Below are 142,955 nucleotides of genomic sequence, written 5' to 3' on the forward strand. Positions count from 1 at the left end.
TTCTCATCGCCATTTAAATCAGTGTGTATTCAGACAACTGATTATAGCCAGCATGAAGGCTTTCAGCAGCCTCTGCTGCAGAAGCACCGCTGAGGGAATTGGTACAGCCTTCATTCCTCATGTGCATCAATAAACTTTGGCATCCAGTCATCAGGACTTCATTGTGAACACACAGCGCAGGCCTTTTTACCATCACAACAGAACCAATAGAGCTTTTAAAGAAGCAAAGAAGCCAAACATATCCATATGTTAATATGACAATATTTGTTTTGTGTATCAGTGGTTTTGATGCTGTGGCTGAACAGTGTTTTACATTCTTTACGCTTGTGTTGGTGTATTTCCTGAAGCCTCACAGTGTGTTCACATGTCAGAGATGTCTTACTGAAGATCTGCTCTATCTCCACAGGTTGAAAATGTCTCGTTTCGAGAAAGAAAATGCAGAGGCAGCCCTAAAGGATCTTCAGGATTCACGGCTTTCTTTAAAGAAAGGAACTCCAGCATCTGATGATAACCGTTCTTTAACTGAGGTAGTTCCCATAGTCATGAAGCTGGGCGATTATTCTTACCATGTGGGTGAAAAGCAGGGGTTGGATTCTGTTGTTTTAAGGTGCTTTTGCTATTATATGGAAAAAAACACACTTTACAGGACTGTGATTACAGGTTTTTCTTTACTTGATCCCCCCTCCATTTGGTTTTTCTGCAGAAAAAAAGACTCATATCATCACATTGTTTTGCACCGTGGCACATTCCTCTTATTCACACACAGTATTCATCTCTGATTACTTATCCCAAGGAGCTTCAGCGTTGCCATGACGATTTGAAGCGAACTCGAGCTGATCTGGACAAACAAAAGGGTGAGCTCGACGACAAAAATGAGGCTCTCGAAGCTCTTCAGAAGGCGAGTGCGGAGAAAGAGGCCGCGCTTCGGTCTGAGATCACCAAGCTGAAGGAGCAAATGCAGAAAGGCAAGGCTGAGCTGGAAAAGGCACTCGAGAGAGCAAAGGAGGTGAAGCATTTTCTAGGCTCTGTAGCAAAGAAACAACTCTAAAAATATGAGAAATTTTAAAAGATAAAAGAACAACACTAGCATCATTCGATGTGCAAAAAGCAAAGAAGAAATAAATGTGTCCATATTCCAAAAATGACAGAAATCGTACATTAATCACTAGTAAAACATTGAGCGGTATTGTTTCCTTATCTTTTCTCCACAGGCATCATCAGGGACTGCTGGAAAGACAGTGGTGGACCATGGCACCAACCAGGAGTTGCAGGAAGCAAATGCTCGCCTCAGAGAGAAGCTGGCCCGCATGGTACTAGACCAATAATAAATATATAGTGCACATGCACACACTTAGGCATGCATGCAAAATTATGTAAACACAAACACTGTACAAAAACAAAAGGGCTGTCCACCCACACAAACCCTATTTTAAGCCAAGAAATGTGAAGTAAATCCCAGGAAATCTCATGTAAGCTCATAGAATAATCCCTACGAGATGAATTTACACAAAATATACATAGTTTTTTGTGTGTGCTGGCGCAGCAGTGTATTACAGATGTTGCAAAGTGCTATATACTTTTATTGAGCAAGGGTCATGTAAAGACTGCAGATAAAGAGGATGCAAATGGATCTGACCTGCTCTGCAGTAGTCCATGGCAGTGTAGTCAGTGTGTCAACTTAAAACTGGACCTCAAAGGCCCGTATTATTCCCATTCCTCCAAATTTACATGCCAAGCAGAGCTAACCAAACAACAGTTGGACCTGCTTTACTTTGTATATTTGTTTTGACTTAAATAGTTACAGATATATTTTTTTTCTTTTCCTTTGTTTGTTTGTAAATAACTAAATAAGTCAGTTTGCTATAAGCTCATGTTCATGATCATATTTTGTCATTTCCAGACAAGGCTCCACTCCAGTATCCCACGCAGCTCAGAGGCTGAAGAGGAGCTGGAGGTCCTGGAGGAGGAAAACCGTTCCCTGAAGACTCAGCTAGAGGAGGCCAAAAGAGGCAGCAGCCGCCTGAGCAAAGAGAGGGATGAGCTGATCCTGAGGCTTGAGGAGAGGGATCTGGAGCGGGAGGCGTTGAAAAGGGGCAAAAGTGACCTGGAGGAGCAGAAGAGGCTGCTGGACCGAGCTCTTGAGAAGATTAACAAGGAGGTGTGAGAGTGTGAGGGTTACATAAAGGTCCCAGTTTGTTGATACATGCAGATGCTGTCATCACCTCCACTTCTCTTTTTTTTTTTTTTTACTGCTGTGGTCTCAGATGGAGGTGTTGATGGGAGATTCTCGTCAGTCGGTGGCTGCCCTGCAAACACAACTTGATGACTTCAGGGAGCGCTCGAGGAAGGACTTGCAGGAGGCGCAGCGTAACAGCAAGGACAGGCTGGCTGAGCTGCAGAGGGCTCAGAGCAGCCTGAAGACTCAGCAGGAAGAGGTGAGCTGCATGGAAAGGATGAAAAGCTACATGTAAGACAAAATTCAGAGCCACTTTAATGTTTATTGTTAAAAAAAAAAAAAAAAAAAAACACTAGATTTTTATTGCTGTTTGTTCATTTTTAAAATTTCTTTAATGCTGAATAAGACGCAAAGTTAAAAACTAAATAAAATGATAAAAATGCAAGGATATCTGTGAACAGAACAAGATTTGCTGTAAACTGAGTTTCCGGCTTCAAAGACACAACAGGTGAAGATGGATCCTTGGTATCTTGAAACTTGAATAACCAGAGTAAACACAATATTTAACTTATATCAAATATATATAATAATTATTTTCAGGCCTTTTCTAGTTAGTCCTTATCAAAAAACCTTAGGAGACAAAGATGGATGCTGGTTTTTGAACTGTTCACTGGAACAAGTCAGATACCGTCATTTCCAAGCGATAAACTACTTTTTTCACATGATTTGAGTCCTGCGGCTTAAATTATGATGTGACTAGTTTATGGATTTTACTGGCTAATGAGCAATTTTGTGCTTCATGCACACATACTCATCATGCAAAACACACAAAGGAATGTATATGATACAGCCTTCTAGTAAAAGGTGATCAATGTGGCTGTTGAAGAAGGAAGTAGCGCTACTACGCGCTGGGTGAAGGTGCGGCTTATATTCAGATCCGGCTTATATCCAAATGCGCTCTGTAGTCCGGAAATTACAGTAGGTCAATCTGCCCTGTTGTCAAAAGGTTTTTGCCATTCATGATTTCCAAAAACAGATCTAAAATTGTATTTGGCAGAATACAAGGCTATTTTTTTCAACTTCAGCTTCTGTCAAGCAGCATTTCTGGATAAAGTTGAGTTTTTCTTTCCATTGTAGCGTTCATCTTTTCACTGGAGAGTCAGAGGACACTCAGTGATTTCCATCAAAAAAATCATGTCTGTCTTTCTGTGGATCAAAAGCATTTAATCAAGACTTAAATAAAGAACTAATAAATGCTTTTGACACAATTTCCCATGAAATATATTGGGAATGTGTGTCCAGACATTTGACTGGTGGTGTGAGCAAACATTAGATGGAACTACTGTCAAATGTTGCACAGAAATTCAGAACTTATTGACAATAAACCTTAATTTGTAATTAATTTGTAACTCTTCAGTCTGGAAATGATGACTTTCACATGTCTGATATACAGTTTACGATCATAACCATTTTTACCTAACATAGTTTAAATGAGAATTTCTAAAAATTCAAGATGAAGTGTGGAAAAAAACAATCTCTGAAAGTGTGGAAGTTTCTCATAACGCAGCCTCGAGCTCTGAATTTAACTTTGGGGGAAATTAGAGGGCAGAAAAACTAAAAATGGATGGAATTCTTGTAAAAGCTTCCATATGTCACCTGTTACCTGACTTCTAGGTGTCCCGACTGAGAAAGGAGCTGCTTTTGTGCAATGAAGAGCGTGAAAGTGCTCAGCTGGAGAGAGACCTTGTCAACAACCGCCTCAGGCACTTGGAGAGCGAACTAGAATCAGAGAGGAGCACACACACTGATCGCACCCGAGAGATCAGAAGTCTGGAGGTGAGGTTTCTGTGGTCAAAGTTCATGACCACGGGAATGTAAAGATAGTCGGTTCTAAATCAGGCGGGCCGTAACAGGTCAGCAAATGGTGTTAACACACGCCAAAGGGGTTAAAGGGCCATGTGAGTGAGGCTGATGTAAAAAGATGGCTTCAGCAAGAGGTTGTTTGATTAGATGAGTCCCAAAATGTAAATATGCTACATTTTGTGATAAGTCTGTATGTATTCACAGGATAAAATTAAAACACTGGAGATCGAGCTGGATGAGGAGAAGAGTAGTGTGGAGCTTTTGAACGATCGGGTAACCAGAACCCGAGATCAGGTGCAAAGCATCATTTGGATACACATGCAAACAAGCAGAGATGAAGGTCTGAACAGTTTACTGACTGCTTCTTTTCTTCCAACTCATTCTCTCCTCACAGGTGGACCAACTTCGTTCAGAACTGATGCAGGAGCGCTCAGCGAGACACGACCTGGAGATGGACAAGAGCGCACTTGAGCGACAGGTACTCGCCGATTCCCACAGAGGCACAACAAGCAGCTTTCTGAATAGGCTGTGGTTCGACAGTGTTATGATGTCACTCCCTTCATAGATAAAGGAGTGGAAGTCTCGTGTGGCAGACCTGGAGGGACAGACTCGACCCTCAGCTGGTGTCACCCTGCTGGAAAACAAGATTCAGGAGTTGGAGGAAAGACTTCGCAGTGAAGAAAGGTAGATGAATCAAAACTGGTCCTCGATCTTGCAGGTGTCGCTTCACAGTAAATTTACCTTTTTTTTTTTTTTGTTTTTGTAAAGCAAAACCTGTCAGCAGTGTTGGAAATGTATCACTTAAACTCTCCCGTGTGTTTCTAAGTACCTTCTTTGAATGTATTGCAAAAGGTAAATGTTTTAATGATGCCTCCATTGGGTTAATTAATTAATTTAATTTCTTTTTGGATTCATTACTTTTCCTGCAAATGTTTTGAACTAATAATTAAAAATGAAAAGACCAAGTTGCTCAAGTTTAAACCTTCCATCCATCCATCCATCCATCCATCCATCCATTCATCCATCCATCCATCCATCCATCCATCCATCCATCCATCCATCCATCCATCCATCCATTTCTTAACCACTTAGTCCAATTCAGAGTTGCGGGAAGCTGGAGCCTATCCCAGCAATCATTGGGCGAGAGGCAGGGTACAGCCTAGACAGGACACCAGTCTATCACAGGTTTAAGCCAAACAATATAAACCACATGTGGGATTAATACAGAGTTTTAATACAATCTGAAACTGTCATAGATTTAGCTGTGAATGAGGATGAAACATGTACATGTTACAGCTAAATACTAAGCTACATGGAACACTAACTTTTGGTAAACAGGACCCAGCTAACCAAACATGGGACACATAGTGTTTGTGTGGGACACTGAGGAACAGGGCTGAGAGGTAGTTAAAAATGCTAAAATAATTTCCAACTTCAAATATTAAAACTCATTCAAGAGACTTTACAATTCAGACAAGACCTTTAATATAATGAATATGTAAATTATACTACATGAGCATATCTTTCTAAACTATTTTGTGTACTTTTTCCCTTTGAGTCTGGAAAAGTGGCTTGATAAAAGCTTAGTACCAGTCTAATGACATGTATAAACAGTGAAGTTATTTTGTTGGTTATTTGACCTGTTACCTCATTTGGCTCCTTTGTACTGGTATGTACTGGTACCTTTGACGCATCAAGGGACCAGTACATCTTATATCATGTCACTTAATGCTATATCCTTCTCACAGTGTAAAACCCTGATACCACTGAGGCAAAAAGTTAAAAAAAAAAAAAAAAAAAACTGGTTTGCAACGCAAACCTTTTAGCAAACAATAGAAAATAAGAATGTGCAATGATGCACAAGGAATAGAAATGCTGTGCAGTCCCACTCAGAGAGGTACTCCTGGTAACTGTACACTTTCCTCAGGTTTGACCTTATGAACTATGTTGTTGAAACATTTTCAGCGGTATTAAAGAAGCTATAAGAATGCCCATTGGTCATACAAGAGTTCATTTAAATTGAATCACCACTAAACAACAAGGCACAAATACCCGTCAACAGACCTGTATCTGTAACTTAATTAAGCTAATTAAATTAACAAAGACATTACATTTTAAAAAACTAATTTTATAGTGTTTAACTTGGGCAACTCCCCTTTTCCGTACCTAATTACAAAGGCATGAATAAATAGCAAATATAGTCATGGATTAAATAACCCATAATAAAAATTCGATCTAGTTAAATAACAAAGAACTTAAACTTCCTGTTTAGCGAAAACAATTATCAAATCAAATCAAAAAATAAATTGAATTGAATAAAATAGTTTATTTGATCAACTGTAAGTGAAAATGCTCAATAGAATATGATATTTTAAAACAATTATAAGTGGTTTAAAATCCTATTCAATTGTCCAAATCGGTGTCTCGATATTAAGGATGATAATTCAGCTGCTCTAAATTCAAAATCAACTCATAAACTCTCAAACACAAGCTGGCACATTACAACAAACTTGCATTATGCATGTAGGGGAGCATGTTTCACGTGCAATAGTTATTAGATATATAATAACTGCCTTAAATTACAGCAATTCTTTTACATTGCAGAGAGAAAGCCAGCGTTCAGGCATCTCAGCGACGGATGGAGAGAAAACTGAAGGAGCTTAACGCAACATTGGACCAGGAGAGAAGCCAACATGCTGAGCAGAGGGATCAGGTGAATGGAAAGATTTGCATGCATGCTACTGTTAATGTTTGATGGATGCAAATACTCATGTTTTAGTAGTAGATATAATGTTAGAGGCCAATGACTTTTTTAGACTGAATTTTTAAATAGTTTTGTCAAGTAAAAGGATGTTCCTTGGCTCTGACTTGGCACCAGACTTGTGCAACCTTTGTTTTTAGTAATGAGTTATCTATGGGTAACATTTGGGCTACGCCTGCTGTTTAATCGTTAACGTAGTGTTATTTACATCTTTACATGATACTAATCTTAACCACTCTTCTTTTGACCCAAACCCAACCTCACTCGGTCACTAGAAAGCTCCCTGATCTCTCATCTCCTTTCCTCTTTCTGTTGTTGCATCATTTACAGCCTTATCTAATTCCTTAGAAACCCCACCAAACCAACGTCTTTAACCCCTTCCTGTGCTCCATAGTAGCCAAAACCTTCACCTGTGACCTCCCTCTGTTCCCCTCTAACCCCCTTCCTCTTCCTGTCCCTCCCCAGCTGTCCCTGCGTGTTAAAGCCCTGAAGCGGCAGGTGGACGAGAGCGAGGGGGAGGTGGAACGCTTGGAGGGAGTCCGCCGCAAGATCTTCAGGGACTTGGAAGAGCAGCAGGAGCTCCAAGAATCACTGAGGGCAAAAGTCACAGCACTGGAGGGCGAACTAAAGTAGGATATCAGTTCCAAGCAAAACGACTGATATGTAGCATGTGTGTGTGTGTGTGTTTACACTAGGTGGCACTATATAGTTACTTTCCACACTGAGCTGCAATGTTTGACTATCTGGAAATCTGAAAGGGTGTTAATGGGTTTTGTGTTGCTTGCATCATGTCAGGCGGAGGTCACAGCAGGCACATCGCACAGCTCTGGGCTCCTCCACTTTAAGCTCTGAGGAAGAGGATGGTTTCTGTGACAGCAACGTCAACTCCATCCTGAATGAGAGTCACCTACAGACCAACAATTGCTAGAGGAAGATGGCAACAACAAAGAAGCCTCTTTTTGAACCTCCCCCCAAAAAAGTGAAGGTGCCGGTTTCTGTGCCCTGGGTTTTATTTTTAGCACAGCAGACCAAAAGAGACACGTTTCAGGAGAAAAGAGTTACGTTTTGTTTTGGGGTTTTTTGGGTTTTTTTACCCTTTTTATCGCAAATAAAATCTCCTCACAGCTGTTAACTTTTTCCTTTCATGTGATCTTTGTAAATTCTTGTTAAAAGATTTATTACAGCAGCAACAAGATGACGCTCGACAGGCTTAAACTTGCATCATGCTTTTAAAAAGACTCACTGCTTTGTGTGTCTGTTTGATCAAACACACTTCCTGTAGGTTTAATTCCTCAACCAAAAAGCATACTTGCATTTATGTGTTTGCTTGTGCATGTTCAGTTAGAATTGTCAGTCTTGTTAGCCCTACAGGCGTGTTGTTGTTTTTAAAGCGATTAATGTAATGTTTTTTGTTTTGTTTTTTTTGTTTTTTTTTAACCTCTTGAATGTGACATTTATTGGCTGTTTAAACTGAGCCTATATTTTAACACTGTGTTAGACACCTGCTACTGAAGACAATCAAATAGACCAGACTGCAGACAAACTTTCTCCTGGAAGAATAACCTTACCCTCTCCCCCCTTAGTTCTACTGTGGCTTTATATATCTATGTCAGTTTAGATTCACATGCACGTCTTTATTCAAATGCCTTAAAAGCGAGCTTCATATTGAAATGTTCACCTCCACTTGTTTTGAGTTTTGTCTTTAAGCTGCTGCTGTTGTTGTAATGATACAAATAGTATTTCACATGCTTGCCTGTGCCTGCATCTTCCCACTGGAGGACTCAGTACATCTGATTTGTAAACACATTTCTTCTTTTTGCACCTGGCTGTTATGAATGTTGATCATGGTCTTTTAATAGTATTCTCAAGGTGTATATTACAGTTTAAAATTTTAATTAAGGTTGGTATGTTGTTATGATTGTGTTTATCGAGCAGGTAACATTTGTGTGTGATGTGCAGAACTTTGTAAGCTTCCCAAAGATTTTTGACATAGATTTTAAGATTTTGGACCTTGTCAATAAAGAGGGAAGAATATTGCATTTCTATGAATTTATTCCTTCTCTTTATCAGGCAGCATCAAGAATGTGTATGTCTGTGTATTTCAATTGATTTTCTTTTTCTTTCTCTTTTTTTTTTTTTTTTTTTTTACATTTCATTAGGTTTCCAGACATTACGAGCAAATTAGGTTAATTTGTAAACAGTGTGCAAGCTTTCCTTTGGTCAGAGTTTTCAAGGAAAAGTTGACACTTCTAATTTGGAGCCTTAGCACTTATTTTTCTCTATTGTACTTGCTACATATCACCCCAGGAGAAAATCTTTTCAAAGGTTTTCTCTGAAACTAGTGTGAATTTTCCTTTAATTTTAATTCATTTTATTTTTTATTTTCTTTGTGCAGCCTGTTTTAGATTTCACATATCAGAAAATAATAATAATCCTCTCATTGTTAACTTATCAAAAATAATAAAGCCTAAACATAATGTTTGGTATAACTAGGTTCAATAGCTATAGTTGTCAGATAGATTACCTTACATTTGACTGAAAGAATATGAATAATTTTCTGTTGCATGGAGATTGTGGCAGAGGTTTTGTGGTTTGTTCAAATGTAATTGAGCTTAAATTGAGCTGTGACGTTAGGATCTTTTTAAAGAGAGGTGGCTTTCTCCTGACAACCCTTTAAGCCAAGTTCGTCGGTCTGAGAAGTAGCTCTTTGGGGTTTTGAAGTTTTTCTAAGCGTAACATTGTCTGACTTTGAGGTGAACTGGCATCCCCTTCTGGGAAGCTGGGTAGCTGTATTGAATGTTTTCTGCTTGAAACTACATGACGGTGGAAAAATAGACTCAGCTATATAAATCCCTCTTATAAAGTTCTTCTTGAAAATCTTTGTTGATGTCTTTCCTCCTTGGCATACTGTAAACAGATGCCTGAATGTTCCAGACCAGAAAGCAGAAAAAAAACATGTGCATTTATTGAGGTTCTCTCACCAGGTGATGATCAGTTGATCAATTGCGTTCGATTGGCAGCACCTTCCCCTTTCCAATGCGAGCTGCTGTCAGCTTTGTAAAAAAAAATGTATTCAGAAAAAGTTACATTAAAACCCGTCATGCAACTTTATGTTTAACTTGTGTTTAACACAGTGTAAACTGTGTTGTGCCATGTAAGGCCTAGAGGAGATGCCTTGGGTGTTGGTACAACTTTTGGATTTACATACGAGGCCTACTGCTGTAGGCCTCTCTTAGATACAGTAAGTACTACTGTATTTATCAGATGTTTTCTTCCTCTTCTTCTTCTTCTTCTTCTTCTTCTTCTTCTTCTTCTTCTTCTTCTTCTTCTTCTTCTTCTTATTATTATTATTATTATTATTATTATTATTATTATTATTATTATTATTATTATTGTTGTCAGTATTAGTATTAGTATTAGTATTAGTATTAGTATTAATATTAGTATTAATATTAGTATTAAGAAGCAAGCACTACATCATTACTGCCTTATAAGGCCCTAAAATCAAAGTGGATGTATTGGTGTATTGTATCTGTGTTTTATTTTATTCTTTTATTCCAATCTGTACCTCAGGAATCTTTATGAAATTTGGTAAACATTGTTCTATAAGACAAGCCAAGCCAGATGAAAATGCTCTTGGAGCCATGTTCTGTAACTAACAGGAAGTAAGCCATCTTGTTTGATCATGACCATTTTGACTATTTGAAGACATTTCATTCCAACAAACTCCTCCCTAAAGATTTCATCATATTGCCTTCAAAGCTGCAGTAAACTCTGAAAGCAGGTCTTGTAAAATACTTTCAATTCCTTTAAAGGACTGTTCTGTTCAGTGTAGACAGCCCCTCAAATTTTGATATTTCACCATAAAACACAAAATTGATGTGTTAATTAAAACACATATAACAACCAGTATGGACAAAATGCAATAATCTATGATTGATGACAAACTTAACCTGAACATCTATTTGTAAATATTTTATCAACACCAATCACACCCCACCCTCTGGTGACAGATGTCACATTTACAGCCTGTTCCAAGGTCATCCCACATTGTCATTGCAGCCTTGGGGAGAAAGCAATTATACTGACTTATTTTACTCATTTGTCATGATTTCAGTGCATTCCTGTAAAAGGAACCATTTGAACCTCAGCACGTATCAGGAACCACTTACAGTCAAGCCTATGTGAAATCACCTGATGTCTTGAGCATCACGTCAGGGGACCTCTGTTTCAAGCCAGCAAGCTGTGAGGGTTATTCATCGCTGCGTAAAACTTTTATTCCAGTTCATTTCTCTAAGGTATGAGCTGGTTTCTGACTTGTCAACACAAATTTCCCCATAACAAGAAAGTCTCTAAAAAAAAACATACAGAACTTGACTTGCCACATTTTTGTCACTAACCAAGTTACAGTTAACATGCATGTCTGTCTGAACTTGGATCTTTAACTATCTGTATAAAAACCATGATCGTTTTATTGTTTGATCTCATTTGACATTTGAGTGGAAATTTGTCACATTTGTGGCATGTGGACGAGGCTCTTTCCTGGGATACAAGGAATTCACAACAGTCGGTTGGGTGTGAGTGAATTTGACCAGAAAAATCTGATTTGAGGTCATTTTCAATGTGATTTAACTTAATTCTTTACAGCTACTGAAAATGTCTTCGACATTTCATTAAATTTCTTCATCATAAACCATTATTTTCCTGTACAGGAGGTGTGTAAACCTGTCCAGGCTTTGAGAGTTTTCTTTCGGTTTTATTTCAATCCTTCTGGTATCGTATGCTTGTTTTCATTGTTTGTTTTCAATGGTATTATCATTCTCACCTGTGTGTATTTAGTCTTTTCCTGTTCTTGTTCATTTTTCTTCATACATTACATCATATTTTGTTCCTGGTGTTCTAGACATTTTAGACTCATCTTGTGTTTTGCCCCTTTGCTTTCCTTTGATAAGTTTGACAACTCATTGAAGTAAGTTTTGATTTTTTTTCTCCACTGTGCCTTCCATGTTCTTTGTTTGGGTCCAATCTTTTTATTGAAATAAAATATAGTTTTTAGCCTTCATTGATAGTGTTAAAAGGCAAGTTAGAGAGGAGAAATTGGAGATCAACTGTAGAAAAGGGCTGGAACAAAACCCAGGAGGCTGCAGCTTTCTCATCATTTGGTACATGGATAATGTGACCTGCTTGATCCAACGCAGAGTTATGGAGGTCTAGTGCTCATCTCAGGGGCTATCAGGCAGGAGATGTGGTGCAAATATGAATTGCTCAATAGGCTTGACTTGTTTTTTGTTTTTTATCCTGGAGCGTGCAGGTGTTGCTCAGTATCTTGCAGAAATATCTGCTGGTGCTGATGTTGAGTTTCAAAGGCACATAGACTGACAGCAAACCTAACATATGCTGGAACCGGTTTTAAAATATAACCAACCTGAGGCAAGTTCACACCTTGCAAGGCATACAGAGAATATAAGATCAAGGCCAGTTGGTGTTCTGTCTACCGAGCAAGTTTCACAGCTTTGTCTTCAAAAAAAGTCAGCAAGCCTGTTGATTTTATGTCAAGTAGAGTATTTCACAGACTGTCAGTCAGTATGGGGTCACCATCAAGAAGGTGGCAAGAGTTGAAGGTGTGAAAATAACATTTTATTCTACAAATTATTCTACAGGCTTTTCACCAAAGGGTGACAGTTAACCAAAGCCTGACCGTTTAGATGTCTTTGCTCTTCACCTAATTATATTCATGGCTTTTTTGGTGTTTTTGTATTATTATTGACCAAATGTAAACAAAGCAAGAGCAGATAATAACTTCTAACCTCTACTTTATTTCTCACAGGGTCATACAAAAGATAAAATACGACTTTACAGTACAAAAACAAACAAAGCACCATGCTCGAAAAGGAGTAGAAAATTTTCGAAAAAGAAAATTTCTTGTAATATCTGCCCCTTTTTTTAAAAAAAAGAAAACATAATTCACCAATGAATGGTTATTGTTTTTCTTAGCGATACTCAACGCAAGAAGAAAAAGAAAAAAGAAAATTATTGTCATAGCATAACATGCCGTATGTCTTAAGTTGTTCACTTTATAAATGAATAATTTTCCACATTTTAACTGCTTGTGATAATTTCCACAGAATAAATTAAATTTCTCATACACATAGTTATGTACAATCACATTTACATGTACATAGATGTATATACATACATACATGTACATGAATAAATATGCACACATGAAGCACGTACATATACAGACAGAAATGCACATGCACATACATATATTATACAATCATACGATCTTATGATCATTCGAAGCTAGCTGTGTAAGACACAGACAACCCACATGGCATAAAAAAACAGTAGTAGTTGTCCTGATGGGATGAGTATTTAATGGAAAGGAATTTCATTTGTCCTTCAAATAGATTTTTTTTTTCATTTGTCAATCTGTGACAATTTCAATATTTTTTTAAAAAATTCACACCAGTATGACCTCTGTTTTTTTTATCCTCCCCCAGAGCTTCTCAGGGAAAGTCAGCAGTGTTTCTTTTAGCTGTGGCTAAGTTTCCACCCTGCGACACGCAGTCTGTAATCCTTATTTGGTTTACTGTAATTACTGAAGACATCAAGCGCCTATAATGACTCCACCTCTTCCCCCCTCCCTGTGTTTCTGCACAACTCCTCTGTCTTCACAGAGTTTCCTTTTTAGCACTTCAGCTGTCTTTCTTTCACTACATTACACATTAAAGTGCTTACTTTAATGCACTGTAAATCCATTAAAGTTGGCTGCAGTCACAGAATATCAGGACTTTACACTAAATGAGACTTAAGACTTAATCATTATGTGCTCAAGTGCACAACATATAATTAGTAGTATGGAAATACTTCTTTAGCCTGTGAGAAAATGGGCAGTCACTTTTGGAAGTATTGGTTGTGGGTTACTGCAAAAATGCTTTTGTACAGCATTTATCCTCATCTAGCAAGAAAGTTATGGAGTGTCTGTTTGAACATATTAACATGCACGATTTTTGGTACAAATCGGTTTGTGTACAGTTTTTAGTACTATGTTTTTATATTGCTTTCAGGAAAAATGTGGTGGGAAATAACATTTCACAAGGCCCTATTATACTTTAATATTAACCAAACAATAAGTAGGTTGTAACTGTTTTATGTTTACCTTGGGTTGGTCCTTTAAAAACGAGCTGCCTTTTGAATTGGTGTCCTTCCTATAAGGAGACTATTCTTCCCAAAAGGTCCATCATACAAAGAAAATGTGTTTTACGTCAAACAGGTTATTGTGTTTCCATAACATGCACAAAGTGCACTCGCTGTTTTGAGTCACTGAAGAACATTACAAAACTTAGATCGGGCACAAAGATGAAAAGACAGATTACAGTTTGGGTATTAGAGTGCCATTTTTACAGTACAATGATTTTATTTATTAACGCATTACCACAGCAAAGTAACTTCAAAACATATGTGTGCTTTAGATTTGATTTGTAAGAATATTAATAGCAAAATGTTTCACAGTTTTCCATTCAGACTTCAGAAATCTGACAAAAAGTATCACATCATCCCTTAACCAAGGTTCCTATTTTGGTACTGATCCATTTTCTAACAATTTTGTCATGTTGTCAGCTGCTAAAGGGACACTTCTCTGGGCAGATGTGTTAGAATGGATGTCACAAAGTTTTAATCAACATGCCACTAAAGGTCAATGAGTTCAGTCACAGGCCTGAGAACAGGTGGCAACAGAGCCGTCTGGCATGATGCAAGACTGTTATCAAACAGGACTATGTCCTATTTGTAGGTCTGACAGAATTAGCTGCAGCGCAGAGGAAGCGGCAGATTGCAACTCCTGAAAGGTTATTTATGGTGTTTGACATGAACATAAAATGGTAAAAAGAGACAAAGTAAAATTTGGTGAGGCAAGGCAAATGAAGTGAGCCGGTACATGGGATCCATGTGGAAGAAGCTCAGACAGGCAACTAAGACCAAAATGCTGTGGTACAGCAGCACTCACACCAAATGCCTGCCGGATGGAGATGTCATCAAAGTTCCTGAGGTCAGACAGTTGAGATGTGTGAAATCTTTAGCAAATTAGGTATTATCTTTCATAGTCGATGTGGGGTGAATTAATTGTATTTATCATCAATCTCAAATTTGTATCATGGTTATGGTAATGATACAAATATTGTATAATGTATAAACCGTTAATACAACCATTTTTTTTGTTTGTTTGATTGATCTTTTAATATGTAATCCCACATAAATTGAAAAGTGTTAGAGATGTAAATATGAGTAAGTAGAAAGCAGCTTACTGACATTACCAGCAGCTTTCCTCCATGCGCAAAAATACCCAATGGAAAGTCATAAAACTGTGGATTTTAATGTCTGAGACAGATTGTCCTAAATATTATATCAAGGATCTTTCCCAAAATGTGAATAACTTTTTTTTTACTTTGGGGGGAAAAAAAATATTCAAACTCTGCCACAACAAAGCTACTAAGTTGTTCAATGGCTTATTAATCTTAATTTGATGTCTACTATACAGTAATACATCCTCACCTCTATTTATTGAGCCTCTCCTGACACTGATGAAAGCCCCCAAATGCAGAGAAAGGCTTCACGTTTTGAAAACTGCCAAATAATCCAGGGCTGTGTCAAAGAGGTGGCATTGAGACACGGGCCACCCTAAAATATGGCTGGTCTCACAGGCGCTGCCCCAAGATTACACAGTCAAAGTCAGAAAAATACCCTGTAAATGCCAGTTACTAACTGGCCTTAACCTAATTAAGGCCATAAAGTCCCCCCCCCCCCCCCCCCCCCCCCCCCCAATCCTCCTCAAAAGTTTTCTGGAACCATTCCTGTATGTGATGCCTAAATCATCATTGTTTTACTCAACATGACTATTGGAGGTATATTTGTAAATAACTGAAACAAAGCTTAAAGAAACGCCTGCTCTGATGTGCGCCTCCTACGTGGTGATATATGATTGAGGACAGTTTGAGCTCGAGGCGGACCTGCAGGTCTGCTTTATTTACTACCTGGACAGACCGTGAGAGACACGCAGCGCGACGGAACGAGCTCCAGGTGTCTCCTCTGATCTCCCCCGAGCCTCGTCGTTTTGGGGAATTTTTTTTAAATTATATTTTTAAAACCAAAAACAACTTAGACACTTTCAACACATCTAATTTCTGTCATTTATTTTTCACACGAGAAGATGAGCGGTGTCGCGAGGCGGCTGGTGGGAAATGGAGAAGAGGCGAAAACTAAAGTAAGTGATGCGTAAAACACACTGAACGTTTTCACATTTAGTGTGTTTTACATTTATGTTGCTAAGCTGAAAAGGCAGTTTGTTGCTGAGATGTGACAGGCGGACTTTGCCTCAGGTCAGTTTAACATACCAACACGTAGAAGGTGTTAACTAAATAAGTTTGGTTGTGCAGAAGTTTTCTGAATATCTTTGAGGATTTTAAAGCTTTATAGTCATTTTTACAGTCATTTTACTTACTTATATGACGTTAAGGACATAGATCCGCACATTTTATATTCTTCTTTTTTTTTAAATCCATTCTTTAAATATAAATGACATTAAGTGATATTTGTACAAAATGTTCAAGAAAGAATGCAGTGTTTTCTTTATATTTTAAACTTGTCCTGATTTTCTGGGATCTAGAGCAAAATTGCACAAGAGAGCTCTCCTGTCTGACCTATGAACCTTGCTAAATATTTGCCATTGCCATCTGATTAATGATACTGTCATTTTTGTTCACATCATAAACAACAAAGAGAACTTTATGGGTGGGGGTTAACTTATGTCCTGCAAAGGAGTTTAGTTTACTAAGTTATCTGCTTCTGTAGGCTTATTCCTAAATGTAATGCTAATTCAAATCCTTTTATCACATGCAGATTACAACGAAATTAATATGAAAACACTGAAAGTAATAATATACCAATACAGTGTCTCTTTATATGTGTTTTAGGTGACAGAGTTATTTTAATTGACTGGTTTGCAATATGTAAAGTAATTTGCATAAAGTCACTAGTGCTGTAGACTACATTCCTTGTTGTGGTATTTTAGTGGAAGAAGCAGTTCCTTAATAGAAACAAACCTCTGAGGAAAGAAAAAAATGTGGTGGACATCCACAAAGGGATAATAGTGAGACTCCTCTTGAGTAATTCCTCCCATCTCCAGCCAGTTGACGTCAACATGTCACCTGAATTAACCAGAAACAAGTGGAAGGGAGCTTCATAAGTAAAGCAACATAATTAATTCCTATATTGTTTCCTTGACAACCTATGCAAATAGCAGGTGACGTAAATACATTTTCAAATAACAGTTTGTGCTAAATATCAGATTTCAAAAACCTACAGTGCCTACAATGTGATTATTACATCATGTCTATTCACTCTGCTTTATACTTTTCCATTTAACTGATATAAACATTTCTATATTGACTAATATTAACTGACTTGCTGATGCTAAAGTCTACTAAACCAGTTCGCTTGTGAAGCTCTTAGTCAATTACTGATGCAGTAACGTCACCATGATTTTCATAAGTGATGGACCTTTATTGACTCATGGCTGCTACTGTCTGCTGACAAGCTTTCATACTTCACTGTTAAGAGCCCTACAGCTGAGAAAAAACCTCAGCAGAGTTGGAGTGTGTGTACTGTTACAGTTTGATTTAGATACAGTCACACATACTTTAAAAAAAAAGATACATAAAAACACTTCTTACTGCAGCAGTTTTGTTCTGTGTGAATAAAATCTGTTAGATATGCCACAGACAGACACTATGCGTCTGATTTAGAAAAAATCGTTAACATCCTGAAGTTATGGATGAATTATTTCAAACTGAATACACTGAAAGTCCTTATTATCTATCAAAGCGATAAAAGTAGTTATTAATGTTCCCTGAATTTAACAGATTTTCATCTAAATAGAGAAAAATAAACTTTTCTTATATGTTAGTTATTACACCTTAAAATTCAGATCAGACCGAGTGAGCAGCTGTTGGACTGTGTTGCTGCTTGTCCCAGGAGTTTATCTTCAACTTTACCCAGAAACGTTAAGACAACGGCAGCTCTGATAAAAACGAGCCAATGTGTTGAAACAAGAAAAGAGAGGATGTAGAAAAAGCCCTTAAGTTATGTTTTATTGCCTGAAGACAATTCAGCCTATCTAGAACACGGTTAAGTTAATCACATGTTAAGACTTTATACAGACAAAACAATTGACTTGACATTTTGAAATGGAGTTAACAGAGAAATCCCACATCAGTCACTAAAGAAGTGCCAAAACTTGTTGGTATGGTTGTTAAAAGAAATATTCTCTTAACTGTGGCAGTCACACTATTTTCTCTTGACTCCTCTTGCACAATATGTTTTTTTTAAATCAACTTCTTTTGTTATTAAAGAATAATAGCCCTTAACCAAATGAGTGGGATTTTGACAAATGACATGTTAAACATTGCATTGCATTGCATTCCTGTTTTAATGGTTAGAAAGAAATTCATTCTTCTAAATGTATTGTTTCAGCATGAAGCTACATGCGAAGATGGAGGCGTGAAGGAGCAGGTAGTTGTTTATATAGATTGTGGCGGACATTGCATAGCTCAGCAAACACCCACATTTGAAAAAAAGTATTTTTTCTGCTGGAAGTTAGATTATGAAGTAAGTGGATTGTTGTGGGACTTTTAAAAGCAGGATATACCTGTTGCGTAATCCCTTTAGCATTATAAGAAATATTTTCGGTAGCTGAGTGTGCTGTCGTCTCTGTTAATACAAGTCTTGAGCTCTTGACATCTGTTTTTCAAACCCCTCAACTTCTTTTCAGCGGAAAAATCATTATAATTTGTTGTAATTTTTTAAAATTTGTTTCCTCATTTCGGTTTTTAAATTACCTTAATATCTTCTATTAGGGCATAAGAATAAACCGAGAACAATCCTGGCTGAGGCAAAGACATTATTATGAGAGCTTAGCAGGATTTTAATGTGTTTTCCTTCAACAAAGGATTAGTGTGTGATTGGAGAAATACACTGAAGACATTCTTTGTTTGTGATATAAATACTCTGACTACCACATTTGCAGTGCTTACATATCAACAAAACTTGGACAGGCTAAAAGAGATGCAGGTACAAAAACACAAAAAAATACCAGGTTCAATTGTGGCTTTTTTTCAGCTATATTTCCTCCAGTAATCATTGATGATAGAAAATGATAAAATATGGCTTAACTGTTCACCTAAAGATGATATATCTACTGTGATATAAGACTAAGAAGAGCATAAAAATATTAAGTGACCATGAAAAGCATAATGTAAGATTATTGAAATGATGCTAGCAGGCAGTTAGTTAAAGAAACAAAAAAACCTGCTCAGACATGAACATATTTGGTGTGTGCAGCTTTTGACTTTTGTTTGCATAGTTTTGTTTACTTTGCACACTTGCAGAGCCAGTAATTGTTATATAAAGATGCTCCATTTGTCCGTATTATATAACCAGCACCACACATTCCTCAGAGCACTGCTACCTACCACTGTCAGTGTGTGGCAGATAAATGGGACCTCGTCATTCCAGTTTTACCTCCTCTTCTCTTAACAATAACTTATAAATCACAAAGGTCTGCATACATAAAAGCTCAACTAAGCATTTTAGGTCAAATGTGTCACTGAAATATTACACAAAGGAGAAAGATCAATTATATTCTGATATATAATCAAAATCAAGGTAGATTTTTGTTTTCAGGCTTTGACTGGGTTTATATATAACCATCTAAATTTGGTAGATATTTTTTTATTTACCAAAAACAACAAGCTTCTGTCAGTTCAGGACTGTGTATAATCTAGTCAGTAGAAATGTTCCCTCCAGCTTTTTCCATTGTGTATGTGTCCTCAGAGTCCTGCAGGGGAGGCTAATAACAACAGTATGTGCCTGCTTGGATTGGCACTCTGACTGGAGAACAGTCTGGAGGAAAGTGGGTTGGGCAGCTGGTGGAGCCTCACCCAGCCTTGTAAGGCTGCACCACCGTGGCTTCCCGTACACTTAGTCACACACACACAGACACAGATGGTCTGGATCACAACTGGCTGATAACAACCGGGAAGAGCCCTAAACTTCTTTTGTCTGCCCAGGTAGATATCTGTGATTTATTTCTGAGATATAGTGACACATTGTAGGATAATATGCTGATAATGTTGAATGTAAAGAGTGGGACGTGCATGATGGTACTTGTGGTTGTAGTTTTGTATGCATCGTGGATTACGGTACAGTGTTTGGGAATGTGATTCATTCGGGCTTGTCTGAATGCTTACGTACACATACAAGTTAAGCTGGTTCAAAAGAAAATACTTGGAAATAGACATTTTAAATCCTCACAGTCTTTCAGAAACACATTTATCAGCTACATCTAGTCTTACAAAAATGTCCATATTATGTTATGGTGGCGAAACAGTAAATGGGTGCTTAGGAGGAGCAGGGCTTGCTGATACCATCAAGTTGTTCTAAGTATTTTATGACATCTTTAATCATTTGAAGCATGTCTAGTCATGCTGCCTGGTGATAAAACTGCTTTCATTGGACTGCAGTTACAGATAGATGGCTATAACCCTTTGATGCATTGTGTCAACTACAGTGGACACCTATTAAAAGGCTGTTTTCTAGCATTAGGTGAGGATGGTATATTTGCAATTTTGCCACTTCAGTGGACATTAGTAAAGTCACCCAACACACTGCCACTCACTGAAGAATAAACAATGTGGTATTATACATGTACAGTATATGTAATTACCAACTTTACTTGAGGTTTTCAATGCATCCTTAATCTGATCCATCTGATTTAAATTAGTAAGTGGCTGTGCAGAACTTTGGGTCAGATGTGTTGAAGCAGAGATACCATGTTGAATAGCCGTGTGCTATGTGTTGCTGCAAATGAAAGATCTAGTCCACAGATTCAGCACAAGAGAAACGTGAACTTGCTACATTGCAAAGTAATAATGAGATGATGATAAAACTGTTGTAGTCTGAACTTGGTTTAAAAGGGACTTCATCACCAAAATCAGAGAGCCTCTGTCATGAAGGACGCTTAAGCTGAAAAACTGAGATGAGATTATCCTGTAGTCACCATATGAGGTCTGATAGTTTTATGATACACTGGTGGTCCGGGCAAGGAGGGTAAACACTGATTTCACCTGTATATCAGTACATATGAGTCAGGTTAGGCTGTCTGATAACTGGTTGTTTTCATCCACAAGTCTCATGCAGCAGAGATCGTGTGGAAAGTTTACTTTTAAAATGTTATTATTAAAAATCCATGAGATTTAGTAATAATCAAAACTTGCTAATTATATCAAATACATTTTTCCTTTATAATGTTTCTTTAAATAGGTCACAAAGCTAATTAACAACCCACATATTAACACTACTGTTAGGGTCTGTGGGGCCACGTGCACCTTTTGATTCCTTTACAAGGAGTCAGAGTCACATTTTAAACAAAAGCAACTAGAGCTTAAATTCTTCTGAAATTTTCTTCAAAAAGCTGAGAGATTTTTGCAATCTGGCTTATTTATGTTTCCTGTGAAGCCCAAAGCGGGGAATAAATTTGGCAAATTAAATCAGATAAAATGTGAAAAGTCTCCTCGCAGAAGCCCAAGAAGTGGTCAATGTTACTCGTTTCCTGCAGGGTTGTTTGGCATTTTCATTGTGCCTTAAAGTATAAAATCTGTTTGGTTAAATCAGTTAACTTCTTATTTTGCTATCTTCACTTTATATTATAAATCTTTCTCAAGCCCCTCACAGCCATGCTAAATCTGACTGTTTTAATAATAAATAGCAACACAAAGTCCTGGGATAACACGTCACATTTATTAGATTTATATTGGAAGGTATGGTGATGGTTGATAGTAAAAGGATTGCGATGAAGAAGAAGAACCAAACAGAAATGTACACTGCAACACAGAAGAGGACATCTTTGTTGTAACTAGACTGCTGTTCTCCTGTGGTGAAAATGCTTGTGGTCGGGACTTGGACTCCTTTAAACAAAATGATTTCTTAGCAACTTATAGACGACTGCTATGCTGCATTTCTTTTGTAGTGACAAATTTTAGATTTAGCATGTGTAGTTTCAGGCTTCTATAGATCATTATAAGAATTTTAGTCTGTTTTGGTGTAAAAACAAAAATGCTTAGAAGAATAAAATGAACAGCTTACATTCAGTGGACTGAACACACATTATCCCAGTGCACTTTCCTTTCAATTATGCACGCCAGCTCTGCTTTGCGACCTCTGAGCAGGAGTCAGAGACAAGTAGGAATATATAAAGCAGCTGTACCACAGCTCCATCCTCCCACAACATTGTCTGTTGTGCTGAGAGCAGGACACCAGAGACTGAAAGCAGACTCCCCCTCAGGGCTAACGCTGCTCAGCGTAAAGGCTGACCCTCTGCAGGTGCTTTCAGTGGCTTTTTATTCCCCCTAATTTGTGCCTTAGAATTTTTCCCATAGTTCAAGTCTCGCTGTAGTGATCTTAATTGAAAAGGGGTTTGCAGGGAAATGTGGCAGAGCTGTTTAACCTCCACATCTACTCTATAAATATGTTTTTTATATATATATATTTTACTGATGATTTTAATGAACATTGTAACTCTGGAAATCATTTGCTGCAGATGTAATTATATAACCATGCAGCTATTTAAATGAACGAATGTGTTTCATAAAAGCTGCAGAAAGCAGCCATGCAGGTAGTTGTTTATTTTTACCTTTGATCTAACGAGGTTTTGCAACTTTAAGAGATCATATTTCACCTGAGATGGTTTTGATGATGTTATCAGATAAATCTTTTTTTAATTGACTTTATTTAATGCTGTGTAAACATGTACTATCATGCAAGAGATGCCCGAAGTGAATGTGAGGTTATGTTTTTTAAAATGGAAATGAAGTGTTCCCTGAGCTGCCAGGACAAGCCTAAAAAAGCATCACATTGGGATTTTTTTGCCTAAATAAAAAAAGTGTTTCTAACACATTTATTAAACGGTATCTAACAGGGCAGCTCACATTGTGTTCATTAGAAAAGTTTATATTTGCACACACCATGCTGTAGAGAGAAAGTGTGATGAAGAAGATGGACGTAATTAGCAGAACTTATTTTTAACCTATCCACCCTCTCTTTAAGTTCTTCAGTCATAATGTTGGTGTGCGTGTTTTGCCAAACATACCAGAGCTGGTATTGTTATGTAACAGTTGCTAAAATGCAAATTAGGCAAAAGTATGAAGGTAATTGATGTTTGATTTATGACATCTTGGAGCATGATCACAAATACAAGTTATTTGGCTTGTAATGTCACATAATAAGTACTTAATGTAAGGGTGGATGTTAATAACTCTTTCTGTCATATTGTGAAGCTGTTTTCATCCTGCTGTGACTTTGACATTTTCAAGACCCGGCCATTCCACACTACAGTGACGACTTTGTGAGTTTTTTTTTTTTCTGAAAGTTGATGGTATGCTGATGTTTGTGTTCAGCATTAGTTTTTTTATTAATTTGTTTGGTCTTTTTAGACTCTAAAAACAAGTTAGGAAATCACCTAGGGTTAAACAAAAACATATTGCGTAGACCTGTCAAACAGCATCCAAGCAAGATTTAGGAAGCTTAACATAAATTATAGAATTGATTCATTTAAGTGCAAAAACATACCAGTAATTCACTTGTTTCAATTTGGAAATGAAAGGTTATAACCTAATTACAAGAGAATTTTAAGTCAAGGAATGAAATGTGTTCAGAGCTTGTGCCAAAGACACACAAAAGGGTGGTCTGTTTTGAGGAGAACTGTCTCAGTGTAAACACACCTCAGAGTACATCTGTCCCGTGATTATCTCTGTGTTTGAGGGAGAGAAGCCCTTGAGCCTTTTAGCTGTCACTCCTTCAGATCAGCGTTAAATCTTGACTAGTTTGTCAGATCCTTAGTGATGATTTTTTTTTTCAGTCGATGCCTGTACAAGCAGGGCTGCCATTCAAGGCAAACCTTAGCCTTTGTTTGAATTGCAAAGCTGAGAGCTGGCTGCTTACGTAAGTAACCAAATGTGCTCCCAACATTTGACTTGCTGAGTTGTCTTTTTTGTTCTTTTAAGCCGCACATCTCTGTTCGTGTCTGAGGGACTTATACAGTAGGCGTGTACAACGCACTCCAGAAGCCTAATCTGTTACGACTCATTCACACGCAAGTTTGTTTTATGACACGCAAAGAACAAAACAACTAGTACACAATGTCCCACTTCAGTCTGTTTGTCTCTCAGTGATAGTTCAGAGATTTCTGGTTGTAGCAGTGAAAATTAAGGATGCACAACTTTAAAATATTGTAGTGAAAAAAAATACCTTTGTTAAAATATAATAATTTGACTGGTCAACAATTAGTTATAGCCTTTCAACAGGCTATATCTAAATGATCACATATTCATTTATAGAAATGTATTGTTTTATAAAAACTACTTTTAGATTAACATTTTTTTAATGAAGGTTTTAAAAGATTTGAACTATTTGACCATTATCTGTAACCAACTCATTTCAGCAACCCAGCAATTTGAACTTTTGTTGTTATTTCATTCATTTTTCTCATTTTCTGGCCAAAGGCTAAATGTGCAATAAAGCACAGCCAGGACATGACCCTGTTTGCAAGGCTGCTTGTGGTCAGCAGGCTATTACTGATGTTCGGCCAAAATGTTTGCAATCCTTAGTTTAAATGTGAGTCACTTGGATTAATCTGCATCTATCCTGATACATGATGAAGATCTTGCAGTAACAAAGACCACACTGCTTCTGTATCATTGTGGAGCTGGGTAGCGTTAAATGACATTATAGACCAGCAGCAGTAGTTAAAAATGTTCATTTTAGTTACTATGTGTATTTCTATTCTAACATTTTCTAGACTGTAAATAAACTAGATTAGTTTAATGCATAGACTGTATAAAGAGATGGATGGAGTCTCCGTGACGTCACCCAAAGGTTTCTGAAGAGCTGAATTGAAGCTCGGTGGGCAGTTCCTACCATCGCCATGTTGGCAGCGTCATGCGCGTCGTCTCGCCTGGAAAATACAAATATGGGCAAAGAGGTGGAGCTGAGAGGGCAGCCGTGAGCGTCATGGTGGATTATTGACATCGAGTGAACTCCGAGCTTTCTTTAGTTAAAAGCTAACCCAGCTAACCCCGAGATAACGGGAGCTACCCAGCTGACGCAGTTGTTCCACGTTCTTCTTCCTTGAAGCCAGAGATTGGTACCTGTCAATCAAAAGGACACGCCCCCTAAATTTGCCAAACTTTGAGATTAAATTACTTTAAAACTGGAAAGTTAGAAAAAAATTCACTCCCCCCACAGTTATCATAAACCTGACCTACAAACCGAAAATAGATTTTTGAACCAGGCTGTAAACGTGTTTATTTCTGCCGTAAAGTTGGCCTTTTTAACATGGGAGTCTATGGGGATTTGCTCTGTTTTGGAGCCAGCCCCTAGTGGATGAAGGGGGAACTGCAGTTTTATGCACTTCCGCATAGACTTCACTTTTAACCGCCAGAGGTTGCCGCTTGGTTTAATGCTCCATGTATGGGTGAGGGTTAACTTTATTGTAGCAGTATACTTTTAAACTAACTATGTAGCAAATGTGTCAGCTCCTCTCAAGTGTCCAGTTAAAGGCAGATACAATACATGGCTATAACCGTGTAAGCAGCATGACTGTGTGCGATTTTGGAGTATAAATGCCTGAAGTGTGAGAGTGTGAACTGCTATGCTGGAGAAGATTCATGAGATCTTTCTGCGCAGTAAAGGAACATCTGTTTCTTTATTGTCGCAGTTTACTCTAACACAGTAGAGACATACACTTTTCAGCAAGACTCGTAACAATGCCTTTCTCACAGAAAAAAAAAGTTAGAAATGAAAAATATGCAAATTCATAAGGTTTTTTTTTTCACACAAAAAAGGATGCAGCATTACCTCCAACTTTTCAACCATCTTCTAACTAAAATAGCATTTCAGTGCTTATTGTTGCTGTATTTCTTTATGCTTCCGGCTTTTAAATGATGTGTATTAGTATCTACTTTGTACTCTAAGCACTGTCGGTGACACCCACACAGTGTTTAATTAAGGCCACTGATGAGCAGCACAACTACAAAGAACAAAAATATTGTCATGAGCAGCATCTGCCCAGAATATTAATTCAGTCGTCTTAACTTTAAAGTTAAGGCATACTGTGCACAAGTTTACTGCTTACAAACTATTGTACAAAAACACGTGTACTTGCATGTACATATATGCATGCAAATAGAGCCAACACAACGCGGCTACAAGGATTAAGCAGTTTTTGGTGATAAGTCAATGTTACATAATTTACCTGCTGTTAGACTTTTATGTTGCACCTGAAGTGGATTTTTGCTGTCAACGTGCCTGAATGGTTTGTTTTCTTTTCACATTAAGAAGAAAAGCAACACAATTACTGTAAAGACTTATTATACAAAAGGTGAAAAAGGGTTTCCTGTGTGGGATTATCTGTATTCTATGGAAATATTTGCTCTGGGGTAATATTGAAGGGTCAGGTGTTTTTAGGTTTTAGCACTTTTTTGCACAAAGATGTTTTATTGTTCTTTGATTATACATTTCCATCCACAGACTAAATATCCTGGTTTCAGTTTTTAAAATGGTTTTATGGCAAAACATTTTGACGTTGGTCCCATTGTTCCAGAAGTCTCTTTGTTCAGATGCGACTTTGCAAACCTGAGCCACGCTGTTGTGTTCTGCATCGAAAGAAGGGGCATTTCCGTGACAATCCTTTCAAACAAGCTGAACTTGCCAAGTTTTTGTCTAATTGTACTGTCACAAACTTTAACCTTCAACATCATATCTGATGCCTGAAGAGCTGCAACTCTGGGTGGTTTTTGCAGTTTTTCTGAGCTTGTTGACAGCCTGAGCTTTGAGGAAACTTACTGAGAACCATTCCTGGGAACTTGGTCTCTCCCTGTTTAATGACAGCCTCCAAATAATTTAGACATTGGTTTCTAATTCTTTCTGATGCATAGGCGTAACAGTAAAGTTTACAAGATAATTACAGCCTTTTTTTCCTCTTTGGTTTTGTGTTAACGCATACCTGAATGCTTCAGATGAGCAAACTGACAAAACCACTGCTGTTTAGAGGCACTCACAGTTCCTGATACTCAGTAAATCAAATGAGATTAGTTTTCCTACATCTAAGGTGGCATTTAAAACATTTTAGGAACTTTAAAGGCCAGATTGCTGATAATGTGCTTATAAGTACATGTTTAAATTGAAAGGCCATATACTTTCACTTTCATTTTACAGCATTATAAGTTTTGCAACACAAAACAAATAAACTAAATGATTAGTTTAACTTTAACCAAGTTCCTTCCAGGGAAATTATACAATCTCTTTAGATATGGTTATTATTTCATCAGTAAAAGGAAGCAACCAGTTAAAGAGCTATAAAGAAGGAAGGATCAAAACAGGACAGCAGTTTATGGGCCTTCTTTAGAACATTTGTAAATATACATCATCATAAATGTATGTGGAAGAATTTTTTTATACTTATATTTTATTTATGTGGAAATCATATCTTGAGAGACGTAGGAACAAATTTAAATTCTCAGAGCTGAAAATACAATGTAAAGCATATTTTAGGAGAAAAAATGATTACCTACATTTCTGCAGCATACTGATCAGCCATGAGACACTGACAGGTGAAGTGAAAAACGTTGATTACCCCAATGCAGAGATGGTGGGGTTAGTGGATTATGGTAGGCAGAAAATGAACATCTTTTTTTCACCTGATACGTTAAACATTATTCCTGGAGGCATCACTAAGCACACCCTTTTATGGAAAGTTGGAAGTGTTGAGTTGGCCTCCAAATCCTCCAAATATTAATCAAACAATTATATGCGTGTTGCACGAGACAAACAATGAATCTCTTACTAACAGCTTGGGTGACGGAGCATACCTTCAAAGATCTATTAGAGCTCAGGAGTCTACTCAGTATCAAGGAGATAGTAAGAAATAATAAATCAATACAGTAAATTAATGGAGAACAGATTAACACAGGCCATAAACACAAAGATAACAAAAACATATCTTCTAAAAGAATAAAGAGCTGGCATCCAGTACTCACAGAAAATAAATAGATACGAAAATAAAACTGAATGGAAAAAAAATGTGGATATCCATAGAAAAAGGAAATTAAATAGAACAGAGTAGAATAAAATGGAAAAAAATATATATATTTAAAAAATTGACAGAAAAGAATAGAATATGATCCAGTGCCTGCAATGGGCTGGCAACCTGTTCAGGGTGAACACAGTCTCTCGCCTGCTAATAGCTGGGACAGGCTCCAGCTTTCCTGCGACCCTGAGTTGGACTAAGCTGTATGAAAAGTGAATGAATAAATGACACAATCCAATACAAAACCATTAGAGCCATTACAAAATGAATCGTCTGTATATTCTTGGCTATCCCAAGTGCAAGTGCAATATTGGTCAAAACAAATGTTCTGTAAATATTTTAAAATGAATGTGTAAAACCATGCATGCAATATTATTTGTTGTTGTTGCCAAGGTAACAAAGAAAATTTGAGAGCACCTCAGCAGTCACTGATCATTTGAATGTTTTGTATTTTTAACCCTGGCAAAACTGGTTTTTATGGTTTTTGGGGGGTTTTTTTGTTTGTTTGTTTGTTTTTTTTTTTACTGTTAAGGAAAGTTGTTTAGTCCAAATCAGCAGACTAAACCACGAGTGTTCAGTGGAAATGTCTCCTCATTGTGAGTTGCTAGGCAATAGAGTGTAATTGTTGGGCATCCACAGAAGACCTCAGCAATGGGGAAGTTTTATTCTTCCCCCTCTCTCTCTCTGTTCCTCCCTCGCACTCACTCTTGACTTTCATTTTGAACTCGTCAGCTGTGACTTCACTGGCTGTATTTTCTCAGCATTTCCCGTCACTCCATCTCGTGATACAGCTCATCTTATCCTCTCATCTTTTATTTTAGGAACGCTGCAGACAGCTCAGACTTGCCTTACTAAGTCAGGATCCATTAGGCCACACGTCAGAACGGCCCAGCACCAAGGTACAAACTCTAAAAGGAAAACTGAAGATAAGGAAATTACATTAAATGAATAATTTGCTATTTATTTGCTAAATACAGGAGAGCAGTATAGCAGTTGTGTTGCCACAGAAACCCAAAGAGCGGCAACAACCAGTTGGAGTTATCTCTCCCTCTGAAGAACAAGTTGAAGTCATAAAGGTTTGTGAACTTATGTGTCTATAATATTATGTGTGTACTACAGCATGTGCATGCCACTCCTCGCCTCATGTTTACCTGTAGTACAGAATCTTCACTTGTGTTATTTAATGTGACGTAGTGCTGTTGTTTTGCCACGAAGGTCTACCTTAAAGGACGCCCTGAGGCCTCAGAAAGCGTGAGGATGCTGACGGACGAGGTGTCACAGATTCAGGAGGTCAGTGTGTAAAAGACAGTCGAGCAACACTCCCCTCAGACATTGAGCTCACAAATGTTCTTTGTGCAGAACACCTGAGGGTTTCCTTTATGATTTGACTTACGTTGAGTTGAATAAACATGAGAGGGATAGTTGTATTTCTGCATATTGAACATTTTTTAAATTATATTTTTGTTCCTAGGTGAGATACTGTCTGAAGACTCTGAGAGAGCAGATGGCTGCAAGACAAAACAGTAATAACAACAAGGTACAAAGCCTCTACTTCATACTTCAAAAGTATCACACTGAAACCATTAGACAAGGTAAAAATAAAATAAAATGATAATATAAAAAACAAAGTTCCCATGACAGCTGTCAATGAAAAAAATCTGTCAAAAAAGACAATAACATGTCTTTAAATAGATATTTAAACTGTAAACTTCATATTTATAGAGTAAAATTTTGAGTTGACATTTAAAATCTCTTCATCATTTGCCGATCTTATTTGCAGAGGAAGACCAGCCAGAAACAAAGGCTGGGATATTCTCTGCCCTCTTTAACCCAAAGAATGCAAAGCAAATGGTTTTCAAAAATAATTTCACATTTTCATTTGACAAACCAAAAGTTCCCCTCAGTCTGTCTTAGAAAATCTCAGAGCCAGAGAAGGCAGCAGCCATGTTTCTGCTCCATGTTTATGCTTGGTTCTGTCTTTTAGTGGTAGAGTTTTATCTTGCACTGCTAATGCCTTTCACGACAGTTCTTGATCTGTTGCAGTGATGACTACAGAATCATGTCTTGTTTTAATGCAGTGCTGCCTGAAGGCACTTTATGGCCACTCAACATTGATTTTCAGCCTTCTCCTTTGTGTAAGGAGAATTCCCCTTATTCCTGGAATCTTTTAATGATATTAGGTAGTGTAAATGATGAATTTCCCGTCCTTCGCAGACCAAACAAACCCCTCCCCCTTTGATTCTGTTAGTCTAGTTTTTACAGCCAAAATGTTTTTGGATATGTGTGTAACACTTGCTTGATAAAAATTTATGATTAGAAAATAAATAAATGGCTACAACATAATATGCAGGATGGTTCCTGTTTTGGTTTAATGAAAGAAACCAACTCTAGTGTCTTGTAAGAGTTAAAAAAAAATAAAGCACTACTAACCAGCTACTGCTCTTCTCTACACAGTATCCAACAAATGGCTTCAGGGTCAACATGCTCAGCAACCAGCCAGCTGTCTCCAATGGCAACACTGCTCTCCATGATTCTCAAGTAAGTTCGTCTTCTGGGCAGCTTTAAAAGTCTGTGTGTGTGTTGTCAGTATGATCTGATTATCACTAGACATACATTTAACTGATAGTTTGATTCCATTCACACTTTTTATTGAAGTTACAAGTATAAAATTTATGAATGTGAAAAATGTTGTACCCTTCAGCATCTACCCCACTCACATCATCCAACCTTTTTCTGCTACAAATAAAATGGTGCTACACACTCACTTACTTCCCACACACCGGCTTATAGCACACACAGCCTGCACAGACATGATATTGCATTTCTCATCCATTATTCTAGAGTCAGCACATTATAACATCTACTGTAATACAACACCATTATCTCCCAAGAAAGTAGTCCAGGAGCAGGGAGGGTGTGTGTGTGGATCTTTACCCAGTGACGTATGTGTGTGCTATCCAGGTAAACTTGGGTCAGTTTACACTGTTCTCCTTTCTAAGTGAGGTCATATTATATAGCAATGCAAAGTTCAAAGATCACTGTTTGTCTGGAAAGGGAACTTTTCCATCCACTTTAGCGCAGAAATAAAAGCTTACCTTCCCACTCTTTCAAAGGTTTTCTGTCAAGATGCTTTTGTTAATCCAGGCTACAACAGATATTCTAACAGCAGCCTCTTTTATCTGTTTGATAACTCCCGTCTTCCTTTCAGGTTCAAGTAGTTTGTGAGAATTAATCTTAACTGAGTGTTTCACTCTCTGTCCGCCTGCTCTCTCAGGTTGGGGATAACCAGGAGGAGAGCGTGAAACTCAGGGAGGCTACCAAGCGTTTGTATGCACAGCTGAAGGAGCTGGAGGAGCAGCACCAGGAAGAGAGGAACAGACTGCAGGTCTTTTACAGGAGATGAGTGACATGACGCGGTTTTCCGCCTGAACCCATGACTCACCACTCTGTTGCTCTCAGAGTGGTGTAATTATCTTTATCTGTCAGTGATATCTTTGGATTCCAGCCGTCATCCTGTGATCGTTCAGCGTTAGAGTGTTTATAAAGCATCTGCCAGAGCATGTAGGGACACTGCCCACAGACTAATATTTTACCATCGGCTGGAGCTGCTCTTTTATCTTGTACGCCATCCTCACTATTGTGTTTGCAGCCCCAAAATTTTATTATAGGCAACAGGCGGACATGTGATACCATTTGCTTTGAAAACTCGCGCATCTTATTTTGACGTCATTTTTTTGTCATGACCATCTAATTAGAGAGAACTAAACAAACCAGACAACCACAAAAGGAAACAGCAAATACCTTTAACAAGTTAAGACTTGATAGACAAGTCTATACATACCATTGCTCTGAGTAGTCTTTATTTTAATGCATGCCTCAGTTGAATACACAAATACGGTATTATGCAAATACAGTCCCTACCCCACGATACAGTAACAGGTTGGCCATTGATTGATGGAGGGGAGGTCCCGTTTTTCAAGTATACTCTGACTTTATAATCAGACAAGTTCCAGTTCAATACTTGAAGTGTGTCGAAACACATTAGAAACAGAATACAACTTAAACCAGGTGTTTTCCTCTATTACTGAAAATAAAAAAAAAAAGGCAAAACTTTTGCCCACACATAATCGGATTTAATTTAAATCAGCTGTAACCTGAAAGATTCAAACGAAAATAAAACATTTATTTATGAATAACAAAGTCAGTCTAATATTTGTTCAGAAATCTAAACTGCAATATCATGAGAGATGTTCTGATCCATGGGTCAAATTTTACACACAACAACACAAAGATGTTTTTGGAGATGTTTTCATCATGCTCTAGCCACTAAACAAACCTGTGCATCCCAGTCAAAGCAGTGGAACACTCACTTACTCACCTGCACCAGTTTACAAAACTTTATTTTAGAGAAAGGCTACTAGAGCTGAACTGGTTCTGCAAGAACCAGAAACCAAGCATACTACAAATGTAATTGTGACTTGCTACATGGTAGAGATGAGTTGGACTGAGATTAATCCATCTGAAGATGATGCCTCCAGGCATCGAGGACGAGGGAGGACACATGTACATTTGGTTGCCGCAGCTGTTGCTCTCACCACATTGTCTGGGTCCTGCAAACGGCTGGAAATGGACAATTTTTGCACCATGATACCTGACATGTTCCTTCATTGGACCACTTTCTTATGTCAGTTGTCCAAAGGCATCCATCTGCTTTTACTTTATTGAAGCCAGATAATGAATTTGTGCAAAATGCTGCAATAACTTAAATAATGCATTACGTTCTGTAAATTATTACATGATTTTGTGATTATATACAAATAGATCAAATACACAAAGACACACAATTTGCTTTTTTCAATGCACACATATATATCATGATTCAGTACTACAATAAAAATAACAGGTAAATAATTATGAATTAAAATGATATCCTCTTGGTGCTCCTACAGTCATGGAGAAACACTCAAAGTGTCCTGATTGCGACCGGCTGGAATGCGAAAAGGTTAAAAATATATCAATTAAAATGAAAAGACTGCATTGGAGGGCCTTGCCCACTGGGGTCACAGGTCAATCAGATATGTCTTTTAAATATTTTGACATGCAGGCTTGAGTTTTACTTGAGCAGTATCTAAACTTTCTGGTTCAAAACTGAAAGTTTAAATACATTTTTTTTAACTTTATGACCAGAATGTAATGACAAGTATGAACTTGTGTATTTACAGTAAAAAGTGACTAAATTCTGAAAGTTTTGATAAGATATTTGTATGAAACTGTTGGTTGAAGGTTTTTTGTGCTTTTGCTCTTTATACAACTCAAACTACACTTCTCAAAAAATAAAGTAAAATATTTTCTACGTAAATCAAAGTCATCACACTCCTGGAATATCAGTTTTTCATCATTCTGATTTTTGGTAGTATTTGCATTTTGCCCTCATCAGTAGAGTTTCTGCAGCCCACAGAAGTTGCTCTGGTAGTGCAGCTTATCCAGGACGGCACATCATTGTGCACGCTGTGGCAAGTAGGTTTGCTGCTTCTCCCAGTGGAGTATTGAGAGCATGAAAAAGATACCAGGAGACAAGCCAGTACATCAGGAGACATGGAGGGGACTGTAGGAGGATAACAACCCAGCAGCAGGAGCAATATCTGGTCCTTCATGCAAGGACAAACAGAAGGAGCACAGACCCATACTCTTTATTCGCCATTGGCACCCTGCACTCTTTGCAGATTAGAGCAGGTTTACATTGGGCACATCCTCCAGTATGACTGGTTTAGCCTGGGGAGGCAGATCCTTGGAGGACTGTACAGACATTACCTGAGGGTACCCTCACTGTCATTTGGTACTGAACCCAATGTTTCCAGCAGCAGTTGGATTCTGGGTTGCTGCTGAAGCATGTGCTCGGCCTCATATGGCTGGAGTTTCTCAGCAGGTCCTGCACGACAAAGGCATTGATGCTATGAACTGGTTTCACTTTTTACCAGACCTGAATCCAATCACACTTCTGGGAAAATGCTATCTTTTTCCATCCACCACTGCCACGGTGGCCATTTGAAAAAGCTACATCTGATTCTGCTTTGGTGTTGACAAATGCAAGCTCTTGGTTTTATGACAAAACCTCATTTACAACAAGTAGCAAGAAACACGTCATCATGGGAAGGTGCTTTAACCTAGAGAAGGCAAGAAATGACCAGGCCTGCTATAGTGAAGCTGATAGATCTGTGTGAGAGAATCATCTGTTAGCACTGTTAGGATATCAGTTCTGCAGCATCTTCATTAAACCTTTCTTTCTTTTGATTAAAGCGAGTAACTTTTGACAAAAGTTTTTTTCTATGGATGTCTCCTTTGGCTCACCAACACTCAAAATTATGTAACTCTTTCTACTGGCTTGTTTAACTTATTCTAAACTTAACATCATTCCTCATCAGAAAGCTGTTTTTATTCTGTGGTTTCTCTTGCAGGCCGAGGCAAACGATTATCTGACACGTCTTACCGAGCAGTCAGAGCGGCTTGAGAAGGCGGAGCAGCAGTCAGAGGAGAGAGGTCAACAGCTGGCAGAGCTGCAGAGGCTGCTTGGAAGCATGGAGATTGAGAGTGGTATTCTCAGAGACAAGATGGCTGCAGGAGAGGCTGAGCTCCTGCACTTGAAAGCAAACAGAGAGGAAGGAGCAGAAAAGCAACAAAGGTCAGATTATATTTGTAGCAAGGATCAACTTGCATCCATAAAGATTTGTTTCATATTGTACGTAAACTAGGACAGATTTGTTTAAGTTTTTGTCTGTTTGCAGGTGTGCAGAGCTCGAGAAGGAGGTAGCTGTCCTGAGGGAAAAGATTCATCACCTTGACGACATGTTGAAGAGTCAGCAGAGGAAGGTCCGCCACATGATCGAGCAGGTATTTACAAACACAGGAAAGTTGCATGCTCCACACACACACACACACACACACAAAGTAAATGAACTTTCTGGTGCCCACAAACACACAGGAAGCCATTAATGAGGAAATGGGAGTTTAAAGAGGCAGATGCTAGAATCAACATTGATTTGTGGGAGAGGAGTGAAGCAGAAAAGGGTGATGAAACAAAACTGGCTTGCAGTGAATAAGTGATGCTTTATCTGCTTTGTGTGGAAATGTGAGCTGTGCTTTTCATGAGCATCTCCGCAAATTTGTTTGTTTTGTCTGGAACAGCTGCAGAACTCACGGATAATCCTACAAGAGAGGGATCGAGTCATCAGAGACTTGGAGGAGAGGGTGGCTTTCCTGGAAGCTGAGGTCAGCATTCTCTTATTCTGCTCTCATAAAATATACCAACAAATCCATTAAAGCCCATTTTGACTCCTTATCTACAGCGGTCACTGCATTTTTTTTCTTACAGTTCTTTTTATTAAAAAAAATGGTTCATCTTGTAAACATTTGGTAATAAGACATGGCACTTCCTATAATCTTTTATATTTTAATAAGTTAAAAAAAAAAAAACATCACCAAACATCTTCTGTTAGCTAATACAGTGTCCCATCAAATCTGCCATTTTATTTGCTAACATTTCATCCGGTTCTAAAGTTACCAGCTGCTTTGGGACTACTGTGAATGCCAGATATTTTAGAGAAAGTGGAGCTGATGTCACTTTGCTTTCCATTTTGAGTCATTGGATTTGATTATACATCCGATTATAGGAATGCTCCCAGCACTGCAGACTGTCTTTGATAGGCATTAATAACCTTCAGGAGCATGTTCAAGTCTTTAAATTGTGTCTTTTTCTGTAAGCCTACCAATGAAACAAAACTTTAAGAAGATCTAAGATTTTAGAAAATGATCATTAATTCTAAAATAAATTATAACATTTACTGACGACTCCATAAACTGAACACAACTGAATGTGTTTGAAAGGGCCTTACATTTTTATTTTTTACTCGATTAAATGGAGTGGAGTTGCAGGAAATCTGGTTTCTTCATGACAAGATGCTATAGAGTCATGCAGTTTATATGAGCTTCCTTGATGTATAACAGGTGAAAAGTGCATACACACTATAGTCTTCAAGTGCACAAATCTTATTGGTGTTAGAGTCAGTGATATAGTTCTGTCTTAAGATCTATATTGTCGAAATCATCCCATAATTGCTTTATCCTGTTCATAGTTGCAGATTTTCTCTCTACAAGGTTCATTTCATCTCGTTTCCTATCTCCAGCTCTTCAGTTCTCCCCCAGATTTGGATTTCTAGTCTTTTCCTCCAAGCTAAAACTTAGCCAACCAGATGAAAGATTGCAGAACAGAGTAGTTCAGAAGTTACTCTCATTCTGATTTGTAACTTAGAATGATGTAACTTCACATTTTCTATAGAAATAGTAACATATTGATTAGTAATAAACATAGTTACTCCCCATGTTTTCTTTCAAAATTAACTGTAGATATATCTGTTATTATATCTGTGCTTTTGCACCAGAAAAAAAACCCCACAATTTAATGGCTTTAATTTCTTTCTTTTTGCAGAACAAGGAAATGCATGACCACATGGAGTACTTACTGGCTGGCCAGGACCCTCCACCCCCCTCAACTGAGAACAAGCCAGAGATTGTTTATAGGTGAGGAATTGCCTCCTAATTTCCACTTCTAATCTTTACTTATGAGTAATATCATCCAGCTGAGTCGGTGTCATTATTTTTTATGCTGTTGCTAAATAATCGACTAAATTTTACTCATTTTACAGCAAACCTCTCACACCGACAACACAGACCAACAAAGCCCTTCCATTCATCAAGCTCATTGAGATCAAGTCTTAAATGGAGCAAGAACCAAAGAGATGATAAGAAGAAAAACTCTGTAAATAAATATTTAACCAGCCACCAGTATAGAAATAGATCTGCAGTGATAATACTGTTTTAACATACTTTGTACACTCTGATTTTGTGTATGTACCTTTTAGATAACTGAAGTTTTCTACTGTCCTTTTTTTGTTGGTTTTCTGAGTGTCAAAACCGATTATAAACAGTTGCAGAAAATAAGAGGAAAGATCCTTAAAAGGAAGCAAGGAGAGAAACTGCAACTTCTTGGATGTTGCATTTGGCCTGTGCAGTCTGTGCTTTGTCAGAACTTCTCCAGGATGCAGAAACTGAAAGAGCTCAGCGAAGCTTTATTTGAACCTCAACGTCTTTCTCATGCAGCCTGACGAAGCTGCTTCACCCAGTTGATGGAAATGTTTAGTCAATCTTCAGATCATTTTCAATTATACAGGTCACGTGTATAGATGATCACTGTGTTCTCTATGTTTTCACCTCATATTTATAATGCAGTCTATCCAACAATGTCCCCTCAGGGGTGGCAGTCAAATTCCTGTGCTCTCCACAATATTAACAGCAGGTATGCAGTTATTAATATATGTGTTGAGACAAGATTTACTTTAACTTAAACATATTTCTCCAACAATAAAGTAGGTCAGATCTTGAGATAATATTTAATGTATTTACATTTTTGCATTTCTGGATATAGGAGAAAATAGGTTTTCTTATCATCTTTGCCAATTGCTGCCTGTACTCAGGCCTGTTTTGTGCTAAAATGTTCTATGTGTAATATTTCTGAGTTAACTAACATTATTCTTCATTGTTTGCATTAGATTCAAAATTTCCTTTTGTAAACAATGTTGCAGTGTAGTGAGTTTTTATAATGTAAATTACTATCAACATTGTAGATACACTGATGTTTTTGTGTCCTTTTACTATAACATTTGTTCAGTCTATTTAAACCATAGACTATAATAAAGAAATGAATACTCTAAGACCCTTGTTGTAGTATCACAACTTTAACTTTGTCATGTGTTGCTCTGATAAGTTAAATCATAACCTTCTAATGCCACCTAGTGGATGTAAGTAAAGTCACCAACAACGAGGAAGAGATTTGGAAAACTTCTTTTTATATCAACACACCAATGGGTACAAGTGCACATCAATTCAACACAATCAGCATCAATTAAATAAATTATCACTGTCCATATAAATATTTTACATCTGTACAAACACATTTAATTAAAAGCTAAACATTCATATTCTACCTTTAAATTAAAATAAACTCACTTGCCATTAACTGTTTTCACAGATATGATGTTGAAACCTTTGCAAGGTTGGCCACAATCAGATTTGTCTTTTGATTGTGATCCATTAGGTCCAAACTAAGTCCGAAGGCCTTGGGTGTTCCATGTGCACAAAAAAAGCACAATCTTTTGAGATACTGCAGAGTCTTCCCACACATTATTTTCCTTGTTCACAATTTTAAAGCTCACTTTCAGGGCAGTTACAGTTCTTGTAACCCTTGCCCATACAGGCTCACACGTGGCACAAACGTTTTCTGATCGTCAGCATCTCACAGCGTGCTCTCCAGTGTGTTGTAGTTATCTTTGAAACTTTTGAGCTCCAAGAAGTGTTTGGGCCTCTTGCTGCGTTGGCCTGTAGAGGGCAGGTAAGTTACCTGGATGGTGGAGGGAGTGCTGCGGATGGGAGAACCAGTCAGGTCTTTGGCTGCAGACTGGTGATGCTGGTCCAGGCTGGTGCTGCTAGAGTAGGCTTTCACGCTGAGAAAGGTGACAAGAAAAAGGGATGACTAAACTATTTACAGCATAAGACAGAGGGCATGCACAAAAAAACAATATAAATGCAAGAAAACTTACTTAAGTATGGTTATTCTAATAATTAATGATCATGCTCACCTTTGCAGCATGTTCACACAACTTCAGTCTTACTGGCAACTGCACATTCTTACCAGCCCATACTTCTAAAGTATCATCTGATCATAAAGTATATTTGCACATACTTAAAAAAAATAAAAAAGCATGTTCAGCTATTTTGAGTGAGAGCTGTAAAGGCCTGTTAGTGTGAACACTGTGAACTATACCACAAAACTTCAAGTCTAGACCAGCACAGAAGTACTTACACATCAACCAGTTCGTTGAGAGCCTGTTGGTATTCAAGAAATTCTGCCTCTCCAAACACCTGAAACAGGCATTATAACAATTTTTTACTTTTACCTTAAACTCTTTCCTTAACCAACTTATTACACATTAAAGAAGACTTTTACCCACCCCAGTTCCATGGCGAGCACTGTCGTAGCCTTCAAGCAAGCGGTCGATGAGAGCGCTGCGGCTGCTCTTGATCAGAGAGTGGGAGTTGCGCAACTCCAGAAGCCAGTTCCTAAAGCTGCGTCCAGTAAAAGCGCTGGGATTGCGACTGATATCCTGCAGAGGAATTCCTGAAGTCCAAAGAGGATGAAAAAAATGTTAAGAAAGCTGAAGCTTCGGTATTCCTCAGCCACACATTGGGTCACTGAAGAACATAACTACAGAATGAAAATGTAGCAGACAATAACTATTTTAAAGAAAAAAAAACTTTTTTAACTTCTGCATCTCCACAAGAGGACAAAATTGAACTGCATTAGTAATGATAGTGATGAATATGGCGATTAAATTAGTTGAGATTAGAAAAAAATATATCAACTCTGAAAAGTAATAAAAAGCTTACTTCTAACCTCACCTGAGTCACGAATGGCATCCAGAGCTTTCATCCTGTACAGGTAGTTATAGCAACCTTTAAAAGATGAAACAGTTATTAGTTATTTGTTTTTACATTACAGAAAAGGAGTAGCATGCACTTTGCAAAAAAAGAAAAATTAATAGAAAGAGAAATGAAGTGCTGTGCTGAGCTGAGAGGAAAGGATGACTGACTAATCTGTGATCCACGTCTCAGTCTGTCGTCCTCTTCCGAAAGGAGACGAGGCTCGAAACAAATCTCCTGGACCTTGGACAGTCCCGAGTCTATCTCCTCCCTCAAACCCTGTAAATGCATAACATATAACTAAACGGTGCTCTGATAACACGAGATTATTAACTATTATCAACTTGCACCAGTGAAATTTCACTTTACCTTAGGTGCATTGTGGCCAATAGGTGCATGTGGTCCACGGCGTGATCTCATTGCAAAACGCATGATTTGCCTTTTAACAAAGATGAAGAGCAGCACGAACACCTGTGCAGAAATGCAAATGGTTTAATATTTAGCACAATAACATGCCTGTGTATTTAATACTGAACATAAATATGATTAACTTACCAAGCTCCCATAGGCCATGACTAAAACAACATTAACCCCCGACAAAGGCGACGAGTCTGCCATACTGTCAGTGATAAAAAAAAATAAAATAAAATAAATAAATCTGCAGGTCGATCGACTGGCTGGTAATTAGTTAATCTACCGTTATGTAGCTACATTAGCTCGTGTGCTAAAGTCGGTTTATCTTCTTTTTGTAAGCAATCGCCACAGCAGCACAGACATCACCCTTATTGTCACCATTGTAGCTGTCAAAAGTTGCCTTTTATGAAAAATAACTATACATAGTTCGAGCAACAACTGTTGTTCATAACAAGCGACATCATGAGTGAGATTATGCAGTTTAGCTAGCTTCGCATCTACAGAAGGAAATGATGCGCGAGCTTAAAAAATACCGTAATAACCACGTAAGAAGCGCAAGTCAAATTTAACAATCTGCCTTTAGGTACTTTATGTCATGTCCAAAAACAACTCTCTAAAAGTCACTGAAACCAATCCTGAGCTTATTTTTTTAAAAATATTTTGTTAATGTAAAAACATTGTATTTACAAGGTGAGTTTAACTTTGCTTTCACACTGGATGTGGTAAGCTTCAAAACAACACAATTCAAATAAATAAAGTTTATTATTATTATTATTATTATTATTATTATTATTATTATTATTATTATTATTATTATTATTATTCCGTGTGTTACTTGTTAAGCACTTATTTATAAGATTACTTGTTTTCAAACAAAAGTCAACAGGTTTCTTTTAAACAAATAGTATGGTTATATTTTATGCTTAGTTGCGTGTCATATAATTAAATTGTTCTTTTAACTTTTACGTATTTAGAAAAGTACAGCAACCTGAGATTATCTGATTTCTTAAATAAGGGCGTGCGATATGTAATCCGTCTAAAAAATATGTCACTGTCATTTGCCGTTGTTGTGCATAGTTTTTACTGCTTGGTAAAAGTTGTTTGTGTTGTGCATCCTGAAGATATCAGACTATATTAGTTAGCGGTCACGTGGTATGTGTCCGGTTTCTTCGAAGCGCTGTAACCACGTGACGCAACTCTCCGCGGTGTCAGAGTGGAAAAGAAACAGGTAAATTTACAGGCTCTCGCTTATTGTGTGAGCGAGTTGGCTCTTTTTATTTTCTCAATTTACTTGGATAAACTTTGAGTTCCGTAATTATATTCTGTCCTAAATCGGAATAGAAGGTCTGGAACGAGACCTTTTTGTCGACCGGCTTTGTATCAGTGTGTAATATTGAGCCGGGTTTCTGGTCAGTATCGCCTTTTATTTATTTTCATTATAGCGGCCTGCAGGCCTACCTTCAGCCTCGGAATATCCTATGTGGAGAGCCGGGGCGTCGGGTTACAGCGGGGCTAAATTGGCTGAGAGTGTTGCAGAGCGACAGTGCAGTTCTTTGAAGCTGCTAATATGCTATCATGGCTAACGTTGCCTAGTTATGCGAAAAGATATTAGTTAGCCTGGCTTCTAGTCGTTAGCCGACAGCTTGAAGCTACGAAGTAGTATCCACATTTTTGGTTTATTATTACGAACAGGAGGCTTTGGTGGACGTGGTCGGGGGAGAGCTAATTAACTTGTTGGCTGTGAAGCTAAGTCAACTAACTCCCAGCAATGCCGCTTTGTACGAGCAGGTATCGGCACCAAGTTAGCTAGTTAGTTAGCCACTGTTAAAGTTAGCTTCGTTGTCGCCATGAGGTGAAGCCGAGAGAAGCGGAAGCCCACCGAGATTTCAGACTTGGTTGCTCTCCCCCAAGTATTAGCAAGTGGGCTAGCATTTTGGCCATGTGGCTGGCTAGTGGAAGTGGGAAATGTTCGACGGGCCATGGCCCTGTGCTTGTTTCTAATCAAAACAGGGTTTTACGTAACATGTGGAAGATTAAGTAGTCACTGACCAGAGCAAGGTTAACAACTTGCTATTTAACAAGATGCACTTGACATTGTGTCTTGTTTTCCCCACTTGAAATTAAATACATCTTACATCTAAGTGATGGGGGGTTGTGATCCGACTTTATTTTTATCAATGCAGTCTAAACACCGTTGCAATATTTAGGTCTAGAAAGAGTTGCATCATGTTATGAGAGGGGATGTAAATAAGTTATGCACTGCCTTGTTTGCAGCAGGGCCTAGTGGATCAAGGCACGACTTGTTTCCCTGGGTCAATGCTGTAGACACGTCTCAAAAGAAGACACCCTTTGTCAGTCTTTTCCAGACTTCTCTGGAAACAAGGCTGATGCCACTGCTTATTCCCCAGCTCTCCGCAATAAGCTACCAGGCAGTTTGAGGAAGTACTGTGCTAGTGCACCCGACGTGTGTATGACATAAGTAGGTCATTTTCATATGTTTGTAACACTCCTCTCACCCTTGTCTCCTCAGGTGTTAATCCTTTGTAAATACTGTTATTTGTATATACTGTAAATGATGACGTCCATGGGCGGGAACCGAGCCCGGGGCAGCTGGGAGCAGACACAGGGCCAGACACAGAGCCAGACACAGCACAAGCAGAGGCCTCAGGTACCCTGAGTCCCACCACACTGCACACATACACAGTAGTTCAAGCTGAAATTGATTCCCCATAAGTCAAGGAGGCTTTTATCAAACTACTTGTTTTGTAATGCAAAGTTTCTGCCAACAGTTATATTTGAACACAAACCCGCATTTGTGATGACATTTTTATGTTTAACTTCAAATATGTGTATCTCAACTAGATTTACGGAGTTTGTGGCAGAATTGTAACTTTGAGGTTAACTTTAAAGTCAACTCAGACTATATTTTTTGTTAAATTATGTATATATACACAATTTCCTCATATGTCTTGCAGTAACATCAGTAAAAGGTAGCATCAGCATTTACTTGCTTATCATTAACTTAATATGATCACAATAGATTACCATTTACATTGGGTAACTTCTTTTTTTTTTTATTGCCATTGTTTGTCTACTGGCTCATTATGCTTTAAATATCTTTCTACAAAGGTATAATTGTTGTGTTGTGTGGGGAACTTGCACAGGTTTCACTGTATGGATTGTTGCTGCAGTTTAACAAAGAATCATGAGCCATCAGTTTCAGTTTGATCAACTTGCAATTGATTTAAGTTCAACAGTGTTTAGTTAGGTAGTAAAGCATGAACTGATGAGCAAGCCAGTGGGTTTCTTACTCATTATTTTATTTAGCTGACACAAAATTTTCATGAAGTTATGACTATTGATAGAAAGGCATCAATACTATTGTTGTAACTTCTGTGTTGTGGAAAATTTAAAGCCAAACTTAATGGTTTGTTTAAAAAAAAACAAAAAACAATTTGACATGAAATAATATTTGACATGGATTGTATATCTCCAGTACATGCTCCCATGTCTGTAGTCCATTGCATTGACCAAAAATCTGAGATACAATAAGAATAGCAGACTCTTTGTGCTAGCAACTCATCACAGTAGCTGTTTAACTTATGCACCATCTTGAGAAATTTTGCCATGTTTTAACTGTAATGGGGTCAATATTGCAAGGAGAATGTCCTTTGTGCAGTACTAAAAACATTGTGGAACAAAAGTCTAATTTAAAGTGCTGCTTGTCATGCCTTGTAAATGGAGTGAAACTAAAAATTAAACACAATGCTGAAGTAGCACATAACTGTATAAGCTTTGTATGGATGCAGCATCTGTATCAAAACTTTTTAAAAAATTCTGTTCAAGCTTAATTTAGGGCTAGACTTTTTAATGCCTGTTTCTCCATGAATTTTATGAGAAGAATGCCAGTCTTTTGATTATATTTGTTAATGCAAACATTGGATGCTTCATTCCACTTGAACCAGGCCACCGCTGAGCAGATCCGACTTGCCCAGATGATTTCAGACCACAATGATGCAGACTTTGAAGAGAAAGTCAAACAGGTGAGTGGATTCACATCTTGTTTGTTTAGGCAGTTTTAAGTTGCTCTATAGTACACAGAGCGTTTGTTTGCTCAATAATATACAGTTATGTAATATTCTATAAATATTTTATTGGATTTGTGAGTCTCTCGTGTTTGTTTGAACTGATCTATCTTGACTATGATGTACTTCCGGGATCTTCAATCCTTGAGGGTCAGTGCCCAGCAGGTATTGAATATGTTCTGCTGCAACACACCTGAATCAAATAAAATGGATTTCTAACAGCTTGTTGTCAAGTCTGTTAATGAGCCATTTATTTAAATCAGGTGTGTTGCTGCACGGATACATCTAATACCTGCAGGACACTGGCCCTTGAGGACCGGCTTTGGGGATCCTTTATCTACTCTTTAGGAAGATGAGAAGAACTTGACTGCTGTGAATGCACCAGAGTTGCATGCTATTGTGCACAATTATTTTTCATTTGAAGATAGCTTTACTTTAGGATCTGGGGTGGATTTTTTAAATTTTATTTTATTCTACTTGATACGGTTGGTGCCTAATATTCGGAATAGAATTTTAGACCCCCAAACCAAACAAAATTTCTCCATATAAACACCTCAATCAGAATACACTGAATGAAACCACATGGAGTTTGTTCAGTTTAATAGAGGGCCAGTATTTTGTCTCTCTAACTGATTAAATGCTAAGTTTTGTCATGTTAATGGTAAAATGGAACATTTTCAGGCTTCGTTCTGTCCCTGCACATTCTTTCATGTTTTTAGTGACATTAACTTGAAAAAAATTACGTTTAAATGGAGCACACAGAACTGGTCTTTGTTTTTGAAACAAATTCTAGAAGAGTTTAGCACTGAATAAAAGTGAAAACAACCCAAAAAAAAGCGAATAGTAAATAGATTTCCACAATAATTCACGTCATTGTTTATAGATCTGTGCATGTCACACAGCTGTAAGATGGCGTTTCTGATAGAAAGTTGTCAGATCTAAACACTAAATCGGAAAAGATTACACCATTCATTCTGATTTCAATCAGAATGAAAAAAGTCTGCATGGAAATGTGGCTATATATGCTGAAGTCAGCAAAAGTATACTCTTTGATTAGAGAGTGCGTCTTTTGGTTTGCACAGTGGTGTAGTGGTTAGTACTGTGGCCTCGCATCAATAAGGTCGCTGGTTTGAGCCTCTGCTAGAGGGAGGTTCTAACTGTAGCCTTTCTGTGCAGGGTTTGCATGTTCTCCCCGTGTATGCATGGGTTCACTCTTGGTTTTCCGGCTTCCTTTCACCATACAAAGACATGCATTTTTTTCTTATTTTGAACAAGAAGTGAAAATCATATTATTCAGGGATTTTTTCTTTTTTTTACGTCTGTGTTTGCCAAAAGGCCAGCATGACAAGAGTACGCAGAATAATACTGTTTAATTCCACGAGGAAACTACATTATTTCTGCAATTTGGTATGAAGTTTAAGGGATATTTGTATCAGTTATCAGCCAGATGAGCTGTAAAACATCAGATATGGGCCATAAAAACAGTATTGTCCATTCCTAATTGTATTTTTTACTATTGAAATATTTTTTCATAACAGTTATTTAATCTAAGCATTTGCTATTTATAACAAACCAGTATATCATTTTAACACTGTTAAGCCACCCAAAAGTTGCCGTACACATTTTTCACTAAAATCCTGTTTTGATAATGAGTCGGAGCAGCAACAGTAGAATGTGCTCCAGCACAACTCAAAGGTTCTTATTAGGATGAAGGTCTGGAATGTCAAATACTGGAGTGGAGAGTGTAGCAAGAGCAGAGTGTGTCAGTGCTTTTAAGGCGTGGCTTCTGGGTTTAATCTGAAGAAAATGGTTTGGACTTTTGAATTGTGTATTTTCATAATTTAGCTTTCTCAAACCTTTTTTTTTTTTTCCTTTTCCATGATCTCCTCCCTACATTTAAATTTTTGGGTGTTGAATTGCCGAGCTCACTGTCAAGCTAAAGCAATCCCTCATCATTACTTGTTCAAACCATGCTGTGTATACGAGAAATGCAATGTTGGGTCACCTTTGTGTGTCATCGTGACGCTCCTCTTTTTTTTTCAGCTGATCGACATCACAGGCAAGGACCAGGATGAGTCTATGATCGCACTGCATGATTGCAATGGGGATGTCAACAGAGCCATTAATGTGTTACTGGAAGGAAGCCCAGACACTGTGAGTATTTGCTTTGTTTGAGGGGAAGAGTCTGGTGAAGTTGGTGCTCCTCCGGCTTCAATATCTCATTCTGGGCAAACTGTACTCGTCTCGCTTTTGTGATGATTATAGCATGGTATTTACACAGGACACCACCCCCAAGATATTCTTTGCTCCTTGTTTGTTGTTGTTGTTGGACTTGCCTAAATTTTGTTTTTATTTATTTAAGATTAAGATTTTATGTTTTAAAATGTGCCAATATTTGAAGTGAACAACTTGGCCTTGAAAAAAGACAATAACAGCAATAACAAATACTGTTACATACCAGTTTTATATATATATTTAACTAGTTAAACATTATCACAGACTAAAACTGCACAAGTGGAAATGAACCATGCAGTGCATTAATCACATTTTTCAGCTATTTTGATTGTCATGCTACTGAGAAGGAAATACTTAAAAATAAATTAAATCAACATGTTTCAATGTGTGATAAATCAACAATAATATTTTAAGGGCTTTCTAGTTAATATTGTAAAACTATTGCAGCCACAGGTATCCTACACAGTTTAGCTTGTAACATCTCACTCATTTGGAGTACCGTATTTTTTGGGACATAAGGCGCACTTAAAAGCCGCTCTTTATTGCAAAAATTGGCGTTGAGCCTTTCAACCCAGTGTGCCTTATGTATGTGCTGAGTTCCAAAATCTGAAAATGTTATTGTGCGTATTTAGTAAGCGCTCTGCTTGATTGACTGTAAGACCATTTCCCACCATCATAAGGGCGTAATACGAGGAGAAAATGAAAGAGTGGCAGAGAGGTATATGTAAAGAGACCAGATTTTTTTATTTTAAATGCATCACCGTCTCTGTTGATCAGCAACTCCATGCGTGCCCACAAAAGAATTACAACCGCTAGACATTTGTGTGAACACGGCATTTAAAGCTAAGTTGTAAGTGTCATGGGAGCGATGGATGAGAGATGGCTAACACACCCTTACAAAGACTGGGAGGCAGCGTCCAGCAAGTTACACAACCATATGTGAGTGGATTGTGGATGCCTGGCCTAACGTATGTCCATCGATTGTTGTTCGAGCTTTCACAAAAGCCGATATCATTGTTGAACATACACCCAGCAACGAAACTGACTCTTGACAATGAAGTGAGAGAATCTCGTATGCCTGATAGCGAAATTGTCCAGCTGTTTAATTCTGGCACAGAAGATGAGGACTTAAACCGATTTGTTACAACAGACTGATTTTTTTTTTTTTTTAAAAAGTGTGTGTTTTAAAATAAGTACCAGTAAGTTCAGCCAAGGTCACTGTTTTGCTTTTGTTACTTTGGTTTTCTTTTGTTTTAGTATGCGCCCAATAACGCGGTGCGTCTTATGTATGACTTGAGGACAAAACTACACTCAGTAATTGAGGCTGCGCCGTATAAGGTAGCGCACCTTGCGCCCTGAAAAATACAGTATTTAAATCTGAATCTGACATATTTACTGATTTAATGTGAAAATGCTTGTCTATCAGAAGATGGTTTTTCGGTCCCATTTTAGGTCAGCAGCTAACCAGTTTTCCTGGAATAAATACAGAAGTGACCTCAGAACATATCCCTAACAACCATTTGTTTATTTGTTTGTTTGTTCATCTTACAAACAGTGAAATAGAACATTGATTTGAAGAAATTATGATGAGACACTACTATTATATTTTTAAGGACTCCTGGGAAATGGTGGGAAAGAAGAAAGGAGTGTCGGGTCAGAGAGAGATCAGCCAGGCAGAAACCGGAGAGGAAGGGAAAGAAAACAGAGAGAAGGGAGGAGAGAAGGATGCAGCACGTCGTCGAGGCGGTGCTCCACGCAAAGGCCGTGGAACCAGTAGGGGACGAGAGTGTAAGTTTTTATTATCGTTTTCATTCTGTGTTCTTTGCCAAAATAAATGCTGTCTTTTCACTTTGTTTTAGAGTTCCATATTTAGACAGTTTCCTTTGTGGTATGTGGAACTAGTGAGAATTTCATTATCTATGACTTAAATATTAGATTGCATGACAGTATGTACGGCAGAAGATTTGTTTTCTGGTTCGCAGACAATAACCTGATTCTTTTGCTGGCTTCTGTGAAGTGTAACACCTTTTTAAATTATCCTTCTTGAGGTCAACGTGAACTGTAGTGTGTTAATCTGATGCTCTTCTTTCTCTTTATCACCAAAGTTCGAGGCCAGGAGAATGGGTTGGATGGTGGAAAAGCCGGAGTAGCAGGGAGAGGAGCAGAGCGAGGCAGAAGGGGCAAAGGCAGAGGAAGGGGAGCTGTCGGTAAGTAATCCTTTTTATTCAGCGCTTGCGATAACACTAGTTCAAACAAAGTGATCTAAGTTGTTATTGTCTCTACAGGAGTCACTGGACGGCGAGGTGGCAGATTTTCGGCACAGGGCATGGGGTAAGGGAATACCTGTGTTGCCTAAATCCATATGGCCCTTTGTTCCACTTTTACTTGTTGCCATGGTCACCAGAGAGTAGGACCCTAGTCTATTGTTAAAGCTTAATCCGAAGGAGGGAGGACATACATCAGCCAATGGGATGAAACTGTGTAGGCTGAGGATCTCTGTGGAGAGTGCAGTGTCTAAACATTTTATTTAAAGTGGATCCAAGTTGTTAACCTTGCAGTCTCCCCTCGCTGGCACTGAGCTGTAGTATACATCAGTTTGGGAGTTGTATGTTCTCTTGTTTCAGTTTCACTCAGTGTACATGTACACTTCAGTGTGTGCACACATAAATGAGTCAGTTGATGATCTAGCTTGTTAAACTGACAGCTGGGTGTCATAACAGAGGAAGTTGTTGTGTGGTGGCGTTCTTGACTCATTTAATTGTAATCTTGTGTGCAGCGTCATTGTAGAACTGAATTGGGTGAAGGAATATGAAGGAATCAGGGGTAAGATTGATGTAACCCGGCATTGATGCATTAATCCTTTCAGGGTTCGCTAAAGTAACGTTTGTGTATTTGGCTACAGAGGTCAAGAACTGAGTCAGTTCCTCTTCATAAAAGTTTAAATCAAATTTTCTCAGTCACTGAAATGATTAAATTTGCACCTGAAACCACCGAGCATTGGCATAAACGTCTGTACATGCAGTTCAGTGGCTGAAGGGATCATCAGAATGTAATTGAAAGCTCTTCTGTGGTTCAGATATCTTTGGTTAAAAGGAAACTGCAAAGAAAAACAGTGAGATTATATGACTTTTTAAAGATGATCTTTATAGTTGTTACTCCCATACCATGTCAAAATATCCTATAATATAAGCATATTGTAGTGAATGGTGACCCAGATATTGATTTGAATATCTCCCTTGACTTTATGTATGTGGTTGTGAAGTGCTTGAGCTTTCCACTTGCCATCACATAAAGTGCCAGTGTACATGTTTTCATATAACCTAAACCTCTCAAAATAATTTTCTATTATTTCCAGGTAGTTTTTAAATAAACTCTCATAGATGCAGAGGAATGCAAGCTGCCAGAATCTTACCAATTGCTAAAAGGAAAAGTAAAGCAGCATTAGTCTGATAAGTAATGATAGATTTGTAAATTAACTAGATGGACCTACTCTGCATAAAATGGTAGCTATATAGTATCCATTGTGGTAAAGCATGCTTTTTAGATCTAAAGTTGTATATAGCGTTTTTGCATCTGTGTGTGTAAACCTTATGCAATTCAGCAAACCCATGTAGCACTGTACTGTTTTTTTTGAGTTAGTTGTGTCAAAGCTTCCCATTCATGAAGCTTTAACACAATAATTTAACACTAAATTGTAGAGGTATGGATAATAGTGGTTCTCTGTCAAAGTGTCCGCGACTTCATGCTCGTCTTTTTTTTTTTTCTTCTTTCTGAATGGACATTGATCCAGGCATATAAATAATTGGTGTGCTTCGTTATTCGGGCTGTGCACTCTCAACTGCAAAGGGACCCAGTGGACTGGTGGAGATGAAAGAAATGTACAGATATACTGGCAGACATGGAAATGGCTTATTGGCTGTAATTCTATGCTACATCACCAAGGCCACAGCATTTATTGGTTTTCTGGTATATTCAAAATAAATGTAGTGCTGGTGATCCTCTGTGTAAGGATGTTCAACACCATGCAAGTAATTGCAAGACTGATTGTTCCATTCAGCATGTGGTTGGATTGTTTTCACTGGTATTACCACATTATTTATTTGGGTGATGCGTTTCCATTTGAATTCACAGGTAAAGTTGGCTGAAACAAAAATAAGAGAGTTGTTTGAGGTGTTCAATTAATTTCCTTCCTGTTGGCACATCTGGAAACTGAATGAGTTTATTGTTTTCAACTGCTGCAATAGTCGATGTAGTTTTGCATTGACATTGGCTGATTCTGACCCTGTACGTTTAGGAGTGTAATGAGATGAGCTGACTTGAAATAAAATAGGGTCTTATGTCATTCGTATTTGGATGCTTACTGATGGTTGAAAAAATCCCTTTGTTTGCCTGTATTTGTGTATCTAATTGAAATCAGTGGTGAGATTTGTTTGCTTTTCCTCATTAATTAGCTGCATTGATCTGATTTTGCTCTTGTATATTTGCCATGTTTTCTAGCCAATCTTTTTGGTGATTTTGGTTTTCTTGGACTGTGTTTTGACCCACTATAACTTCAAGCACATTGGCTTGCTTTGCATTGCAGAATGAATGAGTGAGCAGTGCAGAGTGGTTACTATATTGACAAGAGCAGCTTCAAGGCATTTTGCTTCTGCTACTGCTTTGGGTTGTGGTGTGAAAAAGAAAAGATTGATCTTCTACTTGTTACATTTTTGTTCCTTTTGTAATTGTTGCCATTATTTTTCCTCTAAAGCCAGATTGATAAGGGATCCAGATATGATATTGCAGGAGGTGAGAGGTGAGTGCGTCGCCTCTGGTGTGCCTGTTTTTTTGTTGTTGGTTTTTTTTTTGCTTTCTAAGGGGGAATTTTGAGTGCCATAAAACAGATATAAAAAGAGAAAGTAGAGAGGTTAGCACAAATGTGTTAAACTAATGAAAGACAAATAGTACTAGTAAAGCGTCATTAAGAAATTAAAAAATAATTTTTCGACACTTGCTTTTTCTTTTGTATTCTACAGACATTATGTGGAAGTGAATTTTTTTATTTTAAACATCATTCTTCCAGGTTTTCTTGTTTCACTGTTTGTCCCTGTATTAAAAAAGAAAAACGTAAAAATAGTGGTATTGTGAATTTAAGTGCAAACTTGAAATCATCACATAATTGATGGTTTGAACCCCAAATTTGAGCTGGGATCTGTTTTTCTACAGCACTTAGCAAACTGAAAAAAATGACCGGTAATAGTTGACTGGGACTATTGCCATTTCTACCTGTGGTTAATGTTGTTTGAGCTGATGTCCCTTCAGGTGTTTGAGGATGGTGAACACATGCAGTCAGTTCTCAACTCTTGTCTTTCCAGGACATTTAACCCTGCTGACTATGCTGAGCCAGCCCAGACAGAAGAAAACTATGGAGGGGGCAGTACCTGGAACAACACAGGAAGCATGGAGTTAGAGGAAGGGGCACGTAAGTGGATTTATTAAGAAAGGTTCCCTTCTAATAAAGAATTTAACCTTATTAATTCAGTATCTGTTTACCATCTAAACAGTTTTTATGTTCCCAGTGAAGCTTCTGCAGTAAAGATAAAACTAAGGCTTGATTATGTTCAAAAGACACTCAGTTTTCATGCTTGGAGCAGAGACTCCTACTGAACCCTTTATGCCATTTACAAATGCATGAAAACCCAGATTTATTTTGTTCCTCTCAGATCTTAATGTTCAGATGCATCTTAGCTGACTAAAGAAAACCTTTCTGTTGCAATTACCTCTTTCTTTGTTTAAGGGTTGGAATACTCTGGAGAGGGAACAAATTATCCACCCAAGTTTGACTCTGCTCCTGGTAAACCTGATTTTATTCTCCTCTTGTCTTTATGTATTCCTTATTCTGTTTGAAGCCCTCTTTGCCAAGAGTAATGGTATTGAACTGTTTCTCTTTGACTCACAGGTGCCTGGAGGTCAGCCCCAGAGGAGTGGGGTACTGAGGACTGGAATGAGGATGTGAGTTTTTCAGGACTTAAAATCATTTACTTTTTTCTAGTACAAAGTTTTGTGAAAGCTTTTCTAAAGAATAATACAAGTGTTAACATAATTTGATTTGGTATTCCTGATAAAAGATGAACTTGAAAGCCCCGGTTCTACTATGGGATCCAGTGGACAGGATGACTTGGTGCTGTTTGGTATAGTAAATCCTGATCTCTGATAGGCTGCAGGGACGCAACATATACTAACCCCGTAGTTGGGTTTTAAACTTGGATTTATACTTCCGTGGCATCTGCGTACAGTAGTACCATCTTAGCTGATGAGCAGTATCAAAGAACTTGTACAGACCAAGAAAATCAAAGAAGTGTGTTGGTCAGATGCTAAGTCACAAAGGTGCTTCTCCTCGTGTACGTCTAGATTCTTTCGACCAATCAGTGGATTCCTGTGTAAAGCTCCACCCTTCAGGGTTGGATCGGTTAGATTAGGATACCAATGGAAGGGTCCAAAAACATTAAGTCAGATCAGACGCTCTCCCACTCTTCTAGGTTTTTGCCAGTGTGAATGTGGAAAAGTGAAGTGTACCACCCTGTCCCAAGCGGCATCCCTTGTTGGAAATGGGGCTATTGATCCTAGATTTTTACAGATCTTCCTCCCAATATAATGTTTACCTCCATTTTTATAGCATGTCAAATATATTTTCACATTTCTCTTCCTCTGCAGCTGTCGGAGACCAAGATATTCACAGCTTCCAGTGTGGCGTCAATGCCTCTGCCTCAAGAGAATGTTACAATCACCAAAGGACAAAGGTGGGAGGTTTTTGCGTTAACAGATCTTTGTGCTTGAACAACTTCCTTCTTCTGGGAATTGATTGAGACAGAAATTAAAAATGATTATTTTTAGCATAGACTTTTTTCAGGGGCTTTGACATTTTCACCAAAATCTGATTAAGGCATTTATCTTTTTCTGTTTGTTTGAACTTCTTTGATAAACTAAATGGTGTAAATCTCTGTCCAATAAATCACAAACACTACATACAGTAATTTAAATTATTTACAGATTAGTCAGTTGTTTAAAATTTATGGATTGTGTTTTTATTGAGTTGAATTAAGGTATTTTAGTAAATTTTAAAGTAAATTGTTTGATAAAACCAGGAATTAACATGTGGACCAGATGCACTTATATGTTTTGAAGTATTTTAAATGTGTTATTGTTAAAATTGTTTGCCTTTATGCAGGATTGACCTTGCAGTGCTGCTAGGAAAGACTCCTCCTTCTTCATCCTCTGAGACAGAAAATGCCCCCATGGAAGCCACCCAGCCCCCCTCTCTGCCCCAGTCACTGGTTTTTAGCAACTCCAAGCAACTCTCCCAAACATCTTCCAGTACTCCTTATAGTCAGCACAGCATGGTGAGTTCCTAAACAAGACATTGCTACATTATGTACTTATTGTTCTCTACATTGGCTGATTCAAATCATTGTCTACTTCTGAACCACTTTCTGGTCATTGATCGCCTTTAGTCATGCCAATGTCAATACAATGTTGTATATTTTTAAGTATTTTGATGATGGTGTTGTATCTACCAACTCTGCAGGTCAGCATGCTGAGCAAGGGATTTGGGGAAGTTGGAGATCCTAAAGGACCAAGCACAGGAACCACTGGCTCCCAGTTCCTTGAGTATAAAACTGCTCAGGCACTGGCCCAGCTGGCGGCCCAGCACTCCCAGACTGGACCTCCCAATGCAGCCCCTTCATCCTGGGACACTAGTGCCACCTCACTAGGACAATATGGTGAGCTGACAATATTGTAATATGAAATTAATAATGTTAATATTAATATGATCATATGAATATGGTAAATAATTAAAGAAAAATACTTAAGTTTGTGAATATTTTTTCACCTAAGGGGTTCATTGTTCTGGTTCAAAGCCACAACCTAACTTGTAACCAGTTCTTTCTGGTTCATTGATCATAACACTGGCTTCTGTCTTTGTTTGGTTTGAGCAGAGAGCCACTAACTCTCAGGTCCCATGGCCGGGTTATTTAGACCTTCCAGACCATTGTGTTTAAAAAAAAAACAAGTTACCTTAACTTAAGAAGAACAAAGAAAAAGCTGACCTGAAATGTGGGACTGAAGTGGGAGCTGCAGAGGGAAAACATAAACTCAGTTTTAATTTTCGCAAACCTTTTTCTCCAATTTGAATAAAGTGGACTTTGAAGTTAAGGCATCAGTCTATCAGAAAAATAAGACCAACATTGATCCATTATCATTTTTAGCAGATAAAATATCTCCCTACACTGTAGTTGAGATTCTGGCCCTGAAAACAAGTTTTTTGCATAGACCCAATGTAAAACTAACTTGAGAACTAACATGGGAACTAGAGCCTGACAGATAAAACACTAAACTTCAGTTTCTTGTAGCAACACACCATTAAGGTTAGGGAAGCTTTCGAGTTTTAAAACTGAAACACAGTATCCTATGTAATTTAATAGTTCCATACGTTTAATGCCATACAGGCTTAATAACCTGGATGGAAACATCAACAGCCTTAAATCTGGTTCTATTGATTTATTCATTCATAAACTCTGGATCAAGTAACCAACTCATTGCAGCATCATGATATTAATATGACACATGTGCAAATGACTAATTCATTTCAAGATCATATGACAGCTTGCTGTCACATCACACTTATGTCTTTATCACTGACTAATTTTCCATGAATTACTGAAACGCAGAAAAAAAATACAGAAAAAAAAGCTCTTTTTAAATGTCCTGATAAAACTTGTGTAGTTGGCCCACATATGCTTAAAGTTCAGACCTCAGATAACGTGTTGACATTAACAAAACCTATAAAGAATAGTGAATCAATTTTAAGTTCTAATACAACTTTATTACAATTATACGACGTCAGTAGATAGTGATGCTGCTAGAAGTCTATTCACCTAAGTACTTGTCTGTAAATTATACTCAGATTGTGACAAAAAGTGATGATAGACTTCAGACTGTTTTTGTTGTAATAAGAGAACTCAAAACAAACCATATTTTAAACCTTAAAAATAATCCTTCTAATCTATGACTTTAAAAATGTTTTCTGTTGTGGGACTGTATTGAAAATCTGATCAAAATAAATTAATTTGACCTGGAAGGACCTGCTAGGCGGGGTGGGCCTCGTAAGGAGGATAGGGTGCCTTGCCTGTACGATGTAGGGAAAACACTTAAGACTATTGTCCAGTGTTTTGAAGTTGTGTAAAAGAAAATTTGTGAGATAAACATATATGTGCAACTGTTAACTCCCACGTCCATCATCAGTGACTATTGTACAGCATCCCACCACACAATTTATAAATTTATTTAAGTCAATGTTTTCATTAAACTAACTTTAAAAGGTCCACCTACTATATTTAGTTGTAATTCTGTTTTGTTTTGAAAGCAGCAACATTACTGAAAATCTAGTTCTGTCCCTTGTATTTCGTGAAAGATGGAACTTTTCAATAGCTAGTAAAGATGTTTTTGTGAATGAGTCTCTCAAAAGCACTTAATGCATCAGTTTCCAAACACCTCCCATTACCTATGTATTATCACTTTCAGCCGGTATATCGGATGTTACCTTTATTTTATTATCCGCAATTTCAGTATTGACCCCATAAATTCCATATTGGTGGTGATCAAATAGGAACTGTTTTAATTGATAGGATATTATAAACTGGCATTTAATCAGTAACTGAGATTTTAATTATTTCTGTGTAGTGCAGTCTAATCTGTACTGAAGGTCTTATTCAAACTTATTTTTTTATACCCTCACTGTTGTCCAGATATGAAGACACAGCCAGAGTCTGGGATCCATACGCCCTTTACAAAGCGGCAGCCCTATCAGGCTGCCACCTCAACTTCGTCCATGTTGGATGTTTTCCTGCAGGACAAAGGGCTTCCTCCTTCTTCCTCTGTCTCTTCATCTTCTTCCTTACCACAACAAACAACATCCTCGCCGCATGTGGTGCCGCCACCTGCTTCCTCTCTTCCCAAAATGGCAGCAGTCCCGTCTCTGGGTCAGCAAGTCTCCCCAAGTTCTTCAGATGCCCAGGGTTCAAGTCCGCTGCCTTTGCAGCAACACAAACTCAAACAGCAGAAGAAGAGGACTTCCATTACCACAAAGGTAGCCTTCAGACAATACCAAGTGTTGAATGTATGGCTTGAACATTTCCATGCAACAGGCTGTTAAAAATTGTTCATGCTTACTCAAGACACAACGTCAACACGTACAGCTGCTGTCAGCTTTATAAGTTCATGTCTGAACTAGTCTGAAGACGTAGTGCCTTGTTTATGAAAATAAACTTTTTATCTTTGGACACAACTTTGTAAAGATGGCATAAAAGATTTGAAAATTATCTTTGAATCTTGACAGATACCAGCTATGGCTGTTGAGATGCCAGGATCAGCAGACATTTCAGGCCTTAATCTTCAGTTTGGAGCACTGCAGTTTGGGTCAGAACCAGTTCTACAAGAGTACGAGTCCACCCCTGCCACGACAACACCTGGCAACCAGGTTCAGAACAGCCTGTACACCAGTCCCAGCAGGTTTGTAAATTCAAAGTTGATGTGTTAATTTGCCTCTGTACTTATTTAAGTATACATTTCGTATTTATACTCTGAAGAAATGTTGAGTTCAGTGTTTTACAGATTTATCCAGGTTTTTCTCATTATGCAAAGTTACTATGAACATAAAGCATTTCAGCATTTCCCCATTTTCAACACTGCCAAGAAGTCGGTTTTGAAGGCTTTGTCTCATTTAAATAATAGTTCACATCAGTATTCAAGTCAAAAGCACTAACTCTGCATAATCCAATTTGGTCTTGTCAATTTCATTACAATCTGCAGTGAGTCGACTCCAGCGCTTTCCAATTCCAGCCAGATGGACTTGTATGATCCGAGAACATCTCAGACACGACGTTATCCTCCCTCGGTCTCCTCCTCCCCTCAGAAAGATATGCAGCCCAAGGTTAGAGCAAAGCTTGCTGTTTCACTCATAAAATATGCAACATGGTAGTACTGGAGTACTGCTTGGCTGAGAAGGCCAATATTAGCTCAAGTCGTTAATCCCAAACTACAGTTTGTTTGGGGTTTTTTTAAGAAAATGACAGACTGAAAATCATGAGTTTTCTGAAGTTCAAAAACCAAGTCCTACTTCATCTATTGTCTCTTCCCTGCTGTTTTTGGGTGTTCAAACAAAGTTTTACTGTGTCCCAGGAAACTAACACTAACAAATGCAACAGTTAAAATTTGCCAAGAGAGCAGGACAGGTGTTGTAAATAAGTTATATGACAGATTGATACTGTGCCTCTATATTGTTGAATTAAATTGTTTGTTGTAATGCTCTGCTGCTGTCAAACCTTGTCTAGTTAAAATATTAAACAAGTTAGTCAGTGCCTTCTTCCAAGAGCCCCAGTACACTTCAACTTTTGATCTGTAGCCTGTTTCTATAGTAACCTCTGAGCTCACCTGCATTTATGGTTTTGCAGAATGGTTTCAGTTCAATACAAGCAACGCAATCTGTGGAAGGTGAGTTTCTACTTTTCAGCTCTTTCTCCTTATGAGTATTGTTAAAATGATGAGACATTGGTGCACAAACATTTTTGCTCCTCAAACTTGGAATTTATTCTAGAAATTCTTTTATTTCGCCTCCCCAGCTGCAGCAGGATCTGCAGTATCAGTAAAGCCAGTTTCTGATTCGGTCACACCGGCGTCGGTCTCCAGCATGGGCACTTTGGCAGACAGTGGTCCAAGCCCTGCTTCCTTAGTAACTTCATCCAATCAGCAATCCCTTAGTGCTCTTGGGCACAATGAAGACCTTCCTCCAAGTACCATCCCCACTCCTCAGCACAACAAGTGAGACACAGTTTAATGACTACAATGTCTCAATCTCTGATTGTTATTTTAAAGTATCTGAAGATGAGATGCAATTTGATGATAAACTGGGATGTAATTTTCACAGCTCCCATCCATCACAACAGAACAACCTTGCTCCATCTTCAGTTCGGACATCGAACTCCACCTTATTGGTGAGACCTTTATGTTCTTGTTGCTGTTTTAATTTATTTATGTTTTTGCTCATGCAGGGAAAGTATTAGTTGCTTAAGTGTTTCTTCCTCTTCCTCTGTTAGCATTTCCAAAGCAGCATTTCCTGTGCTGGACGCATTAGATGTCCATTCACTCAAATGGAAATGTAATCTCATCAATCTTAACCTCGTCTTCTTGTATTTCCACAGCATCCCAGCGTAGACGGCGACACAAGTCTGCACTCCTCGTTCCCTTCCTCTGTCTCAGCTATGCCGTCTTCATCAGTACCTGCCTCCTCTTCTTCTGTGGGTGCTGCGCAGGTGTCACTTGGGGCTCCCCAAGCCTCCTCAGTGGGCCCTGCCACAGTCTCAGCTCCTTCTGGCCTAGGTCCTGTCAGCAGTCTGGCCATGGGCCTCAATGTTGCCTCTATGGGTGCCCCATCAGTAGCCCCCACCACTGTTTCAGTCTCCACAACATCCTCAACCATTCCTTCTTCAGCATCATCTTCTTCCACACGCAGCTCTGCAGCATCCTCAGGTTAGACAACACATTCATTGACATCTTCAACTTGTGGTTTCTTATGGAACCCAGCGTCCAGAGGAACTAAATTCACTGGAGACAAGTAGTCTAGAGTTGTAGAAGTATCGCAGGGTCTTGTTCACATGTGAGGGAAGAATGGAGCTTGAGACTGGCAGGCGGATCGGCGGCATCTGCAGTAATACAGACAAGGCGAAGCTCTCGATTTGCAGTAAATCTATGTTCCTACTCTCACCTATGGTCATGAGCTGTAGGTCGTGACTAAAAGAACAAGATCGCAAGTATAGATGTCTGAAATTAATTTTATCGTAGGGTGCCTGGGCTCTCCCTTAGAGATAGGGTGAGAGACTGTCATCCAGGAGGGGCTCAGAGTAGAGCCGCTGCTCCTCCGCATCGAGAGGAACCAGTTGAGGTGGCTCGGGCATCTGGTCAGGATGCCTCCTGGATGCTTCCATGGTGAGGTGTTCTAGGATCATCCCTGCAGGCGCAGACCCCAGGGAAGACCCAGGACATGCTGGAGGAATTACATCTCTCAGCTGGCCTGGGAACGCCTCGGGATCCCCTAGATGAGCTGACAAATGTGGCTGGGGAGAGGGAAGTCTGGGCTTCCCTGCTTAGGCTGCTGCCCCCTACAACCCCACCCTGGATAAGCGGCAGAAAATAGATGGATCTTCAGAGATGTACTGGTCTATAATTCCTCATTTTTCACAATTATTGATCAGTGATGATCCCATATGTCTGTGTGTCCATAGAGCTTGGTGTTATGGTATGGCATGTAGCAGCATATAAGGTGCTTTTGTCAAGCTCAAAACACTGCTTGTAAATTTTGTCTTTTGTGATTTTTCTTTCAAAAATGAGTGAAGAGATCAAATCTCCATTAAGCTGGGGTTTTTTCTATATTTTTTTGTATGTGATACCCTTGTCTTTCTCAGTTTTTCCCTCGAAATCATTACCTCTTTTCTGTGGCATAAATTAAAATGGGTTTCCCTTTTTGCGCTCCGTTGGAGCATGTTGGCGCATGATGAAATTCAGACTTGTCATGTGTTGATACAGCAACTGGAGACATTTCCTCGTTGAAACAGCAGATCTGTCCTCATGTTTGAGATGTTCTTGAACTGTTTTCATGTAGTTTTGAGACTGAAGCGGAGTTAATTGATCAACTGTCTAGCTAGAAAAAAAATCAGTCATTCTTTTTGACTTGTTGGGGTAATAATTGCATTTAAAATAATATGTACTGTTCTATTTACAGTCATTTAGCAGATTCTTTTATCCAAAGCAACTTGCATGTAATAAGTGATTTTTAATTAACCATTGCAATTAACCTGTCATGTTTTTATATGGCTTTGTTCATACAGGGAAAGCACCTCCAAATCTGCCACCTGGAGTGCCCCCTCTATTGCCCAACCCATACATAATGGCTCCTGGTCTACTACATGCCTATCCTGTAAGTTTCAGACTAAATCTGATATTCAGAGATTAAAAGATTTCCTCTTGTGCATGTGATTTTCTCATATTCAAGTGCATTTCTGTTTCATCACAGCCTCAGATGTACGGCTATGATGACCTACAGATGCTGCAGACAAGAATACCGCTGGTAATTTATTTTTTTTTATCGTGAAATGTGTTTAAATGCTGCTTTTAAAAAAAAAAACTAAACAATCTGGGAATAGTTTCCTCTGGGCTTGTATTTGAGTTTATTATGATCATATTCTTCTTTTCCAGGATTATTACAGCATCCCATTTGCAACTCCCACAACAGCACTGACTGGTAGAGAGGGCAGTCTGACAAACAACCCTTACTCTGGTAACAATAATAAAGCTGTTTTCTGCACTTTCAAATACCTTTGTGTTGACTTGAATAATATGCTAACTAGATGTTATATTGTAATCCTAAATCTTGTTTATTTTATTTTATTTTTGTTGTCTTTTGGTGGATAGAAACTTTGTATAGTAGGATGTCAAAACTGACAGTCCAAAACCATTCTTTGATTAGATATTGGTTAAATTTCCCGGCTCCTCTACCTATTCTTATTCCAATCACTACCTGTTAAGATGCCAGAAAACCATTGTTTTTACGAAACAAACATTTCTAGATGTATATAGAAAGGTTGTAGGCCAGGAATCAAATATGTTACCTTACAGCTCGACAGAGGTGGCAATTCTTGGTCCAGAAAGTAAAAGTCCTCTCCGGCAGATGTTCCAACCAGTCACCAAATGAGCTGAATTTATTGAGAAGAGTTTATTTGCCAGGTAAACGAGCCTGTTAGTGAAAACACCTGTTCTAAATGTACAGGTAGATCCAAAAATATGGCAGGACTTTTACTTTCTGGACCAAGAATTGCCACCTCTGCAGCTCAGTAAAGATAAAGGAGATGTGGGATTGCCAAATGTTGAAGAATATTTTCATGCAGCACAAATTAAACCTCTCATTTGTGGGTGTGACAGACTACACATCCAAATAGAAAAAAAATGAGAATTTGTTCAAGGAAGGGAAATTCAGAGTCTTATTGAAGACAGAGGAAGCAATGTGTGTTATCGACCAATGAGTGGCGTCTCCCAATTCACATTAAAGCTGTAGTTTAATAGAGTAGGTAAATATAAACTGCAGAAAAAGAGCTTGAGACTCTGATGAATAGCCTGTGACAGATGCTTTATCCCTGGTTCTCATAACCAGAGATTTTAACAGTGGAGTTGAAACAGTCCAACAGTGTTGTGTGCATTAATAAAAATGTGAACTTCTTGAGTTTCCAAGATATGAAACAAAAATATGACATAAGAAACCATGACCATTACAGGAATTTGCAAATTACTTTTTTTTTTTTTCCTTTTCTCTTCTTTGTTTTTAAAAAAAAAAAAAAAAAAAAAAAAAAAAAAAAAGTAAAACATGCTAAACCTGAATAAAAACAAATTCATTACAACCACAGTTGAAATATACAAGTATATATAATGTACAGACACCTAATGGGGAGAAAAGAAAATACAACCTCATATCTAAAACTTGAACGCGAAAGCAGACTAGGTGTATATCAGAAGGCGAATGGCTACAATCAGCAAGCATCTTCATCCTCAGAAGTTTGGATATTATTTTGTTGAATAAGTTTATTACATTTTTTGTCACACCAAGAATAACAAATAATGTCATGTCTGTATCACAGCTGTTTTTGGAAGGTTGTTCACCAGGTGATTATCAGGTTTCTGGGCAGTAATAATATACTCAATTCATCTATTGTATCTGGTAAACATGACAGGCAATGTTGTATTAAAAGATGACAGATATTTGCTGAAAATTGTTGTTGGTATTCTGCAGTGATAAAAAAAAAACAAAGATACAACGCAGATCAACACAACAGAACTGACAAAATGACTGAGGTGTAATGGAGCTGTTGACCCACAAAATAAGGAGTCAAGAAGAACTATTTTGAGAAGAGTTGGAGAAACGCACCATTTATATGACTGGATAAGGACTATATTGATGTGGGATATGGGAGCATGCTGTAGAGATATGACAATCCATTGTTCTGTTTTTATTTTTTCCCTTGTTTTTCCTCTGTAAGTCCATATCTCTGCATGTCCACAGTTACTTCATGGTGCTCAGTAATTAAGATTTACTTTCTGACATTATTTCTCTGTCCTGTTTTTCTCCCTCTTCACCCTGTTTTCAGGCGACTTATCGAAGTTTGGTCGAGGTGATGCATCTTCCCCAGCTCCGGCCACCACATTAGCGCAGACACAACAAAATCAGACCCAAACGCATCACACCACACAGCAGCCCTTCCTAAACCCAGCGCTGCCACCTGGTTACAGCTACACAAGCCTCCCATATTATACTGGCATGCCAGGCTTGCCCAATACCTTCCAGTACGGACCTGCTGTGTTTCCGGTGAGAAACCTGGTTTTTCCACAAGCTAGTCTGATTATCCGTTAGAGTCCTGCTCAAATGCATGTTCTGTTTTTCTTTTTCCCTTATTAATGTTGTACAGCACAAAAACCTACTGTTATTGGGGGAAAAGGGGGCTTTGGAGATAAATGGGACTATATTATTGACCATAAAATAAAAGCTTCATTGTTTATTATTTTATTAAACTAAAGTAAGAATAATTCTTTTGCCATTACAGCAAGAAAAGATTTGAAAATGTTTACTGACCTCTCTGAGTCTTATTAGCTAAATGAGAGAAAATGTCATTTCAGGGCATAGGATCGGACTGCCAACAAACACAGGTCTCTGTCTGTTTCAAGTGGAAAAAAAGTGCATTGTCGGTTCAGGACACAACACCGTGGATTAGGCTGCTCAATTACGGCAAAAATTATAATCACAATTATTTTGACTGAAATTGAGATCTCAATTATTTAACACAATTATCCATCATCTTTAACAAAATGATTTTATTTAACATTGAACAGTGGCTTTTAAACAATGTCTTTAAGATTCCACAAATTTTAGAAAACTAACAAATAACATAAAGCTTTGTCTTGACCAACAAAGTGTAAAAACTGATGTAAACTGAACAGATAAATATAAACTATGTTGTAGTGAAGGTCCACAATGTACTGCAATTATTCTACAATGCACCTGCAGCCAGAGACTGGTTTGTGTCTGATTGCTTAAGGACAGAGAGGTGCTCCTGCTGCTTGTTCGTGACAGTCAAGCTTGTTACATACTCCACAAGAAGCGATAACTTTTTTCTTGTTCTCGAGGTCCCGAGAAGAAAATGACGTTAATTTGTTCTCGTGGACGTGTTTGAAGACAGTTCTCGACACATCCAGCTGGCAGAACTTCTTTTTCTTGTGGGGCTCCGAGAAGTATCATGTAATTGGTTGGACATTTGAGGTGGGCGTGGTTAACACGGAAAACCATGAAGCTGACGGTTGCCGCTTCCATGTTTTTGCTGTTGCAGATAAAACGGATTAATAAAACAGCTGATCAAAGTTGCTTGTTAAATATGAAACTAGAAAAGCACTCGGAGAGCACAAACCTCCGCCAAACACAATCAGTTCTTTCTTTTCACATTTCCACCAATTGAAAATTTCATGAAAACTCGTCCATAACTTTTTAAGTCATCTTGAACACAAACAAATAAACGCTGGTAAAAAACATAACCTACTTGCCGGAGATAACACCCAGGTTCATTGCACATAAAAGCAGACATCGTCACCCGCAGTAATCCCTCCCTGTTGCAGACGTGTTTCTCTTGGAGTATGACTAGACCTGACGAAAAATAATTATTTTCTTGTTCTTGCAGCCTCTAGAGTAAGAACAGTTCTTGCTACTCGTGGCGTATGGAACTGCAGAACAATATGTGCTTCAAGTCGGTTGCCAAAATACCAGAAAGTCAGCCAGTCGCTTTTAACAAAAAAAAAAAAGTCTGCAAGACGGTTTGGAAAGTTGCCAGATTTAGCGAGAAAGTCGCCAACTTGGCAACAGTGACTGAATAAAACCAACCTGGGCGGCTGTGGGAGGAGTTTACAGCACAACGCCGCAATGCCAGTGATGCTCGATTTGACAACTGAACACAGCACGAGAGTAAACTGCAAAGAGAAAAATAATTGCACCCTTTATGATCATTGAAAACCCAGATTGTAATTGAGATTAAAATCTGATTAATTGCCCAGCCCTACAATGGATAAACACAACCAAAACATACATGTGTGGCATAATAGCCGACTCTGGGCTGGAGAAATGGCCCATGGGGAACACATGGAAGAGTTTGGTCAAAGGTTCTCATAGAATCTGATCAACCCAGATCTGATGCAGGCCCATATTTTCTTGCCTCTGGTAAAGAGTGATACTTTTTTTTTTTTTTTTTTGTTTTTTTTTTTTTTAAATGTGTGATTCGTTTTATAAGTGCAGCTCTTCTGTTTATCTTCTTTTCTGACATTAACTGCTTTGGTGGTGTTTGTCCAGGTGGCTCCTACCTCTTCAAAACAGCACGGTGTGAATGTCGGCGTCAATGCATCCGCCACACCCTTCCAGCAGGCTAGTGGCTACACTTCCCATGGATACAACACTGGTGAGCTAATAAACAAGATTGAAAAAACGGCATGTTAAGAGGGTCCTGCAGGTCCTGCTCTGTATACTTGCATACCAATGATTGTGCTGCTACTCAAAATGAACCCATTGATTTTTGTTGGTATGGAGCGCATATGCCATTCGAGCTCTGCGGCATTTGCAAGCATAAACATGGTGCTTGTTCAGTGGCATTTATTATCCTTGTGTACACAGATGAAGTCATAATCTTCCCATATTTCTTTGTATCAGTCTGGTCTGGGTCAGTATGTATCTTGTACTTTATTTCTCCAGTGGCCTTTTGAAATCTAACACTTGGGTTTACAAATTTGTGTTTGGCTTTATCAATAGTTATGTTTGGGTTTTTGGTTTTTTGTTTTTTTTTGGTTTTTTTTTTTTTTCTTCCCGTCACTTAGCATCCCATGTCGAACACATGTATCACAACACCTATTTGTTTTAAGCTGCACCATCTGCTGCTTTCTGCCATTACCCAACTCAAGCTCACTCTCCACCCCCCTCCCACATACACACCCTGCCTGCCCCCCTGCCTCACCTCCTCCCTCACCTCCTCCCCTCAGACTTGGGTCAAGTAGTATTTGCAAATGATGTTGGTAATAATTCTGACCAGCTCGTTGGACTGGATGGATTGGTTTTTCTTGTGTTGACGATGCATTTGGTGTCAAAAATTCAGCTCACTACAGCACAAAGGCATCGACACCACGTGTATTGTCATAGTTTGTAAAAACCTGTCCATGTGGTACAACTTCAAACAAATGCTGTAAATTATTTGCAAATGCTAACTGATGCAGGTCTGCCTCCCCTGCCTGGTGTGTCTAACGCTGTGGGCTGCGGCTGTGTGTCTGACTGTTGCAGGCTATGAGGATGTGGGCCAGGCTTCAGGGAGTGGGGATTTCTGTAAGGGCGGATACGGCACTGCCGTGGCCGCCGCTGCTTCTGCACAAAACAAGCCAGCCAGTTCTGTCACCGGGCCTGGAGTTGGTGAGTGCCGCCACATGCCAAATTAAAACAGAGAGGGAAATAAAAATAAAAAAATCCCTATCCCTCCCGTCTTCCTCCTCGTGTCACCAGCCATTTTTCTCCCCCTCTTTGCTCTTGTTCCTTTGCCTCATTGCTGGTAAGCTGTGCCTATGGAGCAAAGCCTCACACTACATGTGCTTTCAGTTGGTCCAGGCCAGCCTGCCTGTCTTACGAGCCTTGTTTGCCATTCTTTCCATTACCAGATCTTTTGCAGAGTAACTCATCATCAGTCTAAACTGGTTTTATGGTTTTTAGACAACTGTGCTATGTGAGAACCAGGCTCAGTGCCAGAAATGCTTAGTCTTGAACATTTACAAACTGACTATGTGTTACTCTGGTTCATGGTGTTCCATTTTCTGTGTTGCTTGCTTCTCATCAATGTCATCATTGCTGATATGTCTGTCTCCACTGAAAGAAGTTCATTTCTCTGAACGTAAACATACATTGCGTCCCAGCAAAGAGGGCAGCAAAAACCTGCAATAATCAAAATATTTGCCGTGCTCGAAGAAAAGGTGTGAATGTGATGTTGAGTATCTTCTCATGGGCAGCAGTGGTGTGCACTGAACTCTACATTGTACACAAATGAGAGCAGGAGTCTGCAAAGGTTCGACTGAGGACTTTTATGCACTGTTTCTATGGGAGTGTTGTGATGTGGGATTTCCATGACTTGTTTCAGCAGAGTTAAAGAAGAGAAGAGGCGGCAAGCAAGAAAAGCAAAGGATTGCTCATCCTGAATGAGTACTTTACCAAGTTACAAAGCGAGTATTACTTCTTAAGAAGTGAAACTATTTCATGCCAAAACTGTTTACCTCTTTAAAATGGCTATTTTGAGATGATTTTAAACTCGCACCACATCAGTTTTGTAACACACCTGTAGAAAGAAAAGGGTGTTATAGCACACTAGTTTCTTAGTTCACGGTTTGTTTGTTTTTTTAAATTGTCCGTCCAAAGCTCAATAATCCAAATGTGTAATTTTGTATCAAAGCAGTAAATGGGAGCATATTGTTAAACAAGCTAGTGTAGTGTTTTTGACATCTACAGATTTAATTTTTAATTCATTCTTCAACCATTTTACCAAAGTAAAATGAAAATTCCTCTGGCCCAAAGTCTTGAGTCCGACTTGACTCGATAGTGTCAGCTTTGTTTTCAACACCAGTTGACTCTGTTCTGCGTCTCCATAGTAACACAGGGGGGTCAGTGTCTGTTGGAACAAGCAGGGCAGTAACCGCCAGATACAGGCTGATACACCGCAACACCATCTTCCTTTTATTCCTTTTTTCCCTCATTTCATTATCATCTCCTAAAAGTTTCTCTGCTGTCTTTACAACAGGGAAATTGCTGCAATCATCTATGAGCCTGAGCCTGCATAGATGTTCACCCAGTGTGCTTTCTTCAGAGAATAAATGATTTATTTCCCCATATGATATTATTATTGTCAGGACTGGAATATAACCATGCAGCTGGTCATGCTTGGATTGATGTTGGTCCATGGATCATTTGTACCTGTTGTGCTGACCAATTTTAAATTGAATTGGTATCGTTTCTCCCGTCTCTGCAGGAGTCTCTGTGACGTCAAGCAACACGGGGGTACCAGATATTTCAGGGTCTGTTTACACAAAGACACAGGTAATTACAGAAATGGGATGCTTTCAGATTAACCTTCCCAGCTCTTCTTCACAAAAGAGACATGTTTCTGGTTGGGTTTCAAGTTAATTCAAAATGATCTGATTGTCCTGGATCTGGCTTCTTCCTGCAGTCGTTTGAGAAGCAGGGTTTCCATGCTGGGACGCCAGCAGCATCATTCAGTCTGCCCTCGGCGCTGGGGAGTGGGGGGCCCATCAACCCTCCAGCTGCTGCAGGGTACGCTCCGGCCCCCTTCATGCACATCCTGGCCCCGCACCAACAACCCCATTCTCAGATTCTACACCACCACCTGCAGCAAGATGGGCAGGTAAATGTACATGGATGAAACAAGTTTATATTTCTGTCTCTTAATGATTTGAATAAAAGAAATTGGTTTTAGTTTAGGGAACATCATTTTGTCGCTTTCTTCCCCTTCATATCATTTTAACATTAGATAAATGTTTTATTGTGTATTTGACCAAAAGCACTGAAGTGATTTAATGTTTTCTGTAACTGTTACTAAGCAAAATGCACATAATATGACCTAGTTCATAAAGTAGGTTGATTTTATGGCCCTGCATTGACTTCAACATTTAATTTAAAAAATTTAACTGCTTAATAGACGAAAAAAAGTTTTTACACATCTATAAAAATGCCTTAACATGCCTCTTAACAGATTGTGTATATATCAGCTAAGAATGCACCGATCCACTTTTTGGGAGTTACAATACTGATATCTGAAATTTGACTATCTGCCGATACTATATTTGCTGATACCAAATCTGTTTATTTGAACATTATTGTGACTATGGTTTTTATTTCTGTTATAACTGTGTACAATTTCATTAGGTTGTAATAAATTACCCATTAGTGTAACAAAAAATGTCACATTTTAACAAGGCATTTATTTCTTTTAAAACATGTCCAAAGCATGCCATCAAACACATCTGCGCTAGCTTCACTAGTGTGGTATCGGTACAATTTATTACTAAGTACGAGTACACACGCTTGATATCGGTGCACCCCTAGTATCAGCATAATATTTAGCTGCACAGAATTTGAGGCAACACTTGCCATGAAAAGTCAGCTCCCTGATGATTTCTTTACTGTTTCAGAGCGGCACTGGGCAGCGCAGCCAGAACGCTTCCATCCAACAGAAGTCTCAGATCAACAAGTCGGCATACAACAGCTACAACTGGGGAGCAAACTAACATCTACTGACCAGGTCCCTCCCACATTGTTGACAAGCTGAAAGGGACGCTTTTCAGTCTTTCTGCAAACAGTCTCCACATATAAACTCCCTCTTCCTCCTGCAGAGATTTCCCTCCCTAGTCTCTTGGCCCAGCACTCCTGCAGCTCTGACCAGAGTCAGAGGAGGTGCTGTGCCAGGAGAACGAGCACTGAGTTGCATGGATGGCTGGGAGGGCGAGGAGGGGCTTAGAAGAGAGAGGGAGATTGCAGATAAATGGTTATAGAAATCAAGAGGTGAAATATTGAGTGTTGGGAATTTGTATTGTGATAATGCCCCCGCCCCTTTTTTCTTTGACTTGTATGTAACATAGAACTGTTTTCTAAAAGAATGAACATTTCCTGTGGTTTTTTTTTTTTTTTCCCTTTCTCTTTCTCACATTTTTTTCCTGAATGATGGGGAGGATTGAAGTGATATCTGAAGGTGGGGGGACAGGCTGGTTTTGTATTTCTCACCCTCAACTCACCTCTCCCTTAATATCGGTGGAAAGTCCTCCCTCCCACACAAAATATCCAAAAACGATAATTCGCTGTTGAATGTTTTTCTTTCTTTCATTTTATGTCATTTTAAGTTTGAAGAAACAATTCTCTAAATTGGTAGAGTTGTGAAGTTTATTTTTTACCAAATATAGATATATTATATATAAAGACATATAAGCAAACTCACTGGCTTGGACTGTGAGGAAAGTGTGTTTGTCATGTGACTGCGTGCATGTTTGTATAGACGGGGGGCCGTGGTTGTTTACTGTGCTTTGTTTTCCGCCTAGCACAGGATTTTTCATTATCCACCGCTTGTACAGTTACTGTTCCCATGAATTATAAATGCGTTGCATAAGGTCCCATCTTTTCTGAAAGACATTAAGAATGATTTCCAACGCCAACACACACCCAATCTGCCTTCCAGTGTGTTATGTTGTTTCTGAGCCCCTCCCCCCCGCTCCAACATATGTCCCCTAACATAATAGGGAAATCTGCAGCATTGAATACTGATGGACAGAGTTGTACTATGGGATTTTTTTCTTTCCTTTTTTTTTTGTCAGTGATTTATTTTTCGTTTTGTACTGTGCGTGTTAAGAAAAAAATTAAATGGATAAATTGTCTTGTACATATATGAAAAAACACAAGTACTGTAGTCCCTGTTTGTCAATGGCTTTCTCTTTTTCCTTCTCAAATCCTTGCAGACTTGTTAGCCTTTTTTTTGTTTAATATTTTTTTTATTTTGTAAAAATATATAAATATTAAGTAAATAAAAAAAAAAGACATTTTCATCATTTTGGATGTTAATGTCTTTTAATAAATGTCTTGTGGCTTGTGAATGTTGTAGAATCTCTTCTTCAAGCAGTTTGATTCCTGGTGTTAGTGTAACTGAGGGCTTAAAATCCGCACAGTTGATAGTTGAAATTTCAACCAGTTAAATGAACACACTGCCAGAAAAACTCGAGTGTTTTGTGTGGACAAAGTCTGACATAGAGAATTTTGGTTTTGATCTTTATATACCTGAGTTGATGCATGTGGACATCAGCAGACAGGTGGCATGGCTGTAATAACACCTGAACAAATGGCAGTTTTACCCAGTTAAATATACCTTAACATTTTGTCACAATGCTAAATTTGTGTGATGTGATTTCAGTGTTACTTTATACATATATTTAATTGCATTCAAGATTAAACATTCCACTATAGTTAATACTAAAGATTTTCTATGTTTAGGATTTACTCAGTGCCTGGAGTTCCTGGCTTTGCTGTGGTAATTCGTTCAAACAATGATTTACATTTGAGTTCATAAAGTTAAAGCATTGTTAGAAAATACATCATCCATAAGCTCTGTGTTCTCAACAAAAGAAAATATTGATCAATATAACAACCGAAATGAAGTAATGCCTGTATTAAATGTGGCAGTAAAATCATTGGACCCTAAAATGTACAGAAGAGATAAACTTGACACAAAAACATTGGAATGAATATTTAAGTAAATTTCTCCCCGTTAATATGACTGGTGTATTATACACCATTGGAAAGCCTTTTACAAGAAGTTAAAACTTTAAGGATCATCCTTCTATGGAGTGGAGCAACACAGCTAAATACGTGGGTAGTGCCTCCAAACAAATGTGCCAACATTGCAACATTCTCCTGTATTCTCACGCTAAAGGAAAAAAATATATATGTGTATATATATATATATATATATATATATATATATATATATATATATAGATATATATATAGATATATATATATATATATAGATAGATAGATATAGTGTGTGTGAATGTGCAACATTTTCCTGTTTATATTTTTGTATTTGAGACGCTTGAAATGAAATATTCTCTCATTTCGGGTTGCGGGTTGTTCAGGTTATTTGTGGTAATGTCTCATTACGACAACTTGCGTCATGCCGAATCATCCAGAACGCTTTACGACACTGTTGACATCCGTCTCGGTGTTGGAGCTGCTCTCCTCCAGCGGGGTTGCGTTTTTAAATGTCAAGTTATGCTTTAGTTGTCTGATACTGTCGTTAGATGAGTGTGTTTGATTTATTTCGGGGTTTTTTCGGAGTGCCTGGAGGCCATTATCGAGGCCGAAGGTGAGTTTTTGGAGTCAGAAAGTCAAGTCGCTGAAGTTACCTGCTGTTAGATCATTAAACCGCTCTATAAAGGACCAGATTAGTTTGGGTTTTGCCAGAGAAAACCACAGGGGGTCCCTGAGCTAGAAGGGTTGCTGTTTTATTTAGGACATAGTGTAATACGATTGAGGTCTTTAAATGTAACTTTTAGCTTGATGTTATCAGTGACTTAACAGGGAGGATATTCTTACCATGACACGAATTGTATCACCTCATTATGTCCTGTTTACCCAACCAGGGACCCCTTCTTCGATGCCATGACTCATGAAGATGACGACGACGATGATGATGAAGATGGATTCTGCTATGATGGGTATAGAGGAGACCAGCAGGACCCCTTTGATGGCGCCTGGAGGTTTGGCTTCAGTTTTGGTCCAGATGGGATGAAGTTCCAGGAGCCTCCTTTGTTTGGTCATGTCCTCAGGGAGATGGAGGAGATTTTTTCCCAAATGGGCCGCTGGGATGAGCAGCCAGAGTTTGGACGCTTTGGTATGAAAACAGAATAGAGATCCCTTCCTCAAAATCCTTATTACTGTTCTATATCTAACATGTAGTTTAGGCTTTGCGGAAGAGAGGTCACCTTTTTCTTTGTGACCCCTATGCAGGGTCTAATCTCAGTTATCTTTTTCCATCTCTTTCTCCCCCGTGTGGTTTAGACATTCCCAGAATCATGCCACCCCCTCAAGACCGAGCAGAAAAAGGTGGAGGCAGTAGGAATCCTCTAAGAGACTTCATGCTCAAGTCACCCGATAGTGGTTCACAGGGGCCATACAGAGAGCCACAAAGTGACATCCAACCTCCTTATGAGTCACCAGAATTTCCCCGCCCACCTTTTCATGGCTTGACCCCTTTTTCCAAGGTTAGTAAAACGTTCACCTCTCCTCCTGTTTTTCTGTTGAGACTTTGTTTCATTGTTGCTTTAACCAACAACTCTGATTTTCTTACTGTTTCCTGATAGTTCAATGATATTTGGAGACAGGGGCCACAGAAAACTCCAGATGAGAACCTGAAAGAAGACAGAGGTAGGGGCAATTTTTACACGTATTGTTCTGTAGGATTTCGCCTTGTATTTGATTCATTTACCATTTTGATCCTGTCAAGATCTTGACTCTGCGGTGTCCTCTGGTGGCCTGGATCAGATTCTATCGCCACCTGCTGCTCAGGTGCCGAGCCAACCCAGGACCAGATCGTTTTTCCAGTCGGTCACTGTCACCAAGGTGGTGAAACCTGATGGGGTGAGTGTGTAAATCCACATTTACGTTAAATTCCAATTATAAAAATCAATGTTAGGTCTGATGAGGTACAGTATGATTATTAAACTTTACTACAGTTGATAGTAAATAAATGTTTTTTTTCCAATTTCCTGATATTAGACTGTAGAGGAGAGGCGTACAGTCAGAGATGGCCATGGAAATGAGGAGACAACGGTGACTCGCTCAGGAGGTTCTGGGATGCTGGAGGACCCCGACCATCAGACTGAACCTGTGCTACGAGGTAGGTCAGCTCGGGTTTACAAAGAAAGTTATGGTAGTTAGACAGCAGCAGTTGCTTGTTGTATTGTAAATGTTTTGTTTTCGTTCCAGGTGATCCACACCGCTTCTCAGACTTGCGGGACGATGACTCATTATTCTCTAAGTTCTTTGGAGGGTTTAAATAACATGTAAATGAAAGCATACTTTCTAGATTGGACAGTTGTGGCTTTTGTTCCCAGACTGCTGTTTTTCTCAAGCTGCGCGTTGACCTTTTTATGGAAAGACACTTGCATGATCTTGATTTTTCCAAATGATGTTTTTGGGAAAAGAAACTGTTGGCTTGTCGAGGACTGAACAGGAAGTTTAGAGTGATTGTGTAGGCTAGAAACTTCCACTTCTTTCAAGCGCTAGTATTGACATATTGAGACTCTGAACATGAGTTGAATATTTTATTTTTGTATTGTCCTGTAAAAAAGTCAATATGAATGTGTACGTGCGTGTGTGTGTGTGTGTGTGTGAAATTAAGATTTAATTAAAGTATATATATCTCTATATTGTTGTTTGCCTTTTGATTTTAGACCTCATCTATTGTCAATGTTGGGTAGAATTAAATAAATGACACACACACATTTTTATACACACATATATATATATATATATATATATATATATATATATATATATATATATATATATATATATATATATATATATATATATATATATATATATTATGTTTATATAAAATAAAATAAAAAAAACAGAAAAACAAAAACAACTTCTCCCTCACCCAACCCTCCCATCTCCCCAGGGTAGGGCAGGTGGCTGTTCATCTCTCAAGCCCTGGTTCTCTACCAGAGTCCTGGGAGCTTGAGGGTCCTACGCAGTATCTAAGCTGTTCCTAGGACTGCGCTTTTCTGGACAAAGATGTCTGATGTGTCACCAGGTATCTGTTGGAGCCATTTGTCCTGTGTGGGGGACACGGCCCCCAGTGCTCCGATCACTATGGGAACTACTGTTGCTTTCACCCTCCAGGCCTTCTCCAGTTCTTCCTTGAGACCTTGGTACTTCTCCAGTTTCTCATGCTCCTTTTTTCTGATATTTCCATCACTGGGGATGGATACATCGATCACTATGGCTTTCCTCTGCTGCTAATCCATGATCACTAGGTCTGGTTGGTTGGCCACCACCATTTTATCTGTCTGGATCTGGAAGTCCCAGAAGATCTTAGCCCTCTCATTCTCCACCACCTTGGGGGGAGTTTCCCACTGGGAAGTCCAGTCCATATTCTGCACAGATGTTCCTGTACACTATGCCAGCTACTTGGTCATGGCACTCCGTGTATTCTTTGCCTGCCAGTATCTTGCTCCATGATTAGTGCCTCTGTGGTGTCCTTCAGTCCAGCCCTCTCCAGCCATTGATCGGACTTGTTTATATCGGCCACTTCGGTGATCTGTGGGTGGTACATCCCATGCAGGGGCTTTTCTTCCCATGATGGTTCATCCATCTCATATTCCTCCAGGTTCCATTGTCTGAGACATTCATTAAGTGCTTCATCCCTTGGTGCCCTCTTCCTGATGTATTCGTGGAGCTTGGAGGTTTCATATTGGACAGTGGCCTTGATGCTCATCATTCCCCGGGCCCCTTGTTTGCCCTTAGTGTATAGACACTTGACTTGGGGTGGAACCTTCCATGCATGGTGAGCAGCTTCCGTGTTTTGACATCCATGGTCTGAGCTTCCTCCTTTGGCCAGCTTATTATCTCAGCAGGGTATCAGATCACTGGCAGGGCGTAGCTATTAATTGCCCAGATCTTGTTCTTGCCATTGAGCTGACTTCTCAGTACTTGCCTCACTTGTTTCAGGTATTTAGCTGTGGCACCTTTCCTTGTGGCAGGCCACAAATGTGCATGTGTCTGCTCAAACAGTCAGAAACAGACTCCATGAGGGGGGTATGAGGGCCCGATGTCCACAGGTGAGGGTTGTGCTCACAGCCCAACACAGCGCAGGATGTTCGGCATTCGCCAGAGAACACCAAGTTTGGCAAATTCGCCACTGGCGCCCTGTGCTCTTCATGGATGAAAGCAGGTTCACAAAGAGCACATGTGACAGACGTGACAGAGTCTAGAGACGCCGCAGAGAACGTTCTGCTGCCTGCAACATCCTCCAGCATGACCGGTTTGGCAGTGGGTCAGTAATGGTGTGGAGTGGCATTTCTTTGGAAGGCATCCTCAGCATGCACACGAAGATAGTGGAAAGTAAAAATACTCCCTGAATGGGCTCAAAGTAGCAATACTTGTTGTCAATCAAGAAACAAAACTGTTTCCCCAAAATTTTGTATTCATAATTAAAAAATGAGAAAAGATTCTTCACAAATTCTAAACTACAGGAATCTTTCCCAAGAATGATCATCCTAGCAAGTTTACGCCCAAGATCAGACTGCAATACTCAGAGAAACTGCACTAAACAACTAAATCTGCATTTCTGTCTCTACAGGCCTCAAAATGTCAATGTTGACATTCATGACAGTGCAATTAGAAAAACACTGAACAAGTGTTGAAGTGTTGCCAAGAAAATGCCATTTTATTTAAAAAAAGAAACATGTTGCAGCTTGCTTTGAGATAAGACAAAGTTGCATTTAAACAAAGAATACTTCTAGAGCAATATTTAGGAGAGATGACACGAAAATGGAGACTTTTAATAGCAATGCACAGCATCAAGTTTGGCAGAAACAAAACAGCATATTAGCACAAACGCCTCACACCAGCTGTCAAGCAAAATAACAAAAGGTTGGGGATTAAGGCATGTTTTACAGCCACAGGAGCCGGACCACCTTGCAGCAGTGGCGGTGTCTGCCACAGACAAACAACAGCAAATCTACCACAGCATGTCTGGAAAAGAAAATGATCAGATTAAAGCAATTGATCAGTTAAAGTCCAGATCTCAGCTTGGTTTAAATCCTGTAACAGGACCTTGGTTAGGTGAAACAATGTTGTAAAATGAGTGGACCGAAATTCCTCCACTATGATATTCACACAGCTGCAGATAAATCAGAACCTTGCTGCTTAAGTCCTTTTGCAATCTTGACTTCTCAACATTGCACTGGTAACAAACTGGATTGTCTCTCGCTTAATCATTGTTAACTGTTTATGATGTAAAAAATATATATATATTAATCTGACATATAGGACAGGGTTCCAGCTCACCTTGATTAAACTTGGATACAAAGAGGAATTGAAGTACTCTGTATACTGAGAATACTTTTCATATGTGTTCATGTGACAATGTATTGATTTGTATCGATTCCAACTGCTGTGTGTCCTAAGAGCTAAAGATCAGGAAAAACCAGGGACAATATTCATTAAACTTCCAGACAGGGGGGATTCAGGACAGAACCCAGCAACACCTCAATACTGCTTAAGAAACTCCTAAATCTTTAAGAAGTAATCCTACAGGAGCTCCTTCCAATAACTTTTATGTTAAACCAGGTTCAATCTTCATTTGTTGAGGGAGAATTCCTGCAAGAGGGTCTCATGAGGAGCAGGTCTTTGCAGCAGCAACTTTCATAAATACAGCCTCAACACCAGTTCTAGACACTGCTGCTCAGGCTTGTTTTATTGCACATATCACATCTTATTTTAAATAACCATTATGTGTGTAATATGTTGCATTAAATTAAAGTTCCTTGTCAAACCAACTATAAATGAAACTGTATTAATCCATGCCTATCCAGCCCTTCTAAGAGCTGAGAAATATATTTTAAAAAAATAATAATAAAGAAAGTGGACAGATGTTTAATTAAACAGGATGATGGTGTTTATTTTCAACAGTTAAGGTTTAGACTCTAGAGTTATTTGTGTGCAGGAAATCATTGATGGTATGGCTTTATCCCCTCTCAAAATAGACTTTTTTTTTTTTTTTTTTTTAGTATGAATACTGATTAAATCACAGTGAATTTGCTTGATTTGATTTGGTCTGTAGAGTGACCTGAGATGACATTGTCGTGAACTATTTCCATTCTAATAAAGGTAAACTGAATTAATTGAACATTTTTGACATTACAAATGTACATTTTTATTGTAACGGGCATAAGATTCTTGATATTGGAAATGCATTCTGTAGAGTCTCTGGATGTCTTCATACAGCACTGATTCCTTATGTTCTTTTTTTTTCTTAGACATTTCTTCTTATATTATGATCAATGCCTGAAATGTGCAGGGGAGTCCTTCTGGCAGCGTGCATGCAGCCAAAACATGCAAGCAAGGCAGATCCACAAAGTCAACACTGACTGTTTATTATCATCTTTTCTAGCTTGTAAAGTTTGCTGCTAACTTGAGTTGCATGTGCGACGTTATCATGTCTTAATTATGATGTTTTCAAAGTTCATCATTTATGGACACAGTTTGATAAGAGCATCTTCGCTGGTTCACCAGTTTCAGCAATGGTGCTGCAAGCAAATTGCCCTCTTGATTGCAACCTCACTGTACAAAAGATTACACAGATGTTTTTTCCCCCACTTTTCTTGTCCTCAGCAAGACATGTAGTTTCTTTTTGTTTCCTGTGTATCAACCTCTGTGGAATTGGTGTTAAACTTGTTTTGACTAAAGCAGAACAATATTTTGTTGGACATCTAAAAATGCTAAATTTGATCATTTGGATAATAACAAATATAACATTAGAGACAGAGCTAGCAACTGTGCTATTTCATTATTATAGATAAAATCAATCTATTTTAGATAGAATGGACCATTAAGTGACAAAAAGGAACTTTAATAACATTTTAACAACCAAAAACTGTCATAATAATGACATCTAAGTCCTCTTTAAGGAGTTGGGGGGCGATGCAAAGAACTTGTCGATGTCTAATTTATACACTATAACTCTTCTGAATTATATTAGTTGATTTTAAGGTAGATTTAAGAGTTTTTGCGAGGAATACTCGGCTGCATAGAAATGTCATCAGATAGGGTCTGTTTTGCATCAGAAGAACAAACCAGAGTGAAACTGGGAGCAATCAGAGCCAATTCATCTCACCTGCACTCACAGCAGTCCAGGCATGTGGGACGGTGTGACGCACCTGGACAGACAGGTGATGACATCCTAATGAATTTCAGGATGTCCTATAAAGTGAATTACTCTCTTCTCTTGAATGCAACACCCCAGCCGAGCCGTAAACTGTGTGACGTTATAAAACGGCTCCAGCATGAAAGGGCAAACTCTGTTCAGAGAGGCAGAAGCTGCAGAGTTGTGCAGGTCTGATCCACCTGATTACAGGGCCCCATCTCTGGAAGTCTTTCTGAAAAGTGTAGAAGAAGAAAGATCGGCGATGGAGAGGCTACTGAAGAAGTGTCGGATCAGAAACCAGTTGGTCAGAGAGTGCATGGCTGAATTTCTCGGACTCTACGTCCTGATTGTAAGTATTTATTTGTGCCTGGCAGCATGAGTCACGTTGAAAAGCAAAATTTAGAAGATATACTCATGAAAAAACGAAGCATTGGAAGTGTACAATCGTTTACTGTTGGGGGGGGGGGGGCATGCTTGCTCTTCTGTTTAGTGAATCTGCACAATGGATAACTTTGTAGGACTTTGTCCTGATCTAAAGACACAACGCATGAGTTACAGTGCCTATGAGGGGGTGTGGATAAAGTTTTAAAAGCGAGGAGTCTGAAAAGTCTTTATTGTATTGTTTGATGCCTGTCCCTTATGTAATGTTAAAACTAACAATGTTAAAGGTGTTTAAAGGGAGAAACAAATCCACTAATTAAGAGCTCGTAATAAATTATATATTTTATAGAGCTAATCAGTTCACTAGTAAAATTTTCAACAACAAATTCAACCACTTAAATTTAATAAACATTGCTAACATGAACAAAAGCAGTTTTAAGAAAATACTTGATGTAGGACTAACTGAACTTGAAGACTTTTAGGGTTGACAGCCAAAACTTTTATAAAAAACTTTACTAAGGTAAACCAATAAAATGTCTATGACAATGAATAGCCCAGTAAGCCTGGATGAGCGTTTTATGTTTTACCTATGTTGCATGTGTTTAAAAAAAAAAAAAAAAAGAAAAGAAAAGTGGAAGTGTTTGACTTTTGGTGAGTTATGTTTGTGAAGGCTTGTTTTTAACCTTGTTTTAGTTTTGCTTTTTATTCTTTAAAGCACTGTGCTGGTTTTGCACGAAAAGTGCTAAAGAAATCAACTTTAGTTCATTCAAAGTCAGACTGTTTTAAGTTTCCTCACATTGATGAAGATCAGGTTAACCTTGGAAGTGAAACTCCAGGGCTAAGAAGTCTTTTCCACTCAGGTCCTGACACCCAAACAAACAAAAGTTGCTATTTAAATCACATAGACAATCAGATTGGATATTTAAGATCATAAAATGGGTATTTTTATTAGTCTTTATCTCTGGTTATTTATTTATGAAGGCTTCACTGGCAATGACCATTTTAACCCTTCATCATACCACCATAGTTTATAAAAAGCAGTGAGAGGTGTTCTTGCTTTGCTGCTGTGCAGATGCTTTCTGCTTTGCTCTCTCTTTTCCTGGGATTTTTCAGTTTTTCTGCCTTTTCCTGCTTTTTTTCCCCATTATATCTTGGCAAGAATAGTAAGAAACAGGTTGCTGATCATTTATAAAACACTGGAGATATATATGAAATCTTAAGTTTTGTCTTCGGATCACGAGTGGAATGTCTCCCAACCCTGAATCGGTGAGCTGCACAGTGTGACCAACTTTCTTTGAGGATAACAGAGCTTGAGAAGAGGATTAAAACGCTATAAGGAATTCGCTCGACTGAGGAATTTAAGTCATTTTCAGCACCTGTCCAAGCTGTTGAGCCTTCAAACGGACTATCTTAAATTTTTGTGTGCGGGATCACATCAGATGTGGAGCCTCCGCTACAGATCTGGCTGACCCACTTCCATGGATTTGTCCAAATGACATAAGAACAACTGAGGAAGATCTGAAACCGGATGGTCAAACTGATCTCTCCTCCTGGAACCAGGTTGGTGCCAGACCAAAGTCATCAACCCCAGCCAGAACCTGGTCTGATGCTGTCCATTGCAAAGGTAAATCCAGTAGGAAACTTTAAACTCACTCTACCATTTGAAGTTTCACTGCATGATAAATATATTTTGACTCCAAGGAAATGGGTTAAAACAAAAAAAAGTGAGAAATGGCCCCATAACTCAGCTGAGGGCAAACCAAAATATGAGAGGCCAAAAGTCCACAAACAGGACAACTCGAGGCAACATCAACAACTCCACTAAAAAAGAAATGGATACAATCTGGATTGAGGACTCCATAACGCAGCATGTGAGAATAGCAAAGACAGAAAACTTTATCTGATAAATCAGTCAAGGAACTGACAAAGATCTTGCCGACCATTCTGTCCTCACATCCAGATGGCATGAAGATCGTTGACCACATGGGGTCTCATGATGTTTTCAGGAGGAAAACTGGCTCTGAGATCTTGAAGAAAGACTTTTCTCTGCTGTTGGAGGAAATATGTCACTCTGGAGATGTTTTCATTTCAGGCCCCATTCCTACAGCGGGAGAAAGAATTTAAGTTTTCAGCAGACTTTTGGGCCTGAACACATGGCTATCAAATGCATGTATGGCCAATGGAATAAAGTTTGTCAATAACTTCAATATCTTGGATTAACTTCAATCTTTTGGAACTGTAAGGAATGTTTCAGACCTGATGGAGTGCATCCGACTCTATCTGGCTGCCAGTCACTTGGTGCTCATCTGCGTCATGCTGTTGGGACGGCTAACCCAACTCCTGCAAACATGAGCACAGAGATGAGCGCAAAGGACACAGAAGAGAGGCAAACAACACCCATCTCTTCCCCCTCATCAGATCCTCTTCTCCACATCACCCAAGGTCTCCAGAGGATGTCTCTGTCCCAGTCCAGACCCCAATGACCCCCATCTGTTAAGAAACACAGGGCTCCTCCTCTTAGCTCATCTGTCCTGGCAGGGCACAAAAGGATGTATAGGATGTTCAAAACAAAGATAGCATGCCATGATGTGTTCAAGGTCCCTGCTGTATTAGACCTACTACTGACGGATGGAAAAAGATGGGGGAGGGATATATATTGTTTTGATATGGTTCTGTAGGAGGACAAACAGCGCTGTAAAAATGTGTAGAATAAGTATTAAATTTTAACATTTCTGTCAAGGAAAATTTGCGTCATAGCCTGCGACACACATAGCCTATCAGCAGGGCGGGATGCCAGGCAGGTGTTTGTTGTAAACAAAACCGGCGGCTGTGTGATGGGACATGGATCCCAAAGAGAAAAATAACCGAGGAGAACAGAGGATTCATCGTTTCTTGGACTGCATTTGTATTCATTGCCAATGCGGAAGGATTGCCTGAATGTTCGCTCTGTAGTGAGAAGCTGTCAAATAACAAAAAGAGTAATGTGGAAAGACATTTCCAGGGAAAGCATGTGCGATTGCATTACTTCTGGAGAAATTGGAGAAGCGCAAAAATAGATTTAAGTGGACATCTCCAAACTCCACTACTGCTGCAAGTTTTGTTGCAACCCGGGAGATAATAAAGCGTAGAAAACTGTTCACAGATGGTGACTACATGAAGGAGTCAGTCATCAACATATCAGGACACGTATTTCCAGACTTTAAAAACAAAACTGAGATAATACAGAAAATCAGACATGCCCCTCTCCGCTAAGACAGTGAAGGAAAGGACCATTAAAATGGCGGCAACATCACCGATCAGCAAATCAAGGACATTAATTCAGCACAAGTTACATCTTACATGTTTAGAAGCTGACCAGTGATGTCCGAAAACAGAAGTCACATTAAACGGGTAAGAACATAATCCTTCATAGACACAGACTGAGTAACAAAGTGGATGTTTTTATGAAATTATTTCTGATTTTTTGTCAGTATATATCTGGAATGACACTTGGTCATGGTGCTCAGGTCGGAGGATAGCTGCGTTAGTTGCGTGTCTAAAGAGAAGAAGATGCTGCTGCTGCGTTTTACCCTTGCACTGACTTGCTTGACAGAAATCAAACTGTATTCATTTGATTTGATATACTTTACCTTTTTTAAAATGGCTACTTTTTTGTTTTTTTCTAAATGCCGGCTGCGTTTTATTGTGCTCTGTTTGTTACCCAAATAAGGAGCGCGTTATGCACATTCCATCTTGGGTTTTTTTCGAATTCTTAAAAATAAAAATGACATTAAAAAAAAAAAAAAAATCAGATTTCTTTATTGCATTGTTTTAATTTGATCAATGCAACGAAACATAATTCATTAATATTGTAATGAAGTTAAACGTGGCGGCATCGTACAACAGAGTAGTCACTCTACAGGATGCGCTGCAGGGAAAATAAACATTTTATCATTAAGTCTCATTATGTATTTGTAGCCAACTTGGTCATTTTGATAGTAGGGTAATATAGATACATAAAGCATGTGTTGCCTTCATAAGGCTTATATAAGGGTTTTAATTTTTTTGCGGCTTTTTTTTTTTTTTTGTGGAAAAATTAAAACAATTAAAATATTATTGTCACATATTCAAACAAGACAACTAGTCTATGTCCAAAACTTAGAAATAACTCTTATGTCAGAATTTATGATTGATTTTAAAAATTCTGCAAGAAAAAGTTTAGCATCTGAAATCATTGGACATGATACTATCTGACTTCTTAAAAGCAGTTTTTACCTCCAAATAAAGTGATCTCCTGCTAATTGTCAACAGCTCACTGGCATCAGGTGTTTTCCCCAAGTTTTTAAAGATAGCTGCTATTAAGCCATTTCTAAAGAAAAGGACTCTAGATGCCTTTATGAACAACTACCTGTCTCTAACCTCTCTTTTATAGCCAAGATAATTGAGAAAGTTGTGTTCAATCAGCTTAATGACTTCTTAAATGAAAGTGGAAATTTTGATAAATTCCTGTCAGGCTTTTGACCTCATCACAGCACTGAAACAGCTCTGGTCAAAGTCTTAAATGACATCAGGTTGAACACTGAACCTGGCCAAGTATCAGTTCTGGTTCTGCTGGATTTCAGTGCTGCATTTGATACTGTAGATGACAAGATTCTGTTGCACAGGCTGGAAAACTGGGTTGGACTTTCTGGAGTGGTCCTTAACTGGTTCACGTCCCATTTAGAAAGCTGGTGTTATTAGTTATAATTGACAACTATAAATCTGAGCTTGTGGAGTACCTCAAGGGTCAGTCCTCAGACCTCTTCTGTTCAACTTCTATTTGCTCCCTTTGGATCAAATAATACAGAATTTTAACCTCAATTATCACAGTTATGCAGATGACACGCAGCTTTGTCGTTATCAGATTACCACAGTCCAATAGTTACTTACTGTGCAAATATTTGAAACAAATCAACACCTGGATGAGAAAGAACTTTCGACAAATAAATGAAGAAAAAACTGAGATTATTCTGTAGGTAGTGGTAAACACTTGGAGACTCGTGCTTTCCAAACTACCAATCTGTAACCTTGGAGTGTTAGACATAGATCTGACTTTCAGCAGCCATGTCAAAGCTGTCACTAAAGCTGGATTACTGTAACGGACTTTTAACAGGACTTCCTAAAAGAGAGCATTAAACATCTGCAGCTCATCCAGAATGCTGCCACTTGTGCTTTAACTAGGACTAAGAGGTCTGAACACATCACACCAGTTTCAAAATGTTTTGAAACTGGTGTGATGAAACATTCAAAATGTTTTGAAAATGTTTGAAATCTATCCTGTGACTGCTTCTAGTCAGTCACAGGATAGATTTTAAAACCCTGCTTATTGTTTACAAATCCCAGAAGGGTATAGGACCAGAATACATCTGTGATATGTTCAGCGAATATAAACCAAGCAGAGCTTTTCGATCTAAATACTCTGGTCAACTAGTCCAGACCAGAGTCCAGACTAAACATGGAGAAGCAGCATTTAGCTGTTATGCTGAAAAAGAGTGGAACAAATTGCCAATGGAGATTAATCTTTCACCAAATGTCAGCTTTCCTCCTATTAAGAAGCCAGTTGCCATAATCTGAATACCTGGAATATAAAATCCTCTTAACTTGCAGATGAGCCAAATGTTTATTTCACAGTGCACTTTCAGTTTCAAGACAATTCATTCAGTTCTTTACGTAAAATGTTAAAGCTGGTCCCTGAGATCTTCTATCCTGCAGCTTTTATTTGCAACCCCTCTCTAACACACTTAAATTAAATTAAATGGCTGAATTCTTTTAAACTCATGTCAACCAGCTCTACAGAGGCCTGGTAACGACTTATTCATTTCATTGAAGTGTGTTAAGGAAGGGCTGCATCTAATTTTTTAGAATCGTTTTGTGTATTGCATTATAGAATGTAACAATGTCTCCTAATTGGGTTACAATTTGATTTAATTGAATCTATACTAATATAATGAAAACCTTCATTGGCTATTCTATAGTTAAACGTGTTTTTTGTTGACCTCCCTGGTTAAATGTTGCACCATTTGTAAGGAATATCCATCTGTAGAACCAGCAGCAAAGTTCAGTTTTGTAGTCTGCACTCATAAGAAACTTGCCAACGTCGCTATTGACCCTTGTTTAAACAGATGCCTCGGTAACGTGGATGAACTAGACACAACAGCCTGGCATCACCACCAACTCATGCTGGTCACCTGCTTGAACTGACACGTTCACCAGTTAACATAAATGCGTACAGAGTTGTAGAAGTTTAGCCAACATGAACTTGAAGTTGGTTCATACATCAGAACAGCCTGTTTTTTAATTGGGAAGAGTTGTCATCTTGTCATTTTGCAGCTGTTTGGATGCGGATCTGCTGCTCAGGTGACCCTGTCCCAAGAAAAGAATGGCCAGTACCTGTCAATCAATCTGGGCTTTGCGCTGGGAGTAACATTTGGGGTCTTTGTCTCCCATGGAGTCTCAGGTAAGAGAGACAAAGTTATGTTTAAATGTGTCTGGTTGAACCATTTTTTTCTCCACTTTAAGTGGTGTCAGGGTGGCCGGCATTATAATCCCAAACAGAAACTTTAGGAGTAGTTCTTGTATCTTGAAATGGGGCGTAGGCAGAAATAATGACACCTCTTTGTTTTTGTCCCAAAACTTTTTTTTTTTTAATTTCATATTCCCCATCTTTAAGTTATTTGGGTTTCTATCCACCAAGCTTCTTTTGAAATCACATGTAAGACCATTTGCATTTTGCTAATCATAATAGATTTTATTTACAACCCACTTAACATTTGAATCCGAATCTCAATGTGCCAAATGTTGCTGAAAGTTTCTTTTTCTCCTGACTCTTCCTGGATGAACTGAAATGGTTGCTTTTTTTCCCAATTAAATCATCTGTCAAGTTTACTGAAGATGCCATAAAAACTAAGTCTTCTAAGCGTTAATCTGTCTTATTTAGAAATTCCTAAATGTGAAACTGCATTGCTTTCGTTCTCCTGCTTTGTAGAATGTTGAGTAGGTGTTCAAGAAAAGTTGCTTAAATATTGGCGCCATTGTTTACAGACTTGTCTCAACAAGGGAGTGCTTTATAACAAGTTATTTGATCTTCAAAAACTTTGAGTGCTCGTCTTTCAGCAGTATTGGAAGCTATTTTATAAATCGGTTCCAAAAGTCCAGTATTTTAGTTTTTTTTTTGTTTTTTTTGTTTTTTTTTTAAAACCTTTCCAAGGTGCTCATCTGAACCCTGCAGTATCTCTAAGCCTGTGTATTTTGGGCAGACATCCATGGGTAAAGCTGCCCTTCTACATTTTCTTCCAAGTGTCCGGCGCTTTTCTGGCTGCAGCTACCGTTGGGCTGCAGTACTACGGTGAGCCTTCATCAATGATTCCTTTTACTCAACTGTTTTCATCAGAAAAATAAGATGGAAGCAGAATAAATGTATTTCATTGTCTACCTTCATCCTTCTCCATTTTGTCTACTTAAACTACAAGTTGTTTCCTAAAACTTAGTTTTTTTTACAGTGAACTGTTCGAACCTGTGAACTGATGTACCGTTCAGAAGGAACAACTTCATGCTAATATGTCTGTTTTGAACTTTTCTGTTTTTCTGTTTGCATGTATGACGGTGTTAACAGATGCCATCCAGACTTACAGCGGAGGTCATCTAACTGTGACTGGTCCCACTGCCACAGCAGGCATATTTTCAACCTACCCAGCGGCCTACCTCAGTGTGTGGGGAGGAATTCTGGACCAGGTTGGTTAGTGATGCTCCCTCCTTTTCATCCCCATAAAAATACTCTCATTATCACTAAAGTAAATGGGAAGCAAGCTCAAAGTTCCTAAGTACTGTTTGATTTCAAGTCACTTTTTTCCACCTTAGACCTGTGTGATTAGTATGCTGCTTTCTGTACAGTTGTTCTCATGTCATCCAGGTCATTGGCACTGCTGCCCTGCTGCTGTGCATCCTGGCTCTCGGGGACCAGAGGAACACCTCCATCCCAGACTGCCTCCAGCCCCTCCTGGCAGGAGCAGCAGTGATGGCTATTGGTGTCTCAATGGGCTCAAACAGTGGATACGCCCTAAACCCAGCCAGGGATTTTGGACCTAGACTATTCACGTACATTGCGGGCTGGGGAGTCGATGTTTTTAAGTAAGTTGTTTTATGAGGTGTTCTTGCATAAATTGGAACCTCTTGCGTTTTTTCATTAACTTGGAAAAATTTCAAATCAAATTTTGTGTAAATTATCTTCTCAGAGCCGGAGGAGGCTGGTGGTGGATACCTATTGTTGGACCGTGTATTGGAGCGCTCCTGGGGACACTGATCTATGAGCTGCTGGTTGAGGTCCACCATCCTCCTCTTGCATTTGAGTCCAAGGTCTCTTGTCAGGAGGTCACTGAGGACAGGACAGGGCTGGAGCTGGATGGAGTGGAACCAGGCTGTGAAAAACCCACGTAGTTGCAGAATTAAGCTGCCTAAGATGAAGGAAATTGTTTATACTGTTAAATGCAATTTAGTCACTACAGCTGTCAATTTTGCTGGCAGACATATTTAATAAGTGGGCTTTAATGTCTGATAGTGCAACTTCCTATGAAATTATGTGAAGTTGGATGAATATACTTTACTGAGTTACCAAGTTTAAAAAAAAAAAAAAAAAGGAATAAAATGTTAATGTTTTTAGGTGGACATTTGACCTTAGTTTGATATTAGCCAGTTGCTGGTGGTTGTTGGCATCTAACAACTACTGTAGATATAAATATTTCAATATGCTTGTACTCTATTGCTATGCTACAGTAAACCTCATACCACCTGCATGCATGGTTCAATGCTGTCGCTGAACCATGCAAATTCCTTGAGGGCTCAAATGTTGAATGAAGCAGCTGCACCTGTTGGATATCTTTTACACATTTATTTCCAAACGGCACAAAAGTGTATGGCATTTCAGCAAGCAGACCACAACCATGGAAAAGAAAATGACATGAAGTTTTCCACTATTGAGCTATATAAATATGACATATAAAAGATACAAACAAAAAAAGTCCACTCGTAGGCCTCCATCACGCGATCATGAAGGCTCAAACATACAAAAGAAATGTGAATACAGCAAGCACTGATCCTGTAGATACAAAAGAACCGTCTCAGATAACTGTTTTCATACACATTAAGACAACACGACCCCCACGTTCTCACTCTGCTTTGTAATTACAAGGTGTTGCTAATTCTGGAGGAGGGTTGGACTTTTTTTTTTTTCTCTTTTAATCTACCAGTTTTGGGACCAAAAAAAAAAAAGGGGAAACATTACGAGTACAAATACTATACGTATTCACATTATCATAGCAAGTTACTAAAACCAGAGCGCATTTTAGTGTAATTGTATTTACATGGTAAAACTTGTACACATATACTACTGACAGTAAGCCTGACCTTTCTTCTTCTTCTAGGGTAACAATGGACATCACACATAATTCACACTACACAGGCAACAAACTTCCTGTAGCCTCGACTCCTTATAAAAAGCCTTTTTTTTTTTTTTTTAGAGTTTCTCATCTCTGTTGTGCTAATTTGACCCAACAGACCTGCACAAATACCAACAGCAGTAATATGCATCATATAAATAAATAAAACATAAAAATCAGTGTTAAGTTCTCCAAACACTCCCTTTCGTGCTTCAGATGTTACAACTTGATCATCCTCAGGTGGTGGTGAAACTAATCGAACGTTGGGAAAACAAGCGTAGATTTTGAGGCAAGCAGCGTGAATATAACATGACAGAGTGTGTCAGCACTGCAGCGGGAGGTTTTTTTTTTTTCTTTTCCATTTAGAAACAGGCATGTGGCTACAGTCAGTGCAGAGTGATGGTGGGAATGGAAGGACAGGATGCAATAGACAGTATGGGTGATATATAAATGCTTTACTGAGGGAAGTGTTACGAGTCTACCACAGGTGAGTTCAGTAATCAAACATGCAGTTACAATCGCACACAGTAGGTGCCAAAGAGTAAAATGGTGGTTGCTAAAAAATCTGCACAGGAGCAGCTGCGTTTCATCAACATTCATATTCTACAGCCCTGTCAGTCTCAGGTGACCCCAACCCCTGCCCTACTGGGGCTTGTCTGTCTTGTGGGCGGTGAGGAAGGCCATACCATGGGTCCTGAAGTGGGTGTTTAAGTCAGTGGCCTTATCAAAATGCCGACCGCACACCTTGCAGCTCAGATTCCCCTCGCCATCCTCACCCTGCGCCTGAGGGGAGGCGGCAGGGGAGCCGTCTGGAGAGCCGTGAGCGCGGGGGTTGCTCCGTTCCGCGTCGCTTTGGGTGTCCCGCACTCGGTGGGTGATGAAGCGGTGCCTGCTGAGGGAGCCCGCTGATGCAAAGCAGACGCCGCATTGCAGGCACTGGAAGGAAGCTGTGTCGCCGCGGTGCTGAGGGATATGGCGCTGAAACTCCGCTCCGTCCTCTGTGGAGAAGCCGCAGGGGACGCAGCGGAAGATGTTATCCTCCTCCTCTAACTCGCTAGGTGCAGGCAAAGTAGAAGCCACGGATGCCCTGGTTCTCTTTGCAGGTCCGCCACCATCTTCTGTAGCGTTGTCTTCCTCATCTCCAGTCCGGCTTGCAGGAGGACAAACCTCCCCGTCCTGTTCTGAAGAGCTACCTGCTCCTTCCCCCCCTGTGGCTGCACGCTTCCTAGTGAGTGGTGGACCCTAAAGGGAAAGCAAGACTGATTAGCGGCACAATACTGTCACTGCTGTGCTCGTTTCAACACTGTTTCAAACTGTACGTAGTAAAGAGAAAATAAAGCTTCTGTAACTTGTAAAGAAAACTGTACAAAAACACCAAATATTTTAATAAAATCTAAATCAAGTACTTTGTTTTGCAAGGTTTAAATGAATACTACAAAAAGCAAAACTCAGTAATTATGAAATAAAGAAAAGAGACGCCACTTTCGAGTCCAGAAACCGACCCACCTGTCCATCTGGGGTTCTGTGATGGAGCCGGATATGTTTGTCCAGTAAAAACCGACTGCCAAAGGTGCGTTTGCCTTCTGTGCAATATCTGGAAAAGGATTGGAAGATGAAGTCGGCATCAACCTCACACAGTTTGGGACATTTACAATGGTTTTTACTCCAATGTTAAATAAATTTATTTGCATTAACAAAAATTGTTGCACTGATGTAAATATAGGGAATTTAAATAGAATTAATAGTTTTCAACAACACAATCAATAGCAATTTATTCATCTCAAGCAAATTGAAGAAAAACAGGTGGAAATATCAAACCATGAAATGTAAATGTCTCAATGTGTTCTATGTTGTCTTGAGACAAGTTGTCACAAAATGTGAACAGTATGAGGACTTAAAATGCAAGCTGTCATCAAACCACAACATTCAGTGGTAAATTGACTGGTCGAACATTTCTTTTCGTCTGTTTTGCAGTTAATCACCTTGTTGGAGAACAAAATTCTGCACAATAAATACTTTTTAAAAAAATAAAAAAATAAAAAGTGAGCATTTGAAAGTTTTGAAAAAGTGAAATTAAGTTGACCTGAAAAGGTTACAGAGGATTCTACATTTATTGACGTAGAAAAGGCCGAGGTGTGAGGTGTGTTGTACTACTTTATATTTGAAAATAAAAATAGATATTTACAAGGCATTAATATTTAAACTCACCAACAGCTTCTTTTACTGTAAAATATTTTAAAGAAATGCCCAAAAACCTAAAAGCTACGGCGACTCACTGGCAATGGAAGACTCTCTTGTTGCCCTCGTGAATGACACGCTCATGGCGCCGCAGACTGGAAGATGTGCTGAACGTGCCTCCACAAATACGACAGGGGAACTTCAGAGCACATGTACACACACAAACAAAAAAACAAACAAACAAAACCATCAATTTAGGTTTCCCTCATCAGGTGAGCGGTTCCCTAACTGGAATAACTGAGCTGCGTACATTCTGCAGGAACATGACCCACCTTGCCGTGCTCCATCTTCACGTGACTCAGGTAGTCTTCGTTGTCTGTGAAGGTAGTCTGACACTGAGGACACGTCCACTCTGTCGGGCCGCTTGCATGGCTGCTGCTCCCTGCGGCGGCTGAGTGACTACTTGGAGCTTCATAATCCTCGTCCCCTTCGTCATCTTCTTCCTCTTCCTCCTCTTCTTCCTCCTCCTGTTCCCGCCCCCAGTCTTCGCCATCAGAGGTGTCGGGTTTTCCAGAGGATTTCGACTTGAGGCCAGAGGGACCGGATGTGTTGGCCGAGGCGGGATTTGAGCCGTCTGACTGGAACTCCTGTTTGGCCAGGGCGCCTCTGTGAGCGCTCTGAGTGAGACAACAGAAATGCATTTAGCGACATCAGGAGGACTACTTCTGAACAGGTCAGATCACCTGGATGCTGTACTTGGTACAGAGCTTAGCACAAGGTCACAGTGAGGAACCTCGCTAAGGCCGATCCAAGATTTGATGTTTGCCTTCGCTGACACCACATTCATTGTAGAAACAAATGAACGGGCAACACATGAAGGCAAAAGACTCCAAGACTCCCATTCCTAAAATCTTTAAAATACTTCAATCCCATCCAAAAACACACCTTAATATGCTCCATCATGGAACCTTTCTGGGCGTAGAGCTTGGTGCAGTCAGGACACTTGAACACGTGCACTTTTTGCTTGGCTAAATGAGTGTCAAAGTGCATGTACAGCAAGGGTTTTTGGGTAAAAACTGTATCACACATCACACACTTGTAGATCATCCTGTGAAATAAAAAAGAAGTCATAACTGAGGACATGTTTGCAAAATGTTTCTGCTCTGTTATGATTTTCAACCAATGCATGCAAAAACATTTGAGCTTGTGGAAATTGTGCAATACTTGGCCTGTCCTCCGGTGAGCGTCGGGTGTTGGGTGCTGATGTGGCTCTGAGCGCTGGGGGAAGACTTGAAAGCCATAGGGCAGCTGGGGCACTTGTGGAAGACCTCGCAATGAGCAGTCTGAATATGGGACTTAATGGAGTTCAACCCTCCAAACACGACCTGGCAGCTTGAACACCTTAAAGCAAAAAAAAAAAAAAAAAAAAAAAAAAGCAAAATATTGTAAAACAACTGTCTGGTTATGTAAAAATAAATAAAAACACAGAAAACATCCTCTTTAATTGATTTTTACTTTGTTCCATTTTATGTACAGTATATGGACCTCACATAGTGACTTTAAATGTCAGACAGGCAGTGTTGTGTTTTTCAGCGATCAAATCTTGCAGTGATATAAACAGCCTTATCACCGAACTTAAAATGCAATTCCTGAATGTTAATGTCCATTTATTATAAGATCTTTTTAGTTGTTTTTTTTAAATGCAACCTCATTTCTAAAAAAAAAAAAAAAAAAAAAGTTGTAAAATTAAAAAAAAGCAAAACAACCAAACAAGTAAAGCACGTATTACACTGAGACCAGCAACGTGTTTAAGTTAGGCCTTTTCCTCATGTTTCACACTGTGCAGGAAAACATCTGCCTTTAACAGATGTTTCGGCTCTGCTCTAGTTTTTAAAAGCAACTATTTCCTCATTGGTGACAAACAGGATTCTGTTCAAAACTTCTTTTGTAAGTTTTGTTTCATAACACTTCAAGTATTTCTGTGAGTAAAACAGGATAAATAAAAAAGTTATGCTGCGGTAAGATGAGTGGGTTGTTGCTTGGCATTGTTTGGATCAAATAACCATGCTCTTTCCTGAAAATGGTGTCATTTGGACAACAACTAAAGTTGATCTAAAAGCAGGGCTTATGGTGGTACTTTTACAGATGTCCAAGTTACACATAACATGCCACACAACTGCACCCCGATGCCACTGCAGGGATGTGCAGATTGAAGCAGAAATGTTATTTATGTTCTGGAATGGTTCTCATATTAAACAAATATTCATTCATTCATCCATTATCCTAACCGCTTAGCCCAACGAAGGGTCGCTGGGAAGCTGGAGCCTATCCCAGCAGTCTTTGGGCGAAAGCCAGGGTACACCCTGGACAGGTCGCCAGTTCATCACAGGATTAAACAAACACATTATAGTAATTTGCAATAAATGTGAAGTTAGTCAGCAACATGAACACAGTGGAAAGCAACTTTACTTCAGGGATAATGAATAAATGATCACCAGTTGGTAGAAATAGGATTCTCCACCACTCCTGGCACAGTGGGTCGTGCTGCAGCAGCAGCATGCTGCTCACTGGCTCAGAGCTCACTCAAGTCTGAAGTTCTGTCATGTGTGGAGCTATTTCAGGTAAACAAACAGCAATGGTGCATTGTGTGTAATGTGTGTGGGAAGACAGAGGGGTGTCTCAGCCACACCACAAACCTTCTTAAGCAACAGTCATAACACATATGAGGTGATACACAGAGGAGGAGAAGAGAGGGATTGGAGCTAATAGAGCAAGACAGACATCACTTTCTCTGGGCTTTAATGTGGACACATTTATCCGTTTGCAAGCCTCCGAACCTCATTGCTTTCTGGCGAACTGGCCTACATTCACACTAGTATAACTAGAAACAAAGTAGTTGGATTGACTTCGCTACGCAGAAGTAAAATTAACTACTTGGATATCTGGTCCTGATAAGTGATGGTTAAGCCATCAGATTGCACCATTTCCCAAAATAAACAATATTTTAATGTTTATTCAGCGACAGAGAACTTCATGAGATGTGAGGATGTCAAAGCAAACTTGCATGAATCGCTTATTAAATAAACGAACCGTTTGATCAACCTAAATTGACTGATTTAAACTTTATTTTCAATATTCATCCTATTGTTTTTATCTGAGGAAGACCATGCGGGGGAGGCGGTGGCTGTCCAGCAGCTGGAAAGATGACGACATAAAACTACATCCAGCTCTTGTCCGAGTCAGAGTCTTTCCTCCATCACAGTTCTCCTTCACACTTTCTCAAGATAATTAAGTGCTCTGGCTTTTGTTTTAGTTTTTTTTTCTTGCACGCCAAAAGACAACATGCAAAATATGTATGAACATTTCCAGCAGTATACGTCTATCACTGGCATTTTTTTTCCAACTTTATTGAACACTGCAGTATAACACCGCTCTGCCTTTCACCTGAAACCAGCTTTTACCTGCTGATGATGCCACGGTTTGTGATTGAGAACCACTTTTTTTTTTTTTGGTGCTGTTGAGAACTGACTTTTTCTGGGTTTTTTGGGTTTTTTTTCCCCCCAACATGAATGCAGCAGCCAGTTCAAAATCATGTTTGGGAACTGGGAACCAGCAACTGCCGCTCCTTCTTCTGGAATAAGTGGTAAAGAACTTGTATCACTTTCCTGGAAATTTGTTTTTGATTTTCAAAACACGTTAAGGGACTTAAAGTGACATTAAGTTGCACATTAAGTTAATTCCGTACAAAGTATTTGAGTATTGTTGTTATTGTTTACACTACCTTGAATTCTTAATGGTATCAGTGGTATCACACATCACAATCTTTTTTTTTATTTTTTTATTGATCAATATTTGAATTATGCAACATGTCTTTGTAGTATTTTCATTTAGATATAACGTTTAAATGATTTTCAAATCATTGCATTTTGTTTATATTTACAATTTAAACAGAGTCATTAAATTTTTTTGGAACTGGATTGCAGCTTTGCTTTTCTATCATTTAACCCTCAAGTCAGTCACATTAATATGAAACTATACGAGTTACATTAAAATGTTGAAATGTTAAAATACCTCTAAAAGAAAAAAAAAATCCTTTTTTGGTGGGGTTTTTTTTTTTTTGGTCCTCCAAAAATAACAAAAAACAAGCTCAGATGTCAGCGTAAGACATGTAATGTGATTTTTTTTCATGAGAATTTTGCACAGCGTCTCCACACCTGTAGCCGATGCGCCTGGCAAAATGCAGACAGGCCTCCTCCAGGTGGGTTTGGAAGCTGGCCTGCCGTGCAGTTCCACCACACTCTGGACAGACATGAGGCGCTTTGTGTTTGTGGATCCTTTGGTGGGCAGATACGGCACATGAGTTAGGAAGCATCATGGGAGGCGAGCACTGTGTGCACGTCTGCAAGACAAAAAAAAAAATTCAACAATTGAGCAAAAAATAATCAGAGACTACCAGCAACACAAGCCACACAGTCTAAAGACTCACTGAGTTGGGAGCCCCTCTGATCTGCTGGAAGTGAGTGACCAGTTCAGCCTTTCCACTGAACTGAGTTTGGCATTCCGGACATTTGAAGTTGTTATACTGCAGACCCTCTGCCTTCTTGCATGGTAGCGGCATCAGCGCCTGGGGACCCTGAGGTGCGCGACGGACGGGTCGAGGCTGAGAGGACAGAGAAGTAGCATCCTTCATTGGGCTGGAGTTGGCAGCGACAGCAGGGCCTCCTGCTGTGGCAGAAGGAGAGGAGACTGGAGGAGAAGAGGATGAAGAGGAGAGCAGGCCTGGTCAACCAAAGGGCAGAGAACAGAAAAAACAAATGGCTGGTGGTCAGCGAGAACAAATCAAAAAATGAAAGCTGCATATATCATTACTGATTTTTTTTTTTAAACTTCTTTTGAGATTCATCAATAAAAGTAAATTAAATTAAAGATCATGTCTGGATTTATAGTTTTTAAAGGTGGAGTATGTAAGATTTTCAATATTTTCAAAATAAATTAACTAATAAAATAACTACAATCATAATTAGATTTTAGACATGTTTTTTGAACATGTAGGTTCCAGTCTGTCCATGTTTGATGCGTTATTAAATTACAAGTTTAATTAATGACAAATGACAAAAAGCACTTTTTTTTTTACTGGTAGGCAAACATTTAAGAACGGTCTTTGTCATTAATTAAACTTGTAATTTATTAAACACATCAAATATGGACAGACTGGAACCTACATGTTTAAAAAAAAAAACTATAATTATGATTGTAGTTATTTTTTTAGTTAATTTATTTTGAAAATATTGAAAATCTTACATACTTTACCTTTCAGCAAATAGCATTTTTTAATTATTTCTAACTCTGATTTATACTTTTTATTGGGATGCAATTCTCTGAAATGTTGGAAGACGGAATAAAAACTATCAAACAACGACTGATTAAAAGTTTTGATATTTAAAACTTGACATTTTCTAAACAAAATGCCAAACATCCTGTTTCCCTGCAATCAAACTTACCACCGATTGGCGTTATGTCTTGTTGTCCGATCATCTGCTCCACAGTGACAGGCCTCATGACCAGGTGTGAGCACTGCATGACCAGCCCACGCTCCTTATGCTCCCTTGCGTGCAGCAGCAGGCTGCACTTATTGAAGAAGGCCAGCCTCTTAGCACAATGGTTACAGGTCACCTCAATGCGGAGAGACCGTCTATCGTAGTGTCGCGCCAGACTGCGTTCCAGGGCAAACGCGTCTCCACACTCCAGGCAACGGTATCCTGTGGCTGGGAGTGGGAGACCCCACTCGGGCGGTGGAGGAGCCGAGAGGTCAGGCTTGTAGCTTGGCAAAAGGTTTTTGCTATTCAGAATTTTGTTAAAGGCCTCCACCAGACTCGACTGACTCCGGGAGATGACGGCTCCTGTGCTGTTGACGATGGAGGCAGGTTTATTTGGCTGGAGAGTGCTGCCTACAATGGTGCCGCTGCCTCCGTTTGCCGTTTTGCTTGTAGCTGTGCGGACACTTATCCCACTTGCACCGACTGAGAACTTGGGGGATGAGGCCGCTGCTGGAGTTGCAGGCAGGGCAGCGGACTTAGTGATGCTAACAGCAGTGGCAGAAACCTTGGTTTTCTCAGATGAAGCCATTTTATTTTGAACTTTGGTTGCAGCCGCCAGCATGACGCTGCTGGCTGCGAGTGTGGACACTGGCAGAGCATTGAGAGTGCTTACTTTCTGATTAGTTGTCAAGTGACCAGGAGAAGCCTCAGCTTTTTGGGCTTTATTTCCTAGCGCCTTACGTTCCCCAGTTTGAGCTTTAGGGTCCAAGCCTTTCCCTGCAGCAGCCCCTTTAGGAGCTACCCTTGTCACAGTTCTGGTTATTCCACCTGTGGAGGTTTTAATCGTTTTTATCCTGACTTTAAGGGGCCGGGACGGAGCTCCAGAGGCAGCAGGTGCAGTAATGCCCACTTCTCCATCATTAGACTGGGGTTTAGACTTGCCATCATCTACTTCCATCGTTTCCTCAGCTGTTCTCAAATGGTCTCCCTTGTCTGCTTTACCGTCAACAACCTGATCTATCCCATTCCCCACTTCCATTTCTTCTTCCTCCTCTTTAGGCTCCCTCAATTCAGCGGGAGGTGGAGTGGAGGCCACAGCAGGACTGGAGCATCTCTTCGCTGTAACCTGAGCTGTTGATTTTGGCAACTCTGGTTCTGGACTCTCTGGTGAGTCTCTCTCTTCAATGACATGCTCTGGATGTCTGTCCTCTACCTGAGGACTATCTGTTGAGCCGGACTGGGGGGCTGATGAAGTCTGAGATGATCCTGAAGGAGTGTCCCCTGGTTTAGGTTGAGAAGCAGCAGAAGAGGCAGGCTGTGCTGAGACAGGATCGGACTTGAAACGCCGGCTCAGCTGAGTGCACGCTGGAGAGTCTGGGCTCTCCTGGATCACCAGTGGACTTCCCACATCCGGCTCAGAATCCTCCTCCTCTACCTGCTGGTGTTGAAACCCTGCAGAGCCACTTTTGGGAGCGCCATTAAAAGGCTGAGATGAGTGCATTGGGTGTGATGATGGCGCAGAAGGTGAGGCTGGGAGCAGAGGCTTGGAAGGTGGAAAGAAGGGTGAAGACAGTCCAACAGGCCCGCTAGCAGGTACAGATGTCCCCGCTGATAGAGAGGAAGATGAAGGCAACGATGCTTTGACCCCATCTGCTCTCTCCTGGCCTGTATCCTGCTGCTGCTGGTGTTGCTGCTGCAGAAGCTGCATCTTCCTCACCCGACCCACCGGATCGCCCGATCCCTGTGCCACAAGTGGTTTAAGTCTGTTGAAAATGTTACCACCCTGCTTGTGAGATTTAGCTGTACTGGCACCTGCTGCCTCTGAAGACACTTTGGAGGTGTTCATGGACCACGGTGCTCCGTTAGACTGAACCTGGCTGAGAGGAAGGGCTGCTGACACACCAGATGCCCCAAAACCATTGTGGTTGAGAGCTTCAGAATTTGCCACACCAGGAGCACATGCACCAAGTCTCGGGCCAACATCAACCCCAGCGATCACATCGATAGGGTCCTGGTCCGTCTCTGCTTCCCCTCCATCTACTGTCTCATGGCGTACTTTATTCTTCACAATCACACTCACAATTGAGGTATCCACCTGGGGGTCTGCGGGACTTGGCGGTCTTAAAGATGATCCAACACCCACCACGCTATCAGGCTTTCCAAGAGATGCACCTGTAGCTCCATGGGGTCCCTCTGCCTCATCAGGTGCAGACTGGATGGCCTCTTTGGCATCTATATCAGGAATGTCAAATGCTGCCAACAGGTCATCAAAATCTGGGGTCTTCATGTCCCCCATACCGGGATTGACTCCTGTTGAAACATAAATCATTACACATATAATAACTGAACCCAACAAAACACACTAACATGAATCCACCTGTGTTGTTAATGAAGCTGAACTACAGGCGTCTGTAATTAATGCTATTTAAAAATGTCTATAATGCTACGGTTAATTCAGCTCTTACCAACATGCACATTTGATAAACAAACATTGACAAGCTTGTCATCAAGGAAGCCGTGAGCCAAGGATTCCGCACTAGCATTTATTTAGCTGGCTAAAAGCTAGCGGTGGCGTCCTGCAACCAAACCTTCGCCGATGACAGACGCAACAACATTTCACCATGAATGGGAAACTCTGCTTTAATCACGCTTTTACTGCATGCTAGGTTATGCAACATTTGAGGCACAGCTCGGTCGAGAAAGCGTGTTGTCGCAACGACCTCCGTTATTTTTGTGCTAGCGGTTTTCCTTTCCGTGTGAGGCTGCTCAGTAGCTGGCCGCCAAGCTCCAGCCAAGACAGAGGAGGGTCATTTAGCTAACTAGCTAGCGTTCGCCATTAAAAGCAGCCGGAGCGCTTTGATGGGGGATGGTTCAACAGCAGTCACGACCCACTTATAGTAGGGTCGACGATGTCACGGAAAAAGGATGACTGGGATGGGGATTTTCCTTTAATATTTCATTTTTTTATTGTTTACCTGGATATGCGATTCCCGACTATCCTAGCTCGTTTTCAGCTGAAAATGCTGCGCTTCCCGTCACGTGACCCGAGACATCCTATCAGGATGTGGTCGCGCTGGGAAAAACGCATGGAGGATGCTGCAAACGACACGTATGTTTGTTTTTTTCTGGGAATGACCATAACAGACTAATTTCAAACACTGTCTTAATGTGAAACATCCCTCAGTACAATGTTCTCTACGATCAAACTGGTGGTTTGCAACCACTGAACCTTTCAGTCCTTTCAGTCTACTTACATCATTAGCTATATTGAAGCACTGAAGGAAAAAACACGTCAAAAAGAAACGATATTTTATTGCAAAAAAAAAAAACAACAAAAAAAAAAACATTAAAAGGAGTTTGGCTAACTGTTTAGACTGAAAGCCATCACCAATTATTAAATTTGGTCAAATATTTATTATACATTCTGGGTTAAATGCTGGGCAAAGAGTGAACAAGGTTATCTCAGAACAGATCCTTGTTTTAACTTTATCACTTAATATTTCTGGGCTTTTTAAAAAAAAAAAAAAAAAAAACAGTAAACACAAATTAGTAATTTCATATTTTTCACCTTGGTGCCTTTAACACAGACATATCAAATGCCAAAAGAGCTGTCATGCAGGATAGTGCATCAGCAATCTTTTTATACTAAAAAAAATATCCCGCATGTTCCTGCAATTGTTCATTTATTTCCTTTCCTCTCATTTCTTCTTTTCTTCGTCCTTTTTGGCATCTGGCTTATTTCCTGTTTGGGAAGCAAGGGAGCCCATGGCATTGCGGATGGCCTCGTTGTTTGGATCCACACCAGGCAGGTTCTCTAACACGCTCTGAAGGAACTCTGGGTCTTGCATCACATCATAGTCATCTTCCTCCTGGTTAATAATACAAGATGCAGTCAGTTAGATTAATCATTATTTACAACGGCACCAGTTTGTTATGATATCTTTACAAAACAACAAGACATTATGGAACTTCACTGCTTAAATTTACCAATAGTACTGTGACTGTTGATTAGAGTACAATTTTGTCTTTGCTCAGAGAATGAAACTATGTCAAATTAGTCCTGTATGCATACAATTTTGATTTATACTAAATTAGTTAATCTGATTCTCCAGAGTTCCCATCTTAAGTTTTGATTTTTTAATAACAGAAACAGCTGATGACCACTGTATAACCATAAGTGTGCAAATCTAAAAACAAGCCAAATGTAACAGTTTGCCTCCAGCTATTTTTTGCCAGCTGTTTTGTCTGTGATGCAATGAGTCAAATTGAAAAAGATCTTTTAAGAAAAGAAAAGCTAAATAAGGAAATTCTACCATGTATCATAACATTGGGAAGTATGTTCACTGAAAGGTACCTTGAGGCTAAGGTTTATTCTCTAACATTTTGATGCTTTTGATAATTTCACTGCTAGTTGTGAGTGCTTCAAGCATGAATCAGTTTATGCTGCTGATGCAGAAATGACTCACCTTACTTAATGACTTGACAAGGAATGAAACGTTTTACCTTGACTTCTATATTTATAAAAACTCACCTTGGCTGACTCTCTTGTGTCCATTGGGCCCCCTGTGTCCATTTCACCATACTCTGTACAAAAAAGAAAAGTTATTTATCTAACAGGCTAAAAACAGAAGTGTGACTCAAACTAACACTAACTGCTTATATTAATGAAAAATAAAACTCGCCTCCTCCAGCTAGAGACATTTGCATAGCATAAGCTATCTGCTCTTCCTCTGTCATGCTGCTGAAATCAGGAAGCACTGCTGCACCGCTTTCAGGTTGAGATACTGACATCTTCAACAAGGCCTCGTCTGATTCTGTATAAAGAAAAAAGTTTTTAAAAAAAAATAAAAAAAAATCAAACAAATCCAAACAAACTTTAGTGATGTAAGTAATAACTATTTGCCAATCCTACCCTTACCATCTGCACTGGGTGTGGGCATGCCTGCCTCAGCTGCAGAGGCAGCAGCAGCTCTTCGAGCCTCCTCCTCCTGCCTCTGTCGCTGCTCCTCCATTGAAACACGCAAGGCCTAAAGCAATGCACAGTAATGGCAAAATAAGAAATAAATACTTAAGACATCCCCATGTTAGTATCTAAAATATCTTTTTAGTTTATTATGCGGGCAAAGTCTCACTGTGTGCTGGAAATATGACTAAATCCAAATAGGGGGGGACATATGGTGGGATGATGTACAAGACCCCACAAAGTCAATGCATAAAAATAGAAAATGAATATTAGGAGAGTAAAACCCTCCAGTAATCTTTTTAAAACTATTATTTTGTATTTTAGGATGACTATAACTTTTACAAAATCCTTTAATTTGCAGCAACATTTTAGTCTGGGGGGAAAAAGTTTTTATGCATGAATGTTAAGCTACTAATGAAATATTTATTGCTTACCAGGGCCAGCTCTGGATCAGCGCTGGGATCCACACCAAACTCAAAGTCACTGGCACCAAGACCCATCATAGAACCCCCCTCACCAGCCAATATGGGAGAGGAAAGCAGTGCATCAGCCAGACTGGGACCAGGAGGGACTGTAACCAGATGGGAGCCTGTCCCATCCTTCCCATTTAGAGTGTTAATAAACGCAGTCAGCTTTTCTGTGTTCATTTCCTGAAGAAAAAAGTAAAACAGAAAACATATAGTTGAGATATTGAAATGGGGGGAAAATGCATACCTTGAATACAGTTTGATCATTAAAAGCTAAACCAAGAATTTCTCACCTCTTCTCCAAAGTTGATGATATCAACGTTCACTTTCTCTTTCTTTAACCGTTTTGCCAACTTTACAAGCTGAATCAACATAAAAATTAAGATGAGTGCGCAGATATTAACAAATTTAAATAATCAAAAACAGTGGATAAATATTTCTTTATACTATGGTCAGTGATAATTCTAATGACAACTGGCGTGCATTATTTCCATCTATACGCAGTTTGGCGAGGTAAATCACTAACATTTCTCCGTTATGGGGCGTCACCATAGCAACGGGTTAATCAGCTGATTCAGATAAGCTGTTTTTTTCACAAGTGAATGACAGAAACGTGCCATGGGATGGCTTGTGAGGTGAATTTCAATTTTTTTGGCCGAATTAAAACATTTGATGAATGGGGAGTGGAGTGATGAGCGCTCCTCCGTTACGGGGGTCACCATAGCAACGCATTCATCAGCTGGTTCAGATCAGCTGTTTTTTAACAGGTGAATGAGAAACATGCTTTAGCTTGACAGCGGTTGTTTACCATAAAAAGTACATTGAGGCCAACATGAAATAGTTCCTATACTTTAGCATATTTAGCAAGTGTTGTAAAAAAATACAAATTTGTTATAAAATGTTAACTGTGTGGGACCATGGTATAAGCTGATTAAACAACTCGGATCTATGCATTAGGAAGTTATAATGCACTTCGCGGAGGAACACCACTCCGCTGTGGGTCATGGTGTTCTCGGTTCTTTGCCGTGCATTATAACCATCTAATGCATGGCTCCTCATAGTTTAATTCTTACTTATAAAGGATTAACTTGAAATGTGAAAGGAAAAAGATGAAACTCACATCTTTTTCATTATCCTCAATAGGACTTCCAATGAAGACTATGATCCTCATCTTGTGGTTTTTCCCTTGTCTGTGCTTTAGGGCCAGCTACACAAGAAAATGAATACACAAGAAAGACAAAAACAAAACCTCCCTGTTACATATGTGAGATTCATCACTCATTTATTTTCTATACCGCTTAAGCTTGAAAGCCAATTAGCAGGTGAGAGCATATATATAAAAAAGACACACATACACACATAAAGAAGAAAGAAAGTGGGGGGAAAAAAAGAATACACAGGATACAAAAAAAAAACAAAACAAAAAAAAAAAAAAACATGTTTAGGATGCTGAACTTTCTAGTACTGAATTATAGAGTTAATCATAATTTTAGTTCTCAGTGTTTCTTGGGCCAGCTTGGTCCATGTCACACTGGTGTCATACAGATAACAATGTAAATGTTATATATCCATCTTTTTATTCACCCAAACTAATCTCCCTTCATTAATGTCATTTTCAGATCGGCTTAAATTCCTCATTTGAACTTCCAAGGAAGAATTGGACAGAAAATTCTAAGATATTTTTATGTTGTCATTTTGTCTTATTTCCTAACTAAAGAGTTTCTTCTTGTTATAGTTCTTATAATTATATGTATAATCATCCACCCTGTTTCCACCAGCAGGTCTAGGTTGGTAAGGGATGGTTTGCTTGGGTAAATCCTAATCTCTGCTGTGTTTCCACAGCTAATCATGCCCTTGTCAATAAAGTGGCCTATTAGCTAGATAGCGATAAATGCATCAGCTGTGTAACGGTGTGATGTCACAATGTCACTGTAACACCTTTTTTTTCTTTTTTTAAAATGAAAACGTAGAATAATGTGTCAGAAACAAAGGACAAGAACTGAGGACATTCAGTAGTTTGTATCATTCTTCTTGACATTTGGCTTTAAACAACAACTACACAATATATTTATACACTGACTATATACATCTGTTTAAATCCATTCGTAAAACACACCTGTTCAAGAAAGCATGCTCTCTTTAATCACTTTGTGCCATGGTTTTATGTTGTATATTTTTGGTTTTTTTGTTGTTGTTTTAATGCCTGTTTTTATTGTACAATGTCCTTGAATGACCTGAAAAGTGCTTTTAAATAAAATGCATTATTATACATAGTGCAATGCTACTTTGTTCTTATTGACAAGTTACACAGGAAGTGATGACTCTTTCAAACAACCAATGGACTGCAGTTTGTCAAGTGCCACCCCTTTTGAGTTGTATTGTAAATATTGGGACCCCAATAAAAAACTAAAAAAAGGAAGCATACAAACACCCACCATACTGAAATGAACCTGTTGCTGGAAATGGACATTTAGAACTGAAGGTTCGGCTTGCTGTTTCTAATTTTCTGATGAGCCGAATCGATGAACTATTGAGGATCACAGTGAACTACCTCTCCTGTGCAATTGTCATTTAATGCCAGGGATTTTTACAACCTTTCATTCGAAAGTCAAAAGGAATTATTGTAAATTAAACAAAAAACTTTAGTTCAATCCTTAGCTAGACTATTCTTCCAAGTTTGAAACAGCAGACTACTTACATGGGCCACTCTGATGCCTGTGCAGAATGAGACCTTTCCTCTGGGTTGGACTGCGTGGAGTTTGGACAGGATGCGACCAGTATCTGGTGTTAATGTGGTGAGGACTTCACAGTTGCTACATAAAAATATGAGCACAAATCCACATTGTTAGCAATCACCAGTAACGTGTAAGAAAAAAAAATAAAACAGTGCTTTTAAGTTTTCTGACTATTAAAATGTGTGACTGTGTTTTGTTTAGTGAAGACATAAATGGTTACTTTGCCATGGTGATGAGGCCCACGTTGTTCTCTGGGTTGCTGCGTGTTTTTGAGTGGCAAACAATGTTGACCGCATCTTGCTGAGCCTGTAGTCTTGTTGGTAGAAAATCTCCATTTCTCATATATTCGCTGTTGTCCACACTGTGGAAAAAGTCTTAGTTTAAACTCAACTCTCAAATGTCTTTAGTTAAATAGTTTGTTAATGTTGATATAATTCCACCATAATGAGGTGGAAATATATCAAAATGTAGCCATGGCGAGTTAAGATTTAGCATAAAGACATTTTGGTTCCACTTTAGTCAGCAAGGTTCCTGTGAAAAATGCATTTCTTTCATTAAGGAGATTATAATAAAAGGTAAAATAGCTTTAATGGTGTTATAATATATTAAGTAACTAGCACGGTTTGCTACTATTAGCAAGTGGTGATAGTATAAGCTGATCTGAACAATAACAGCATTAGTGCCGTCACTTGATATTCAAGATACAAAACACTTAATCATAAGTCATAACATTTAGGAACGATACCCTGCATGTTACATTTAATTAAATATGATTTAAAGACTGCCCTTCTTAGCCAACTCAAGCTAGAATGACTCAGCCGGTCGACACTGCGTTAGCTGGCTAACCGTCAACGATTAATAGTCAAGCTGGCCGTGACATTTACACATTTTTCAGCTCGATTGAACACCTCAGTACATAATTAGGTCTTTATATGAGCTGTCAGTAGTCGAACAGCTACTTAAAAACACATTTCCTTAGAGTTCTTACCAGACCATAGTGCTTTCCAGCACCATTTTGCCAACTTCTTGTTGCTTCTGTCGTAATCGTACAACCTGTTATACTATTGGACAACGACTGAGCAAGACGAAATATGATTGGTCAGTCGTTTTGTACTGAAGGATAGTTTACAAAGAGACAAATCAGTTACATGTTTTTCACACTCATTTTTTTTTGTGTGTGTAATCTTGCCTAAAATATTTTAATCTCTCACCTAGAGTTAATGTTTTCAATATGATGAAAAATATGTCTTGCAAAAAATAATTAAAAAAAAGAATTGTATTAATAGTCATTTTCCTGAGTATAAATAGCATGATCATGAATAAAGTAGCCAACAAAAACAAAAAATGGGTCTCATTTTGCAGAATTCCGAAATTAATCTTATTTTTTTTAAAAATTAAATATTTCTATCAACCAGTCTTATGTATTAATATACATTTAGGGGAAAAAACTAACAACCTTTGAAATGTCTATTTATTTATTTACTTACTTATTTTAGGGGTGTGGAGGGTTCTGCACTAATAATTTAAGTTTTACTGTCTGTTTAGAGGAAAGAATCACTATAGTAAAAAATGAATGGGAGAACAGGTAGGAGCAGTCTCCTTAAAGTTTATACTAACTGCACAAATATCCTTATCTACTTGAGGATTAACAAAATAACTTAATAAAACTTATGCCTTGTCTGTCACCTTATCCCTGTTGCACACAAAATGCATTTCTCTGTTCTCTGTGAAGCACTTTCATTCATATACCTCACACATGAAAGATTGAGGATTATTTCTAAATAAAGTAATCCTCAAGGGGTTAATAAATAAAACTTAAACTGGTGTTGGTGACTGCTGAAAAGTTCTGTGATGCAATATAATGAAACAAAAGCCTTGTGTTTTTGCTTTTTTCTTTTTAATAGTAACTCTAGATACAAGTTTGCAAAATGTGAAATGCCCAAAGAGAGACAGAGACAAAGAGAGAGAGAGCTTGTGAAAAAGAAATGTGATTCTTACAAATGCTTATATCTTGATATACACAATTACAAATAGTAAAAATACAAGATGATTTTACAGTTATTAAAGCTATCAAGATCATAAAACAGTTTAAACATTAGGAGTTGAATGCATTTTATACAAATCTGTGCTGTGCAGAGGCATATTTTCAGTGCCTCATTAAAATAAAGCAATAAATATAACAGTAAATATGACTACATCAAAATGTTTGGTTACTTGGCTTTTTTTGCTGTTGCTTACAATAATAGGATTTTTTCAAGGTCCAAAGCAATCCATTTTTGTTAAGAATTATATATAAATTTTATGTATTGCAGTTTAGACAAGCAAATAGGGAGTAAACAAAAAAAAATGTATGCATAGTTCCCCCGTCTTAGGTGACAGACTTTTAAGCCAACAGACAGAAAGTGCCATCATTTGCATTCCTGCATTTTCAATTTGAGACAAAAAGTGAATTTGACCCAAGCAAAGCATTAGGTTGAAATAGTGCATACCCTTTTTGAAACCAACTTGAACTGAGTCACAAACAGTGATGGTTTACTAAAAGCAAACACACTGCTAAGTATACACATAATGGGAAGAGATCACCATGATTTCTTAATGAAAAATATGTTTTTGTCTTTTAACTGGTGGGGTCTGTCTATGAATTTATTTTTAAGGTATCAGCCTGGAAAACCTTGTCTCGCAAAGATTATACATCTTATTGGTCTTTATTATTACAAGGCAATCACATGTTAGCTCAACAATTTAACATAAATAAGAAACAGAGAGAAAATTCTCATTAGTGAGAGAATCGCAACACTTATATTAAGTATAGTTAGTATACATGAGTAGTATGAAAAAATGCTTATAAACATGAGTAATATACAAATGCTTGTAGGCATCAAATATATTTGTATATCAAACATATTAGATATTAAAAAGGAAAGGTAAAATAAATCTGCCAAAATATTTAATCAGTCTTTACAGTGAATTTCACACAGTTTACGCATTAGCAAATAAACGCTAACAGTGGGTAAAGGTAACTTTGAGAAAATGTAAAGGAAAGTTTAATTTAGTTTTATTCCAACAGATTATTGCCCTGTACTCCACAACCAGAAATTACAGGGCAGACAATTAAACTCAAGTAGTTCCTTTTACTCTATCATACAAAACATTTGCCATATTGTCACTTTCTTTTTGTGAGCTTAAATGTAAAACAAACAAATCTAACAAAGCCTGGCGATCAAAAGAAACAGAGCAGTGATGCACATTAGTATGTCTGAAACTGCTACAGCTGCAACAGGACATTAGAGAGAGAGACATTGTTTCAGCTGTTAAGCATAGCATTATATGTCCTTGTGACAGGCACTCACTCGGCTGTAGTCAGCCTTACTAATACACATAGTGGTGACGAAACAATGGAAATACATGTCAGTATAGTGTAATATAAGAGCATAAACTGCTTCCAAATATCATAAGCTTTGTGAGTGCAGGATTTACTGCTACTCCCATCCAGAAAAGGAAGCTCATAATAAGCAGAAATGCATCTAATGCTCTCCATCAAAGCATAATGATGAAGTTGTGACCGACAGCATATTGTGATTAGAACTGACAAAGTGACAAATATTTGAAACTATAAATATTTTCACAAATAAAGGCTATATTCAGAGCCTCAAATGTTTCATAGCCTGTGGTAAAAAGTTCATTTTCATGGAAATCCACCTATAGCTTTTTGAATAATCCTGCTAACAAACTGATAAAAACAAACCAAATAAACAAAAGAGATTAAGATCCTCAGCAGAAGTTATTGTTGTGAAAATCAAAACGATTGTTCCCACTTGCAATAATATTATTACATGTGTTTTGGCATTTGCCACAGGTAATAACATGTACAAACCGCTCTTTGCAGGTTCGGCAAGTAGTATTAGTTGTATAAAAATAAAGTTTCAGTTTGAACTGAAACTTTATAAAAACAGAAATTGAAATTGTTTTTAGGCTTAGCAGACAACTATTCACACCTGATCATAAGCACTGTGTGTGTGAATATACAACAATTTCTTTCATATTATTGTAAGAATTCAGTGTCTAAAGCAGCACAGGTCCATTCGAACACTTGGCTAAATGACACTGCAAGCTGACTGCATAACTTTTTTCCAGCATCATGGGCATTTCAAAAACAAAAAGTAGCATTTTACCATACACGGTCATTTCTTTCATAATAAACATTTTTATTAAAAGTGTGGTCCCAAGCCAAACAACAGTTTTATGAGAAATCATCTACATCAAACATTGAGTAGAAACTTAAGCATATGAGACATATTTTCATTCGCTGTGAGTAAATGATGAAAAATCATCTGGAGTAGGAAGTTAAGTCAATCTGGAAGTGATTTAAATTACAATACCACTGATGGCCACTAGGTGGTAGCTGCAAAACATCTCACCCAAATAAAGCCTCAAATTCTCATGGAATGTATGAAGCCCATAAAACTTTCTGAAAAAGCTCATTATGGCATCTTTAGTTACATCTATTCCCTCAGAACAGCGTGCTGATGTTCATTTTGAAAATAATGTAATATTTAAGTCAATATTAGAGATTAAAGACATTTTTTTGTTCAATTAGATTTCAAGTATCAGATTCCAGCCTCACCTTTTGGCCCACACACGGTCACCTCTGACTCAATAGAAGCTTTTTATGAGAATATGGTCCAGTATTATGGCAAACACAAAGAAGAAAATCATTAAAAAACAAAAACTTATTAAAAAAAAAGTGAATTAATAGGTCTGAATGAAACTTTTTATTTGTTAACAAGAGTCCTGATGCTGGACTGAATGCTGGTTCACAGCACGTCTGGGCCAATTGGTTGAAAACACAGGACCCCCTAAAATATGAATGATAGTGTTTTCTACCCACCTCATTAACATGCCCACAATTAATAGTGTCAGAACAAGATGCCCACTGACATTCTATGTTGAGATTAGGAAATCAAAGTGCAGAAAAACAAGACCAACAAATATTAAAAATCCCACATAGTGATGATATACTATCAGGTTTTTTTAGTTTTGGTACCTCAAATCACATTAAGAGGGCTGTAACATTTCAGAACATCCTCCAAGTGGCTTTTTTTGGGTTGTCTCAGTCCAGTTCAATGTTTTAAACCTGAAAAAAATGAGCTTGTTAGAGATGATTAAATGTATCTGAAATGTAAGTAAATGTTATCAAAGAACACGTTATAAACTTACAGAGCATTTGCTTGTGTTAGCAGTAATGTCATCGAGTGAGATTATATCACTGGCACCAATACTTTCTGCAAGACTTAACTGGGTTCTGAAAACAGAAAGCATGGTGAGAGTGAAATAAATCTTTATATAAGATGGGATAGGGTTTTTTGTTTTGTTGTTTTGTTTCATTTCCATTTTGTTTCCTTAAATGATTAAATTTGTTCCCATTTTCATCACATCTGCAAACATTTTACTTAAAAAAAGCCACAATGCTGCACTGCCCTCAATTTCGTTTTCCAGTTAAGAACATTTTCAGCTTCAAAGCAATTAAATGTTTTCATTACTTACCTCACAAGATCGTGGTTTTCCTGGTCTTGGTTTATTTGGTGGATTACACCCACTTCCACTGACAAAGAGCTATCATGAGAGTGAGTGGGAGGCTCACTTGTGGGAGCAAATACAGAGTTTGCCGGGGAGGAAGAAACAGAGGTTTGATGAATGTTGACAACAGCATTACTGGACGGGATCATCTGTGGTAGGAGGTTGGGTCGACCTGACTGCGTGACTGAAAGGGAGGAGAGGATAAACATCTTGAAAGGAAGCCTTTCACATGCTTGTAGTTATCAGTAAACATCCTGCATACTTACCGCTGTCTCTCTCAGTGTCTTCTCTGGTGTCAGAAGTGACATGAAGTGAGGATTGCTGGTAGTTGATGCTGCTTTGGGTCGACAAAGATGGTCCAGCACCAGCTGATTTTTTCATAGGTCCATTGGCACGACGTTTCTTAGTTGGGGAGGTTTTCACTGTATTCAAGTCAGGAAAGTATAAAAATAAGACTCCAAACTGGGAAATTGGAACGATATGTTTATTCTTAGATCAACACTTACAGGGCGCCTTTCTGAAGACTGTTTCACACATGAACCTCTGAAATCTCTCTGCATAGAAACTTGGTCTGTGTACTGATACGGTGTCCTGAGGAAAACGCCAAAATTTGTTGAACACTTTTATTTGCAAAAAGTTTGAGCAAGCAAACAAGTGCAGCTTACCCCATCATGAATCAGGGCTTTCCAGGAATGTTCAAGCTTCTTTACAAATCTGAAACAACACATAAAATCATAAAAGTCCCTTTAAAACTCACCAAACTCATTGCAAAACTGATCATTCTGCCTTTTATAAAGTAAAATTGGAGCTTAATTTACACAGATGCTGCAGTGTATTTCACTGAAGTCAATCATTTTTTGTCCAGTGGTGAAAGAAGAATTTTCTTGTTATTAATGTTAAAAAAAATAAATAAATAAAAACAAGGAAGTAATGCCAGACCCTTTGAGCAGTGAGGGACCGTACTCTACCATCCTTCGCAACTAAGTTATCAACCAGTTTAAGTCTTATAATTACTTTGGTATTTACATCAATCCACTCTTGACTGCCAGAAAATCATGTTTCTGTCTATCAGGCTGTGCTGGAGAGCACAGGTACAGGATGTCAGCATGGTACGGCAATCTCTCATCACAAGCAAAATCTAAACAGTTTCGTCTGGTACAGTCTGCCATGAGGGTGATGGGGGGGGGGGGGGACTGGAAACCTCTCCCTCCAATCCATCTATGGCAGGCTGTACTCCAACAAGCACAGACATCTCACCCAGCACATTGTGATGTTTTGATGCCAGACCTATCACACATCCGTTATCCTGAATATTTTCTTGTTGTAGAGGGTGTAACGTACCAAAATTAAAACTAATTCATCCCCATTTCTATTAAAAAAAAAAAATTAAAGAATTTTGTGTTATTTACATCCATATAAACTGTGCAATATATTTTGGGTCAATGGAGGTTACATAATAGCATCTTGTTTTACTCATTTCTGGCATTCATGGTGATGGCCTGGGTGGTCTTGGTTGGGGATAGCCATTTGTGTAGATCGTTTCCTTATCTGGTGCAAATGCACCTGGCCATTCAACTTCTTTTAACTGTTACAGGGCAAATAGGGCATGGGTGAGGGTGGTTGTGGGTGGGTGAAAGGGGATGTGTATGTGTGTTAGTGTTTTATCTATTTTTATCTATTTTGATGTAAATTGTTTTATAATGTAAAGCACTTTGTATTGTTTTTAAACACAAAAAGTGCTATACAAATAAAGTTTGATTTGATTTGATTCTTCTAATTTTTATCCCAAAAGGGTATTGTGCAAGACATTTATCATTTCTGCTGTGTGGCTGATGTTTTCACGTAGATTGCAGCCCTTTACTGCTGTGTTGTGCGGTGTAGCTAAAGTAACAGCACTCGAGTGAAAGACTAATTTCACTATAGGGAAAATAAATTGTATTTTATTGTACAGTGTGCAGTGTGAACGCCGTTCCCCTGTCCTTTGTATTTAACAGAATATTAAGCTCTTATTCAAACTGAGAAAACTATCCAAACAGATTGAAACAGATCCACAAAATCTAAAAATCTAAAAAAAAAAAAAGATCCTCAAAACAACAATGACTGTCTGTGGGACAACTAATACTTCAACAGGAAGAATAGGAATTTTCTCTGTGCAAACAGATGAATCACTGAAACTCTGTAGATGTGTTTTTTTCTCAGGTGTGGGCTTTGGTTCAGTGTCAGTGATGGAGCAGAGGGTGGGTGGGGCAATGTGTGTCGTTACCTATAAGACTGGAGAATGTCAATAATGCCCATGTATACCAGCAGCCTATCACCTTTCCCGTTTCGTGCAGGGATTCCTCCCGTCCTGTGAAAAATAAACTAATTTTAGCGCACCATCTTTTATTTACCCTGCAACAAGGAAGCTGCCAGAGACACAATCTCTCTCTCTCAGAAGCATCACTCACCTGTCCTCTGATTCTGGCGATCCCACAGATCCCGACTCGCCCTGAATGGCCTCAATGGCTGTGCTGTACAGGGACTTTTGTGGCCTCCTTTGGTCTGCAGTTCTTGCCACTGCCTCTTCACTGGCCTGCTCTCGACATGCCTGATCTAGATTATGAATTCCCAGTAGAAGGCTGTAGTCCATAATCTTAAAACTTTGCAAGAGCTGAAGGAAAAGCAAATAACACAGGTAATGAAAGAACAATCAAGCTATTCTGAAGAGGAACTTTTTTAACTAAGAGGAAAGCTTAACTTCTAACTTTATCATTTTTAATATAAATCTGTATTTGTGGGAATTTAGAGAAAAAAGTAAATATAATCCTTGAAGTTATATCTCTAAAGTTCTCACCAAACAGTCTCTCTGGAGGGTCTTACAAACAGCACTGTATTTGTCTCCATCAAGTAAAAGCCCATCGGACATGTCGTGCCTGAAATCCAGGTCCTTGAACGTTGGCACGGCCTTTTCTCTCTCTTTGGCCGAAGCCTGACGCTTGTAAGTCGAACCTTTCAGATCGTACTTAAGGTGCATTTGTACTGCATTTGGTAACAAATTGTTCATGACAGCAATTCGTATGTTTTTGCCACCTGACTGTACGCAGTACAGCCCATAAAACTTTGGTAATAAGGTCCGCTTGTTCTGGTTCAGGTTCTGAGGAAGAACAGAAAGGATACAAAGAAGCAGGTAAAATATTTCCCAGCAAAGCACAAAAGTTGATATTTTGCTTGTTTTGAGATACAAACAGCCTTAAAGTGGAACTATTATGTGCATTTCAGGCTAATTCATTTTTATTTCTGAGACCAGAAGGGCTGGGATTGATTGAGTTATTGTCACAAATCGCTTTATTTACTTCAGACTGACCCTCTCCGTAGGCTGTCAGATCAGCCTGTGGGCAAAACGAGTGGATTGAGACTCTTCCGCATTAAGCCCCGCCTCCCGCCACTGCAGTACATCGGGAGCGCACACCGCAACTGCTTTCGCCGTCATTGTAACATCTCATAAACAGGATTAGACTAATATAAACTCAATAAAAAAACAAAATACAATGTCAACACATAGCATACAGCCCTACATGTTGGAACCTGAATCAGACCCTGAAAACGAAGTGGAAAACAGCAACCCACAGCAACGAATGCAGCGGGATGTCTCTCTTTGGTAAACTCAGCAGCCATCTTTGGAAATAACTTTATCCGACATTTTCCACCCGCCTGATGTATTTGTACATGCACTTGTTAACCAGTAGAAGGTAACCAATCACCGAACCTTATCCCCAGGGACGTCACAAGGATTTCCAAGTAGAAAAAAACTCTCTAAAACTACATGTTTTTCGTCGGCATGGAAACCGAACTGGAACTGAAACTCAAACTCAAACATGCGTTTAGGTGATAAAAAATTGTGTCGTTCACATGTCTGATGAGGATTCAACACTGTAACACTGTAGAAAGCTCAGAAAACTTAAAATACCATGATAGGACCCCTTTAAATTCAGAAGCATAATGATTAAATAATCAAAATAATGAGGATTTATTTAAATCTCCTGCCACAGAATATGTTTTCACCAGCTGTAAAATGATTCATTCATAAAATTATTAATATTTTCTGAAGCATGGCTACATGGTGAGCCTATGGTCAGTAGCCCTTTTGCCTTATTTAAAAAAAAAAAAATCCTTATTAATTTGCCACTCTTCCTCTTCAGTAATTCCGGGATGTCAAACAAAGTTGACCCGGCGTCACAACTGTGTCAACCGTCGTTGAGGAATAAGTTCAGTCTCATTACTGAAACTAAACAGTATAACTTGTTAATGCAGAGTTCTTAAACAAATTTGCCTGCGATACTACCTCTATTAGTAGCTCAAAAGTGTATAAATGGCTGTATCCCTTATGCTGTACTTTCAGATGACACATATACACAAGGCCTGTTTTCTTTCCGGCTGAAGATAGCAGTGCTATCTTATAAAACATATAGGAATGCATTCATTTATTCTAACTAGACGTCTGCACCGCATTTCATAAGCTGACAAACACCAAGCTCATTCTGCTCCACCTTAGAAAATGCAGTGCTGCAGCTTCTTTCTTTATGTTTATAATAAAGTATCTATTAACCTAACGCACAAGACTCAAAACTTTTCTAATAGAAAATCTCTCACTGATAGTGTAACATTTTCAGGTCTCATGAATACAAATGTCATAAGTGCTTTAATAGAAAGAAACTGAACTCCACCTTCTTGCCAAAGCATAAGCAAAACTGTCAGGAATATCATCACCTGGATGGCTGAGAATCTGCATAGTCAAAAAAATGAACATATACTGTCACTGTAGCTCCAATTACAATGGAAGAGAGGCAGTTCTGGTTGTGTTTGTCTAAACTGATTTATACTTTTAGCTACATGTCAGACTGAAATTATTATGATTACAATAAAGTCTGCTTATAAGAGCAAATCACATGGACACACAATGCTGCTAATGAGTGCTGTTGTTTCTATTATTGTGGATGTGTCAAGCTCTTTGTTAGCCGTGTAGTTAATAATCACTCCACTGGAAATGCTTTTTCTGATAACAACTGGGAGGGTGCTGGGATGTATTACTTCCTAGAATCCTGCCCAACACTCTTCTTTTGTGAAAAATGAGAGGAAGAAAGAAAGAAAATACTATGTGAACAGACAGCCCTGACAGGGTTATAATCACATGTTGAATGTGTGGGAAAAACAGAAGCACATTTCAGTACATCTATAGATCTTACCATAAAGTATCCCGGCAGCAGTTTCTGCAAGAACTCTGCCTCTTTGTGCTGCACCGTCTTAATGATGAATTCATCATCACAGGAAACATAAAATAAAGATCCACTGGCACCTGAGTTCGACAGCTCAATCAGCGGTTCACTGCAAAGAGAGCACTACAAACAGACAAAACACAATGGTTAAACAGGACCAGAAACAAACAAAAAAACTCTGGCTTAAAAGGTTAAAAAAAAATCTGAGTAGTTAGCCGCTCCGCCCAGTTTGTGTCAACAATCCATTATTCACACATCCCCAGGTTTGCCTTTCAAGTTACTCAATCACTGTGCTTTTCCAGTGCTACCCCTCTCTATAGAAGTGATTAGAAGTACTTTTATTTTTTTATTTTTTATAAGCTGAGTGGATGTAAAATGTACCAAGAAGTGATTAAAAGTACATTTAAATATTCTTTTTCAAGCTGAATGGTCTCAAAGTTAACAAATGTACCATGTAGTCATCAGGCCGGATGCCAAACATCTCCCTGAAATAGCGAAAGGCAACAGGGGCGTATGTTTTGAACTTGAAGTCTCCATAGTGGTGGGCTGGTGTCAGGTTACTGCCCTCACTGTCAGAAGAAGACAGAAAAAGGCAAATAGGACAGCAAATGAGTGTTGTATGTGTAGAGGAAAGGGAAAACGTATAGGAATGCATTCATTCATTCTAACTAGACGTTTCTGCTCACCTTGGAAAGACAATACTTTCTACAACTTCAAAGTCTTGCAGAAGCACATCTCTCTCAGGTTTCTGGCTCAAGCTGCCCACTGTGTGTGTGATGCCTAACTGGATAGCCCCTTTCAGAGCAGAGGATGTAGTCTGGAAGCAAAAGAAAACTTGCATGTATCAAATAAAAAAATGCAGTTCAAAGAAAGGCTAAATGCTACAGATGCTGGTAGATATTTCTGAATCTCACTGGAACACAGATGCTTGAAATGCATTAAATCACAATTCATGTAAATGAACCAACTAGCTTCAAATGAAAGGAGGAACTCAAAATACTTGAGGTACAAAATGCTAAAGACGAACACGGGCTTGAGAATTACAACTGTACACGGGGCCACAATATTTTTAAAGACAATTATAAGTATAGGTGTAAATAAATTAATAAAAAATATATAATTTGAGATTGGAAAGTCGTACATTTCCGAGAAAAACTGAGATTCTCTGAGGTTTTAGTCACAAACGAAGAAAACTATTTTGTATGACTGTCAATAAATCAATCAATCAATCAGTTAATCAATAACACATTCTGCTGACAACCAGGGTACAACACATGCAGCGACCGGTTGTAAATGCGGGTGTGCTGGCAAGAATCTGGCGATAAGACATGTATCACAAATACAGGGGCAACAATATGATATATTGAGACAGCAATACGATATATTGGGATTTATCTTTACTTCAGTTTAACAGTAAGACAACATGGTAAAGTGCTCAATACTGCTATTAGCTTGCCATCGACTTACTGAATAAGAACAGAGGGGTCTGCATTACGATACGCAATAAATAAAATAACTTTTTCCGTACATGATGAACTTAAAATCAATATATCATCATACAAAATGTTGCATATTTGACATCAAAATTCATTTACACCCTAAATATAAATGCCCATTCATTTTAATTTCAACTTCGGTCTCAGAAAATCTGAGTTAGAGGGGTTCGTACCAATGTGAGCCCCTTTCATGACAGATTTTTATTTTCCAGGTACTCCACAACAAGACCATAGAACAACTGGTTTTTCTGCTTTCATTCAAATTATTTACCTCCTGCTGTGGGTGTGGCTGCACCACATTCTTCCGTCAGGAGAAGATAGCTCACATTATGCAGCTTATGGTAGGAATACTGGGAGTTATTAAAGCCAATAGTCTCACTGATCATTGGTCAAAATACTCCAAAAACTGAAAAGTCATGATGGACATTTTCCCAAACTATTCAGACTACAAATTCTAATAACTCATTAGAGAAATCTATTGGTAAAAAAAATAAGTATTTGGGTGTTAAAGTTTTGATGTGTGAAAATAAGCCTTGATCTGCCTCAGCACCTTTTTATACGTCGTCTCCCCAGTGGGATTAATTCCACGATGGCCGATGGGTTTTTTCAAGGCCTGCGACATGCCAGTGCTCGGACCCTGTCGCACAAAACACAACAGAAAGTTACAAAAAGGAAAAGGACTGTGAAGCAACATGGAACGTTCTCATGTTTCAAACAGGAAGCAGAAGAGAAGACATCAGCAGAATACTGGTCAACCCCACAGTCTTTGGAGATTTTAAGCAATCTTTGTTGCCTTACTGATGCAAAGCTACCGGATATTTCTCAACAAATCTGTTGCTTCTCACCTCAGTGGGAACATTTTTTGGGGCCCCAGTTGAATCTGTAAGGGGGAAAGCAACAAAACATGCAAGTTACACATGAATTACACGCAGATGAAAGGCAATGAGCCGATTAAGCAAATGCAGTTTTTACAACAACCAAGCAACACTGCATTAAATAGCTTTTATCATCCTCCACTACTGAAAGGAGAGAGTGCAGCTGAGCTTTGACACAGGCATGCAGACACACCTCATTCATTACCTCTGATAGAAGATAGTACTTTCCAGAACTGACTCTGAAGGTCTTTGTATGCAGTGGAAGGAATTAGATAAGTATGCTATTAAAAGGAGATCATACAAGGCCACAAAGTTTTATACGGAAACAATGAAGAAAGTAAACAAGCATAATGGAGAGCAAAATCATTATATTATGAGGTCTGCAAAAGGTATATAAAAAGAATCCATACCATTAAGTTAATCTGTCATTTAAAAGCATCCAATTCTTATCAGCCTGACCCTTTAACTATATCCACTGTTTCCAGTGCACTGTTAATTAGATGCTTCTTGTTCAGGTTAAAACAAAGAGGTGACAGTTTGTTTTTTTTTTGTTGTCACCTCACACTGTGGAAATTTCCTTCCCCTTCTTGCACTCAGGGCTTTACAAAGGATGACTTTTGGAAAAAACAAACAAACAAACAAACAAAAAAAACCTTATTTTATCCCATGAATTTTTTAATCAGGTACTCAGTTATTGGTGCCACTTGATGGCATTTTGTCTGTTTTGTGACGTTGTTGAAATAATCCACAGGAATGGCAAACAGCTTTAATCACTGCCAAGTGACGCATGAATAAAGCTGGCCTATATTTTAATTCTTCAGATCTGTGGAGCAATTATTTCTTTTTCTTAGAAACAAAATGAAGACTTCAGCAGCCTGAATAATGCATGGTAAATAGGTGTGTTGAAGGCCTGCTTCAACACACCTGATCCAAATGAATTCAGACAACCTGTAAAGTTCAGTAGTGACTCATTAAGTTCGATCAGGTATGTTAAGACAGGTATAACGTTGAAAACCTGCAGGGCCCCGGCCCTCGTGGGACCGAGCTGAACAGTCCTGGTATTTGACAACATGGTACTTACTGGCAGTTTGGTCCTGAAGTCCTGGAGGCTTCTCTGCAGATGTGGCCATTCAAAAAGGAAGTTTAACTTAATTGCAATTAAACTGGGGGCCCTGATCAAGCTCTGAATTTCTCAGTAGAAACAGGACTGGTAGATGTTAATCTGTGAAAACATACAAGAACTCATTAAGAATGGTTTAGTGGACTTAAAATAAGCTTACAAAAAGTAATGAAATTTGTGTTTGAACAGTCATCTCTCCCCCTTAATAATACAATTTAGTGTTGTAACATCCAGTTTTAGAGTGAAGTATAACTTGCAAGGATTTATTCTGTGAAATGAGTCATGTAGTCCCTTCCTCTAAAAAATTCCTTGCTTTAAGTTTCTTCCTGGATTGGATGATTATATTCTCCCACAGACATCAAGAAAAAACATTATATATTGGTAATTTTCACTTAAATACATTTGACACTGTCAAGGACCTCAGTGGCTGTGGAGGATACATGACAGGCACACCAGGATGTTTGTGTTTGTCATGCTGGCATGAAACAGCACATTCAAGTTGATCCCACATGTGAGTGATTGATTGATTGATTTGAAGTCTTGATTCAAATCTTTTCTGTTTACTTCATTCCCAAATTGTGGAGGTACTCTGAAATGACCCTGGCTCTGAGAGGGAGTGTTTGTCAGGGACAGTGTCATCTTTTTGTGTTTTGTGTAAATACTCCACAAAAGCACGATCCTTACAAGTTATACCCCATTATCAATTAGACTTTCCGATGATAAATAATACAACACCATTTGGTATTATTAAAGGTGAGAAATAACCCACCGTACTGAAATTCCCTAACTTTATGCTAGGCTCATTATTTACAGCCACGCTGATGGCTGATGAAGAATCTAACACAAACAAGTCAATATTTCTGGGAAAAACTAAGCTAACATATGTCGCCAGATAGCAAACGTGTGTATCTTATTAATATGATAATAAAAGAGTGTATAAAACCACACTGTGACTGATTAAATACAGCTAACAGGGTGTCTATGTGGCGATATTTGATCATAGCGGTGGGAAGCTAGCTGCTACCTCCGCTTTAAACTCAACGTTTTTCAAGCTTTACATTCATAAAAACTAATGGAAAAACAACACAAACAAAATGCAACTTACTCGGAGATCTTGCGGAAGGGATTCTGTGACTCTCCGGGCAAGAAAGAAAACTTTTTTAAAAAAGTAATGTGTCTCCCAAAACAAGAAAACAAGGAAGTAATGCGGAAGCAGCGGTATCTGATCGGCTATCTAGCTAAAGCCCAAGCAGGGCTTCCGGTGACTCTTTCCCAACAAAACACAAATTTGCAATAAAAGTCAGCACACACACTAAGTCAAAGAACTGTATTTGACTTATTAATGTTAATTTAGAAAACTGTTTCAATTAGTCATTATTTTATATAATAAAACGGATCAGATTCAGAGACATACTTTATTAATCCTCATGGGACAATACAAATCATCCTGCAGCTCCTAAATGAGGGCATATCCACACCTTCACAATAAACAGATATTATATTAGAATAAATTAAAGAAATGGAGAAGTGATAATGAACAAAAGTACAGATAACCTAAAAATTGGGATTATGTGGTAAATGTGAATAAATGTGAATAAAAAACCTTTTTTTTTTTTTTTATAAAAACAAGCAACACATCTCGAAGAACACAGGCAGGCAGTTTTGACTGATAAATATATCCAGTCATGTTACTGACATGTTGCCATTTTATTCAGTTAATTGTTAAATTCTCCTCTTACTGTTTTAATTCATGCAAGTTAATTTTCCAGCCTTGTGCTTCCCTTTATCCATCTTTTTAGATGCTTGTGTGATAGCAGAAAAGAGCCAGGTGGAATGGAGAATTTGATGTACAAGATCCTCATGAATGATGCCAGCATATGTTGGTAGACAAATATCCAGTGAAGGATATACTGCACTTTACTGCAGCCACTACATGGGTAGTGACCAAAAGAAGGAGATCAAAAATACAAACAGAGGAAATGAACTTTTTCTGAAGGGTGTTGCTGAACTGAGTTGATTCTTTTTCATCAAATTGAGTAAGAACAACAGTTTTGGGCATGTGGTCAGGATGCTTTCTAGGTCTTCCAAAGGGAGGTGTTATGGCTGTATCTTATTTGGAAGAAACAAGAACCTCAAAGATTATATGACTTGATCAGATTGTTTCCCCCTTGACTTGGTCATGGATAAGCCAGACAAACCAGATAAAAGATGGATATGAAGGTGGTGTCTTCATCATTGGTATGGAATTTCAGATGCTCCACAGTGGTGGCATCCTTTCCTATGTTTTTTGCAGTCAGTTTTTCTTTGCATGACAATTATTAAATAAAGTTGTTTTGTTTAGTTTTTCTTTATTTAAAAAAGGGGAAACCAAATAGGAGTTTTAACTTTCCAATTTAATGTATAAGACTTGACCATGTGAGATATAAAAGTAAAAATGATGTTTGAATGTATTTTCATTCTAAAAAGTTGCAATAGCACACTACTTTCTAATGAAACCTAGAATACCTTGTTATTTTTAATTCATTTTGAAGGCATATGACTAAAAACAGGAAGTATGTTGGTTTCCTCAATTCAAATGTTCTGGATTGTCCTGATTGTCTTGCAGCAACACTCAGCATAACTCAGTTGAAATATTATAGATGTGTTTTATTTGTGATTATTATAAACACAGTTAATTTCAGAAACACAGAACAGTCAAACCTGTATCTCACAAAAATCTCACACCCAACCCAACTGGCCCTTTATCACTCCAAGGCTCATCTGTTCCTTCCTATGGGACATAAAGCAAGTACAGACTTGCTTGGTTGTTTTTAAATGTCTCACAGAGCTCCACGCATAAATGTTTTGAAGTCCACACAGAAAATATTTTGTTAGAGTTTTATTAGTGAATATCTAAACTACAACTAAGAAACATGCTTCCCGTTAAGTGAAAAGTTTGATTAACATACAAAGCTCACAAAGCAACTCAGTGATTTTGCCCTTAGAGGACTTTAATCAAACCAGTATTTCTTGTCCTCTTCTGATAGCCTGAAACAAAGCCAACGTATTCTTTTACTCTTTTCTCAAGATATATTTTTCACTGAGTTTTTTTGGTTGATGTTTAAAACGCCTCATCTAGCAAGCATTTGGGTCGAAGGAGAATCCTGGCTCTGAAGGCATGTTGGGAGGGGTGTAGCCTGGTACTGGGCTGTAGTTAGGGTTTGGCAACTCGCTGTTGAAGCAGGTCCAACGAGCATCTCCTTTGTACTCACAGCACTCGTACACCAATGTCTTGGTGGAATATTCATCCACACAGAACTTAGACAATGCTTGTTTCCACTGTAAACAGAAATAAAAAAAAAAGTTATACATTTTAATTACACATTTTAAGCCCTTACTGACAAAAGGAAGTACCTGGTTGTCATTAAAATAGGTAGTTAATATATTTGGGTTTGTTGTCATCTGCATAGGCAAGGCAGCTCAATTTACAAAGCACATGTCATGTTAAAGGTGGAGTATGTAAGATTTTCAATATTTAAAAAAAAAATAAAAAAAATAACTACAATCATAATTATATAGTTTTTTTTTTTAACATGTAACAAGTTTACATTACAAGTTTAATTAATGACAAATGACAAAAAGCACTTTTTTTTTTTTACTGGTAGGAAAACATTTAATAAGGGTCTTTGTCATTAATTAAACTTGTAATTTAATAACACATCAAATATGGACAGACTGGAACCTACATGTTTTTTTTTTTTGTTGTTTTTTTAAATCTAATTATGATTGTAGTTATTTTTTTTAGTTTTTTTTAGTTTTTTTTTTAAATTGAAAATCTTACATACTCCACCTTTAAAGACAGCTTTTTAAAATATACTTTAATAAAATATTATAAAAGATAAAACAGAAGAATTTAAAAAACTAAAAGCAATAAAAGAAATTAAACAAAAAGAGAACAAACTAAAATATTGGGAAATAGATGACAGAATACATACAGTGAGGTCTAGTTCTGGTCAAATGTTTGGACACCATTAAATTAAAAAAAAAGTACATGTGTTTAAACATTTGACTCCTGTGTACACAGTATATTAAAACAAATGTCAACCACACATGCAGAATCACCATCATCATCAACACCACCATCACTGTCAATATAAATATGCAAAAACACATATTTATATAGTCACATTTGTCCTAATTAGATTTAAATGCTCATATTTATCAACACCAATGATTCTTCATTGATGAGGAATCTCACTGAGCCTTAAGAAAATCCAGTGTGCGTGTGTGTGTGTGTGTGTGTGCGTGCACATCTCACAAAATTACGAGTTCAGTGTGCATTTAAGCTTTAAACTAAAGAGTAGTTGACGTTATATTTAATGATTTGCTCATTTCAGACTAATAAAGTGTATATTTAAATTTGGGACATATATCCTGTAATCCATTAAAATAAAACTTTAGTTATCTAACCAAACAGTCAACTTCCTGACCTTGAATGTTAATTTTATCATGACCAGATAATAAGAGGTTTCTCTACTTCTCTTATATGATCAGAGACTCACGGCTTGTTGGGCGCAGCAGAGGATGTCGCTAGGTTGCTGTGCTACGAGCCCACTGCAGCACAAACTGTACCATGACTCCATGCGGTTGATGGCATGTCCACGGCGACGGAAGTTACTGCCACCAGAGGGTGGGAAGAAGCTGTTTGGGTATCTGGGACGACTATACCCATGGACACAAATGGCTTCAAGGTTTTCAGGAGTGGGTCTGGCAGGTGGGAACGGGACGTTTGGCTCCCTCCGAGAACCTCTTTTGGTCACTGGAAATCAGATATAAAGTAGATCAGAAGTTATGAGCATCTGTTCTGAACAGAATAATCGAAGAGTACATAAGAAATTACCTCCTAAATCTGCACCAAGAAGAGTCATCATTACAATTATCCAAAATCCTGTTAGGCCCCCAATTGAAGTCATAGCTGTATGATGGTGTGGCGAGAGGTTAATTCTGCAAAGGTAGGTTTCGAACTAGCACAGCGGCAGGAATCCCGACAAATTTGTAAGAGCGATAGGGGAGGAGGTTTGTGGGAGTGAAACATGAAGAAAAAGATGGAAGTGGGAATGGAAGTGGTGAAGGGATGTGGTGGTATTTATGGGGAGTTAACATCATACTGAAAGCTGTCAAAGCAAAATTAAAAATCTGTCTCAGCTGTAGTTATTTGTGCAGATGTGGTGTGCAAGGTCAGTCGACAAAGGATGTAATCTCTCCAACTCCAAAATGCTGAATTAAATAGGACAAAATCTGAATAGCAGAAGAGCTGGGACCAAAACTATCTTGGAATAAAAGCATTCAGTGCCTTATAGAAATGACTGCAAGGACTGTTTGTGGTTAGAATTTACTATGTGCTTTGAAACCCTCAAATGCAAACTAAGGGCAGATCACAATCTGCATGTGTTGTTGCAACCAGTTTTTTTTGACAAGCCAACATCTACAGCCCATTTTAAACATTGGTGTAATGGGCCGAAAATTATATTGAAGTTTAGTGGTCGTTGTTTTCTATTTGCTGTTTCTTCTCACAGGACTTAGGTGCTGTTGTGCAGCATTGTATGCAGCCAAATGACAATCTGGCATTTTGAAATAACCTTAGTGACCAAATCATAGTAGATTAAAGCCATAGACCAGCGATCCTCAAGGGCCGGTGTCCTGCAGGCTTTCCAAGTGTGCCCGTTGCAACACACCTGATTTAAATAATTATTTAGCAGATATGTGCAGAGCTTGTCTGAATCTGAGTCAGGTGTGTTCCAGCAGGGACACCTCGAAAGCCTGCAGGACACTGGCCATCAAGGACCAGGATTGAGGATCCCTGCTGTCGACTGTAGAAATGAAGACTGAAATAATCTGTGTTAGGATGTAAAGTAGAATTTGGCACTGACTTCAAAATCATGTAGTTTAGTTTAGTTTAGTCACATGCTCTAACCATAAAACACACACACATCTTTGAAGTCAGCAAACCCAGTCAGAAAAACATCAACTTATCTCAAGAAATGCAAAGTCAGTACAATGTTCCCCTAAATGATAATAATCTCACTCACAAGATGTACTTCCCACGCTTGGTGCGATGATGGTCATTCCTAAAATACTTTCAGAATTCAGCAGACACAAGTGCTCAACAAACTAGACACACTTTTGTTCAATCAGGTTTCAATGGTCAGTCCCCAGCTCTGTCCTCTCTTTGAAATATGGCCACTTAAAGCTAAAAAGAAAAAAGGTCTATGATGATAACAACCAAACGTCCGATTTGGATTGGACTGTGGCCTTCGAGGACCGGAGTTACCCACCTCTTCCTTAAAGTCATCAGACTTTTGAAAAGCACAGTGATATGTCGCTATTTAACCTTTATCTATTTTGACAATATATAGGCTCTAGATGAGGACTATTTATCTGGGCACAATTTCCTTGCAACACTAAGGAGAGTACAGATCGTGCCTTGCAATATTTTTATAACAATTATTGCCTGATAAGCTATTTCTGTTTGTTTCTAAAGTTAATATAGACCTTAGTGGAAATAATTACATTACCAGTCAAAGGTTTGGACACACACCCATTGGATTTATTAGGTAAGTGTGTCCAGACTTCTGGTGGATCAATCACAAGCGCTATCTGGCATTGTGCTGAAATCTGAGTCCTTGCAAGATCTAACCTCTGCTTCTCTGACAAATTAATAAACTCTATAGAGCAATCTTTATAAAGAAAAGTGTGTTGCTCTTCTGGAGTCATTTACTGTTTGGTAAACCTCTGTTCTGGCATTTGGTTACAGCTTTAGTTATTTAGTTTCACATGTTTTGGTTGTTTGTCCTGATAATCTCTGTGTTGGGTCTGTGATGACCCGGCAAAGGCATTCTTACCCTTTTGCAGCTGGATTAGGCTCTGGTCCTCCCGGCACCCGCAATTAGATCACATAACACAGCATGTGAATTGTGGCACCTGTATTTAAAGACAATAACGATGAAATCCATAAAGGCAAAGAGCAAATATTGACCAAGCCAGAGCCTAAATAATCTTCTGAACCTCGCTCCGGCTGTCAGCTGGAACTGCATGAGCACATAAATCCTCTCATATTTATCTATACAAACATTTCATGCATTTTCTCACAGCTCAAGAGTTTAATTTAAACATTTGTTTTCAATGACAGAAAACAATATTTAGTCAAAATACCATCAAACATATTCAGATTTACTTTATTCATAACCTCACCAAGTCTCTTATATATATAGGTTGAACACTGAACTGGAGCATCACAGACAACACACAAAAATATAGAAATTGTGCAAATTTAAAACTGCAGGACACACCAAACCAGGGATGTGAAACTACTCAGGCGACTATCCTGCAGGTTTTGAATGTCTCCCTAAAAGTGACTGAAACTGGACGTTCCTGCCTTGAACTGGGAGGAATAGGTGTCAGATTTGAGAATAGTATAGAAATTTACAAGACGCTTTTCATAATATCTAAAAACAAAGACATAAAACACATGTAACCTAACTCTAAAGCATCCAACTCCTTTCAAATTTTGAAGAGTAGTAGTTTTAAAATACAACGTAAACAATCTGGACAAAGCAGTGAAACAACACCCTTTGGTTAAAATGAAATGACAATCTCTTGACAAAAAGCTGTCACACAGAACCATGCTTTGTCACTCCCAGTGGCACCTTCACTGCCAGCTCAGTATGGTTCTTATAAGCTACCGGTGAGGAACATCTCTGGGTTTCCTTAAATCAGGGGTGTCCAGCCCTGGTCCTGAAGGGCCACAATCCTGCAGGTGTTCCATGAATCCCTGACTCAAATGAAGCAATCATTACTGGCTGTTGGATCCATTTAACGGAAGCCAGGTGAGTTCAAACAGGAATACATGAAAATCCTGAGGACAGACTTTGGACACCCCTACCTGAAATAAATACCAGAAATTCTCCACCAGCTTGAACTGTGGAAGTTTCTCAGATGAGAGTTGAAACATTTGCAAGAACCTTTAACACCAATACAAAATATTTATAACAATACAAAGCATGTCAACATTAATAAACCCTCATGATGTCATTCTCTTTAATCAAGCACCAAGAGGAAAAACTCTGTTGCTTATCTTTGCTGAATAAGCAAAGTGGAGAAGATAAGAAGCGCTCTGATCTCTTTCCATAAACATCAAAGAACTTTTGGTATACTCCTTTACTGCTGTTAACAGTAACTGGATGAATGTGCTATTTGTTATCACAAGAGATGTCGTTTCTCTTCCAAAAATGCAAAACATCTTTTTCTCCTGTTTGGGGCTGTGTGTGTGTGTGTGTGTGTGTGTTGTGAAGAGCACTTAAAAAGAGCCAGAATAGATTGACTTTTGCAAGTGCAGCACAGTTAAAATATACTATTTTGATAGTAATGTAACAGTTGGCAGGTTTATGAATGAAACTGTGACTGTTCAGCATGATCAAGTTTAAAGAAGCATTATGGGCCATTTCTCACTGGAAGCAGTAACATTTTGTGAAAGACCTTAGTGATGTGGAACAGCTACATGAGAAGAGACAAGTTTTGTTTGTGTGTGTGAGTGTACTGTTCTTCGCACTTATTCACACAATCTCATCACAAAAACATGACATTGGTTTGCCCCAATCGGTTTGGATAAAGTGATACTTGGATGAAAAGAAAAAAAAGAAGCTTAAATACATATTTACAGCTGCAAAATGTTTCTGGTTGACTTGCCAGCCATGTATCAAGATCAGGAAGCCTGGTTTTTCCAGCACAACACATCCTGATCAGACTTAATTAGCAGACTTGTGCAGAGCTAAACATCAAGTTCTGCACAAGTCTGCTAATTACCCATTGATTTGTGTCAGATGTGTTGCAGCTCCTGACACTTGCAGGACTGGCAGCCCTGGAGCACCAGAGTTGCCCATCCTTGGATCCATTTCATATTTTACCAGTCCTTGTTGCCACTTTCACCCTGATCGCTTTTAGATCAGCTCTGGCTGCAGGTAAGCAGGGCAGTCTATTATAATGCCACTGATAGCTGTGCTGGTTATTAATTGCCAACAACAGGTTCAGCAGCAGACACAGGTAGAGAGAAAGAGGTTAGCTCAGTCCAGGCGCTTCTACTGAGCAATTACTAATACCTTTCCTTGTGCTCCTTTCTTTCTTCTTTTTTTTTTTTTTAAAATCACAGCTTCCATCCACGTTGTGTTTGGCATTTATCACTCTCTCTTCCTGGCCTGGTGTATTTGTATTTATTTTATTCTCTATAACCCCACTAACCAGGCAAATCGGATTGTTGTCCTTTCTTTGTCTGGTTGCTGTTCAGGGAAATTCTTTCTCTTCTCTGATGCCCCCTGGCAGGGAGTCTAATCAAACAGTATTCAAAGCAAACAATTTATTTCTGTGTGTGTTTATTTGTTGCCGTTGCCTTTTACGCATTAATACAACTGTGCATATATTGGCTTTAATTGGATTTAATGGCATTTAAGTTAATTTTGTCCTCACAAGTCACATATATCCATTTCTCACAACGAAAATTCTGCTTCTGTCACGTTAAACAAAACAGCAATGACTTCTTGAATTGCGGATTTCAATAAATTAACATTCATTTTATTTCTACATCGCGCTCTGGTGCAGAAACATCTCTGATGTTTTGGCAGGAGCGCGCGCACAAGCGCAGAACGCGCTCCACTTGTGTGCAGGAAGGACTCTGTTTAGCACCTGTTATGCAAACTCTGTATGTTACCAGGAGCTCTGTTCCCCAGTTGGGAGTGTTGTTTGTTTCGACATAACAGGATACCAGCCTGCTTCCAGTGGCGACATTTGCTACCATCTGTGAGTTAAAATATATAATTTTTTTTTTTTTTTTTTTTTAACCTGTATTACTACAGCATACCTCCCTTTTGTCCTGCACGTCTTTCTTTCTTTACTAAAGAACAGTAATTGTCTTTAATTGACTTTGCAAACATCCAGCACAATGGCAGTGAATGGACATTTCTGCAGGATAGCAGAATGCTCTTTGCTGCGACATTTCTGAATTCATTACAGCAAACCAAAAATGAGCTGTGTTTTCATCCCCTGGGCTGTGCATTTAACTCCAGGGAGCGTTTCAGATGCAGATGGCATCGGGTGAAATAATGAAAGGTCAACCCTCTTTATTTTAATGTTTATCTTAAGAAAATGAGACTTTAAAACTCCAGTGCTGTAATGTTTGTACAGTTTCTGAGATCTTTTGCTTCACTTTTGGTAAAAACTTTGTTCAAAACCTTGTTTAATACAATCTGATCCTTGTTTTCTGCTCCTGGTGGATATCGGGAGCCAAAAGATTTTACTACAATAATTATGATAAATCACATGGTAATAATTTGTAAATATAAAAAATATATGCAATTCTTTTTTTGCAATTTATTTCTTTACATTTTCTTGAAAACAAAACTTTTCTGTTCTCCCCATTTTTCCTTTGGTCCGCTTTAAAGTGTTAATGGACAAGCTTTAAATCAGTATAAATTCTCAATATTAAAGTGTCATTTATGCTGACCTTCCCCCTTGGTTAAAATAGAAAAGCAGGAATAAAAACACTTACAAAAACATGTACACAAACCTTTGACACCTGAAATCAAGTTACATGTGTTATACCTTGAATTTAAATCATTTTATTCTTTTACATTAGAATGCATGCATACATGTCCTCTACAATCTTCATAAGTTGGTATTTAAAATACAGACTATGGATGTCAAAATACACACTAAACCATTTTCTTCCATTTTCACTCATATTATTTAATGCAAAAGATAAGTTTTATAAGTTATTTTGTCAACCGCATAGTCCCTTTAAGGATTGCAGGGAGCTGGAGCCTATCCCAGCTATCATTGGGCCGAAGGTGTGCAAAAGCTAAATAACTGCATAAGTAGAAGGAAAAAAACTGCTGCAGCAATTTTCACTAACCCAGAACTTCTTAAGATTTCAACAAGTACCGTACTAAATAAATAGGAATATGATTTTATTTTTTAAAGAGCTTTTTTTTTTTTTTTTTTTACTTTGTGAGGCATTATGTGTGGAAACTGATAGATTCAAAGTGAGAATAAAAAGATTATAAAGAAAAACCTTGATAAAAGAATAACACCTGATGAAAGATTATATATTCTTAAAAAAAACAATAGCTTTTGATTTGGCTTGACCTTGTTACAGCTGAACACCTGTGTCATCATTCTGTTGGTGGCTCGACAAATGTTTGGCTTGGTCACACCTACAAAAATAAGTTTAATACATAACTCCCGCACCTTTCATTGGATTAAGCGGTTAGGATAATGAATGAATGAATGAATGAATGAATGAATGAATGAATGAATAATGCATAACTATTCAAAGCAACCTTTTTATACAACCCGATACTCACACACACTTTGGCTCAGTGTCTGTTCTTTGATTAGTATAATAAAGAAAGATATCAGTGTTATCTAAAGTGAATTATTTTATTAGGAGGAGCACAGTGCAATATTTAAAAGTACTTTTGGTTTCTTATAAGTTTTCTGACTGCTTAGTAAGGGAAACACACACACATATAGGAGCATTTCTTTCACACTTGCAGCTATTTCTTATAGTGTTATGAGTTTTACCTTCAGTTGTGTATTTTACTGACTTATGTAGCTCTTTTTTTTTCTTTTTTTTTTTTTTAAATCTAAGCAGCAGATTTTCATTTGCAACCATTATTAAGTCTGAACAGACATTTCCGCATCTCTTTCCAGTACAACCAGAAACACCAGTCAGACCAGCCGTGACAATGAGAGGCTATGAAATATGTGGGCAGGTATCCACACAGTTGCTGATGGAGCCAGTTTATCAAGCTGAACAGAAAAGTAGATCCCTGGTGACAAACCACAATCACCTCCGCAGTTGTCAGATAAATTCTTTTTTTTTTGTTGCCTTTTTCTTTGGAAATATTGGAAGCTTTTAGACGGTAAGACTTAAATTTGATCACTAACAGTTAACTAGCAAAATGTAACCTGATATAAGGATTGACAAGTGTGGATTGCTTGCCTTTTAAACTATTGCAAACGAAACATTTTGGGCTTCATTGATCTATCGTCAGCTGGTGTCATTTCTAACCTGCTGCTGCTACGTACAAAGAAGCAAAACTGCAAAGATGCTGTTTTGTCGCAGCTCTGAAGCTCAACAGGAACAAGTTGACATTCACAAAGATTTTTCTGGCACACTCAAACCAACATTCAAATAGGATTCAAATTTTTTAATCCCTCAGTGTCTTTTAATCTTTGTCTTGGATCTGTATTTGTTTCCGAGTCGGTGCATTTACTGCAAACAGTTGCTAACAGTTTTTTTTTATTTATTTTATTTTTTTTTTTAAAAATCTGTTTGCAGTGCAGGGTAGCACATTATGTATGACTGCATATGTTAGCAGAATTTTAATTTTATAAAGGCTTGTTTTGACATGATTTTTTTTTTTTTTTTTTTCGTGTGTATATGAGATTTAAGAAAATAGCTCTCCACAATATTCAGTAGATAAAGGTTATCTGAGAAAATCAGAATAATGTACAATAATGTAAAAAGATCTATGGACTGGCGACCTGTGGGTGTACCTTGCCTCTTACCCAGTAATCGCTGGGATAGGTTCAAAATTCCTCACGCCCCTTAATCGGACTAAGGGGTTTGGAAAATGAATGAATAACTGAATGTTAAAACGATGTTACTGTTTAACCCAGACGTTTGTTTAAAAGGTTCCAGGAAAAAATGTATCAAGGTTGAACTCCTTCCAGATCAAATCCTGATTAGCTGCAGAAATCATCGGTTGACTCCAAAGACAAGAGATCCTCCCCATTTCACATCAAAATTAGATTTTCTATCTGAGGCAGAGTGCTCTTCATCTTTCTGTGGCTTGGAAAAACAAATCCAGCAGGTTAAATTAAGCACTGAAAGCTGTTTACAACTCAAAATAAGTCAAATGGAGAACCTGGTCATGTTTAAAAGGGAAGGGGAAAGAGTAAAAATAGAAAGGACCGCCCATGTTTTCATGTTTTGTGATGGCCAGGGAGACTGTGTCAGAAGAGACAAAGAAAAATACGCCTCAGAAAGAGGGATGTTTTTCATGCTGGTGAAAGTGTTTCATTCAAAACCTGTCATCCTTGTTTCTGCAAACAGGCTGAATCCTCTTGTGTTCGTCTCTTCACAGAAACCCAAAAAGCATCAATGCGGGCTTACTGGATCCTGTCATTCTTTTCCGTCCTGATGTCAATGGGACTGCTTATGGTTATACTGGGCCAGCATCGCGAGATGAGCATCATTACCAAAAAAATGGAAGAGTTCAAAATTATCTCAGAGAAAGTTTATAATAAGCTTCAATATGAAAACAACTTTAAAGACTCGTTGCAGAAACTGGTGACACAGGGGCAAATGGTGATGAAGGATCTGGTGACTGAAGTGGCCAACCTTGACCCGGAGGTGGGGAAGAAGAAACAAGAAGCAGAAACCTGTCAGGCAGAAATGGTAATTTATTTATTTATTTTTGCTTCATGAAGACAAAGAAAGTGGGACAGCTTAGAACATTTTGTTAGATACAGGAGGAAAAAGAAAAACGGAAAATGAATCTTTATAGCTTTAGACTGGTTTTTCCCCCCCCTCTTATTAGGCAGCCAAAATCCAGAAATGCATGCATACAATTTTTTTTTAAAGCATATTTGCACAAAATCCTTGTTAACACTCTGTTGCAGTTTATGACTTGACTCTTTCCAGAGGTTGGATATCTAAAGCCTGTATGGCGAGCTTAATATTCAACAAATACTTTGTTGATTAACCCAGCGTTTGCCAACCTATTATCTGGAATTATAAAAGATTCTATTCATAACATGGTTAAGTGATTTAAGACTAAATGTTTGTTCCTTTGTCCCGATGACCTCTCCTGTTTAAAATTCAAAAAGGAACTTGGATTAACAGCATTTTACTTATTTATGAATATTTTTTACATTGTTTTAAAGGAACTGAAGAAGTTCTCCTACTTCTTTTGGAGTATAACTTCTTTCTGCTGAGCCATTGTAGGTCTGATGTGGCTGTGAAAAAGAAAAAAACAAAACAAAACAAAATTCATTTATTTTTCATCAAAGCTCAAGCTCATTTTGACATCATTTTATATCATTTCTCTCACTACTGTTGCAGAAAACAAAAAAAAAGGAGGTGGATTCCAAAGAGTCGGAACACAGTAAGACAACAGGTACAACACTAAACTGTGTCTCTCTCACACACACACACACACACACACACACACACACACACACACACACACACACACAAAAGGATTTGTGCTCAGCTGCCACTGTGTGGTGCATGACCAGTATTACAATTCAACTCTGAAACACTTTGTGTCACCAGAAACTCTAAACGCAGAGGCCGGTTCATGGAACAAGGAGATTGATTCTTTGAAAGCAGAACTAAATGAAATTCCAAAAATATGCGACTATGTGGCCGCAGACAAAGAGACAAAGTAAGTCTCAATAAATCAAACTCATCTTGAGAGGAACACACAGAATGATATAATTATTATACGATTGTGTCTTTCAGAAAGATGTGCAACAAAACAACCAAAACAAAATGAAGAGGTTCACTGAGGCTGCAGCTCCACGCATGGTTTTCATGGAATTGCATTTGTTAATGTAAAAAAGGTGTCTTCTCATATGTTGGTTTTTTTGATTTTGTGCTGATGAGGGTGGTTGTAGTTTTTTTTTTTTTTTTTTTTTTTTTTTTTTAAAAACAAGTCAACTCTTCAAAAACGAATGCAGGGTATTTTTATTAAGTTGTAATGAGCACTCCTTCGAGCATACTTAATCTTTTTTTTTTTTTTTTTTTTTTTTTTTTTTTTTAGTGTCTTTTAAGTGCACTCATTGTTGCAGAGATTTGTGACTTGCAATATTTTGAAAAAGGGATTGTACAAGAATGTTTGCAAAAAAAAAACAAACAAACAAAACCATGTTATTTATCAAGATATTTATATATTGTAAGTTTTCTGTGGAAACTGTGCATTTGCCAAACATTAAGTTTACATGAGGTGAGAGAAATTGTCGTCCAGCACTGATACAGGTTTGGAAAATAAGTTTGGCAAATTTGTCCAGCCGGTTACTAAAGCTCTTTGTATGGCAAGCATAAATATACAAAAAAATTTTACTGTACATGAAAACTGATCACTGAAATGAAGAGAGAAAAATTAAAGTTTGGTGGGATTTTCACCATCCCAGATTTGTTTGGTTTGAGTAAAAATGTATGTGAATAACTGAAATTGTCTGAATAATTATTTAAATTCCTAATTTTATTTGAATTATAATTGTGATGCAGAGCTAAGAACAGGATATAATCAAAGAATCTTGCAGTGAACAAGAAAGGATGTATAACAAGAAGAACTTAGAGAATGCAGACTTTTGCCAAGGTGTGTGTGTGTGTGTGCGCGCGTGCGCTCGCACACTTTTTTTTTTTCCCCAATGGAATTAGATGATCTAATTGTAAAAGTATCTCTCCCTATCCTGTCTCTAGTAATGAATCCTTTTACAAAAATCTGCATCTAGATCCCTCCTAAAATAAAAAAAGTGTTCTTTATTCTAGTAGTGTCACGGCTGGTGGAGGTGAGGTGTGGACCCAATTGCAGAGACACTGACAGCAATGCTGAGTCAAGGCTGGTTTATTTGTTGAGCTGCAGGAACACAGGGCACTAGACACACTAGGGAGTAACTAACACAATGAATCCACAACATAGAACTGAAACCAAGGGTATAAATACACTGAACACAACAAGATACAGGTGAAACAATTTAACTAAATGAACCCAGGTGACCTAAATCAACAGGAACAAAAGCTAAACAAGACATAAAGAAGCTAAACAGGAAAAACTACAAAATAAAACGGGAAAACTAAGACACAAAAAATCCAAACCATGACAATTAGTGAGATTTCCTAAAAATCATTAAAAATTCATCCATAACTTTTTGAGCTATGATGGAAACAGACAAACCAATACTGCCAAATCCATGACCACCTCATTGGCTGAGTTAATGAGGAAATCATGGCTGACTTAATGAAACGGGTGGAGAACAGGCATGAAACTGATATGCATTACAAACTGAACTCAAGAAAATGACACAGCTCTGGTTTTTAACATGCATACAAAGTAACAGTTGGAAGTGCAACAAGAACATTGGCTGCAAAAATCCTACATTACATTGAAACATGCACTTTGTTACACATAGACCTGTACATGTGCAAGTACACACACATTCACAAACACACATGCATATGAACATGTACACACACAAACACACGTTAGTTCACGAACTTGATTCCACCTCCTCCACATCTATATACTTGTGCTACTTTCTGCTGTTTTGACATATTAAAATTCTACTGTAAATGCTGATCTTATTGCATATTTAAGTCAGTGTTTTCATGCTGGATGTCTAACCAGGATGGGTTGTAAACAAGGGGTTGAATGAAGCATCTTGTGATGTAATTCTGTCACAGGACTCCAGTTTGCCTGCGGGTAAGCTGTAACTAAATATTTTCAAAGAAGGAATCCAAGTTTGTTCTTTATTTAAATGTGTCAGTGTCTCTTTTTCCTCATCTGAAAATGTATGATCTCATCATGCTTGTGAAAGGTTAGCACACAGCTCAAGTATTTCACAAGATGTTTATAGTTTAAATGCCTAGTGTACACCAAATAGCTATAAAAGTACTCAAACAGCAGCAACACATATATTTGCAATACTTGTAACTTATTTTCAATATATACTTCTAACTTTTTAAGGTATGTACCCTCAGATTTCAGAAACTCTGAATTTAAATCAGCGCTTTCCTTCAATTGCCATGGTCACACTGGCACATAAACAGAGGTTATCCTATTATTTTATTTTATTGTGGGGCTCCAAAGTTTGGGCACCCCTGGTAAAAATTTATTTTAATGTGCAAATAAGGAGCTTTAAAAAGATGGAAAATCTCGAAAAGGCATCAAAGTACAGTTTAGACATTCTTATAACATGTCAAAAAAAGTTACATCCTATTTCCATCATTTAAACCTTCAAAATAACAGAAAACAAAATATGGCATCTGTAAAAGTTTGGGCACCCTGCAGAGTTAGTACCTTGTACGCCCCCAATTTGACAACAGAGACCTGACAGTGTCCTGGATTGTTTACAGTTAGTGTCCTTACCACAAAAATCTGCATTTGAAGTTTGCAAAGGAACATATAGACAAGCCTGATGCATTTTGGAAACAAGTTTTATGGACTGATGAGGTTAAAATTGAACTTTTTGGCCGGACTGAGCACAGGTACATTTGGAGAAGAAAGGGCACATAATTTAATGAAAAGAACCTCTATCCAACTGTTAAGCATGGGGGTGGATCAATTATGCTTTGGGGTTGTATTGCAGCCAGTGGCACAGGGAACATGTCACAAGTAGAAGAAAAAATGGATTCAATGGGATTTGAACAAATTTTGGATGCTAACCTAATGCCATCTGTGAAAAAGCTGCAGTTAAAGAGAGGATGGCTTCTACAAATGGATAGTGATCCTAAAAACACCTCAAAATCCAGGGTGGATTACATCAAGAGGCATGAACTGAAGGTTTTGGCATGCCCTTCACAATCTCCTGACCTCAATATAATTGAAAGTCTATGGACAGACCTTAAAAGAGCAGTGCGTCACAGATGGCCCAGAAATCTCAAAGATCTGGAAGACTTTTGCAAGGAAGAATGGGTGAAGATACCTCGAACAAGATTCGAAAGACTATTGGCTGACTATAAAAAGTGTTTACAAGCTGTCATACTTGCCAAACGGGGGAATAGAAGGTACTAACTATGCAGGGTGCCCAAACTTTTGCAGAGGCCATTTTTTGTTTTCTGTTATTTTAAAAGTCAAAATGATGGGAATAAGATCGAACTTCTTTTGGCATGTCATGAGAATGTCTAATCTGTAATTTGACGCCTTTTGGAGATGTTTCATCTTTTGTTACAGGAGCACTTAACAGAAGCAGCTGATAAAATGACGCCCAGCAGGCCACAAATGTGCATGATTCTGCAGAAACATACTGTGAGGCTATATGAGGTCTGATGTCCATAAGTGGGGTCGCAGCTTGATTTGTTTTCGCCAGAGAAAACCAGGATTGGCAGATTCACCACTGGCACCCTGTGTTCTTTATCAGGTTCACACTGAGCACATGTGACAAGAGTCTGGAAGCCCTTTGGAGAAAATTCTGCTCCCTGCAACATCCTCCAGCATGACTGGTTTAGTAGTGGGTCAATGATGGTTTAGGGATGGATGAGTATTCTTCGAGGGTCACACAGACCTCTATGTGCTAGCTAGAAGGATCCTGACTCCCATCAGGTAGCGGGGTGAGACCAATGGTCTTATGGTCTTATGTCAGACCATATGATGCTGTGGGACCTGGTGCCTGACAATGCTCAGCCTCAGAGCTGGAGTATGTCAGAAGTGCATGATGACGGTACTTTGGCAATGGACTTGATTGCTTGTTCAAAAGACCTGAATCTAATTCAGCACCTCTAGGACATCATCTCTTGTTCCATTCACGGCTGCCATGCTGTACCACAGACTGTCCAGAGGTTGACTGATGCACTGATCCAGGTCTGGGACGAGAAACCTTCAGGAGAACATCCATCATCTTATCAGTAGCATGCCCAAACATTGTAAGGGGACAACAGAGGTACAAGGAGGCCAAACGCATTACTGACCCTCATTTTGAATTTGGGTTAGCCTGTGATCCAATATTTCCACTTTTATTTTCAGTATGATTTTGAATCCAGACCTCCATAAGCAACTGGTTTTGATTGCCATGCCATATTTTGTTGTCAACGCATTCCACTAAATAAACAGAGATATTCAACTGGAATATGTCATTCATCAAGATCTAAGACGCGGTGTTTAGGTGTTTCTTTTATCATTTTGAGCAGGGTACTTCTATATCATGTTACACATGAACACAACCACATCATTGATCATAGTGCAGCATTCAAGCCTCATTGTACCAGCTGCTTACATGGCTGTCTTTCCAAATGGTTTCCATTTTATAAATAGGTCGTAGAAGTCATATAACTAAGATTGTGCAAAGTTAACAGTCATAAATGTTCAAGCAACACTAGTAAAACTTTTTCGGTGATGTAGCCATATATGTGTTTGTGCAGCAGTGATTAAAACCATATTATGCTAAATCATCAAAAGCAAACATCCTATTTTTTCAAGGCTATAAATGGTGTACTTTTAGAAATGCTGATTTAATTTAACATTAGATTACCACTACAGTTGAAAAAGGCAGTTCATTATTTTCTTAAATTTAAAGCTTTAGAAAGTCCTTCTTATATGTCCCAGGCTGAGACCATTAAAAAAAAAAAAAGAGGTTGCAGATGTAAAGCCATATGCAACCCTTCCCATAAAAACTTTTATTATTAGTAAATGAAGCTACAAGCCATTTCTTGACATATTTGCGCGCTCTGGGAAGATAAAAACTTAGGCCTACAGTTGTTTATTTAGTTTTTTAAACCCCTTGGTTAATAGAACAAAAAATGTTAAGAAAAAAAAATAATTCAAACCTTTCAGTCTTCCGCGCAGAACTCTATAGAAGGATTTGCCATGAAAACCATGAAGCCAAGCGCTCGTTTTCTATCGAGTGACCCTGACATGTAAAACACCTTAAAGCATCTATGGTGACGAGGTAGTTTCCGCTTTGAAACTATTTGACCCGTGATGTGTAATTCATCACTATCGCCTCGCGTCCTGCTTGCCATACAACACGACCTGCTGAAGCAGCAACACGCGCCTCAGGAGGGGAGGGCGCTTCCTTCTCAGGGGGGAGGAGGAGGGAGGGGAGCGTGGGGCGGGGGGGAGAGGTGAGTGGAGCAGCTGTACCAAAAAGCCGATTATTAAAGGCCACTGAGCTCTCTGCGTCCATTTGCGTCCGTCCTCTCCCGGTCAGACGTGAGCTGGACCACAGCAACAAACTTCATTCATCACGAGAAGTTTTAGATGGAGGCTGCAACTTTCAATGGATTGTGAAAGCTTTTGTGGAGATTTTTAAGATTTTATATACGGGTATTATGGTTTTGTTTTTTTTTTGTTTTGTTTTTTTTTTTTTCAAAAGATTTGATGTTCTTTTCAAACAAATCGAACAATGACTAAATTTTGGGAGAGGACATCTGCAGCCAGCTTTTTGAGAAAATCAGTTTAACATCTGCCCTACACAGCAACATCACAGGGAAAGTAAAACCAACTTTTTTTCTTTCTTTTTATTTATTTATTTATTTTTTATTAGCTTTAAGTGTGAGGTGTAAAAATGACCAGCCCATCCAGGAGTATAGAAGATCAGAAGGGCATTGGTGAAAGTCCAGCTCATAAACCAGAGATTTCAAGGTACCGCAGCTGGAGCAGCCTCCGCTTCTCCAGATGGAGAAGTAGTTCCCAGAGGACAACCCCCCCTGGCACCCCTTCCCCAAAGACAGAAAAGAGGAGTGATGTGACCAGGACGCTTTTCTCCCTGGTCAAGACCCACAATGATGACTACACGGCAGACCCTGATGGCCTGCTGGACACCAATGGAGAAGGTGAAGGAGGCATTGAAGAGATGCTTCAGGACCACTCCACCTACTTCCAGAGGCAGTTGGGCTCGATGCTTCAACCGGGGGTCAACAAGTTCTCCCTGCGGATGTTTGGTAGCCACAAGGGGGTCACTGCTGAACAGGAAAGAGTCAAGAGCTTTGGAGTGTGGATCATTCACCCTTACAGTGACTTCAGGTAATCATCAGTCTCCAAAACTTAACTCTAAATTTGAGGGATTTTTGTTACTAAACGCTTGGCTGATAATATAGTATTTGTGTGAAGACTGAACTGACATGCAGAGAGGGCTAGTATCATTTAGGATTCCTCATTTCTTCCTCATTTCTTCTCCAAACGTCCCTCGAAAGCATTTAATTTCCCCCTGCACCGCCTGTGACTGAGTACACATGTCCAGTTTCCCAAGGACAGTGGCTGATGTCACAGTTCCACATGATAAGGAGATGAAAGGATTTGATTAACGATACAGTATATAGGACAAGATCATCTGGATTAATCATACCTCTCCCTTGTGACTCCCCTTCTTTGTGTTTATGACAGGAGAACTCCACTCTGATTCTAATCAGCTGAAATGTTTCTCCAACTATAACACATCCGATAATTTCATTCTCGCTCCTTTTTGACGGGGTTTCCCAGAGGGTTTAGCTTTTGGAGTTAAAAGATATATTAAAAGTTATGCTCGAGCAATCTGTCAGTGTGGTCACTAACAATAGCTGGCACCAAATTTAAATAATTTTTCACCATTGGGCCTATGCCAGACAGAGAGGATAAACCCGTGCATGGGGATTATTGTCCATAAGAATCGCTATAATTCCCATCTTGCTATATTATGTAATAATATACAGACAGCTGAGGGGGAGATTACAAAGGTCCTGCTCTTCTTAAACCTTATGGTCTAACTTGCTCTTGAATGTGGGTGGGTTAGAATAACACATTTATGCTCAGCTTTCCTTTCAAAGGTTTAAGGACAGATTGGTTTTCTTAAGCTCTGCTGATCCAACATAAAGTTGCTGAATTTGATGCTCGCAATCATAATGCATCGCGAGATCACTTGGAGTAAACATACAGGACAAATGATATATTGGTTGTTTTTTTTTTTAAAGCAGTGGATACAAAAATGTTTTTTTTTTGCAGCAGAATTTACTCTGCTTCTCTTACGGACTAAACTCATATAGACACTATGTCTATGTCACTGCTATAATACATTCTAAAGTCTTAGGAGCAGTTATTAGCAGCAGGAAGTAGTCACTAATCCGTTGTAACATGAGATGTGATGATAAGTAGTGATGAAAACCACTGCGTTGACACGGTAGATATGGATATGGTAGATTGACGGCGGGATAAACATCGGTGACGCTGAAAAGCCCAATCAACTTCTTCCTTATCTGCACTTTGACTGACTTAAGAGTATTTTCCTCACTGGATCCATGATGCAGTCAATGAAGGGTCGCAATAATTTAAAAAAGTCCAGTCTGTACTCTGTTACTGTGTCAGTGCGATGAAAGAGTGGCAGAGAGAGAGAGGGAGAGCAAAGTGATTGACACTTGATGTAAACAATCTGTAATGGAATCCAAACCGGGCATCCTTAATGTCTAAGAGACATTGGAGACATATAGGGCAATGAGATAAATAAGGTAATCATGAGAGAAGCCGTGGAGCACAAAGCCCAATACTAAAGCACATCACAGAACAAATATTTCCAGTGTTCGTGACACTTTCTTTTGTTCATTGCCTTGTTAATGGTACATTGATTCCAATGAGGCAAACTGCATTCATTTTTAATGGGAGGGTTTCCTCTTGTGACGGAAGCTGTTATGAAAATAGGGGTCACTTCATGTCCTCATAATATGGTGACTTTGCCTGAGCCTGAAAGCAGTTTCAAACCTAGAAACCTTGTTCTGAGTTCTATGGCTTACAAAGGTGTAACGTATCTTTGATCAGACACGTCCAGTCTATATGTGGAGATCCTGTGTAGACTTGCAATGGTTTTTGGGTTGCACCAGTGCAAAGTCACCTTTAGGCCATGAAAAGATGGCCTGAAGGTGACTGAAAAGTCAGGCGATGCTGACTTTTCAAAAGTCTTTCATGCTCTATCATTCTACATTGTCATTTCACTTCATGCTCAAGTCTACAGTAAAGTCTGCAGTTTGCAGTAAAACATCTCAGGGAACAAAGTTGCAATCATGATGTTTGACTGTATGTTAATTCTCAGCGGCTGTTTTCCTAGAATTATCTATGTTTTAGGAGGTGTTAGCAAATATTTCGTCATTGCAATAAATAATGTAAAAGTCATATGAGTGCTTTTTGTTTAACTCAGATGACTCAGGTCACCGTGTTCCGTTGGGAAAGAAGTCGCTTCAGTCAGGTCACTCCATCATGTGGATGGTGTATGGTTTCCCAATGAGGAGATTAATTCCCAAGACAACAAATAGTCCAACCAGTGATACTTGAAATCAGGAAGATAAAGCATTCATACCATTCAGCCATTCATACATTTGTAACATCTCGTATGGGACACTGCACATCTGGCCCAGCAAATCAACAATTTTCCCAATCACACGCAGACATGTACACACTCTATAGAAGAACAGGCCTGGGTCTGTAACAACAGAAAAAACATATAAAGACATAGGTAGTCGCCAGCAATGCAGGGGCAAAAAAAGTTTTATTGATATAATGACTTCACAAGACATCGAAGGTTAATTCAGAGTTAATTCAAAGAACAGTTTTAGAAATTTTCACTTTTTGCTCTTATTTTTAAAACTGTTCTATCACCAAAAAGCACCAGTCATCAGTTCAGTTAAATATTCATTTTAGTAACGGACCCAATCAAAATGTCAGCTTTCAAAATAAGAACATTGCCTGGCCTTAACAATGAGTGAAAAATTGTCAAAAAAAAGGTGTAAGAAAATAAAAGCGGTAAACTTTGACAGTCCTGACAGAATGCCACAAATCTAACTGCACTCTCCTCTCCTGTTGAGTTCAGGTTTTACTGGGACATCGTGATGCTGTTGTTAATGATGAGTAATCTAGTCATTTTGCCCTGGGGAATCACCTTCTTTGAAGACCAGAACACCAAGCCCTGGATCACCTTCAATGTTCTGTCTGATACCCTCTTCCTCATGGACCTTGTTTTCAACTTCCGTACGGGAATCTTGGGAGAGGACAGTCACATCATCCTGGACCCCAAAGACATCCGCATGCATTACCTCCGCACCTGGTTCCTGGTAGACTTTGTGTCTTCCATCCCTGTCGACTACATCTTTCTCATTGTTGATTTGGAGTCCCGGACTGACTCATCTGATGTGTACCGTACTGCCCGCGCCCTTCGCATTGTTCGTTTCACAAAAATTCTCAGTCTGCTTCGTCTTCTTCGACTGTCTCGCCTCATCCGATACATTCACCAGTGGGAAGAGGTAAAGGGATGAACATCATTCAGTTAGACACAAGATCTGCATCAATATCAGCCTCATTTCCCATACATCTAACAATTCTTCTTACAGATTTGTCACATGACTTATGACTTGGCGAGTGCTGTGGTGCGGATAGTCAACTTGATTGGCATGATGCTGCTGTTGTGCCACTGGGATGGCTGCATGACCTTCATGGTGCCAATGTTGCAAGACTTTCCTCCAGACTGTTGGGTGTCTAAAAACAATATGGTGGTGAGTACTTTGCTTTATCTGCAAATTAGTGCAATTGAAGCATATTATTTTAGACTTTCTAGTTAGGATTGTGACTAAAACTGTATTAATGGATAGTTGCAATGTGCAACAATTGAGCAAAAATCATTTAAAACAAAAGGTCTTATGTCAGCAGATTGTTTGCATTTCAAATGTCTTTTATTAGCAGAAATCATCTTAAGATTAAAGTAAAAATAAAATGAAAAGTAGTAATGTTTAACATGTGATTGCAGCATTATGGCACACAACTTGTCCAATGACAATAGTGAGTATGACAAATATTACACCTATATCTTGCATTTAGGTATTGCTTAGTTCATGAGTTCATGCATAATTAACCTAAAGGGTTACTGGGTTGCTGTCTTAACATTGTCCTTAGCTATAGATCAACATACTGGTGGATAATGAAGCTGATCTGCAGGGGTTTTAGATATAAATACCTTGTTCTAAGCTATTAAATTGCAGGTATTCTTGTTTTTGTTTTTTTTTTTTGTTTTTTGTTTTTTTTTGCAATCAACACTTTAAATACATAGTTATGGTATATTTGTGTTTTTGCCAATAGACAACCCTGAATATTGAGGATTATTTTCATGGATTCAAAATAATTCATTAAATAGATGAAGCTGAAATGAAAAAGAACAAACAATGTGTGAATTTTGTATAAAGGAAGAGTTTTTAATGCATTTATAAGTACAGAGAAAGTTAAGCAAATGTGTGAGAGGATCCACTGAAGTGCATTAGTCTAA

General features: G+C 38.6%; 10 protein-coding genes across 15 annotated transcripts in view; 6 read left to right on the plus strand and 4 right to left on the minus strand.

The window, feature by feature from the left end:
* Nucleotides 1-7,728, plus strand: part of cgnb (cingulin b) — a gene marked incomplete at both ends in the record, with an annotated part of 18,776 nt that extends 11,048 nt beyond the window's left edge. The window contains 12 exons of the mRNA XM_079258696.1: nt 407-527; nt 794-1,006; nt 1,212-1,310; nt 1,901-2,158; nt 2,265-2,435; nt 3,851-4,012; nt 4,244-4,333; nt 4,434-4,517; nt 4,605-4,723; nt 6,644-6,752; nt 7,266-7,429; nt 7,596-7,728. Coding sequence (XP_079114822.1) covers nt 407-527; nt 794-1,006; nt 1,212-1,310; nt 1,901-2,158; nt 2,265-2,435; nt 3,851-4,012; nt 4,244-4,333; nt 4,434-4,517; nt 4,605-4,723; nt 6,644-6,752; nt 7,266-7,429; nt 7,596-7,728 — 1,723 coding nt within the window. The remainder of the gene's footprint in view (nt 1-406; nt 528-793; nt 1,007-1,211; nt 1,311-1,900; nt 2,159-2,264; nt 2,436-3,850; nt 4,013-4,243; nt 4,334-4,433; nt 4,518-4,604; nt 4,724-6,643; nt 6,753-7,265; nt 7,430-7,595) is intronic.
* A 7,023-nt stretch (nt 7,729-14,751) lies between these two features.
* On the plus strand, nt 14,752-36,833 carry tuft1b (tuftelin 1b; the record flags this gene model as incomplete). The annotated part of the gene is made up of 11 exons (XM_079258697.1): nt 14,752-14,853; nt 28,821-28,898; nt 29,215-29,289; nt 29,471-29,536; nt 30,454-30,537; nt 31,274-31,384; nt 34,455-34,678; nt 34,782-34,887; nt 35,182-35,265; nt 36,482-36,573; nt 36,699-36,833. The coding sequence occupies 11 exons, from the start codon at nt 14,752-14,754 to the stop codon at nt 36,769-36,771; spliced, it is 1,095 nt and encodes a 364-aa protein (XP_079114823.1). The 3' UTR covers nt 36,772-36,833.
* Nucleotides 36,834-37,877: 1,044 nt separating this feature from the next.
* LOC306769633 (protein C1orf43 homolog) lies at nt 37,878-40,430 on the minus strand. Its single transcript, XM_079258314.1, has 7 exons — nt 40,084-40,430; nt 39,898-39,999; nt 39,699-39,807; nt 39,508-39,561; nt 39,060-39,226; nt 38,912-38,970; nt 37,878-38,552 (listed from the first exon to the last, which is right to left on the minus strand). Exons 1-7 carry the CDS (start codon nt 40,144-40,146, stop codon nt 38,345-38,347), a joined length of 762 nt encoding a protein of 253 aa, XP_079114440.1. The 5' UTR covers nt 40,147-40,430; the 3' UTR covers nt 37,878-38,344.
* Nucleotides 40,431-42,469: 2,039 nt separating this feature from the next.
* ubap2l (ubiquitin associated protein 2-like) lies at nt 42,470-69,923 on the plus strand. Of its 4 annotated transcripts, XM_079258296.1 has the most exons (29): nt 42,470-42,610; nt 43,908-43,985; nt 46,071-46,181; nt 47,876-48,050; nt 48,368-48,469; nt 48,548-48,593; nt 51,013-51,057; nt 51,617-51,723; nt 52,039-52,095; nt 52,201-52,253; nt 52,956-53,041; nt 53,470-53,641; nt 53,827-54,022; nt 56,048-56,388; nt 56,638-56,810; nt 57,111-57,231; nt 57,752-57,791; nt 57,920-58,118; nt 58,225-58,291; nt 58,499-58,826; nt 60,182-60,270; nt 60,367-60,420; nt 60,549-60,630; nt 62,489-62,706; nt 64,729-64,834; nt 65,704-65,829; nt 67,427-67,494; nt 67,625-67,819; nt 68,607-69,923. In XM_079258296.1, the coding sequence occupies exons 1-29, from the start codon at nt 42,515-42,517 to the stop codon at nt 68,700-68,702; spliced, it is 3,627 nt and encodes a 1,208-aa protein (XP_079114422.1). In that variant the 5' UTR covers nt 42,470-42,514; the 3' UTR covers nt 68,703-69,923. The 4 variants fall into 4 exon arrangements, with proteins under 4 accessions (XP_079114422.1, XP_079114424.1, XP_079114423.1 ...); XM_079258298.1 differs by lacking the exon at nt 65,704-65,829; XM_079258297.1 differs by lacking the exon at nt 51,013-51,057.
* Nucleotides 69,924-71,164: 1,241 nt separating this feature from the next.
* hax1 (HCLS1 associated protein X-1) lies at nt 71,165-73,378 on the plus strand. Its single transcript, XM_079258311.1, has 7 exons — nt 71,165-71,323; nt 71,601-71,851; nt 72,019-72,221; nt 72,321-72,384; nt 72,464-72,597; nt 72,736-72,856; nt 72,946-73,378. The coding sequence occupies exons 1-7, from the start codon at nt 71,259-71,261 to the stop codon at nt 73,017-73,019; spliced, it is 912 nt and encodes a 303-aa protein (XP_079114437.1). The 5' UTR covers nt 71,165-71,258; the 3' UTR covers nt 73,020-73,378.
* A 4,780-nt stretch (nt 73,379-78,158) lies between these two features.
* aqp10b (aquaporin 10b) lies at nt 78,159-86,728 on the plus strand (the record flags this gene model as incomplete). Its single annotated transcript, XM_079258313.1, has 6 exons — nt 78,159-78,245; nt 84,626-84,752; nt 85,503-85,640; nt 85,908-86,026; nt 86,205-86,422; nt 86,527-86,728. The coding sequence occupies 6 exons, from the start codon at nt 78,159-78,161 to the stop codon at nt 86,726-86,728; spliced, it is 891 nt and encodes a 296-aa protein (XP_079114439.1).
* A 521-nt stretch (nt 86,729-87,249) lies between these two features.
* On the minus strand, nt 87,250-98,443 carry znf687b (zinc finger protein 687b). 3 transcript variants are annotated; one of them, XM_079258295.1, is made up of 10 exons: nt 98,417-98,443; nt 95,406-97,751; nt 94,391-94,650; nt 94,119-94,303; nt 91,129-91,305; nt 90,850-91,012; nt 90,237-90,581; nt 90,003-90,103; nt 89,233-89,320; nt 87,250-88,968 (listed from the first exon to the last, which is right to left on the minus strand). In XM_079258295.1, exons 2-10 carry the CDS (start codon nt 97,735-97,737, stop codon nt 88,369-88,371), a joined length of 4,251 nt encoding a protein of 1,416 aa, XP_079114421.1. In that variant the 5' UTR covers nt 97,738-97,751; nt 98,417-98,443; the 3' UTR covers nt 87,250-88,368. The 3 variants fall into 3 exon arrangements, with proteins under 3 accessions (XP_079114421.1, XP_079114419.1, XP_079114420.1); XM_079258293.1 differs by having other exon boundaries at nt 94,391-94,683; XM_079258294.1 differs by lacking the exon at nt 98,417-98,443 and adding an exon at nt 97,907-98,025 and having other exon boundaries at nt 94,391-94,683.
* A 290-nt stretch (nt 98,444-98,733) lies between these two features.
* Nucleotides 98,734-104,646, minus strand: LOC306769629 (26S proteasome non-ATPase regulatory subunit 4). The gene is made up of 10 exons (XM_079258310.1): nt 104,595-104,646; nt 103,827-103,967; nt 103,570-103,684; nt 101,992-102,078; nt 101,165-101,233; nt 100,839-101,054; nt 100,360-100,468; nt 100,124-100,255; nt 99,973-100,025; nt 98,734-99,310 (listed from the first exon to the last, which is right to left on the minus strand). The coding sequence occupies exons 1-10, from the start codon at nt 104,618-104,620 to the stop codon at nt 99,140-99,142; spliced, it is 1,119 nt and encodes a 372-aa protein (XP_079114436.1). The 5' UTR covers nt 104,621-104,646; the 3' UTR covers nt 98,734-99,139.
* A 3,106-nt stretch (nt 104,647-107,752) lies between these two features.
* On the minus strand, nt 107,753-117,936 carry LOC306769932 (phosphatidylinositol 4-phosphate 5-kinase type-1 alpha-like; the record flags this gene model as incomplete). Its single annotated transcript, XM_079258699.1, has 15 exons — nt 107,753-108,740; nt 108,824-108,908; nt 109,151-109,367; nt 109,450-109,605; nt 109,690-109,774; nt 109,849-109,897; nt 111,447-111,530; nt 111,631-111,833; nt 112,017-112,316; nt 114,406-114,558; nt 114,887-115,004; nt 115,122-115,252; nt 116,482-116,568; nt 116,777-116,811; nt 117,888-117,936. 15 exons carry the CDS (start codon nt 117,934-117,936, stop codon nt 108,735-108,737), a joined length of 1,758 nt encoding a protein of 585 aa, XP_079114825.1. The 3' UTR covers nt 107,753-108,734.
* Nucleotides 117,937-138,560: 20,624 nt separating this feature from the next.
* hcn3 (hyperpolarization activated cyclic nucleotide-gated potassium channel 3) overlaps nt 138,561-142,955 on the plus strand; it is a gene marked incomplete at its 3' end in the record, with an annotated part of 9,350 nt that continues 4,955 nt past the window's right edge. The window contains exons 1-3 of the mRNA XM_079258700.1: nt 138,561-138,706; nt 141,513-141,942; nt 142,030-142,191. Coding sequence (XP_079114826.1) covers nt 138,582-138,706; nt 141,513-141,942; nt 142,030-142,191 — 717 coding nt within the window. The 5' untranslated portion in view covers nt 138,561-138,581. The remainder of the gene's footprint in view (nt 138,707-141,512; nt 141,943-142,029; nt 142,192-142,955) is intronic.

The sequence above is a fragment of the Telmatherina bonti genome (genome assembly GCF_933228915.1).
Source record: "Telmatherina bonti genome assembly, chromosome: 19".
Classification (NCBI taxonomy): domain Eukaryota; kingdom Metazoa; phylum Chordata; class Actinopteri; order Atheriniformes; family Telmatherinidae; genus Telmatherina; species Telmatherina bonti.

What these genes read in the sequence shown, in the direction of transcription:
- znf687b (XM_079258293.1), bottom strand. Translation starts at nt 97,737, where the DNA reads ATGGGGGACATGAAGACCCCAGATTTTGATGACCTGTTGGCAGCATTT. An exon ending in GCCAGGCGCATCGGCTACAG is followed by an intron (nt 91,306 to 94,118) that starts GTGTGGAGACGC and finishes TTTTGCTTTAAG; the next exon opens with GTGTTCAAGCTGCCAGGTCG. An exon ending in TGAAGATGGAGCACGGCAAG is followed by an intron (nt 90,104 to 90,236) that starts GTGGGTCATGTT and finishes TGTGCTCTGAAG; the next exon opens with TTCCCCTGTCGTATTTGTGG.
- ubap2l (XM_079258296.1), top strand. Translation starts at nt 42,515, where the DNA reads ATGATGACGTCCATGGGCGGGAACCGAGCCCGGGGCAGCTGGGAGCAG. An exon ending in CACCTCACTAGGACAATATG is followed by an intron (nt 54,023 to 56,047) that starts GTGAGCTGACAA and finishes ACTGTTGTCCAG; the next exon opens with ATATGAAGACACAGCCAGAG. An exon ending in GACAAACAACCCTTACTCTG is followed by an intron (nt 60,631 to 62,488) that starts GTAACAATAATA and finishes CCCTGTTTTCAG; the next exon opens with GCGACTTATCGAAGTTTGGT.
- hax1 (XM_079258311.1), top strand. Translation starts at nt 71,259, where the DNA reads ATGAGTGTGTTTGATTTATTTCGGGGTTTTTTCGGAGTGCCTGGAGGC. An exon ending in AGGTGGTGAAACCTGATGGG is followed by an intron (nt 72,598 to 72,735) that starts GTGAGTGTGTAA and finishes TCCTGATATTAG; the next exon opens with ACTGTAGAGGAGAGGCGTAC. An exon ending in GACTGAACCTGTGCTACGAG is followed by an intron (nt 72,857 to 72,945) that starts GTAGGTCAGCTC and finishes TTTTCGTTCCAG; the next exon opens with GTGATCCACACCGCTTCTCA.
- LOC306769629 (XM_079258310.1), bottom strand. Translation starts at nt 104,620, where the DNA reads ATGGTGCTGGAAAGCACTATGGTCTG. An exon ending in GCCCACACCCAGTGCAGATG is followed by an intron (nt 100,256 to 100,359) that starts GTAAGGGTAGGA and finishes TTCTTTATACAG; the next exon opens with AATCAGACGAGGCCTTGTTG. An exon ending in ACACAAGAGAGTCAGCCAAG is followed by an intron (nt 99,311 to 99,972) that starts GTGAGTTTTTAT and finishes ATTATTAACCAG; the next exon opens with GAGGAAGATGACTATGATGT.
- LOC306769633 (XM_079258314.1), bottom strand. Translation starts at nt 40,146, where the DNA reads ATGGCAGACTCGTCGCCTTTGTCGGGGGTTAATGTTGTTTTAGTCATG. An exon ending in TTGGCCACAATGCACCTAAG is followed by an intron (nt 39,808 to 39,897) that starts GTAAAGTGAAAT and finishes ATGCATTTACAG; the next exon opens with GGTTTGAGGGAGGAGATAGA. An exon ending in GAGACGTGGATCACAGATTA is followed by an intron (nt 39,562 to 39,698) that starts GTCAGTCATCCT and finishes CATCTTTTAAAG; the next exon opens with GTTGCTATAACTACCTGTAC.